Genomic DNA, 144179 nt, shown 5'->3' with positions numbered 1-144179 from the left:
GATTTTGGTTCCAAAGCATTTGTATGAAACATGGGTTTTGTTATTCTCATATTAATGTATAGACCATTATTTTGATAGAGTGACATCCTGCAGAGACTTCTCAAAAGGGAAAATCTCCAATCTAGCAGACCTTCTTGGGCATTCATTGGATTCTAGGAAGGCTAGGCTTACTTTCCTTTACATTAAGCTTTATTATGGTAGCAGAGTAGTATTATGTAAGATTTGGGATGCAAATTAAAATTCGATTGTATGTTTGGTGAAATTTGGAATATTTAGCTGATTAGTGAGTCATTGTTAGGTAGAACTGGCCCATTCATCCTTCTCTTAGTATGATTTTGGGTAGAAATCACCTTATGACATGACCCGAATCAGGGCCTAGTCATGTCAGGTGCCTCAAGTCCAACCGGGATCGAGGACCACCCGCCAATACCCAACCATAACCTCCCTACAACCTATGTCGATGAATTCCGAACATGTAACAAGATAGAACAATAAATACTCAAAGACAATAATGGAATCCATAACCATGACTAACCAACAATCCAACCAAATATCCAACTGGTGTCATCCCCAATTCCAATACCAACCCATAGAAGTCACACAAAGCCTCTAACCAAAAAATAGAACATTAGGCCGGGACATGCCCCCGACCACAACCTAAACCAAAGTCCAAGAAATAAATAAAAGAATGGAAAGATATCCATAGTATGAAATGGAGTCTTCCAGAGTATGGAAGCTCACCACTTCAGTCTGACAAAAATGTTATCCCTGAATCTAATCACTAAGAAGGAGGAGTAGTATGGTCGGTTCCTGCATCGCGTGGGGATACAACACCCAAAGATGGGTTAGTAGGTGAACGCTAGCATGTACTTAGGAATAAGGATAAAATAATGCAATCATTCAAAACCAAGGTAAATAAACATATTCACCGGGAAAGGGAATTGGGTTTAGCATGCATTTAAAATATTAACCTGGGTTGTGTAGCTTAACCTTCTTAGAACCACCCACGCTCTATATGGGTCCAATATTACCCCTTAAACGGGTCCCAGTGCGTGTAGCCATACTAACCAGAGATATCATAGGGGTTAAGGATTCCCTACTACCCTTCCCCTCTATGATACATATATATGAGTATAAAATTAGGGGATTCCCGTGTACCCCAAAAGCAAATGATCACCATGACCAACCCTCATGTCGGAAAATATGAGTTTTCAGTGTCCATCCATCGGACTCACACCTTCATAGTTAACTATCATGACCCACCATTATTGCTTACTTAAAACAATTTAGCACATAACTAAACCACCAATTCCAAGAGTTAATTATCAAGACATTATGAAATGGTATCGTCATACCGACTATAGCTTGCAAACAATGTCATTAGCCAACACTTAGGGGATTCCCATGTACTCTACAACATTTTCCAACTAAACCAAAGCCATGGCCAACAAGGCCTTTCCAAAAAATTTAAAACCAACCAAACCAATTTAAGTTCCATTACCATATTGTGCAATGCAAAGATTTCAAGAATAGTCAAGCTATGTGACAAAATCATTCTGATTGGCATTTTAACAAACATGTTGAGGGCTTATAGTTTCCAAAACCAAAACCAAGGATTAATTGAACATTACCATGTAACCACATGTTCAAACCATAATTATAACATGAAAAAACAAAAGAAAAGCATGAGAAAACATTATCCAACCATGAACAACCAAAAATCTCAACATCTTTTTTAAAACCCAAAACAAATCCACAATAATACCATGAAAATCATTCATTAAAACATGCTTTTAGTTAAACTAACAATAAGGGAGGAGAAACATGCCTTAGACAACAAGGAAGTCGGAGAGAAACCACCATTTAGAGTCTTAATTGATAACTTTGAGGAACCCTAGCCTCTTTTTAAACCAAGGGATTGAGAGAGATTTTAGAGTGTTCGGATTTGGGAAATATGAGGTTAATGTAGTCCCAAGAGTGTTTTAAGTCATGGGGTAAAAAGAAGTTAAGAGGGGAGATGTCCAGAACACCACCACCTTAAGCTGTAAAAATACCCATATGTGGGTACAGCTTAGACTCCTCACTCGTATCCACATCATACAGGTGGTTCCTTTCACTCGTACCTTGATCAGAAAGTGGGACATTTATACACTGTCCACCATACAAATCCCCTTGCCCCAGTCGTACCCATACGATATGACTATTACCTTTAAGTCATATCCAAGATAGAATTAAAGGGGTTGGACACTAGACAATTTATGACTTCACTAGACCACTCGTACCCTGAACATACGACTCAACACCATCAACTAGTAACCACAATAGAAACCTACCCATCACTCACTAGACATCTTATAAGATGGGTCACCTGACCCATACCCTCAGCATACGACTCGTATGGTAAGTCGTATCAAGAACAGTCAGCTTAAAATCTCAAGAAATTTCTAAGGCCAAAACCCACACCTGACCCGTACCCTCACCGTATGACTCGTATGGTGAGTCGTATCAAGAACAGTAAGCTTAAAATCTCAAGAAATTTCCAACGCCAAAACCCAGGGTGTTTCAATTCTCCCACACTTGGATCATTCATCCTAAAATAATGGAACAAGGCAGTACAAGCACGATTTACACCCCAACACCTCAACTCTGACTTTAACTAAGTTAGAAAACAAAGATGCAAGGAAATCAATCTTTTCTATAACTAAATTGGAAAACAAAAGTATGATGAAGAACACATACCTTCTACATGAATTTCTAGAGAAAATAATAGGAATGGATACTTGGACTTCATAGCCTCTTCCATTTCCAAAGTAGCCTCTTTAACCTTGTGGTTCCTCCATAGAACCTTCACCGAAGATACATCTTTGGTCAGCAACTGACGAACTTGCCGGTCCAAGATCTCAATCGGGACTTCCTCATAAGATAAGGAGTCCGAAATACCAATGTCCTTTATAGGTACAACTTATTATTTATCACCTACGTATTTTCTCAACATAGAAACATGGAACACCGGGTGAATGGAGTTCAAACTAGAAGGCAATTCTAACTCATATGCAACATTGCCAACCCTCATCAAAACAAAGTATGGACCAACATAAGGGACTGAGCTTCCTCTTCATACCAAACTACATCACTCCCTTCACGGGAGACACCTTCAAGAATACCTTATCCTTAACCTTAAACTCTAACTCTCTTTACCTCACATCTACACATGACTTTTGGCAACTTTGGGCAGCCTTAAGCCTATCTCTAATCACCTTCACCTTTTCCATGGCTTGGTAAACCAAATCCAGGCAAAAGATCTTTGCCTCCCCAACCTCAAACTACCCAATAGGATCCCTACACCTCCTACCATAAATAGCTTCAAATAAAGACATTCCAATTCTAGAGTGGTAGTTATTATTATAAGAAAACTCCACAAGAGGTAAATGCTCAACCCAACTACCTTCATAATTAATCACGCAATCTCTAAGAATGTCCTTCATTATCTGAATAGTCTATTTTGCCTGCCCATCCGACTACGGGTAAAAATAGTACTAAGACTCACCTTGGTCCCAAGCTTTTCTAAAACGTCCGCCAAAAGTGAGATGAGAACTCCACACCATGATCAGAGATGATAGAAATTGGTGCCCCATTCAAATTTACAATCTCATGGAGATACAACCTTACATAATCCTCATCCAAGAAGTTAGTCCTTACTGGAAAAAGTGAGCCGATTTTGTCATCCTTTCCACGATGACCAAAACAAAATCAAATTGGTTTTGAGACCAAGGAAGACCAGTAACGAAATCCTTGTTGATTACTTCCCACTTTCATTTAGGAAACTCAATTTTTTGATACAAACCTCTGGGCCTCATATGCTTAACTTTCACTTGTTGACACACTATGTATTTGGCCACAAAATTAGCCACATCCCACTTTATATTGTTCCACCAATAAATCTCCTTGAGGTCATGATACATTTTTGTTGAACTAGGATGAACAACATAGTGTGACCCATGCACCTTAGTTAAGATCCTTTCGTACAAACCATCAACGCCGGGAACACAAAATCTCCCTTGGTACCGCAAAGTACCATCACCAATAATCTTAATGGCCATTAACTTCTACCCACCAACGTCACCCTTGATCTTCATCAAGATAGGATCTAACATTTGTTTCTCCTTAATATCAGCACCAAGAGAAGACTGAACAACTTTTTGAATAAACACACCACTATCTTTATAGTTCAGGAGACTAACTCAAAGGTTAGCCAAATAGTGAATGTCCTCCAATATCTACCACTTTTCCTTATCTACATGAGGTAGAATCCCCATGGATAACCTTCTAAGAGCATCAACAACCATATTAACTTTACCTAGATGGTAGTGAAGACTCATGTTATAGTTCTTTAGCAGCTCAAGCCATCTTCTTTGCCTGAGGTTAAGCTCTTTCTAAGTAAGCACATACAACAGGCTCTTATGATCAGAAAAGATATCCACATGTACTTCATAGAAATACTGACGCCAGATTTTTAATGCAAACAGCACAGCTAATAACTCCAAGTCATGAGTTAGATAATTTCTCTCATGTTTATTCAACTGTCTAGAGGCATAAGCTATCACCTTACCATGCTGCATCAAAATGCAACCAAGCCCTACATGGTTCGCATCACAGTAGACCAAAATCCTAACAGTGCCCTTGGGCAAAGTCAAAGTTGGAGCTGAAGTTCGCTTATCCTTCAGCTTTTTAAAACTACCCTCACAAGCATCAGACCATAAAAACTTTATCTTCTTCTAAGTCAATTTGGTCAATGGGGAAGCTATAGAAAAAAACTCTCCACAAACCTCTTATAGTAGCCTAAACCCAAGAAGCTCTAAGTGTCGGTTGGAGTCGTAGTTCTAGTCCAATTCTTAACCACTACAACCTTCTGCAGCTCTACCATGATCCCTTCACTAGAAATGATATAACCCAGAAAAGTAACAAAGTTCAACCAGAGCTTACATTTAAAAAATTTGACATATAATAGCTACTTCTTTAGGGTCTGCAACACCAGATGGAGGTGATCAGCAGGATCCACCTTACTCTTAAATTATACCAAAATATCATCTACAAATACAATGATAAATAAACCCAAAAACTAAAGAAAGATCATATTCATCAAATCCATAAATATCATCATGGCATTGGTAATCCCAATGGACATAACCAAAAACTCAAAATGCCTATACCGGGTACGTAAAGAAGTCCTAGGGATACCCACTTCCCTAATATTTAAGTGATGATACCCAGATTGAAGATCAATCTTGGAGAAAAATTAGCACCCTGCAACTGATTAAACAAATCATATATCCTTAGAGGAGGGTACTTATTCTTTACTATCACCTTTTCAATTATCGATAATGAACACATATCGAAAGGAACCACCCTTCTTACGGATGAATAACACCGGTGCACCCCACGGGGACACACTAGGATAGATAAACCCCTTATCTAAAAGATCCTTGAGTTTCTCCTTAAGCTTCTTTCACTCAGCTGGAGCCATTGTATATAGGGGAATAGAAATTGGATGAGTGTCTAGAACAAGATCAATCCCAAACTCAATCTCCCTATCAGGAGGAACACCAGGAAGTCATCAGGGAAGACCTCAGGAAATGCATTTCCCGCATGGACGGAATGCAAAGAAGGACCCTCCAAGTTAAAATCTTTAACCCAAACTAGATGATAGAGACACCCCTTGAAGATCAACCTCCGAGCTCTAAGATATGATATGAACTTCCCCGTAGGATATAGGGAACCACTCTCTCACTCAATAACCAGCTATCTAGGGAAATTAAAGACAACCTTATAGGTTTGACAGTTTAGGAAAGCATAGCACGAGTGCAACCAATCTATCCCTAATATGACATTAAAATCCACCATATGTAATTCAAACAGATCCACTGCCATTTCTTTACCACCAACAGATACCACACACCCCCTATAAATTTTTTTAGCAATTAAAGAGTTACCTATCAGGGTAGAAATAGAAAAGGAGTCTGAATCACACTCCGAACCAAAACTAAAATCCACAGCCAGAAATAGGGTCACATAAGAGATAGTGGACCGTAGTTCAAGTAAACAATACACATCACAATAAAAGAGTTTCAACATACCAGTCATGACATCAGGTGATGCCTCGAACTCTTGGTGTGTAGTAAGAGCATAAAGATAGTTTCGACCAGTATCGGAGCTAGATGGCGCACCCTTTGGTGTTGGAGCTACTGAAGAGGCAACAAGAACCTTTTTTGCCCTAGAGGAAACCTTACAAATAGGAAAGTTTCTTAGCATATGCCCTGGTTGATCACAGTCGAAGCACCTATCCTTTTTTTACACAGATGCCTTAATGCAGTCTACCATAAAACCTATAGAAAGGATATGATAGAGTTGACTGAGCCCCGCTAGCCTGAGATTAGGCTCCCTATGCCCTGAAGTTATCGCTACCATAGAAATGCCTATCACCCGATGGCTTAGGGTAGGGAGCACTAGCCATCGAGTAAGGACCAAAATTGCCCTACTTCTTCTTAGGCCACTTAATACTCTTCCTACCATTTTATTGTTAGCCACCACCCTACTTAGAGAACCTAAGCTTTTTTCCCTACCTTTCTTCTATCTCAGCCTACTTCTTCTTCTAATTCTTAACCTACTATATGTATACCACCAACCTGGAGAGATATCCATGTCCTTAATCAATAAGATAGCTTTACTTTCAAAATTAAGTCTCGGGATAAACCAAAAGCAAACTTCCTTATCATCACCCTCATACCAAAAATTAACTCCAGAGCATACCGCGATAACTGGTGTAACTTTAAACCATACTCCTTGACAGACATCTTACCCTACTTTAGATTAACAAAACCTTTAAATTTCACTTGCCTTAACTCCTGAGAAAAGAAGCATTCTAGAAAAACATTATAAAAATCATCCCACAGAGATGACTCAACATCGTAACCCTTTGTCTGAACCCATTCCTCATACCATTGGTATGCCACATCTTTTAGCTAATAGGTGGAAAACTCCACGCCTTCCTTATTCGTGGCATGCATAACTCAAAAAATCCTTTCCATATCATCCAGAAAACCTTGAGTATCCTCCTCAACCTTAACACCCAAAAAGATTGGAGAATTCAACCTCATGAATTGGCCAACCCTTGTGTCCTCAGAATATAGAGTAACAGGAATACCGAGCTCAGATTGAGTAGCTACCAATTATGCCAACATATGAATGGACTGATGAAACTCAGCATTCATCACTTCTACCAGAGGAGTTTAAGGAAATTGGTGGAACTCCAGGAGGAAAATCAAGAACTAGACCCCTAGACCGAGTATGGATCCCATGATTAGAGCGTGTCCCACCAATATTATCCCCAGTTAGGACAGAGGTATTTTAATGGACTTTAGATCATTGAGGCATGATATAAAAAGTGAATAAATAGAAATTATAAGAGAATTTAGGACATAGATATACAACTTGAAAATAAAACACAAGAAAGAGAAACACTCTTAAATGCCTTGTTACCTCTCCCTTATGAGTGTGGCATGCTATATATCTTTAAAAGAGACTCTACTCGAAATGAATTTGTGGACTCACAACTGACCGTGAACCTAGGGCTCTGATACCAATCTAACATGACCCAAATTGAGGTCTAGTTGTATCGGGTGCCTCAAGTCCAATCGACACCAGAGAACACCCCCAATACCCAACCATAACTGTCGTGCAACCTATGTCGGATAAATTCCAAACATATAATAAGATAGAATAATAAATACTCAATAACAATAATAGAATCCATAACTATTACCAACCAATAATTCAACCAAATATCCAATTGATGTCAGCCCTAATACCAAACACAATGCCAAGGCTGACACTAATATCGACACCACTCATGCCTATAGTTTTCACACAAAGCCTTTAACCAAAAATAAAGAACATCCGATTGGGATATTCCTCTTACCATAGCCAAAACCAAAGTCCAAGAAATAAACAAAAGAATAAAAAGATATCCATAGCATGAAATGAACACTTCTAGAGTATGGAAGCTCACCACTTAAGTCTGACATAAATATTGTCCCCGAATCTAATCACTGAGCATAAGGATTAGTATGGCTAGTTCCTACATCTCATGGAGATACAACGCCCGAAAATGGGTTAGCAGGTGAACGCTAGCGTACTCAGGAATAAGGATAAAATAATGCCATTATTCAAAACCAAAGTAAATAACCATATGCAATCACACACATATATGCACATATACCATGCCAGGAAAGGGAACCATATTTAGCATGCATTTAATACCTTAACCTGGGTTATGTAGATTAATCATCCTAGAACAACCCATGGGCTATATGGGTCAAGTGTTACCGCCTGAATGGGTCCTAGTTCATGTAGTCATATGAACCGAAGATATCATAGGGGTTGGTAATTATCGTGTACCCTTTGCCCTCCTAGATACAAATATACTAGTATAAATTTAGTTGATTCCCATGTATCACTCAAGCATATAGTCACCATGACTAACCCTTAAGTCAGTAAACATGAGTTTCCAGTGTCTGTCTATCAAACTCATACCTTTACGATCAGCTATCATGAGCTACCATTATTGCCCAATTAAAACAATTCGCACATAACCAAACCACCAACTCCACGAGTTAATTATCAAGGCATAATAAAGTGGTATTCTCATATCGACTATAGCTTGCAAGTAATGTCATTAATCAACACTTTGAGATTCCAATGTACCCTACAACATTTCCAATTAAACAAAAGCCATGGCCAACAAGGCCTTTCCAAACCATTTAAAACCAACCAAACTAATTTAAGTTCCATTACCATATTATGCAATGCAAATATTTAAGGAATAGTCAAACTATAAGACAAAAGAATTCTCATTAGCATTTTAATAAACATGTTTAGGGAATATAGTTTCTGAAACCAAAACCAAGTATCAATTTACCATGCCCATGTAACCAGATGTTCAAGCCATAATTAAAACATGAAAAAAATAAGAAAAACATGGGAAAACATTATCCAACCATGAATAACCAAAACCCCCAATATCTATTTTTAAACCCCAAATAAATCCATAATAATACCATGAAACTCATTCATTAAAATATGTTAGTTGAACTAACAATGGGGGGAGTAACATGCCTTAGATAACAAGGAAGACAGAGAGAAACTACCCTTCAGATCCTTAATTGGATACCTTGAGGAAACCCTAGCCTCTTTTTAAACCATGAGCTTGAGAGAGATTTGAGAGTGTTTTGATTTGAAAAATAGTATGTTAATAAAGTCCCAAGAGTATTTTAAGTCGTGGGGTCAAAAGAAGTTAAGAGGGGAAATACGTAGAATACCTCCAACTTAAATTATAAAAATACCCGCAAATGGGTATGGTTTGGACCCTTCACTCATTCCCACATCATGCGAGTGGTACATTCCACTCATACCTTGATCAACAAGTGAGACATCCACACACTATCCACCATACAACTCCCTTGTCCCACTCGTACCCATACCATACGACTAGTACCTTTAAGTCGTATCCAAGATAGAATCAAAGGGATTGGACATTGGACAATTTAAGAGTTCACTATAACAGTCGTGCCCTGAACATACATCTCATCACCATCTACTTATAACCAGAACAGAAACCTACCCATCACTCACTAGACATCTTATAAGATAGGTCACCTGACCCGTGCGCTTAAAAGGTCAGGAAATTTCCAAGGCCTAAATCCATTGTGTTTCACCTTAGTATGAACTTTCGATGCTTAGTAGCGGTCCTTACTAGCCCTCTTTAAGGACAAATATCTTAATTGGATCCTTGTAGATCTAGGAGGTCATATTTCATCATTATATACATATTCTTGGACCCTGAGATGATTTAGACATCTTTTTGATTCTCAATTAGACTTGGTAATCTGTATTTACATTAAAGACCAATTCAAGTTCAAAACTTAGTATTTAGTTATAATATTTAAGAATTAGTTTAATTCCGACATTTATGGTTTACTTATTATATTAAGGATCCAATTTAAGTCCAGCACTTACTATTTGTTTATGATATTTAAAGATTGATTTGAGTCCGACATTCATGATTTGCTTATTATATTAAGAATCTGATTTGAGTTCAATGTTTATGGTATGAAAGGATTCACAGATTTGTCTTTAGTGGTCGGTGATTTTATGATTATTATTATCCATATTTCCTTCTTAATTGCATTAATTGGGATTATGGGGGATTTATTGGGTTATTTTCTTTTTGTTTGTGCCTTCTAGGATTATGGAGGCCTAGTTAGGCTGTAATTAACTTGTATACTTTTTGATATTATTTACCTTGATATTTATTATTGGTAGGGATGGCAATAGGTCGGTGCGAGTGCGGGGCAGTGCAAGTTTTAAGCTATGTAGGGTGGGGTAGGTTTTAAGCTATGCAGGGCGGTATGGGTGCGGTACGGGTTAAAGTAAGTTTTTTTAAAATGGTGTAGTGCGGGTTGCAGGTATATGTGGGATTAAATTAAAAAAAAAGTTAAAAATTAGTATTATATTCATGAATATACCTAAAATTATATGTATTCTTTACTTAAAATTTTATGATACTTAAAATCACATGTATAACACCACAAATAAATAATTTTATAGCTTTTTTAATATCTCTGTTTATTTTTTAAAAGATATGATATTTAATTATTACTTGTACACGTGATACTTTTGGACAATTTATCAGTAAAAAGTGATATAATAGAAATTAGTTGTTATTATTTTCTAGTTGTAGATTTAGAAATATTATGATCTTTAAGTTATAAATTTTTGAAAAAAAACAAAAAACATGGGCTGGTGTGGAGTGGGTATGCGTGAGTATGAGTGTGGGGAGGGTTTCTGCAGGTTTAAAGGTGATGCAGTGCAGTTTTAAAATTTGCGAGTTTAGAAAAAACCCGCACCACACCCGCACCGTATCGCCCTATTTCCATCCCTAATTATTGGTCAGCCAGAGCATTATTTCAAGTTTGACCTTTCATCCCTGACTTTCATTTATATTCTTGCATACTATTATTTTTTATTGATTTAGCTCAATCGGTCAATGATAGCTACTGAGTACCCATTATTTTAGTACTTATACTACACTTCATATCACGACCTAAAAACCAAGGGTCATGATGGCACTTGTCGCAGTAAGCCTTGAAAAGTAAGTCTATCACCTAAATTGATATGAAATAAAAAGACAATACCAAAACCCAAGGCGAGACTCCTAGAACGGAGTCGAAACACACATATATAGTATCAGTGAGAAATACATAACCAAAGGTACCATACAATATCCCAAAACCTGGAGTCACAGTGTAAGAACTACTAAATACATCTCTAGTATCAAAAGATACAATTCTAGTCCAAAAATATAAAAGTTTATCTATAAATAAAAAATAACTAGTCGAAAAATATCAAAGTTTGTCTCTAAATAAAAAATAATACATAAGCTTGATAAGAAGAGGTAGTAGATCAGCTCCAGAAGTATAGATTGACTGCTACCTTGAATATACTCCAGATATACCTTGAATCAACTATCGTGCAGCGCACTTGTACTTGGATCTGCACCAAAAAGGGCACAGTAGGGGTGAGTATTATCCTGTAAGACCCCGCAAAATTCTAAGCTTAAATCAGTTCTTTAGAGTATGAAAAGAGGTCCCAGACTTAGAAATTTCAGCTAAGTATTTACACTTAGAATTATTTTTCAGCCTTCATAAGTTGGGGATCTTATTTCATGACCCATATGACCTTAAAATGTTGATCTTTGGATCGAATAGTGATTAGGTATGTCAATAGGTCACTCTGGGTGAATTTGGGATTTTTCAGAACTCGTTTGAAACAAGTTTCGATGGCCAAAATAGTGTTTCCACGTGATATCAATGTGCCGCATCGCCCATCATATCAACAAATATTTTTCCAGCCTTAGAGTGTAGATTTCAGTGAACCAATGTGAACTCGACGCGGTGCATTGGCCATGCATTGATGTCATCGATGGGGCGCGTCATTCTGCGCATCACTGAGTATAATTTCTGCTCTCTTAATTTTGCATCCAGAGGAGTAAATGGGTCTTTTCCCATCTTATATCTGCCCCAAAAACATGAAATTCAGCCCTCAATAAGCAAAATACACTCACTTTCTCTCAAATCCTTTTAAGAACAAACCCTAAGCTATCAAATTCAAGATCCAAGTCTCCAGGAATTCACTATAACTTTCAGAGAACTAACAATCAAGGTATGTTAGGTGTTCATCGAAGGGTTTCCTTCCACCCTTGGAGTTCAAGAACCCTTTTTAAATTACAAGTTGATTTCTTTCACAAATTTCATGTTCAATTTGATTGTATTCATGATGATGATGTTAGTTGAGTTTATAATCCATGGTTAAGTACAAGTTCATAAAAATTAATAGCATGTGTGTGTTGTTATATGAATTTATGTTAAAAACCCTTGAAATTATGAGTTTGGAATTATGATCATGATGCTTGAATGTTAACTAGTATTATGTGCATAAACTATGCCCCCCTCCCCAAGTGTTTGATAAAATATTCATGTGAGCTTAGAAGTGCAATCATACCATGTTACCATGTATACAAGTTTACACCATACAAGTGTTTGATAAAATACCTTAAAGAATGAATTGTGATAAAGTGACTTGTTATCATGCTTTTAAGATTGTGCTATGTGGTTACTATTTATCCAATCGAGTCCTAGAGGTATCTAATACCCAACAATCTAGCTGTTTACCTAGATTTATAGTAGTTTCAGAATAGTCTCAGTGATATCACATCCAATAGTACTCAGTTAGTAACAGAACTCAGCATATTCAGTCAGTTAATAAAACACAGTGAACTCAATCGAGTTTAGTTAGACAGCACGATCAGTAACAGTTTAGTCAAGTCTAGTACAGTCTAGAAATCAAATCAGTGTCTATTCAATTGGGAGTAGGAATCAGCACCAAATGAACGCAGAGATGGGGTCCTTCATGTCAGTAAGGGTTTTGACCATTAGTAACAATCCCAACATTACAGAACTACATAGCCAGAGTAGGTTGAGATGTCTTCCTGTCGGTGAGGGTTGACAAAAGGGCTTTTATTCAGAGAAGCTTAACTCATAGCCATTGTTAATATCCCTTGGCAAGGTGCTACACCCTTCCAACTGAGGTTATAGGTTGGACCTAACTCAGTTCATGATTGGGGTATTTCGGTTAGATGAACACTCCCACAGTTTTAGTTTCAAACTCAGTATAAAACCACAGTTGAGATTTAGAATCAGGACTGTCAGATACAATTACCCAGCTCAGTATATAACTCAGTTCAGTACTACAGAATTAGTACTATCCGAAATAGTCACACAATTAACAGTAATACAGTATTAGTAAACTCAGATATCAATCATTCAGTTTTTAGAACTCGTTATCCAGTGTAAATAAAATCTCAGCTACAGTATACGTAGTTATGTGCACAGCATTGCATAATCAGCATTTACAGCAGTTTCAGATATATATATACTCTTTTTCAGTTATATTCATATTATTCAGTCAATCATTGTTTATGTATTTGAACCCATGTATTCAGCCTTACCTCACCTAGCATACCAGTACATTCAAAGTACTAACGTATACCTTTCTTTTGTGCTATGATGTCTTATATCATAGGTTCAGACGCACGAGCTCCTAACTATACTTGACAACCTAGCCCATCAGCAGTAGATTTGGTGGTGAGTCACCATAGTTCAAAGATAGAGTTTTATTTTAGTTTATCAGTACCGCAGTAGCGGATTTAGTAGGGGTTTTTCCTATCAACTCTACATTCAGACAGTTCAGTTATGATCATCGTGTGACATGGGTACCTGTCATGGGTTAGCTTATGGTCCTTCGGAATTATGAGCATCGTGTGACATTCGGGGGGCAAACCCGAGCGTTACAAACTTGGTATCCTATCCTAAGATTCAATAGAGTCCTAGGGAGTCTAAAAGTTGCATCAAGTAGAGTCTTGTGTATGGGTGTTATAGCGCGCCACACTTATGAACAAGAGTCTATACGGTGTTTTTGGAAAAGTTTCCCTTGTTTCAGTATTCACATCGTGCGAGTGAGCATGAGCTCAAGTTAAAATCCTAGTTTGATTTTTTTTCCTTCTATTGATAGAATATGCATCCCAAACGGAACAATGGAAAGAGAATAGGAAACCAGCCAGCACTTCCGCCCGTTCAGGCAGATCCCCTAGACGAGCATGTCTTCCACGCAAAATTAAGAGCAGCTTTCACCACTCTAGCCCATTCTGTGGTAGCCCAAAATGAATGCCCAGCTACCATTTCGGCCAACCCAGTGGTCAATACTATTGCAACTAGAATTTGGGACTTCACCCAAATAAACCCTCCAACCTTTACCGGTTCTAAGTCAGATGAGGACCTACGGGAATTCCTTGATCAGGTATAGAAAGTCACAAATATTATAGGGTGACTGCAAGTGAGAGTGTTGATTTGGCTGTATATTAATTACAATATATCAGTGCAAAGATTGAGGAATGTACTGGCTACAAAACAAGTTGATATAGAGGTTGCTCAGGCCGCTCATGAGGATGAGAAACGAGTCCTTGAAGCTCAAATTGCTTCCCTCACAGCACCTTTGGAAAAGGAAAGAGCTGAGAATGTTGATGTTATTAGGAAGCTGACCTCCCTTATCCCCTCCTCCTTATCCACTTAAGCCCCTTCTTAGTGCCTTAGGCATATTTACCTTGATGTATCTTCGTCCATTTTATTTCTTTTTTTCTGTTACTGGGTTATGATAATTGTATCTTGTTCTATGAATGAAATGGACCTTTTTGCTTAATGTGTTCTACTTCTATTTTTTCATAATGCATTATTGTTCTCTAGCTCTGAGTTTTGATTGTTTTAGTGATAGCCCCAGTGGCCATGAATTATTAAACAGTTATCACTTATTGGAGCCAGTTTTTCAACAATGCCAAAAGGGAAAGAACAGATTATACAATACTTATAACTCAATGAATAACCTATTTCATTCTGTGATTCTCTATTTTAATCCTTTATCAAGTATGTTAGGATTTTAAAACTAGACGTTGTGCTATTGAGTTTGTCATTATCAAAAAGGGGGAATTTGGTAGGGAATGTGAAGTTTTGATGATGGATATATGAATGAAACATGTTGTGCAAGTTGTTCTACACAAGTGAACAAGTCATAGGCAAGACTACTGGTAAGATGACATTGCGTAAAAATAAGAGTGGATAAGTAATAAGCTTTCAACACTTATCACATTACCTGAAGTAGATGCAAAGGAGAGGATAAGTGCAGCATCTAGAAGTTGAGTTGATCAAGAAGTCCTACAAATACCATGAGATAAAAGAGCAGAGTCCTATTTAAGCAAGGAGAGAGATGGCAACAAAGAGTGAGTGAAACTACTTGGGAGTCCTATTGAAGATGGAAGAGTACATCAACTAAAGGAATTCATTAGGAGTTGGCTTAAATACAACAAACGACAATCAAGTGATTCACTTATGCACTAAAAAAATAGTCATCAATCAGCAAATCAGTTCTACAACTTAAAGAAGCTAGTGAAGCAACCTGGTCCATTACTTAGAGTCATAGACTTTATGTAATAGGTTGGTTATTGAGTTATATTGAGTTATATTCTCTAGTCTCAGTGAAGTATAAAATGAGTTAGGATTAACGTCTTCAAGTTGGGGAACTCAAAGACTTGGGAACACTTATCTTGGGAAGATTAGTGTTTTATAAAAATAGGAGTTAGAAGTTTTAGTTCCTAGTTTACAAGAAGTCTTGTAATTTATTGATTGTTGAGGCTCAAGAGTTATAGTGAATATGGGTTTAAATCCTATAGAGGTACGGTTGCAGTTTTTTACACCTTTCTTGAGCTGGGTGTTTTCCACGTAAAAATATTGTGTTCAAGTTTTACTTCTGTGAACCACGTTAAATTACTTGTTCCACTGATAGGCAACCAGTAGAGTAAAATATTAAAATTGGTAGGGCACACGTTTTTAATATCTACTCAACAAAAGAGTAGTCTCTATGCCACGGGTACTAACGATAGCTGCATATATCCACTAAACTGATATAATGTCCAAAGGAATAAGGGTGTTAAGCTTGAACTGATGGGTGATCCCTGCGAAATAGTCTAGCCTAATCTGATGAGTTACTTCTCATATTCTACGCTAGCTACATAGTTATGGAGTATAGGAACTACTACTAACGACTTTGACTATCTGAAAGGAAAGTCGCCATCCCTACACTCGCTCGGAGCAAAATCCTACTCCCAACTGAAAGACACTAAAAAGCTAGATTGTTCTGAGTTAAGCTGACTGATATTTGACTATTCTGATAACGCTTATAGTATGTTCTGAAGACTATTCTATAATGTACTAAGACTAAACTAAATAAATAGCTATGGTATTCGGATAATCAATACCCCCAGGACTCAAAACAACAATAGTAAAATGACACTAAAGCTTGGGGCACAAAACATAAAGGCTTTTATTAAATCAATCACTCTTGTAGACATTTTATCAAACACTTGTAGTTCATGGTTTAAAAAAATCAGAGAAATGTCATGGAACTCATAGAAATAGCATGAATTCAATATAATGGTATTAAATTATGGTTTAATTCAATAAATAATAATATTAAAACATGGAGGATTGAATAATAACAATAATTCCATGGTAACATGGTTTAAAATCAATAGTACATGAGATTCATGGATGAAATCATAATTTATAATTAATTAACTTGAAAAGATCACAATTTTGTAATTTAAATAGGATATTTGTACTCCATAGATGAAAAGGGATCCATGGATGAACATTTAACATACGTTAACTGATGAATTTATTGAAGTTCTTGGTGAATTCTTGAGGATTGGCCTTGAATTTGAAAGCTAGAGTTCTTGATTGGGAGAGAATCTTCTTTGATTTGTGAAAAAGTTATTAAAATAATGAAATAATGGGTTAATTAGGGTGAATTTTGTGTTAAAGGATGACTAGGGTGAGGAGAAAAAGACTGTGATGCCCTCAGATTTAAAACTCGAAATTACTGAAAAATTCTCGATTTTGAGGGAGCCACTTGGGAAGGATTCTAGAGTTCTCCCTTTCTTGACGAATCTCTTCACTCCCTTCATGGGAGAGATTTTCAAGTACACGAAATCACTGACCTCAAACTTGAGATCCTTTCTCCTCATATTTGCATGAGATTTCTGTCGGCTCTAGGCAGCCCTACGCCTTTCTCTGATAAACTGAACCTTCTCTAACGCATCAAACACCAAGTCAGGCCCTACTAATGCGACCTCACCTATTTCAAACCAAACAGTTGGAAATCTATATCTCCTACCATATAGAGCCTCAAATGGAGCAATATGGATACTAGAATGATAGTTATTATTATATGCAAATTCAATCAAAGGCCACTGGTCATCCCAACTACCTTTAAAATCAACTACGTATGCTCTCAGCATATCTTCTAGAGTTTGAATGGTTCATTCTTCTTGACCATCTGTCTAAGGATGGAAAGCTGTACTGAGATAGACTTAGGTACCAAGACCCTTTTAGAATGCTTTCCAGAAGTGAGAGGTAAATTGGGTACCTCTATCTGAGATGATCAATAAGGGAACACCATGCAACCTGACTAACTCTCTGAGATAGAGTGTGGAATAGTCCTCGGTTGAATAAGAAATATGGACTGCCATGAAATGAGTTGATTTGATCATTCTATCTATGATAACCTAAATAGAATTACGCTGATGATAAGTACGAGGCAAACCCGTCATAAAGTCCATGTTAACTTTCTCTCATTTTAAAGTGGGAATACTGAACTTCTGCATGAACCCACTAGGCTTTTGGTGCTCAAACTTAACTTGCTGACATGTAGAGCACTTAGCCACAAACTCTGCAATATCCCTTTTCATCCCACTTCACTAATAGATCTCCCACAAATCACGGTACATCTTAGTGGCCTCTGGATAAATAAAGTAACACACACCATGCGCCTCTACAAGAATTCATTGCCTTAAGACATCTATACCCAGCACACATAATTTACCCTGGAAGTGCAACACACCCATAGACATCCTACTGAGACCATCAGCCACTAAATTGGCCTTGCCTGGATAATATAGAACACTCATGTCATAATCCTTCAATAATTTTAACCACCTTATCTAACGCAGATTTAAATCTGTCTGACAGAACACATACTGCAGGCTCTTATGGTTAGTGCACACATCAACGTGCACCCCATACAAGTAATGCCTCCAAATCTTTAAGGCAAATACTACTGTTGTTAAGTCAAAATCATGAGTCGAATAATTCTTGTCATGGGGTTTAAGTTATCTAAAAGTATAGGCTATAACCTTACCTCACTATATGAGGACACAACCTAAACCTACTATGGATGCACTACAGTACACAACAAACCCGTCTAAACTATCTGGCAAGGTAAGAACTAGGGCTGAGGTGAGTCAAGTCTTTAACTCCTCAAAACTCTTCTCGTAGGAATCTAACCACTAAAACTTAACTTTCTTCTGAGTCAATCTAGACATGGGGGATGCAATAGAAGAAAATCCTTCAACAAACTGACGGTAATAGCCAGCCAAACCCAAGAAACTCCTAATTTCTGATGGAGAGAAGGGTCTAGGCCAGTTTCTTACCGCTTTAATCTATTGAGGATCAACTCTAATGCCATCACTAGAAATAATATGTCCAAGGAAAGCTACTGATATTAGCCAGAATTCACACTTACTAAATTTAGCGAATAACTAGTGATTTCTAAGAGTTTGCAACACTATTTTGAGATGGTCTGCATGATCAGTTTTTCTACGGGAGTAAACAAGAATGTCATCAATAAAGACTGATGAACATGATCAAGTACTGCTTGAACACTTGGTTCATTAAGTCCATAAAGGCTACTGGGGCATTCATGAGACTGAAGGACATGACTAGAAATTCAAAGTGACCATACCAAGTTCAAAATATTGTTTTCAGAATGTCACATTCCCTAACTCTAAGCTGATGATAGCCTGATCTGAAGTCTATCTTATAAAAATAACTAGCTCCCTGAAGTTGGTTAAATATATCATCGATTCTAGTAAGTGAATATTTATTCTTATCTGTGACTTTGTTCAACTGACGGTAGTTTATACACATTTTGAGAGAACTATCTTTCTTACGCACGAATAGAACTGGTGTGCCCTACGGGGAGACACTGGTTCTGATGAATCCCTTATCTAGGAGATCCTTCAACTATTCTTTTAGTTCATTAAGTTCAGCTGGAGCCATTCTGTATGGTGGAATAGATATAGGCTGAGTATCTAGAAGAAGGTCTATTCCGAAGTCGATTTTTCTTTTGGGAGAAACTCCGAGAAGGTCTTCAGGAAAAACATCTGAGCATTAATTTACTACTGGAACTGATTCAAGAGTTAAAGTTTCTGATTAGAGTCTTTGACTCAAACAAGATGATAGACACATCCCTTAGATATCATTTTTCTTACTCTAAGGTATGAAATCAATTGTCCCCTAAGAGCTATAGTACTACCCCTCTATTCAAGGACTGGTTCATTTGGGAACCGAAAATGAATTATTGTATTTTTATAATAAACTGAGGTATAGCATGAGTGGAGCCAATCCATATCAATAATGACATCAAAATATGTAATCTCTAACTCCACGAGATCAACTAAAGTGACTTTCTGAGATATTATGGTCAAACAGTTCTTGTATACCTGTCTGGCTACAATGGAAACACCTATTGGGGTAGACACTAAAAAGGGCTCTACAAGAGTTTTGGGAATGACTCCGAAATTGACAGCTATAGATGGAGTTACAAAAGAAATAAAAGCTCCAGGTTCTAGTAAAGCATAAATATGTAAGTGAAAAACCTGCAACATATTAGTAACTATGTCGGGAGAATTTTCCTGATCTTGGTGGGACTGAAAAGCATATAATCTATTCGGATGCTGACCACTGGTAGCATTAGAAGTGGCACCTTGCTGATTTAGGCAATCGAATGGAACTGATGACTGATGGGACTGGCCCTGTTGGCGTACATCCCTACCTTTCTGAGTAACTACCCGACACTTTTGAATCTGGTGGCTTGGTTTTCCATACCCGAAGAACATATCGCTACCCGCTCTACACTCACCTTGATGGTGTCTGCCATATTTCTGACATAGAGGATTTGTACAAGCATTGCTAACACTGACCTAGGACTTAGAGCCTTATGCTCTATCTCTATTATCATTTTTGAATTTGGGTGCGGGAGCGCTGGCTGAAGAGGGTGCTGGGGATGAAGACCTCTGATGAAACTGAGGATGGTTACAACCCTCTGACTTTGGCTAACTAATGTTAAAACTACTCGTCCTAGCCCCCTTGTTTCCTTTCTCTCTATCTCTTTAATCTTCTACTTTTCTATCTGTTGAGCATGGCCCATCAGCCTAGACAAGTCCATCTCACTAATCAAAATTGCGGTCCTACACTCCTTTACCACACTATCAGACATGCAAGACACAAACTTACTCATCTTAGACCTATTATCAGCTACCAGATGAGTAGCATATCTAGCTAACTGAGTAAACTTGAGGGAATACTCCCTCACGGTCATGTTGCCCTGCCTCAAGTTAATAAACTCTAACACCTTAGCCTCCCTCAACTCCAATAGGAAGAATCTATCTAAGAAAGTTGTGGAAAAATCTTTCCATTCTATCGGCCCTTCATCAACACCCCTATCAACCTTCCACTACTTAAACCAAGTATGGGTTACATCCTACAACTGATATGCAGCCAACTCAGCACTCTAACTAGATGTCACCCCCATAGCATCCGTTACCTTTTGAACCATATCTAAGAATTCTTATGGATCCTTTTCAGACTTAGATCCCATGAAAGAAGGAGGATTCATCCACGTAAAGTCCCAAATTCTGTTAGAAGAAGTATTGGCCCTTGGGTTGGCCAGAATAGCAGTTATCCATTCATTCGGTGCTGCTATGAAGTTTTCTAGAGTGGTGAACACAGCTATGAATTCTGTATGAGAAATATTCTGATCTAGAGGATCTACCTAGACGGGCTGAGGGGCTGGCTAATTTCCTATTCTTTTTCTGTTCTTCTTCTATTCTTCTTGGGAGGTAGTTCAAAACTGAAATGTCAATCTATAGAAAAACTGACTGAATTTTATCAAATACTGTTAAACTGACATGTCAATTAAAAATCTGAATACTAGATAGCTGACTCTAATGTCTGATAAGCCTCTAAAACTTAATGACTATGAGTTGATAGGACAGGCCCCAACAAACTACCAAACTGAGACATGGAATAAAGTAAGCCTTTCCTTGAAGTATGAGGACTCACCACTGCTACTGTTGAGGATCTGATAAATCTAATTGCAAACTGGGAACTTAGCGTCAGAACCTATGATATAATACATCATAATGAAAAAAAAGGTATGCGATTAGTACTTTGAATGTACTGGTATGCTAAATGAGGTAGGCTGACATGCATGGTTTCATGAATAGGAATAATAAACTATCTGAATATACATGTAAAGCATGGGATACTGGATAAAGAATATAAAATCTATAGGCACAAGAGATACTAGAAGCATATAAATACTGTGTATGCATGAGAATTTGTAAATCCTAAATATACGTGAAAATCTGTAGACACTGAGGATGCATCACCACGCATATAACATGAACTGAGTAAAATCTATTAACTGAAATACTAAGAAATACAGATATTTGCATTCTTTGGTCAAACAACTGTAAGACTGCATAACTGAACTAAGACTGTAACTGAGATATATCTGAAACTATGGGAGGTATCATCTAACCAATATTTCCCAATTTAAGCTAATCGGGGTCCAACCTGTAACCCCAGTTGAAAGGGTATTAATACCGTGCCACGAGTACTAACGATGGTTGTGTGGATCCACTAAACTTATATAATGTCCAAAAGACTAAGGGTGTCAAGTTTGAACTGACGGGTGACCCTGTGAGACAGTCAAATCTAATCTGATGGGTGATATCTCATATCCTTTACTGGCTACGTAGTTTTGGAGTATAGAGACTGCTACTAACGACTCTGCTTATCTGATGGGGAAGCTTCCATGTCTACACTCACTCGGTGCTAAACCCTACTCCTAACTGAAAGACACTGAAATGCTAGGCTGTTCTGAGTTAAACTGATTGATATTTAACTATTCTGATAATGCTCATAGCTTGTTCTAAAGACTATTTTGTAATGTACTGAGACTATACTAAATATGCAGCCATGGTTTTCGGGTATTCAATAACCCTAGGACTCAAAACAACAATAGTAAAATGACACTAAAGCTTGGGGGACAAAACATGAAGGTTTTTACTAAATCAATCACACTTATAGGCATTTTATCAAACACTTGTAGTTCATGGTGTAAAATAATCATAGGAATGTCATGTAACTTATAGAAATAGCATGAATTCGATATAGTGGTAATAAATAATGGTTTAATTCAATAAATAATAATATTAAAACCTAGAGGATTGAATTATAATAATAATTCCATGGTAACATGGTATAAAATCAATAGTACATAAAGATTCACGGATGAAATCATTATTTAAAATCAATTAACTTTAAAAGATCACAATTTTGTAATTTAAATAGGATATTTTGACTCCACGGATGAAAAGGGAACCATGGATAAATATCTAACATACATTAACTGATGAATTTTTTGATGTTCTTGGTGAATTCTTGAGGATTGGCCTTGAATTTGAAAGCTAGGGTTCTTGATTGGGAGAGAATCTTCTTTGATTTGAGGAAAAAGTTATAAAATTAATGAAATAATGGGTTAATTAGGGTGAATTTCATGTTAAAGGCTGACTGGGGTGAGGGGAAAAAGACTGTAATGCCCTCATATTTAAAACTCGAAATTACTGAAAAATTTCTGATTTTGTGAGCTGGCGTGACGCGATGCTTTCGTGTCGTGTCACTGGAACTGGACAACTGGAACTGAGGGCTTGACGCGATACGGAGGAATCGCAATGCCCTTTTGATTCTGAAATTCACCCTTGGCGCGACGCACCATTATCGCGACAGGACACTAGAAAAGGACAATTAGGATTTTGGCTGACAGCGCGACGGATGGTTTCGCGGAGCTTCACTGGAAATTGACAATCGTCATTTATGTTGGCTTCGCGATGCGCTAAGGATTAAAATGATGGTGTTTAACTACTGAAACTTAAAATCTCCATAACTTCTTACCTGGTTATCGGATTTGGGCGAATATTATATCGTTGGAAAGCTAATTCAATTTCCTACGCAATGGCAGGCTCTTAATTGGAAAATAATGAGTGTTTTGAAAATTTTATAAATGAATACTCATGTATTTGTACTAATATTACACTAAGGAAATGTAGGGTATTACAATGTCTGGTTGAGAAAGAAAAGAAGGAAAATGAGTAACCACAAAACTGAATCTTTTCTTATGAATACACTCAAAATCCCATAATTTAGGTGGAAAAGTAACAAAAACCTAGAAATATAGAGCAAAAGAAAGGTAAACAAAGACAATCAGCTCAAGAAAAGTTCATACTTTGAGTAGAATAGGTAAAGGTACAATCCTGAGCAAGCAAGTGACAAGAAGTAACAACATAGAAGAGGGAAACTCCATTTTTGTATTTTAGACGCAGAAAACAAAATAGTAGCCTATTATAAACCTCTAAAGCTGTGAAAAGTTGAATCTTTTTGTGGACTATAACCAGGAACTCATAAAATTAGATCTTTGACTATGGGTGACAATATAAGTTAACACAAATTCAACATATAGATCAAAGAAAGGAAAATAAAGAGAATCAACCCAACTGAAGGTTCATATTTTTACAGTATAAAGACAAAAGAACGAGCTTTAAGCGAGATACTGGCTAAATGAAGCAACAAGAATAAAAAGTAAACTCCATTTTTTGCAAGTCATACACATAAATTAAACCAATTAACACGAAAAAAAACTGAATCTTTTTCAACAAACATACAAAAATCCATAAAATCAGTTCACACAAGTATAATGTACACAACAAGTAGGCAAGAGCTCAAATGATATAAACCAAATGAATATATTTTGTTTTGTAAATACTCAAAGAACCCACAACACTATTTGACAAAAGTATAATTTACTCAATGAGTGACCACAAGCTCAAATATCCTAAATGAAATAAAGGAAAATCATGAGAATCAGCTAATAAAAGTTCATATTCTTACAGTAAAAAGGAAAAACAGCAAGCTTGATCAAGACAATAACTATAAGAGTCAACGAGAATAGAAGGAAAGACTCTATTTCTGCAACTTAGACATAGTAAATAGACCAAGTGGCATCTTCTATCCCTCTAAAACAAGGCAAAAATAAATCTTTTTAAACAATGAGCTATGGCGACGGTTCTCATATCGTCTTTATAGGCACCAAAACTGTTCAAATAGATATATAGCGATGGTTTTTTGCGACGATTAGTATAACTGTCACTATATCTAGTCTTTCGCGATGGTTAGGAAAAAACTTCGCTATAGATACATCTTTAATATTGGTTATTGTATTGAGCATATAGCAATAGTTTATATGGTGTTGGAACGGTTCAAAACCGTCCCTATATATCTAATATTGCAACGGTTTATTTTATGTTGGGATGGTTTTCAACCGCCACTATAAAACCTGTTGGGATGGTTTTTAAGCTATTGCGGCGATTTGATTATAAAACTTTTTAGGATGGTTTTTAAGCTATTACGATGGTTTGATTTATGTTTTGACTATAAAACTTTCTGGGACGGTTTTTAAGCTTTATAGGACAGTTATTTTGTAGGCTATTGAGATAGTTAAACATGAGCTATAGCAACGGTTAATTGTGGCTACTGGGATAGTTATTTTATACTATTAGGAAAATTATTATTAGACTATTCAACAATATATTATGCTATTGCAAGAATTTTATAAAGCTACCATGCATAACACATAAAATGTACATATACATTAATCATCAAACGTACACTGTAACTATTAATTCCTAAAATGTCAACCAATAAGAAACCAAATAGTTTTTTACCATTCAAATATCTAATTAAGCACACCGCTGATGCCGACACCTTGATGAATATCTCTAGATTGAACTTACTTGCATCTTCACCCATATCTCTTCATCATGATGCAATAAAATCACAGGCAAAGCAATTAGTGTACCAGCAGGTAGAGATAATTCTCCTAATACAATATCTTCATTCACATTCTGGATAAGTGTTGTTAATGGGGGATATTGTCGTAATGACTCGTACAAGGTCATCATTACCTGCAACAAAAGTGCTTCTCCTTCAATTTTATCTTAGGATGAAAAAGACGCATAGAAACTTAACATTACAGTTATAGGCACCGTGCTTTGGTTAACTACTCCCTACTATCACGTCACCAACTTTCTTAATCTTTCATACTGGGCAGATGCCAACCCTACGATTATCGAAAGAAACTTACACATGCCCCCACCCCCTCTTCATGGCATCTAGTTCACTATCAAACAGTAGTGTCACAAAGCTCAAAACTTTTCATATTCAAAAACTCAAGCAACGACAGTAACAACTAACAATAAGAGTAGAAACTCATGGCACATGAATTGAATCAGCAACACTGAAATACTCATAACTTGTAGATGATTTAATCCATCAAAATATGGTTCCCCATTCCCAAACACTTGCAAGACTTCTTCTCTGTCATGGGTCTGCAAAACTTGATACTTCTCAACCATACCATTGTCCATAGGAGCAACACTGATGTAGTTTCTTGGCCAGCAAATTAAAATAACTTACATTCTTCGATCACTTCTTCAATTCTAAATTAAACATCACTCAGACACTACCAAGTCTTAACTTTTTCATTTATACATATCCAAACTATACCAACAAATGATACAAATACAAGTATCTTCATAGCAATACTTTGGTTAATGCTCTGAATGTGGAGTTTGTATAGGACGTAATACAAGCAAACGAAAAATCTCAACATGATTGAAGTAATTGAAGCACACATCATTGTCAGTTTGCTAAAGCAAATGTGATTGATCTCAGTTGAAAATGGCTAACACGAGATGTATGTATGCAGTACCAGCACTACTTCTTTCCGTATCAAACATAGAGAACGAAGGGGCAAGATAAAGAAAGTGTGTTTTCATGCTATGGTGCTCAACTTATAGGTACAACGGAAAAAATCAATTCAAACATAAAGACTCAAAATGATCAAAATTTATCAAAATTATGAAAAATAACCTTTTTTTCTCAAGCAGACATGTTAACGATGTCATGTCTGCTTGAGCAGCCACACTCTAACTTATTATATAGGAGAATATTTATTCCAGCCTCTCTCTAAGGTTATCAAATGAAACCATCAATAGCTGCGACATTTCAAACTTACTACGCTTACTCTTGAGATGCTGATTAAATTAGTCAATTGTACAATTCTAAGAATAAGGTAAAGTAGAGTTGCAGAACACAAGAGAGGGGAAAAATAACACATAAAATATTTGAATAAATGAAATACTAAAACCAAAAATTTATTACATTCCTTTTCACATACAGAATACTACAATTATGTCTTCTCATTTTATCAAAGATTTATCTGTTAGACTTAATTTGATGAACTGAACTGAAATAAAATTTTGTTAGACCATAAAATATTTGTTAGACTTAATTCAATGAACTAAAAAAGAAATGATTTATCTGTTAGATTACAAAATTGATTTGGACAACAAAACCCACAAAAATAACCACTTTCACAGTAAGAACACTTACCTGAGAACACCTTTCACTGAAAAAGCAGCCTTTATCTGAAAATTAGAAGTCGATCGAAGAACACCTTTCACTGTAAAGCTCTGAAAACACTATAAAATCAAAATCAACATAATAGTTTGAGAAAATGGACCGTAACTCTGAGCATAAAATGTTACTTTCAACAATAATCACTTTATTCTGCTTCCAATTTTATCCGTGAACAACCGTAAATTGAACAACCGTACCCTTGAAGCTCAGACAAAGAAGAAAAGGGGAGAATGAAATGGGTATCCTTGTAGCAAATAAAAGTACCAACAAAGCACTATATAGAGCATCACTGACATTCAATGAAGACCCAGTGACATTATAGTACCAAAAAGTCTCAATTCTCAAATCAAACACAAAAAATGTTGCTTCTTTAGCTGAAATTCAAGAAAATTTGTCACATTCACACAAAACCCTACTGTAACTCACCACTTAGAACAAAGAAACATAATCAAGAATGAACAAAACAGATTCTTTGCATCTAAAATTCAAAAAACAACCCCCAAAAAGGCAATAATACAGCTTCATTTAACCCATATTCAAAACAATGCCAATGAAAATGAACAACACAGTCAAGAATGCAACTTGTTTTGAACCAAAAACCCACAGTTAAGATGAAGGAAAAAAAATAAGAAAGAAGTTGCGTATTTAATTTATGCCTACCTAGTTAGAGTATAGATCTGGAGATGAAGGGAGTAACAAAGCAATCATAGTTGAACAAACCCTAAACAAAGAAAGAAGATGCATATTTTATCATGGTTTTACTTTTTTTTTAAATTATTATATTAAAATTAGTGGGTGAAAATAAAGAGTAGAGGGAAAAATATCGGCGTTTTTATTTTTGGTATAAAATAATCGTAGCTATAGGTTACCTTTCGCGATGGTTCTAATAACCATTACAATAGGGCTATTTACTATGACGGTTAATTAGTTTGGGCGACGGTTATTTAAATTAAGTGTCCCATTAGACACAATCACTTTTTGCGACGGTTATAACCATCGTCGTAGAGAATCTATAGCGATAGTTGTAGAATCGTCGCTAACCAAGCATTACCATAGCCCTCTTTTTCAGTAGTAATATATGTACAAAATCATACCACTATATTCGAGATTCAGGAAATTGAGCCATTAGGGGAGACACCTGAATCATTCTAGAAGGTTCTCGGGCTTTTCCTTGTCACTATCGTGTGAGACGCATGGGTATATGGTCAGATCAGGTCTGGGGTCGAGTCGATATGGGTTGCCATTACTGGAGCTGGGTTGGTGGATGCTGGCATCCGGTTTTCCATTGTTGTCATTCAATTATTGTTCTTCGTGATTTTGGTTATGTTGTTGATCAGGTTTGGCTGCTCTTGTTTTCTGAAGTTGAAAGAGAGGTGTTATTGAGAGTATGGGCCAGGTATAGAGTTTCAAAGTGGGCTGGTGGGTGAAAATAAAAGGATGGGCTACTGATTAGTTTTTTTTTATGTTGGGCCAATTTCGTGGCCCAAATAAAAAATGCATAGGGTAGAAATTTGGTCATTTAAAAAATAGCTGAATTAAATTAATTTTTAGCTAATTTTATTTAAATACTAACCAAATTGGATATCAATTTGATTAATCGCATTGCAATTGTGATCAATTCGATTCAATTATGGTCAAATTTAATAAATCGACTAAATTTAATTGAGATTCAATACAAATTAGTACCTTGTTTAATCTTGAGCTTCTTGATTCAATATAATTGAATAAACATTTCTCCAAATAAATTATTTTTTGGAAAAAATCATATTTAGATCAAGATTTTACCCATTTGAATTAACTTTAAAGATAATCTTTGATTAAAATCCGATATTTCGTAAAAAAGTTATTTAAGTAACAAAATTATATAATCTCATATAATTGAATATGATAATATATAATTTCTACTTAAAATAACAAAATTACATACATAAATATTTTTAAAAAGTTTTTATTCGGATGAAATAAATTTTGTAATTTTATTTAAAATTAAAGAAACTCAAAATTAAACTTGGTTGTGGGGGGCAAAAATTAGGTGTTAACTATTGTCCCCTCCCTTTGGGTTGGGTGGATGCAAGTAACCCTGGCCAAAGGGAGGTTGACATTCCTAATTTTTGTCCGACCACAAATTCGAATCTGAAATAGGTTGATTTTCGCACGAGTTCATAGAGTTATGGCTCGGTATCAGGTTTCCTACATATTTCAGGTTACATAAGAATTTAGGCAACTTGTAGTTCATAAAGCTTGATTCAAAGCGAGATTTTCAAAAAGATTCACAAGCTATCTCAGTTTTAGAGTTTTTAATAAAATCGAGAAGCTGGAAAATAAAGGGATTTGGGGGGGAGGTTGAAATGCAGTCGAGTTTTCGACAAAGAGCCCAGCCTATATATCCCTGAGAATCAGGGAATCAAACTACTTGTAGTTCTACTCAATGGGTAGAGAAGATAGTCTTTTATTTCAAATGATCTTTGACTCAGGATCAGTGACAAGTTGATTGAGTTGCGTAAAAGAGGCTTGTAACCTCTTAACCATGAATGTAGAGCTCTTCACATCCATAGGTAAGAATTTACCCTGACATAATTTCCAAAACTCTAGGTGCATTGTCACTGGGATTTGAAAGAAAGAGAAGGTTACCTTCAGTATAAGTGTAGAAATATATCAAAGGTGAAGCTGAAACCAGACTATCCCAAAATACCCACATGCCTTCCAATAGGGGTGTGGTTGGATGGTGGTGGTGATCATTCTTTAGCTTGCATCCAAAGAGTTTGACGTCCCTCTTTAGACTATGTCTCATTTTGCTGCTAAGAAAGAGTTCCATGGTGTACTGTGTCTATCTAGAGTCGTCCACACCTGTGGTTTTGATTTGAGATTTTCATCCTCTCGGATGCTCTCGATAATGTTTCAAGCAAAAGTGTTAGTGCTAAACATAATTCACGAAAGAAGTATGTATTCCTTTACCATATCTCCATGTGGGTTGTCACCTGAAAAATAAAAGTCATCCCTTCATGTACCTATTTGGAAAGAAATAACTTGCAAGAACAGACATAATAACCCTCTTGGTTGTTGCATACTTATCTCATTTGTTAACTGAACATGTCTGCTAAGTGGGGTGGCCCTTTTGGACACCGACAACATTTTATGTAGAATGGTCCCTCAATTATGTAATCTTTTATTGATGCGGCAACCCTTTTGAGTCACCTATAATGCTTGTGAAAAATGATAACCTCTCCGGTTATTTCCAATAATTCTTTGCATATGATCTCGGGTAAGTCTTGCGCATCTTTTGTATTGACACGACTTATAGATTTTCCTTGAATTAACAATCTTTGGATAATCTTGCATATTATTTGATATTGGATATGAGGCGACTTACAAATATTCTTTGAATTGATATCTTCTAGGTGATCCTACACATTATCCGACCTTGGATAAGAGATGGCTTACAGATATCCCTCCAATCGCTAGCTCTCAGGTATTCCTGCACATCATCTGACCTTGGATACAATATGGCTTATAGATATCTCTCAAATTGGTAGTCCTTGGGTAATCTTACACATAATCTATCTAGGATATGATGCGGCTAATAGAGAACCCTTGGACTTATAAATTTGACAATCTCGCATATTCTCCGGTAAGGATTTAGTTGTGACTTACGGATAACCTTCGCACTATCAATTTTTGGGTAACTTTGCACACTAACCAGTTAGGATGTTATTGTAGCTTACAAATGACTTATAGGCTATCAACTCATAGGTAATCTTGCACACTATCGTATTTCAAATAATATGACTTACAAATGATCCTTAAATTATCAATTTCAAAGAAATCTCGTATGTCGTTCATTTTCAGATAGCGACTTACAGACATCCCTTTTGATCATGTGATTTTGATGTATTCAAATGCTGATTCATAAAATAATGAGATATTCTCGACGTCAGTATATGCTATCTCATGTGTTAATAGATATTAGATGTTGATGATATCCTTGATACCAGCGTGTGATATTGTCATGACCAGAACTAGGGTCTAGCTGTGACGGACATCTTGAACCATGAAGGCCTGGAATCTATCTGGTAATCATACACAACATTCATATAATAAAGAAGATAGGGAAACATAATCTGCTATGGAAACATGGTCAACTCTGAATTCAACATAAGTATGGAAATTGAAAATCAACTACATCTAAATAACATTTGACTCAGTCTGCGAAATCTCTACTACATTAAAATCTGACAACTGTCTGAAACTAGGACAAGGCCCCCAGTAGACCAAAATTGAAATAAGTGACATAATCTGAAAAGACAGGCCTTCTGGAATGAAAAGGCTCATCACTGCTCAATCTGATCAGCTGTCTGAATTATCTACTGCTTATTTGGACCCCTAGACTGAGTCTCAGAACCTAAGAGGTAGGGGGAGGAGGGGTCAATACAGATGTACTGGTACTCAAAGCATATCCAAAATAATCACTTATTATTCAACATATATGAGAGCAATTTAAAATAGTTCATAAGTATATCATATAGTAAGAATTCACATGGGCATTTTAAAGACTTTGTAAAAATCATCTCAACTCTGAGAAATTTGTGTTACTTCTGCACTAGATGGTATACCCTACAACTATTAAAAATTCCATGGGCTATATGGAAACTACCATTAACTCAGCAGCGAAGCCCCCAACCCAAGTATACCGCAAGGGTCGGAGTCTCTAAATCTACCATGCCACACGGCCATCGCTAACATACAATAATAATCTACCCATATCGACAAATACAGTTTCAGGCTAAGAGTTTCTTAAACTCGCGCCTTCTTTGGGTAACCACCTAACCCTCTTTAAGCCCCTTTTTAAAAGTCTATCAAAACATACAGTCTCTGAAAACATACTATGAAAACATGCTTTGAAAACATAATATGTTATGGCATAAATACATAAGGTATCGTCATACCATTGACTTGCAAGTCACATCTCTGAGCCATTATTAATCTATTGTAAATCACTATTTTCAAAAACCAAGTTTTGGGACCACCATTTTAATAATTCAATTAAAAGAAACTATTTCTCAAACCTCATGTAAATACATGCAAGGAACTCACCTTTGTCAAGCATTTTGGTAGTACAGTACAAGGTGGTCATGTCAAAGTTCACAATTCACATGCAATTCTTTCTCTTAAACACAAGAACACATTTATATCAAGAAATACCCTCTCAACAATTTCAAATCATGCTCAAATGCTATAATATTGCGAAAACATCTTTCAAATCATGAAACCATAATCTTTAATTCAATACACAAGAGGGAGTTCACAACTTATGCTCTCAACGGTCTTAAATCTCAAATTCCATACATATACGTGTACATGTAAATCAATTTAGGGGATAGGACCACAAGGTCAAAACAAGAGTAACATTAAAACATTCAGCGTATGTAATTTAGAACATAGATTCCAAAACCACTTTGAAATTCATGCATAAAAATTAAAAAATCATGCTCTAATGGTTTTAAGCCCATGTAGTTTTTTTAGGATAAACCCCATGTACCTCTATCTAGAAATTTAAAGGATGCTTCTTGATGCCCATGACTTGGGGATTCCAAATCTTCAATTTGTTTTGAAGCCCCACGGTTGAATCTTGATTTATTTGGATTATCAATATGGAACCCTTGAGATTATTCTTGAATATTTTTGGTGAATGTATGAGTAATATGCTCAATTGGGGTTGAAATCTTGTATTTTAACTGATAAGGGTGTGGAAAAATACCCAATATACCTTTAATGAGACCGGTATTAAAATATAACTGGGAGCCCGATTCAATAGGCCACCGCAACGCACCACTATCGTGGTGGCTCACTGGAAATTAACGAATGGGAATTTGGCCCACTCCGTGATGCGCCACCATCATGGAGTCCCACTAAAAATTGACCATCGTCATTTACACACTCTCCGTGATGCGCCAAGGATAGGAATGACGGTGTTTACGACTAGGACTTAAATTAACCATAACTCCTTCACCGAGTGATCGTTTTGGACGTATTTTATGTCGACGGAAAACTTATTCAATCATCTACGAAATAAAAAGTTGAAATCTAAGGGATTCCATAGGGAAAATAAGTTTAAATCACTCTAGAATCCAATGCTTGATATTTTAGGGACAAAATTTAGCTAAGAAAAACTTTGGGGCGTTACAATATTCCCCCCTTGGGAACATTCATCCCCGAATGTTAACGCAGGATACAAACAGGTTTAATTTCAAGCATACTAAGGCATGAAAGAATAAGGAAAGGATTTTACCTTTCATTTAGTCATCCATTGGATCAAAAAGGTTTGGGTATCTAGCCCTCATGTTAACTTCTGATTCCCAAGTAGCTTCTTTAATTTTCTGGTTTCTCTACAACACTTTAACTGAGGCTATCTCTTTGTTCCTCAATCTTCTAACTTGCCGATCCAAAATCTCTATAGGATCTTCTTCATAGGATAAGGATTCTATCACTTTGATTTCTTCGACAGGCAATACTAATGAATGGTCTCCAATACACTTCTTCAACATAGATATATGAAATACTGGATGAACCGAACCCAAACTAACTGTCAATTCTAACTCATACGCAACTCCACCTATCCTTCTCACAATCTGATATAGTCCTATATAGCGAGGACTCAGCTTAACTTTCTTCTCGAATTGCATGACTCCCTTCATAGGAGAAACCTTGAGAAATACCCAATCTCCAACCTAAACTCTAGAGCTCTTCTCCTAATATCAGCATAGGACTTCTGATGTCTCTAAGCTATCTTAAGTCATTCTCTAATGACTTTCACATCCTCTATTGCCTGATGAACAAGATCAGGCCCAAATATCTACATCTCACCTACTTCATACTAGCCTATCGGGGACCTACATCTTTTCCCATACAATGCCTTAAAAGGTGTCATCTTAATATTGGAATGGAAACTATTATATATGTAAACTCTATCAATGGAAAGTGCTCTACCCAACTACCTTTAAAATCAATCATGCAGGCCCTCAACTTATCCTCAAGGGTCTGGATGGAGCGCTCAGCTTGCCCATCTATCTGAGGGTGGAAAGTCGTGCTCAAATTCACTTTGGTACCTAAACCCTTTTGAAACAATCTCTAAAACTATAAAGAAAACTATGTACCTCTATCAGATATGATGGACACAGGTGCCCCATGCAAATGAACTATTTCTGCAATGAACAGCTTGGCATAATTTTTGCCTGAATAATTTGTCCTAACAGGTAGAAAGTGAGCTAACTTAGTCAACCTATCTACAATCACCCAAATGGATTCATACTAGTTTTGGGACCTTGGAAGTCCTGTAATGAAGTCCATATTAATCATCTCCCACTTCCACAAAGTCAAATCTATCTCTTGAGAAGAACCAACTGGTCTCAAATATTCCACTTTAACTTGTTGACAATTCAAACACTTGGCAACGTAGTTAGCCATATCACACTTCATATTATTCCACCAACAAATGGTTTTCAAATCCTAATACATATTAGTAGAACCAAGGTGAATAATATACCTCAACGTATGAGCTTCGTCAAGGATTTTCTTCCTCAGACCATCTACATCTGGCACTTATAACCTACCCCAGTATCTCAAAATACTATCAGCACCAATTTCAAAAGACAATAACTTTTGTTGACCCACATCTTTCTTGATTTGTATCAAGATGGGATCTTCAACCTGCTTTCCTTTGACTTCTGTATGAAGGGAAGATTTAGCTATCTCATGAACAACCACTCCTCCATCCTCGAAATCTAAAAGTCGCATTTCTAGATTTGCAAGTCGGTGAAAATCCTTCACCATCTCTCTCTTTTCTTTCCCCACATAAAAAAGACTGCCCATAGATAACCTGCTGAGGGCATCGGCTACCATATTTGCCTTGCCCGAATGATAGTGCAGGCTCGTGTCATAGTCTTTTAAAAGTTCCAACCACCGGCTCTGCCTGATATTCAATTCTTTCTATAAGAAAACATACTATAAACTCTTGTGGTCAATGAATATATCAACGTGTACCCCATACAAATAGTGTCGCCAGATCTTAAGTGCAAAAACCACAACCGAACCACAACCGCTAACTCTAAGTAATGAGTAGGGTAGTTCCGCTCATGCACCTTCAACTGCCTAGATACATAAGCCACTACCTTACCGTACTGCATAAGAACACACCCAAGTCCTACTCAGGATGCATCACAGTATACAACAAAACCTTCTGTACCCTCAGGAAGAGTTAGAACAGGAGCAGTAGTCAACTTGTCTTTCAACTTCTCAAAACTATTCTCATAATAGTCAGGCCATAAAAACTTTACCTTTTTCTAAGTTAACTTAGTAAGTGGTGTAGCTATGGAAGAAAAAATCTCAACGAATCTTCTGTAATAACCCGCCAAACCCAAGAAGCTCTGAATGTCAGTTGGAGTCATGGGTCTGGGCCATTTTCTCACTACCTCAATCTTTTGGGAATCAACCTTAATCCCCTCACTAGACACAATATGCCCCAAGAACGCAATAGCATTCAACCAGAATTCACACTTGGAAATTTTTACATACAACTTATGATCTTTAAGGGTCTGAAGAATGATTCAGAGGTGATTAGCATGGTCCTCATTGCTCTTAGAATATTCCAAAATGTCATCAATGAATACAATGACAAACAGATCCAGAAACTAATGGAAAACCCTATTCATTAGATCTATGAAAGCTGCAGGGGCGTTAGTCAACCCGAAGGACATGACTAAGAATTCATAATGTCCGTATCTATTTCGAAAAGCTATTTTGGGAATATCTAACTCTCTAACTTTCAACTGGTGATATCCCAAACGAAGGTCTATCTTTGAAAAAAACTTTGCACCCTGAAGTTGATCAAAAAGATCATCAATCCTAGGAAGGAATAATTATTTTTAATTGTGACCTTATTTAACTAGTGGTAATCTATGCATATACGGAGGGAACCATCTTTCTTTCACAAAAAAAGTACAGGTGCACCCCAGGGAGACATATTGGGGCAGATAAAACCTTTATCTAGAAGATTTACTAGCTGTTATTTCAACTCTTTTAGCTTTACAGGAGTCATCCTATATGGCATAATAGAAATAGGATGGGTATCTAGCAATAAATCAATAGCAAAATCTATCTCCCTATCAGGTGGTATTCCTGGGAGATCATCTGGAAAGACTTCCAGGAATTTATTCACTATAGGGACAGACTGAAGAGAAAGACTTATGGCATTAGAATCTTTAACCCAAATAAGATGATACAAGCAACCTTTGGAAATAATTGTATGGGCCCTCAGGTAAGATATGAAGTGCCCTCTAGGTTCTAGAGAATGTCCCTCCCATTCTATCACAGACTCATTCGAAAAATAAAAGGTGACTCTTCAGGTCTTATAATTCAAGGTGGCATAGCACGAATAGAGCCAGTCCATCTCTAAGATGGTATCAAAATCAACCATATCAATTTCTATGAGATATGTCTCAGTATCCCGGATGAAAATAGACACAACACAATTTTTATACACCCTTCTAGCCATAATAAAATCTCCCACCATAGTGGAAACTAAAAAAGTTTTAGCAATTACATCAGGCTCAAACCCAAAACCAACAGCCACGTATGGGGTCACATAAGACAAGGTAGACCCGGGATTAAGTAATATATATACATCACGACAAAAGATTTACAATGTACCGGTGACTATATCTGGTGAGGCCTCTGCCTCTTGGCGGTTGGTCAAAGCATACAACCGATTCCAACTGTTTCCGGCAGATGAAGTGGCACCCTTCTGAGGTGGTGGTGCAGATGAATTTGCCTATGACTTGGCTTCTCCAACATTACTCTTTACTGTCGGACAGTCTCTCTAGATATGGCCTGGCTATCCATATGAATAATACACCAAAGTGCCAAACTGACATCTCCCTGGATAATTCCTTCCGCATCTCCTACAGCACGGATAGGACCGAAAGGCCTGGGCTATACTTCCCTGTGACTGTGTACCCTGCATCCTCGGCCCTTGACTAGACTAAAAATTCTGGATGCACTGCTCAACTGTGGGTCTGGATGCTGGACCACTAGCTGCCAACTGTGGATTACCCCAATTCTTTTTCTTTTGCCATTTGCCACCCAAATTACCACTCTGCTGTTGACTATGACTCTGGTTAATTACTCTAGCTCTCTTTGCCTGCCTGTCCTTTTCAACTAGATTTGGCTATCTTCTTCTTCTTCTCCTCAACTTGCTGCATATAGACTGATAATCTAGCAAAGTCCATATTCATGTTCAACATAGCTCCCTGACACTCAAGAACCAAATCATCTAAAAGGCCGAAAGTAAACTTCCTCATTCAGGCCCTCATACTACTCATTATCTCAGGAGCATAACGGGCCAGCTGATTAAACTTTAAAGTATACTCCTGAACACTCATCTTACCATGCTTAAGGTTTATGAACTCCTCTTCTTTAGCTTTCCTCAGCTCCAGAGGAAAGAATCGGTCAAGAAAAGCTTCTACGAACTCGTCCTAAACTGTAGGCTCAGTACTATCACCCTTCGCATCTTCCCACTTGTTGTACCATTGGTTCGCTACATCCTTTAGCTGGTATGTTGCTAGCTCAACACACTCTACCTGATCAATATAAATTACTTTAAAAATCTTCTCCATTTCATCTACGAACTCCTGTGGGTCCTCTTCTACCTTAGCGCCAGAGAACTTGGGCGGGTTCATTCTCATGAACTGGCCTACTCTAGTAACTTCAGAAGTAATAGACACAGACCCAGTATCCTTTGACCTCTGAGTTTGTGTGGTTACCAGCTGTGCCAGTATGTGAATAGACAGTCTGAATTCAACATTAGAAACCTCTACTTTATGAGGCTGAGTCTGATTGGCCCCTATCTTGGGGAGCTCTAGGTGGACTGGTCAGTACAGAAGGTACTCCTGGAGTAGGAACGGGTTCTGGAGTATGAGCTCTGTTATGGGTCCGCATCCCATGGGTGGGACAGACTTTATCATCCTGAGCATTAATGTTGGTGTGACAAGGAGGCATCATTGGTTTTCTGAAAAGTAAGAGGTAATTGATTAGGGGACAGATTAGACTCTGAAGCATGAACTAAATCACAAAGAAGAGAAATATTCTTAAATGCCTAATAGCCTCCTGCTTATAAGTATAACGCACTACACACACATAAACAAGACTCTACCCAACGCAATTTCATAGACACCCTGGGTCCATGAACCATGCTCTGATACCAAGTTTGTCACGACCCAAACTAGGGCCACGCTGTGATGGACATCCCGAACCATGAAGGCCCAGAACGCCCAGAACACCCTTCTCTATCTGGTAACAATGCACAATATTCATATAATAAAAGAAGATGCAGAAACATAATCTGCTACAAAAACATGGTCAACTCTGAATTCAACATAAGTATGGAAACTGTAAATCAACTATATCTAAATAACATCTGACTCAATCTGTGAAATCTCTACTACATGAAAATCTGACAACTGTCTGAAACTGGGACAAGGTCCCTAGTAGACCAAAACTAAAATGAGTGACATAATCTGAAAAGACAGGCCTCTTGGAATAGAGAAGGCTCACCACTGCACAATCTGATCAGCTGTCTGAATTATCTACTGCTTATCTAGACACCTAGATTGAGTCTCAGAACTTGAGAGGTAGGGGGAGGGGGGTCAATACAGATGTACTGGTAGGCAGATCATATCCAAAATAATTATTTATTATTCAACATATATGAGAGCAATTTAAAATAGTTCATAAGTATATCATATAGTAAGAATACACATGGGCATTTTAAAGACTGTAAAAATCAACTCAACCTTGAGAAATCTGTGTTACTTCTGCGCCAGGTAGTATACCCTACAACTCTAAAAAATTTCATGGGCTATATGGAAACTGCCATTAACTCGGCAGCAAAGCCCCCAACCCAAGTGTGCCACAAGGGTCAGAGTTTTGAATCTACTATACCATACGGCCGTCGCCATCATACAATAATAATCTACCCGTATTGACAAATATGGTTTCAGGATAAAAGTTGCTTGAACTCGCGCCTTCTTCGGGTAACCACCTTACCCTCTTTAAGTCCCTTTTTAAAACTCTATCAAAACATACAGTCTCTAAAAACATACTCTAAAAATATGCTCTGAAAATATAATCAGTTATGGCATAAATACATATGGTATCGTCATACCATTGACTTGTAAGTCACATCTCTGAGCCATTATTAATCTATCGTAAATCTCTATTTTCAAAACACAAGTTTTGGGACCACCATTTTAATAACTTAATTGAAAGAAACTCTTTCTCAAACCTCATGTAAACACATTCAAGAAACTCATCTTTGTTAAGCATTTTAGTAGTAGGTGGTCATGTCAAAGTTCTTAATTCATATGCAATTCTTTCTCTTAAACACAACAACACATTTATATCAATAAACACCCACTCAATAATTTCAAATCATTCTCAAATGCTATAATATTGTGAAGGCATCTTTCAAATCATTAAACCATAATCTTTAATTCAATACACGATAGGGAGTTCATAATATATGCTTTCAAAGATCTTAAATCTCAAATTCCATATATATATATATACATATACATGTAAATCAATTTAGGGGATAGGACCACAAGGTCAAATCAATAGTAACATTAAAATATTTGGAGTACGTAATTTAGAACATTGATTCCAAAACCCCTTTGAAATTCATGCATAAAAATCTAAAAATCATATTCTAATGGTTTTAAGCCCATGTAGGTTTTTTCTGGGATAAACCCCATGTACCGCTATCTCGAAATTTAAAGGATGCTTCTTTATGCCCACATCATGGGGCTTCTGAATCTTTAATTTGTTTTGAAAACCCACGGTTGGATCTTGATTTATTTGGATTATCAATATGGAACCCTACAGAGTGTTCTTGAATATTTTTTGTGAATGTATGAGTAATATGCTCAATTGGGATTGAAATATCGTGTTTGTACTGATAAGGGTGTGGGAAAATACCCAATATACCCTTAATAAGACCGATATTAAAATATAACTGGGAGCCCGATTTTATGGGCCACCACAACTTGCCACTATCGCGGTGGCTCGCTGGAAATTGATGAATGGGAATTTGGTCCACTCCGCGATGCGCCACCATCGCAGAGTCCCACTAGAAATTGACCATCATCATTTACACCCTCTCCGCGATGCGCCAAGGATAGGATTGACGGTGTTTTATGACTAGGACTTAAATTAACCCTAACTCCTTCATTGAGTGTCTGTTTTGGATGCATCTTATGTCGACGAAAAATTATTCAATTATCTATAAAATGAGAAGTTGAAATCCAAGGGATTCCATAGGAAAAATAAGTATAAATCACTCTAGAAGCCAATTCTTGATCTTTTAGGGACAAAATTTAGCTAAGAAAACCTTGGAGGCGTTACAGATATCTCGGCATTATCAAATATTTAATGCAGGTGATACCCTTAATGCCAGCATATGATATCTCATGCATTATCAGATTTAATGCAAATGATACCCTCAATTCTAGCGTATGATATCTCATTCTTCATTAGATATTTAATGCAGATGATATCCTCAACGCCAGCATATGATATCTCGTGCGTCATCAAATATTTAATACAAATAATACCCTCGATGCCAGCATATGATATCTCATGTGTTATCAAATATTTAATGCAGATGATATCCTCAACGCCAATATATGATATCTCATGCATCATCAAATATTTAATACAGATGATACCCTTGACGCCAGCGTATGATATCTCATACGTCATCAAATATTTTATGCAGATGACACCCTCGATACCAGCGTATGATATCTCACACAACATCATATGTTTAATGCAGAGGATACACTTGATGCTAGCATATGACATCTCACGTATCATCAGATATTTAATGCTGATGATATCCTCGACACCAACGTATGATATCTCGCTTGTCAATAGATATTAGATACTTATGATATCCTTGATGCCAACTTATGATATCTAACATGTCAATAGATATTGATAATGATGATATCCTTAATGCCAGCGTATGATATCTCACATGTTAATAAATATTAGATACAATGGCCCTCTCGGCAATAAGATGATATGAAATAGTTCTTCCGACGATTTGTAAACAGTTTCACCTGAGTTCCTTTGTCAGTGTCTTGCTTTCTACATGTACCTGTACTCAAGGTAGAGAATTAGTAGACATAATATCACTCTCACTCAGGACTAAAGTCAAGCTTTATGATAGTTTAATGATAAACACTGAGCATCATAATTTGAATGGCTTATTATGCTATTAATCTTCTCTTTTTGAAGAAATGATTAAATAGAGAATCCATCAGATGCAAGTAAATGGGGAAAAACCCTTGATTGGGGATTACTCTAATATCGTTTGCTTCACTTCATGGCGAATTTTTAGGATCACTTTCTGCTCTTCCTCCTATTGAGCGATCCTTTAATTATTGTATTTATTGTGCCAACTCCCTTGAATGTACCTACACTCAAGGTAAATATTTAGTAGACATAAAGTCGCTTTTGCTAGAGACTATTTTTTAGAAAAATTCTAAATACAATATTCATAAAGAAGATAAGACACCTTTTGTTTTTCTTCATAATCTCAAGAAATAAGATAGACAATTCAAAAGGTCTTCAATAAATGGGTATTAACCCATCTTTGGGGCTACCCGAAAATACCATTCTTAGGCATCATATTCTCCGGTGTAGCTCCCAAATTGCTCGGAGATTTTTGAATAACACTTTTATTTTTGTGTATTGATCCTTGCATCCACAAAAAAATTGATTAGTTTTGAGTGAAACTACTCCGTGTTGACCTTCTTCGATCCTTGATTTACTCCTTGCCATCTTTTGGGTACTCCACCATGTTGGGACTTCTACCCTAACTCCCCGTTCAAATAGATACCTAGGCAGTCACTGAGAAAAAAATATGTATAGATTTATGAAAGTAGCCTTAATTTTGGAAAATAGTTTCAAAAATATTTGTAAAAGCTCTAGAAAAATCATGGCCATTCACGTTATGTAGAGGCCGACGAACGTCTTCCTCTCAGTTCTTTCTATATCTAATTTTTTACGAAAGATTGCCAGGGATTCAGTGTCATTGAGGCTTTCTATTAGAAGTTCTATCATAGCTGAGATTTAGTCTACCTAGACTTTATCGCAGGTGGCGATTACCAAATCTTGACTTTGATCTCTAGTGCTGGGGGATTTGAAATATATTCCAATATATTGATGGAAATTTTTAGGCCCTCCTCAAAATTTCTGCCCAAGTTTAATGTTGTTTGAGATGATATCAACTCGTGAGGATCCAAAGTCTTTGTTGGTCTTTATTTTATTTTTTGGATGATGATCCTCCACTTGTGAATTTTTGAGATTCCTTCTCGAATATTTTACCCCAATTTCCATTTCCTGGGGTTATATGGCCGAGCCGTTGGGGCGCCTACATATCTCGTTGATGTAGGAATCAGCTTAAACGTAGTTCGAGACTATGCTAAGGATATATAGTAAAATATTAATAGGTTGACCGAAGCCTACATAGGCCGCCTACGTATCCCTTTCTTGGGAATTCAGGTCATCACATAGTTCATACATAAAAAGAAGGGATAAATTATCCTAAGGGGTTGACTGAAGCCGACATAGGCCACCTACATATCTCTTTCTTGGGAATTCAAGTCAAACGTAGTTCGTACATTAAAGGAAGGGAGGCGATTACAAATAGTCCAAGGAAACTAAACCATCTTTTAGACATAGTATCTCTTTACCGCATCAGAATTGATTGGTTTGGTCCATTCTTGACTATCCATCTCAGGTAGGATTAGGGCTCCTTCAGGTTGGGCTTCTTTCAATTTTCAAATTCCTCTATATATTTCACTAACAACTCCTCATCACCTTCTCTTCATTCATCATCATTCTCTTTGTTTTGTTCGTCTAACCCTTTTTATGATACGACATTGGCAGGTTTTTAAACTATTGCTACAAAAATAAACCATGTTAGGTGCTAACAAGATAATAAAATATGATAATATAATCATATTTAAAAATAATTTCTTAAATAAAGGGAGGCCTTTTGGAAAATAAATAAAAACTATGGCTCATGACCCGTGCAAATGCGAGCCCATGCCTTTTTGAAAGCTATAAAATATAAAACAAAAATTTGATACATCAAAGGGTGGATCACAGGGCCTCCTCCAGATCATCACTAATTTTTAAAACTATTAGTAATTTTCATTTTATCTACTCCGACGAGCGACAAATTAGGAGTGGAGTGAAAGTCCAATTTTTCAAAGCCTCTCCTAGGGCAACCTTCTTTACCCCACTAGACTTCTGGAAATCTTCTGGTACAGCATTGCATCTCTCAAACAGATTTTTTATCCTATCCCCAAGACCATCATTATTTGACATCTCACGCACGGGAAATGATTGGAGCAGGAGTGGCGACAGTTTGGACAGACTCATCTTTGACTTATCTTTAATCTCATCTTTCTTTCTTTGTTGGTACCCTATTCCATGCTTAAATTCTTTTTTCGGGAACATAATAGGCTCAATAATTCTTTCCAAATTCTTACTCAAGACACTCAAGTCAGCCACAACTTTCTCTATCTTTACCACTCCTTTTGTCATTTTGGAATTTTTCGAATCTACCTTAGTTAATAGCCTTTTTGGATAATTATTTTCCTACTATTTTGGTTATGTTAACCGTGGCTCCCTCATGATTAAGAAATGGATTACTGGTGATATTTGGTGTCGGTGCCTGAAGAGTGATGATCTTCTGGTCAATGAAGTCTTGGATCTTGTGTTTCAGATTGATGCAATCTTCAGTATTATGCCTGGACGCTCCTGAATGATAAGCACAGAATTGATCGGCCTGAAACAATTAGGAATTGAGATTGTTAGGCTTTGGTGGAATAGGCTATAAATAACCAGCTTTCATCAATCTTCCAAAGAGCTGGGTATGAGTTTCAGCCGATAGAGTAAATTTTCTAGGAGGCTTCTTTTTGAGGTTTGTATGTAGGGGGTTATACTAATTTTGATTATCAAGAGAAGATACTTGATGATAGTTAGGGGGCGTTTGGATGTTTATTTGGTTGTTTGGAAGAGTATCTTGAACGTTAGACTAATAATTTGGCTGCGGAACTTGGAACTAGGGTAAAATATTTGGAAGTGGAGCTTGATATTGGGGTTGGGCGTAGAATACAGGCTGAAAACTTGGTGACGGTGGTGAGGAAAGAATACTTCTAGGCTTGAATTTCTTCTTCAATTCATCAACAAAACTATAAAAGATCGCAATCACATCTTTTTTTTCTTCTTTGAGAATGCAAAAGATTCAGATGACATTGGGGTTTTGGCAATTTTTCTTGTTCGAATGACTTCCTCTAACGATTCCCCAATCTTTACCAAATCTAGGAAAGTCACTCGGACCGCAGATACCATCTTAGTATAGAATTCTCCCTCCTATGCGTGAGAGAAAACCGATACCATTTCTTCCTCAGACATGGGAGGCTGTACTTTAGTAGCTTCTTTTCTCTACCGAAAGGCATAGTCTTGGAAACACTCATCATTCTTCTATTTGATCTGGTCTAGTGAGTATTGGTCAGGGACTATTTCAATGTTAAATGCAAACCTATCAATTAAACCTTTAGCCAATGCCCTCCAACTAGTCCATCTTTTCAGTTCTTGAGATGTGAACCAATCTAAGGCTTCGCTACTTAAGCTCTGACTAAATATGTGCATCAATAATGCCTCATTTTTTCCTTCCCCCACCATTTAATCACAATACATTCTTAGATGGGCTATTGGATTTCCAGTACCATCGAATACTTTAAATTTAGGAACCTTGTATCCTTATGGTAGATTTACTCCAGGGTGAACACATAGATCATCGTAACCTAAACCATCATTGTTCCTTACACCATGAGATTCCTTGATCCTCGTAATCTCTTTATTCATAGCCAGCAACTTTATTTCATGCTCGGTCCTCTACTTTTTTTCCTTCTCCTCGTAATGGTCTATCTCGGGATTAGAAAAGGAATTGTAGATATCAGGGTATATGATGACATGAGGAGGATTTGGAAGGGTAGCTTAATTTGGAGGATTATATGAGGTTGGTTGGTAGATAGGGAGGACATTTTAGTGATTTGAAAAGTTTTGTGGAATTTAAGAGTAGTTTGGTGATATCTAAGAAGGTGTTTGTGAATTCAGAAATGAATTTTGTGGGTTCGGAGATAGATTTGGTGGATTTGGTAGATTTGGGGATGGATTTTGTAAATGGGGGAGCGAATTTTGTGGATTTGGAAGTGGGTTTTATGGGTTTAAAAGCGGGTTCTGGGGATTTGAGAATGAATTTTGTGAATTTGAAGACGAATTTTGTGGGGTTAGGGATGGATTATTTAGAAGGTAAGCATCTGGGTTATTTTCCCAAATGGTGTTTTTGACTAGTTGAGGAGCGGAGATGGATGATATGTTATTTGAATGGTCCCCAAGAATAGGTGTACTGATAGGAGGGATCTGGAGAGCAGGAGCAATGACAGTGATGGCCAGGTTAGCCAAATCTCGAGTACGATTCATCTCCTCAGGAAGCATTTCCAATTTTATCGCGAGTTCAGCAATCATCTCGCTTTGTTCCACTATTTCATTGTCCCTGATAGTCAATGTATTTTCTTCATCATTTTCAGTCATTTTTGAATGATGGTCAAAGAATGGGATTTTATGCGGTTTTGACCGGGTAAAGTAAGGATGTTCTGCCAGCTTATTTCAACACAGAGTAGTTTTCTATTATCTATAAAGTAAAATAACTCAAAGGCAGATGTGTTAGTTTCCATATTTGATAAGTAATGCAAGATACTTGACAAGAAATAACCACGTAGAGTTGTTTGTGTCATAGCCAAATTGATCCATATAAGCAAAGTGGATAAACTTGCCTTTGATTCAAATAAACACACATAAACACATAGGACAGTTGTATCGCATAAAAACATTCTAATAATGCATATCCTAACAAGGGTGACCCTTTTGAGCCAAGGGTTTAGGCCTGACGAACTTTGAAGAAAATATATGCCTTTTTTTAAAAGCCAATCCATTATCCCCCAATTTCATAGATATAGATAAATGGCATAAATGCCTACAAAAGCTGCACAAAAGGAAGGGAAAGGGAAATAACATAAGAAGAAGAATGATGTCCCGCATAGGAGATAGGAAATACAAACTCCTGAATGTTTCTTCTATCGGCCTTCGCCTTCTTAGCTCTGCCCACTTCTTGTATTTGGCGACATCCATTGATGATCAAGATGGGCCTTAGATGCAACCGCCCAAATCAATTAATTTCTTGCTTGACTTGCTTCAATTCCTCTCACAAAAGTAAGCAAAGCAAGCTTTTTCCCAACCCCCAAAGGATAATGAATTAGATTAAATAAACATATATTTCTTCAAAACATAAATATGATTTGTTTTTAATTAACTCGGGGTCAATATACGCAGGGCAAGTTCTCGAATGGGCTCAATACCCCCTCGGGTATCGAGTCGTCCTAGGATCATGCCTAAAATAGGGTTTTGATTTTGTTCTATCCTGGGTGTCTAAAGTGGGTTTGAACCAGGTTCCAAGCCGACAACTTCGGTTTGGAAATACGAACAACCATTAGATGACTCACGTTCTACTAAACCATCATACTTCCAACACGCTATTTGGAATTGAAAAACAGAGGCCGGGACATCCACGAAACCCCAAAAAAATTTACTCAATGCAGGATAATGCTTTGAGATGCAATAGTTAATTATCTTGAAATCAAAACATATAAACACATAAATAGTTACAAAAGACCAAATCAAACATTTGGTTAGAAACTAGTTAAATATCCCCAGTAGAGTTGCCATTTCTGTTTTACGGAAATTATAACCTTTAAGAGTCGCCACTTAATTTTGAAAAGGAATTAAGAAACCTTTATAAGATACTTTAAATGATCCAAAACAGAAAAATCATTTAAAATTTGAAGACTCTGAGTAAGCAATTCCTATTAACGTTTTAGGAATGTTTAAGGCACCTAAAACGTCTGCTAACTTGCAGTTATCCGGACTGTTTGAAAATATTTTTTGATTAACTTCAAAAAAATTAATTTGTTGAGAAGTGATTGATTTTTAAAAGAGACTTGGGTAAAATAGATTTAGGCGACTTAGTAGAGATTTTAACTATGTCTAAACAAAACGAATAAGCAAATAAACACATAAAAGGGGAAAGGGAGGAGAAAGTAAACGATTTAGGCCATTGGTCCCAAATCAATGAAACCTGTCCTAATCTAGTTGGGCTTTTGACCCATTTTCACCTGTCCTAATCTAGTTGGGCTTTTGACCTGTTTTCACCTGTCCTAATATAGTTTTCGAGCACTTGGCTCAAACTTGCTCCACCTGTATTAAATACAACTTTGACTTCGTGACCCAAATGAATGAATAGATAAATAAAGACAACAATAAGTAAATAAATAAAATGACAAATAAGACTTTTGAGTCTCTTAGCCAATTCAAATGTGGGATTTTAACCCATTCTTCTCCTTTCATCTCTTTATATCCATATGACACGAGATCAACTTTTGAACATTTTCCCTTGAAGTTTGACTCGAAAAGATAGGCCTCATTGGCCTCTTAGAAATGCAAAGGAAAGGAAGTCCATTCAGACACCGTATGGAATTTCCATGCAAAACAAGAAAAAATAAAGAAAACATTACTACATGTCTGATTGAGAAAGAAAAGAAGGAAAATGAGTAACTACAAATCTAAATCTTTTCTTATGAATAGACTCAAAATCACATAATTTAGTTGGAAAAGTAACAAAAAACTCAGAAATATAGAGCAAAAGAAAGGTAAACAAAGACAATCTGCTCAAGAAAAGGTCATACTTTGAGTAGAATAGGAAAAGGTTCAATCCTGAGCAAACAAGTGACAAGAAGTAGCAAGAATAAAAAATAAACTCTATTTTTTGCAAGTCATACACATAAATTAAACCATTAAACACGGAAAAACTAAATCTTTTTCAACAAACATACAAAAATCCATAAAATCAGTTGACACAAGTATGATGTACACAGTAAGTAGGCAAGAGCTCAAATGTTATGAACCAAATGAATGAATCTCTTTTTTTTTTAAATACTCAAAGAACCCATAGAACTATTTGAAAAAAGTATGATTTACTCAATGAGTGACCACAAGCTCAAATATTCTAAACGAAATAAAGTAAAATCAAGAGAATCAGCTAATAAAAGTTCATATTCTTACAGTAAAAAGGAAAAACAGCAAGCATGAGAAAGGCAATAACTATAAGAGTCAAAGAGAATAGAATAAAAGACTCCGTTTTTGCAACTTAGACACAGTAAATAGATCAAGTGGCATCTTTTGTCCTTCTAAAATAAGGCAAAAATAAATCTTTTTAAACAATATGCAAGGCTCTGTAACATTAGTTGACAAAAACGATCAAAGCTACAACCTTTGAAAACATAATAACTAGAAGAACCAATAAAAACACAAAGTCCAAGAAACAACAGGGCCTAAAATCTCACCATAGACACTGTTAAGTCACGAAGCAACGAAATTGTTCAAAAGCAATCGAATTGAAAACCTCAACACAATTATCGATTCAACAGAATAAAAACTCATAACAAGCTAATCCTACGACCTTCATAGCCATCTATACCTACTCCCAGCAAATAAATAACACTATAATTACAACAGAATCATAAAGAAAGAGATGACTAAGAAGAAGACAACAGCGAACACTTAATTGAGAAGAGGCGTTTACCTCTTATGGAGTAGCAAAATAGGACTCAAACCTTCGTCGGAATCACAACCACCAAAAAAATGTCTTTACCTTCAACTCGAAGCTCTAATTTAGCCAATGAACCTTCGAAAAATAGAATTTCTACCACAGAGATTGGATTTTTTTTCCATAGTTTCTTTTTCTTCCCTCTTTTTATTTCTTGTCTTTCCTTTCAAGTTTTTCCTAACCTGCCAAAATAGTGACCCAATAGGTTATTATATAGAAGACAAAATTGGGTATTTTAGGAATTTGAAAATAGGATATTTTGATTTTGAAATTCGAAAATCCCCCTTATAGCTTCCATTTTCGTCCTCAATTTGCACCCATTTTTTGGATTTCTTGAGAGGAATTGCAACATGGTGGACTAATTAAATTTTGGCATAATGAATTGTACTAAGGGACAATGAAATTGTAACATATATGTACGAAATCATACCCCTATACCCGAGATTCATGAAATTGAGCCATTGGGGGAGACACCTGGACTCATTCTAGAAGGTTCTCAGGCTTTTCCTTGTCATTATCACGTGACACGCATGGGTATGTGTTCTGGTCGGTTCTGGGGTCGATTCGGTACGGGTTGTTGTTGTTGGAGCTGGGTCGGTGGATGTTGGAATCGGGTTTACCATTGTTGTCATTCAATCGTTATTCTTCATGATTTTGGTTATGTTGTTAATCGGGTTTGGCTTCTCTTATTTTCTGAAGTTTAAAGAGAGGGGCTATTGAGAGTGTGGGCCGAGTATAGAGTTTCAAAGTGGGCTGGTGGATGAAAGTAAAAGAATGGGCTGCTGATCAGTTGTTGTTATGTTGGGCCAATTTTGTGGCCCAATTAAAAAATGCATGGGGTAGAAATTTGGTCATTTGAAAAATGGCCGAACTAAATTAATTTTTAGCCAATTTTATAAAATGTTAATCAAACTGGATATCAATTTGATCAATCATATTACAATTGTGATCAATTCAATTTCAATTATGGTCAAATTTAATAAATGGACTAAATTTAATCAATATTCGATACAAATTAGTACCTTGTTTAATCTTGAGCTTCTTGATTCAATAAAATTAAATAAATATTTCTCCAAATAAATTATTTTTTAAAATAAATTATTTTTAAATCAATATTTTACCCATTTCAATTAATTTTTAAGATAATCTTTGATTAAAATTTGATATTCCATAAAAAAGTTATTTAAGTAACAAAATTATATAATCTCGTATGATTGAATACAATAATGTATAATTGCTACTTAAAATAACAAAATCACATACATAAATATTTTGAAAAAGTTTTTATTTGGATGAAATAAATATTATAATTTTATTTCAAATTGAAGAAACTTGAAATTAAACTTGGTTGTGGGGGGCAAAAATTAGATGTCAACAAGTCTTCTGGGGATAAAGTAATTATGCAAGAGATGACTTATCCAAAAAATCTAATAGAAATAATGATTAATTATTCATTTGGGCAGTATAGCCAGCAATCAGATTCTGCAGGGACATCTCAACCATTGGGCTCAACTGAAACATCAAATCAGAGGCATAGGGACGAATCTGATGACTTTAATGATTTTCTAAAAGATGGAAGTGAAGCATTGTATGAAGGGAACAAGTACACATGTCAACTTCTAGACACCCTGTTGGAGATCTATGTTAGAAAATTGCTTTCAAAAATTTAGGTAAAAGTTTGTGTTACATATACTTATGATTATTTGTGCAAGTTAGCTTCAGATCTGAAATTTGATTTGTGTTAGGGCAGTATGAGCATTAATATGTATACTGGGTTTACGAGGCTTTTAAAGGGTTATTGGTGGTCACATTATTGTTCAGATTCTTTCTTCTGCTCTTTCCTATCTTGCTCTGATCCCTGCCAAATACTCTTTCAGTCTCTTCTTTCTTTGATTGCTATTACATTTAGCTTGGTTTTTGGTTGGATCACTATATTTTACAATTTGAATTACAAATTTACATCCCAATTCAAGTTGGCTTTTCCTTAAGGTTGTATTGTATTTAAGGTAGTAAATCTGTAAATGCTTGAATTACATCTCAACTTCATGGATCATATGCTAATCTCCTTAATATATTTTTCTGTTGATGCTTCTTGTCTTCACTGAAATGGTCCTCATTAGAAGAAAAAACTTATTTCAAATTTCTAGATAAAGACTTTCTTAAGACTTTCTTGGTGAGCTATGAAATTTTAGAGAATCCGACATGGGTGCAGTATCAAAAGTGAAGAGTCTGCTCAACTTAGTTCAAGTCTTACATTGTCCAATAAAGATCTTATGTATGTAGGGAGAGTGAGATACCGGATAGCCACAGTCATAAAACTCATGTGAGGATATATATTAAGTTGTTCTTACCCCCTTTTGTTTGTCTCTTTTGTGTCAAGTTTGGCACTGGATTTGTAGCTCATAGTTCAGATGCTTTAATGAAAGCCGAGGAGTAACAGAGGAAAGCTAGTTCTGAGAGGTATGCGTGCTATTAATTTGGGCTGGTGTCTTTTTATTTTTTTGCTCATATTTGACCATGAATTTTTCATTCAGATATAAAGATATTCCACCATTTCTTACACATTGTTATGTCTTTACAGTATTATTAACTCACATCAAAATGATTTTGGAATCAAAAGAAACAGATTCTGAACAAAAATCACTAAATTTTGAATGGCCACGAACTTGATCCTCTATAACTTGTCTACAATTGGTCATGGTTGGAGTGCTGATTATCTTCATGAAAAATTGATTACTTCTCATCATTGTATGACTTAACGTTATTGCTATGGCACTTTTCCATCTGTATGGACTCATCAGTGGCAAATATAATCTTGTTTAAAAAAAAAATTTTCATAGTAAATGAAATACAAGATCGGTTACACTACTACTAAACCCAAGCCAACACCTATTGTAGTGCCAATAAATGGATCCATTTCTAGCAGGGCATAGGTAAACCAGCAGGAGCAGGACACGACAACAATAAATGAAACGAAAAATGTCATATACTCCACGCTCTTTTTCCTGATTACTAGTCTAATTATAGAAAGAGGAGATACATACATAACGATGGAGAAGATGGTGGAAGAAATGCAATAAAAGAGTTTCCTATTTTTCCCTTGGAAAACAAGCATTGAGATAACTGTTGCAGCAGCGAAAACAATAAAAATATTGTGGCGGAGTTAAAATGATACCAATTATTATTTTTTAAGTGTTAATCTCATATTGTAGTGGTTGAAAACTCCCACATAATTTTCTAAGAAAACAAGTATTTTATTGTGAGATTTGTAGAACACCACAGTAATTTTTTGTGACATTGTGATCATATTGCGGGTGTTTATAAACTCCCGTAATATTTTTTTGAAACATTAATATTATATTGCGAGGGTTTTAAGTTGTCACTTATTAACTTAAAAAAATCCCACAAATTTAAAATTCATTTTATGGCGGACTTCAAGGAGGTTTTAGAAAACTGTCACGATATTGCTCGTGGCAAGGCTTATTGTGGCACTTTTCGAAACCGCCACAATTCTGTTTGTCGCGATCAAAACTGTCACAAATTGACCAAAAACCCGTCATAATTTACCAATTTTTTGCAGTGACTCCTCCATTTCTTCAATTCCTTTAGGAACATTATAAACCTAGCAGGTTCACATATTACTTGTGCTTTTTCAATTAGAGGATCATCTTCTAATTTTTTCAGCCTATGATCTTTTTCATGTTCTATAGAAATATCTTCCATTTGATCAAATAAGAAAGGTTTACCCCTCATCTTAATGTTTAAAATTTGTTTTCTAGCACCATCATTGATGAAACAATGCTTATCCTCAAAGGATACTTTGTATCCTTTTTCTACCAACTAATAAATACTCAACAAATTTTGATCAATATTAGGTACGTAAAGAACATCTAAAATTGCTTTATTATCCGAACTTGTTTTGATGAAAACAGTTTCTTTTTCTTCAACAAGAACCAAGTCACCATTTTTTATCCTAACTTTGGATATTTCATTAGGTTTTAATTCTTTAAACAAACTCTTATTATAAGTCATGAGGTTGGTGCAACCGTTATCAATCAACTAAAAATTTGTTGAAACCTTATTTGAGATACATGTTGCAACAAAAATGTGGTCTTCTTCTTCATCATTGACCACACGTGCATCTGCTTCATGGTTCTCAAATTTGCTTTTGCAAATCACTGCTTCATGGCCAAGTTGATTGCACTTGTTTCCCTTAGCGTCTGGCCTTTTCCAATATTTGTATGGTGGATGGCCCATTTTTCCACAGTGCTCACAAGGTGGGTGTTTTTTAAAAATTTTACCCCTTTTTTGAGTTTTGTGGTTGGCTGCTAATGCTCCTTCAACCATACCATCTTGCCTCATAAGTTTTCTTTGTTCCAGTGTTTGAAAATAATTTAACAACTCTGTCATGGTAATCTTGGACAGATCTTGTATTTTTTTTCAAGGTAGCTATACATGTTTCATATTTTTTAGGCACTGTGACAAGAATTTTTTCAACAATTCTTGAATCTTTAAATTATGTGCCTAGTAATCTTACCTTGTTAAACATGCCAAGTAATCTATCCGAGTACTCTTTGACTGTCTCAAAGTCTTTCATTCTCTACAACTCAAACTACCTTATTAAATTTAGTACTTGCATTCCTCGGATTCTTTCATCCCCAACATATTCTTTCTTCTGATAATCCCAATTTTCTTTTGATGTGAGAGACATAATTCTTGTAAAAATAGTTGTTGAAACAGAAGCAAACAGAGTTGCTTTCACCTTGAACTTCGTGATTTTCTTTTTCTTGTAACTCTTGATTTAGGCTATGGTGAGATTATTTGACAGCGGATTAATTTCACAATCCTCTTCCATAGCTTCCAATAGATCAAGAGCCTCCAAGTAAGTTTTCATTCTCACAGCCCATAATTGATAATTTTCACCATAAAAAATAGATGGAGCCTTTCGTGAAAAACTATTTTCAGAATTATCTCTTTACTTAAAGGCCCCTCAAGAAAATAAGCTCTAAATACCAATTGTTGATTTTAATAGAGATGAGTTAGAGAAAAACGCAAAGAATTATTTTATTATTATTAATCACCAACTCCTCCTTAAATAGTATTATTACAACTAAAATAGAGTAAACTTACCATAAATAAAACCTATTTTCTACCAAAAATAACAACTAATCAGTCTCCTACCAAAAATAGAAATCCAATTTGACTTGGAGTTGTATGTAAAAAAGCTAGATAAAAACAAAAAAAGAAATAATGTGCATTATTCCTTAAAGCAACTTTTAACAACATTATCCTAGTTGTCCAGCCCGTGCTCTGAAATGATAGGGAGTATCTTTGTCTACGAACTTAGCTTCGAAGTGGATTCTTTTTTTTTATCCCCTGCATAACAATAGCATAATTGTAGAGAAAAATTACAATGAGCGAGTATTTCGCAATTAATTCTTGAAGACCTTTGCATTATTTTAACAGAGATGAGCACTTACTTTTTAGCAATGACGAATATTTACAATTTGAATACAGTAAATATGTTCCCTACTTGATTAAATACAAGGAAATAAAATTGTGTAAATGAGACTTCCACCAAGTTAAGGGTATGATTTCAGCTCTACTTATGATTCAGAAGCGCCAAAAAAATCAAGACTTTTTCTCAAAACAGTTGTATAATAATGAAAGTATACATGTCATCCTAAAAATAAGGAGTTTGGTTTTCAATGTAATATGAACATCAATATTCTATATAAATCATTTAATTTGTGTTCCACGGTGAAGCTCAAACATCAAATTAATTAATAACCATATCATTGTAAAATGAAGAAGAGAAAAGATTGAGAAATAACACTCATATTATGGTCGCTGCAAGAGTGCAAATTTTGAGCTACAGTAAAAATTACTACAACTCATAGCACATATATATACGCTGATATCATTATCTAAAAAAGACATGGAGTACAAACATCAGCCTCCTTTTTATAATGAAATAGAATAACAGCAGAAATATTAGCCTCTGTGTCGATAGAGTTGCCTACACATGATGTGTTACAAAAAAAAATGACCATACATCGTACTAGGAAATTTCTTTTCGTGCTTCCTTTGATGCAAACATTTTACAAAACTTACGTCTCTTCTGCTTGCGCTGAGACTTCTTTGTCTAAGTTGAACCAGATCCAGTATTTCTTAGCTCATGATTGTTCGATATCTTAGTGTGCTCATTTCCTCCATTAGTTCCACAGATCACTTGAAAATATTCATCCTCACCCCAGTCATCAAGTGGAACTTTCTCCGTTGTATATCTGCAGTAAGAAAGCCAGATAGAAATAAATATCGCATAAATTGGAAAGAAATGAGTAAAAGTTGTATCATCCAAACTATAATATCATAGGCGATTTTCACCGATGAAACTCATAAATGGCTAAAGCACTACCTGAGATTTTTCTCTTATTACTGTTGACAAATAAGTGAACTACCTTCATTAAATCTTTTAGATAGAACCAAAACGAATCAAGCTTCACCTTTGCTTTGTATATATATTTATATATTAGTTGATTGGTCCCTAATTAATTAAACATTTAATACTTTAGAAAATAGTACTATGTTATATTTTTTTTTAAATATTTGACGGTGGTTCTAGGTCAGCTTGTCCTCAACTCAACTAATTCCACGGGGTACCTGCTATATTCAACCAACATGAGTACTGGGTAACTCTGCCCATCAAGGTTGGGCAAATGGGAATAAATCACCTACTGTTTTTAGTCTCCCTTATGATTTGAACGTGAGACATGACTATCACCAAATCATTGACCACTAGGTCACACCCTTCGGTGCTTTTCTCCGTACCATATATGTTCCTTAAAGGAGGAAACGAAAGGTTAGGTACTAGGTAAGAAGAACGCAACTGAGTATGACTATAATAAATCATAGGGCAGTGAAGAGCACACTCATCCTTCGAGTTTTCACTATCCTAAGATCCTAGACGTGGTACTGACAAATGAGCCTCATTACTAGTTTGAGCAGTTTGTTGGCAAGTCACGTAAGGAAGCATTTGTTCATTTTTCCTAGAAATATCATTTTCGGTCTATCTATCGAATGAACCAGGATCTGGGCTTTTTTTTGGTATTTGGTTTAAGAATCAAAAGCTTCGATCTTTAAAGAAACAGAAGTTTTTAGAAATGAAGCAGAAACTTCTCCATCATAGAAAGAACTAATTCTCTGTTTTCCCATCTTTCTAGACGAAAAAAAACGATGAACGAATGCATTACAAAACTATGATTTCCACACACAGAAAATACTTCTTTCTAAGCTTGACCATCATACTCTGGAGTAGAAATTTCTTACTTACACATTTTATTGCCTGTGAGTTTATCAAAGTTTCTCTTTTTAATTATTAGTAGTTTATGGAAGCTATATCATACCAGTGAAAATAGTAGCAATGACCAATCTTCTTGACATAATTGTAGTATCAAGAGAAAGAATGCAGTTAAATAACTAGCAGAGAGATCTGTTAATAGAACTTTATTGAAAGAAAAAAAGGCTAAGGTTTACAATATAATCTGAAAAGCATGAAAACTAACTAAAACAAAAGTAGGCTATATATATACATAGCCAATAACCTAAAGGTCCATAAACTAAAGGCCCAATAACATATGGGCTAACATCCCCCCTCAAACTCACAATGCAACAGCAATAAGCATTAAGAGTTTGTCACACAAAAAACGAAATCGAGACGCCGACTGAGCCTTCGTAAAAAGGTCAGCAATCTGCAAAGACGATGGAACAAAAGGAAGCGATATGGTCCCGAGCTGTAAATGATGACGGGTGAAGTGACAATCAATCTCAATGTGCTTCGTACGCTCATGGAAGACAGAATTCTTTGCAATTTGTACCGCACTTTTGTTATCACAATGCAGGGGAGTAGGCATAGAAATGTGAACCCCCATATCTGCAAGAAGCCAACGTAACCAAATAATCTCACATGTAGTCACAGCCATAGCACGATACTCAGCCTCCGTGGAAGATCTAGAGACAACATCTTGTTTCTTGCTCTTCCACGAGATTAAAGAGTCTCCAAGAAACACACAAAAACCAGTGGTGGATTTACGATCATTGCGATCTCCATCCCAATCAGCATCACTATAGGCTCGCAACTCGAGAGATGACGTCGAGGGAAACAAGAGATTCTGAAACTGAGTGCCACGAAGATACCTTAGAATACGAAGTACAGCTCCCCAGTGCACAGAAGTAGGAGCAGTAACAAACTGGCTAACAACATGAACTGCATGTGCTATATCTGGACGAGTAACCGTAAGATAAACCAAACTACCCACAATAGTCCGATAAAGACTCGGATCTGATAATGGAACACCATCACTAGGAGAGTAACGTGCATTGGTTTCAAGGGGAGTATCTACAGTCCTGTTGTCAGAAAGACGCGCCCGTGTAAACAAGTCAGATATATACTTAGTCTGAGAAAGAAGATACCCTTTCTTAGACTGAGCCACCTCAATACCCAGAAAATAACGCAGCAAGCCCAAGTCCTTCATTGCAAATCGATGAGCCAAATCATGCTTCAATAACTCAATACCACTATGATCATCACCAGTAATAATCATATCATCTACATATAAGGACAATAGAATTCGCCCTGCACTTGTACATCTAACAAACAATGCTGAATCATGGTTACTCGGGACAAATCCAAGGGAAGTAATAACAGTGGAGAATTTCTCAAACCAAGCACGAGGGGCTTGTTTGAGACCGTATAAAGCTTTTCGAAGCCGACAAACTTCACCTGGCTGGTGGTCAATACCTGGGGGAGGAGTCATATAAACTTCCTCGTGGAGATCACCATTCAGAAAAGCATTCTTGACATCCATCTAAAATATCTTCCACTGTCGAACGGATGCAACAGCAATCATAGTGCGAACAGTCGTCATCTTTGCTACGGGGGAAAAAGTCTCCTCATAATCCATACCATATTGTTGTGAGTACCCTTTTGCCACAAGTCTTGCCTTGTATCGCTCAACAGACCCATCAGATTTTGTTTTTATCTTATACACCCATCGACAACCAATCGCATGCTTACCAGGTGGGAGAGTAACCAAATCCCATGTATGTGTATGATGAAGAGCAGCAAGTTCCTCAGCCATAGCATTCTGCCAAAGAGGATCAGACACAGCCTCTCTATACGACTCAGGTTCAGACAAATGATGTATGTTTGCAATAAAGGAAGCAAATGAGGCTGAATATGTAGAATAGGAAAAATCTGGCAGTTTGGTGGACTTACAAGGTCGAGTAGACCTCCTCAGAGGTGGTGGGTCTCCAGTCTCAACAGTCGAAGGAGCAGACTCAGGCACAGGCGAGGCTGAAGCACTATCAGGTGGCACACCAGAAGGCATGGATGGATCCGAAACTGGAACCTCTATGTCAATCCCAAAGGGATCAATAAGCCGAATATCTGACTTTGTCACATCATGGGTTTTAGCTGGAATGGAATAAAAAGGAATATGTTCCAAAAAAGTGACATGTCGTGAAACATATAATTTCTGACTTACAGGATCATAGCAACGATATCCTTTTTGTCCAATACCATACCCCAAAAACACACATATAGCTGATTTTGACCCTAACTTATTTCGTTCAACATGAGGACGAAGAACAAAGCAAGTACATCCAAAAACTCGTAATGCAGAATAATTCGGCGGGTGACCATATAGTTTCTCAAACGGAGACATCCCTGAAGTCAATGCAGTAGGAATACGATTAATCACATATACAGCAGTTAGGACTGCTTCTCCCCAAAAAATACTAGGAACCTCTGCAGACAAAAGTAAAGAGCGTGCTGTCTCAACAATATGACGATGTTTTCTTTCTGCCAGACCGTTCTGCTCAGGAGTGTCGGTACACGATGACTGGTGTATGGTACCATCAGAGGCAAGTAACTGAGTGAAGTCATTAGAGGTATATTCACCCCCTAAGTCACACCTGAAACACTTTATCACAGCCGAATGTTGTGTTTTAACAAGGGCTCTAAAGTTGTTGTAAATGCCAAAGAAATCAGATCTGCGTTTCATAAGATACACCCAGGTATAACGAGTATAGTCATCTATAAACGAAACATAATAGGTCGATCCACCCTTAGTGGATACTGGCGCTGGTCCCCATACATCAGAATGAATAATATCAAAAGGAGCAACAGAATAAGACACACTTTTATTAAACGGTAAGGCAGAAAATTTTGCCAGTTTACAACCACTACAATCTGAAATATCACTAGTGTTCACATGACCCAAAGCACCACTAGAGACCAAAAACCGTAAACGTGAAACTGACACATGTCCTAATCTGGAATGCCAAATATAAAACTGAGAAGACAAAGGACTCAAACGAAAAGAAGATAAATCTATGCTAGAGGCAGCAACTGCAGACACTTTGAGATTCTCCAAGACATAGAGTTTCCCCAACCTATGGCCGGTCCCAATCACCCTCTGAGTGTGTTGGTCCTGTATAACACAAACAGAATCAGAAAAAAACACCCAATTACCAGCCTTACACAACTGACTAACCGAAACAAGATTTAAAGCAAGTTTGGGAATGTAATAAACATCAGAGAGGACAATGTGAGGGGTAGTAACAGAACCAACACCCTCGACTGACATAGGTACAGCACTCGCGGACATAACAGAGATTGGTGAAATGGGTGACAAAGAACCAAACGATGATAAATGAGGGGACATGTGATGAGACGCACCAGAATCCAATATCCACAAAGAGGAAGGAATACCTGAGGTACTAGAAGAAACTGAACCCTAATGAGACATAGATGCTGACATGGCCGTAGGATTAGAAACGAAGAACTGTCTGAACTGTTCGAAAACCTGGGGATCCAACGCAGAAGGTGGCATAGTGCTAACAGACTCAACATCTACAGATGGTGCAGCAGCAGCGAACTGTGAAGGACGAGATGACCATGGAGGAGCACCAGAGGAGCGTGATGGAGACTTTTGCTGCCCATATTTCTGTTGCTGCCCAGATTGAGGCTGTTTGACCTTGTTAAGTAACAACGGACACTGAGCCTTCCAATGATTTTTCTGTTTGCAGAATGCACACTCATCAAATGCAACGTTAGGAGATTGTCGAGTCTGAGTACGTGGTGGCCTAGACTGATCAGTTGAAGCAGCAAACACGACAGGAGTAGTAGTTACTTTAGACCCTTTATCCACTTGAGACTTGATACGAGTCTCCTCTGCAATCAGTTCATGAACCACAGAATCAACAGTAGGGAGGGGAGATCGATGAAGGATTGTTCCACGTAGGCCCTCAAAGTCAGAACGCAGTGCCATCAAAAACTGAACCAAGCGTTGCTCTTCCCGTCTAGCAATGTACGGCCCAAAACCTTTTAACTCTGCAGATTCAGTAAGTGACAATTGATCCCACAAATCCGACATGGCAGCATAAAAATCTTGAATACTGAGATCATGCTGTTGAAGAGCACGGATATCATACTCCAACTGGTACTGCTTAGCAAAATTAGACTGAGTGTACAGTCTTTCCAAATGATCCCAGACCTCCTTTGCTGTGTCATACTTAGCCAATTGCATACCAATTGACTGAGTTACAGAATTGTTGATCCAAGTGATAATCTTGGAGTTATTAGTTTCCCATAAGTCCACCAACAAATCAAAATTTTCAGTTTTATCATCGATAGGTCTTAGTTTTACTCCAGTGATATAACCCCACATATTCTTCCCACGAAGAAAATTCTTCATGACATAACTCCAATAGGCATAGTTCTTACCATCTAATTGAGTACTAATGGACTGGAGAGAATCATCCTTTCCAGTCATTGTAAACACAGCAACACACAAACAATTCAAAAAAACAAAAAGATGCAAAACCCTAGGTTGAACAATTCCGAACGAACAACAATGGCAGCAAGCAAAAGAACGAAAGACGAACAATACCAGACAGCAAACGAATACAGCAGAACCTCAAAATTCGGGGCTCCGCCCCGAACCCCGGACGGGGGCGCGCTGCCCCCCGTACCCCCCAGCGAACTCACCGCGGAGTTCGATCCGCGCAGTAGGTGCCTGCTACAAAATCTTCAACCAACAAATCAAAGGACATGGATCAAACTAGCTTTGATACCATGTTAATAGAACTTTATTGAAAGAAAGAAAGGCTAAGGTTTACAATATAATCTGAAAAGCATGAAAACTAACTAAAACAAAAGTAGGCTATATATATACATAGCCAATAACCTAAAGGTCCATAAACTAAAGGCCCAATAACATATGGGCTAACAAGATCATCATCAAAAGAAGAAGAAAAAGGATTTGAGCTCACTTTTTCTCTTCTAACTCATTTTTAGTACTATGAACAGATGTTGTTACTCCATCCAGCAGTTGGACCTTCAAAAATGTCAAAAGAAAACAATTCACCCCATTGCTTGATATAAAAAGAGGCATACTGTAATAGAAAATTACATATGTATAAAAAAAGGAGCTGCATTTATTATACTGGATCCATAAACATTCCTAGACAATGTTAACCATGTAAATCAAATATATAACTGACAGTAAGTAAATCAAATATCATATAACAAATTGATTACATAAACCATGTCACTGATGTGTGCAGCCATTTTTCAATGCAATGGAAGATGAAGCTACTCGATAATAGGGAATACACCCCATATCATCAACCAGCCAAACCACTAGGATATTCATAAGCTCCACTTTTTTCGCTAAGTAAATTTTATTGAAAAGACGATGCTTGTGTCAATTTTCTGTTGAATGCCTCTCAATATTGAGAGTCTTGTCATTAAATAGAAAATATTCAATGATTACATCTCTAAAGATCCGTCTTCCTATCCCTAAAGATCAGCTTTTCTATCCCTTTAAATCCTCTATTCTATCCCACCAAATCTGCTCTTACTAAAGTCACTATTATTCTCTTTAAATACTAAATCAAATCTATGTAATTACACTAATATACAACAATATATGATTACATTAATATACAATATTTACATCATGCTAACATTCCCCCTCAAATTGATGCTGGTAGATCAAGAAGCATCATTTTACCGACGAAAAACTGATGTCGTTGTGGTGCCATTGATTTTGTAAATGCATCAGCTATTTGAGGATCACTGGACACGTGCGGAAGAGTAATGACACCTTTATCTACAGCTTCTCGTATATAATGACAGTTTACTTCGATGTGTTAGGTCCGCTCATGATAAACCAGATTAGTAGCAATCTGAATAGCACTTGTATTGTCGGCATGGAGAGGAGTAGGATTAGATTGAAGAAATCCAATCTCAGCAAGTAGTCCTCGAAGCCATACAATCTTGGAGCAAGAAGTAGACATTGCTCGATATTCAGCCTCTGTTGAAGATTTTGACACGCGATCTTGCTTCTTACTCTTCCAAGATATCAAAGACGCTCCAAGAAACATGCACCAACCAGTAACCGAACGACGAGTGTCAGAACATCTCACCCAATTAGAATCACTAAAATCATTAAGACGAATAGGTGAACCACTTGGAAAGAATAATCCATGATTAGATATTCCTCAGAGGTATCGAATGATGCGACGGACAGCCACCAAATGAAGATGACGGGGAGCTTGCATGAACTAACTAACTTGTTAAACTGCAAAAAAGATATCAGGCCTGGTAATAGTAAGGTAATTTAAGATCCCAACTAATTGCCAAAATGTAATTGGATCAGGAAGAAGATCGCCTTCCTCCTGACGATACTTTACATTCAATTCTAATGGAGTATCCACAGAGGAGGAATCCTGAAGACCTACCAAAGAAATCAAATCTTGGGTATATTTGTGTTGATTTAGAAACACACCGGATGAATCATGATGAACTTCCAAACCCAAAAAATATGTGAGAGTACCAAGATCTTTCATACGAAAAGAATCCTTAAGTTGCTATTGCAGGCTAGTGATTAGTGAAGAATCAGCTCCTGTAATAATAATGTCATCGACATATACCAAAAAAGAACACAACCGATGGATATTTTCCAAAGAAACAAACGTGAGTCATAGTTGCTCTGCTCAAAAGAGAATTGTAGCAAAGTAGACCAAAATTTGTCAGACAAAGCTCTGGGAGCTTGTTTTAATCCATACTAAGACCGCTTCAACTTGCATACAGCTGATGTAGGCAATGAGAACAAACCTGGTGGAGGTTTCACATAAATATCCTCTTTTTGATCACTATGAAGAAAAGTATTTTTGACATTCATTTGATGAAGAGTCCAGTTTTGTGAAGCAGCAATGGCAACAATGGTTCTCATTGTCGTCATTTTTGCTGCCGGTGCAAAAGTCTCTTCATATTTCACACCATAATCCTACTTGTTACAAAGAACAACCAACCGAGCTTTGTATCAATCAAGAGTTCCATCATAATGATATTTAATTGAATAAACCCATTTATATCCAATTGGATGGACATTTGAAGGACATGAAACAATATCCCATGTGTTATTTTCTTTGAGAGCCAAAAGTTCTTTCTCCATTGCCTTCTGCCAACATTCATGCTTAAAAGCTTGTGAGTAACAAATAGGAACAGAAATGATGGATAAAATAGATGAAAAGCCATCGCTGAGTGGGCTCAAGAGGAGCAGACCTTGAAGAATTCTCAGATTCTAGTTGTGGTATAGTTTCAGGTGGTGGATCAATATCAGGAGGGGGTAAAGTTGGCGTTCGATATTCGTACATAAATTCGGGTTTGAACCTCTTAGAAGAAGATGGAAAATCTTCAAAAGTAGGAAGAAGAAGAGAAGCACGAGATGACTCAACATGAGTAGGAAAAAAATATTGATTCTCAAAGAAAACAACTTTTCTAGAAACATGAAGTTTATTAGAACATGGATCATGACAGAGAAAACCTTTCTGTGAAGTACTATAACCCATAAAAACACATTTAATAGTCTGAGCAGAAAGTTTATTATGCTAAAAAGGAGGAATATACACAAAACAAATACAACTAAATGTATAAAAATTATCATAGCTTGGATTTTTATGATAAAGACGAAAATATGGAGACTCAAGATTTAACACTTTAGATGAAAGCCTGTTAATTAAATAGCTAGTAGTAGAAAAAGCTTCAACCCAATATTTAGATGGGACAGAGGACTCAATCAATAAAGTACGAGTGACATCTAAAAGATGATAATTTTTACGCTCAGCGACCCCATTTTGTTGTGGTGTATATGGACAAGAGCATTGTGAGACAATTCCTTTGTCAGGCAAAAATTTTTTGAATTCATTTGAAATGTATTCTCCACCAGAATTAGATCTTAATAATTTGATACAAGTAGAAAATTGAGTCTTATTGTAAGCCAAAAATATCTTGAACATGGAAAATACTTTAGATTTGGTACGAAGAAAATATACCCACGTAAATCGACTATAATCATCTATGAATGTCACAAAGTACTTGAACTGAGCATGAGAAACAATTGGTGAAATGCCTAGGACATCACTATGAACAACATCAAAACACTTTGTAGCACGGCTACCCAAATTAGGAAAAGGAAGAATTTTACTTTTGCCTAATTTACAAGTAAAACAATCAAATGAAGCAGGAGAAATTGATTTTTACTTCCTAATAAACCAGAATTTGATAAATGAGAAAACACAATAGAATTTGGATGTCCTAGACGCTTATGCCAAAGCTCAGTCTTATTAGACGTAGAAGTACAAGAAAAAGATATAACAAGAGGAATGGAAAATGGTATAGGAAACAATCTTCCAAGTTTAGGCCCCTTCAGGATTATCGTCCCCGACACCTGATCCTGTACAAGACAACTATTACAAAAAAAATTTACATCACAATTATCATCAACCAATTATCCAACTGAAATAAGACTAGTTTAGAGCTTTGGTGAAACAAAAACATTCTTGATAGTTGGAGCAATATCCCCAACCTTGGTAATGGGTAACTTACTACCATTAGCAACCTGCATTTGCGATGAACCTTGATACTTACGAACATTTTTTAGCATGCTTGTTGAGTTGGTCATATGATTGGAAGCATCAGAATCAATAATCCAAAAATTAGATTTAACATCAATACCTTGTAATCACAATGCTAAAAAGGCTGATACGATCATTTTTTGTACCATTTTAGGAGTAAGAACTTGTCCTAAAGGTCCTGAAGACGAGTTCTCAAGAATGGAACCATTTATTAGTGTGTGAAAATTATTTACCTTACGATTCTGAGGGTGTGTGGGACACTCTTTGATAATGTGTCCTTGTTGTTTACAATATTTACAGAACTTCTTGCCACAATATCTAGCAATATGTCCATAGTCCTTGCAATTGTAGCATTGATTTCTATTCATATCCCTACTCATACCTTTACCTTGAGCATCAAATGCAACAACGATATCATTTCTTCTTCTGAAAGCATTTTGTGTGACATAACGTTGCTCTTCACAAAGCAATTCCCTAAAACAAACATCCAGGGAGGGAGATAGGTTACAATTCATCAATTTAGAGAGAACACTCTCAAACTCAGAGCGTAACTTCATCAAAAATTGATCTCGCTTGCTTTGCTCATGAACTTGCTGAATTACAGAGAGAGATTCAGAAGGTATTTTGGCATAAACAATATCTGTAAATTCAGCCAATAAGTTTTGAAATCCAGAATAATAATCCTGAATAAAAAGACCTCCTTGAGAGTAATTAGCAATTTCATACTCTAAGTGAAAGCGTCGGGCACTATTATCTTGGTTGTAAACCTTTTGTGAATAATCCCACATGGCCTTAGTTGTCTTGTAAGACCTGAGATTAGAAATAATAAGAGAGTCAATTGACCCTAAAATCCATGTCATCACCTAAGTATCTTTAATCTTCCATTCACCTAACTTTGTAGGATCAGTTGGAGCAGGATCGGCTCCATCTATATGGCCCCATTGTTCTTTTTTGGTGACAAATAACTAAAACTGAAACTCCCATGACGAAAAATTCTTTCCAGTGAAATAAACACTGAATGATTCAAACTGATATGAACTCATAATTATGAAAACTAAAAACACTAATTTAAAAAGAACAACCAAAATAACCAAGATCAAAGTCCTAGGTGTTAATTGTCGAGGAACAATCAAGAAAAACCAAAATTTTCAAAATAAATTTTTAAAGAAACCACAAATGAACTCTATGAAACAAGACAGTCAAGAGAAGGCTTTGATACCATGTCAATTTTCTGCTGAATGTCTCTGAATATTGAGAGTCTTGTCATTAAATAGAAAATATTCAATGATTACATCCCTAAAGATCCATCTTTATATCCCTAAAGATCAGCTTTTCTATCCCTCTAAATCCGCTATTCTATCCCACCAATTCTGTTCTTACTAAAGTCACTATTATTCTCTTTAACTACTAAATCAAATCTATATAACTATACTAATATAAAACAATATATGATTATATTAATGTACAATATTTACATCATGCCAACAGCTTGAACCATAGAACACATATGACTATAGCTCTTTCCAGCTGTCAATATAGTCCAAAGGAGTGGCGAATTGATTTACATTTTCAGTTAGCGCAGTTTTGAAAAACGTGACTTCTTGGAGGAAGATCAGTTGTTCAAGAACTATAGCTTCCAACTAATTAGTTACGTAGGGTAAGAATGAAGCAGAGTAATCAAGACATGTGCTTAATCAGTATCCCCTATTTAAATAGTTTATAATCTAAAACAGCAGATTCTAGTAAAAATTCAGATATAAAAACATAAAAATATAACATAAACCACATGATTAATAGTATATCCTAATAACAGAATCCCATGCTCCTAGGTTGAGAGAAAAGGGAAGAACACAATCAAATTGAGGGAGCTCATATTTGAGAGAGTCCTGACTAGAGATCAAAGTGCATCAGTATGAACGATTAGATTGAAGAACTTGTTCCTTAAGAATATACTTTACATTTCTTGAGCTGAATTATGAGTATTGTTTATTGAGTTGTATCTTTCCTATTTTGTTAGATTCAGTGTGTTATAAAAATGCTTAGGAATTTACCTTCAAGTTGGGGATCTACTTGAAGAATTGAAACATAAACCTAGGAAGGATTATGTGCTAGGAATTCTTGTTATTTCCTACGTTTACAAGAATATTGTAATTTGGGTTTCATGTTGGGATAACTTGAAGCAGTTCAACAGCCACGGGTCAAGGGTCAGGTGATTGTTGAATTTTTGGGAATTAGTGCTTAGTTTCTATGTTGCTATTGCTTTATAATCTAAATTTAAAGTTGGGATAACTTGTCGTGGGATTCAACAGTCTAGGAAGATTGTTCAAATTAGGGATTAGAGTTATTTCCTAGGTTATAAGAGTTGTAATCTGAGATGTCGATTAGAGATGATTATTTTAGTGGAGTTTGGGTTAAATCCTGTAGGGGTGCAGGTCGTGTTTTTTTTTTAACTGTTTATGAATCGGGGTATTTTTTGATAAATTGTTGTATTGTTACTTTACATGCTTTAATCTACACAGTTAAGGTACACAACAATGGAATAGATCGAATAACCTGTTCCTTAGGCAAATTTTGGGGGTACGGCTTTGGATTATGAAAAATGATATGACTGAATTATAGTGAATATCTTACAACAAGACAATTGCTTTTGGTAGAGTTAGTTATGGAATGCATATAAAATACAGTCATGTATCCATTGATTGGCTTAAATACCAAATGTGCACACGTTTGCTTTTCTGAGGACATCAACAATGGATAAAACAGGCAAGTAACTTTCCTGGCTATGAATAAAATCTAAAAATGGTGCACTAGTTAGGCATTAATCCTATCATAAATGGATTTAAATTTGTTTATGATGTGTACATGCAGAGATCCATATCTAGTAGTAAAGTTGCTATCATGAAACATGAAGGTGTTTGGGAAGTATTGAGATCAATAAGAAGTATTGTAATGACACAACTAACCAATAGTTCAGTGTTCAAACTCTGAGCAAAGACAGCAAGAAAAGCAACCAAAATATCATTTGAAAAATCAAAAGTTTCCACATCTGACTTAACTAACAACAAAAATTTTTCAGACTATTTTTCAAGAATAAACGGTATTAAATATCAGATATAAATAAAGTCATTTATTTTCCAAATGCTTCACTTAGCTCCTCCTTCTGTAGGTATGACTTCAGCATTGTCTGTTTGAGGTTCGGTTCCCCCTTGGAGGGCTTGATTCTGCATTGGCTGCTTGAGGTTCGGCTTTCCCTTCAGAAAGCATGACTTCAGAATTTTATGTTTGTGGTTTTTTTCCCCCTTCAGAAGGTGTGACTTCTGCATTGGCTGTTTGAGGTTCAGTTGCGTCGGTTACTACAAGAGTGCACATCACATTCTTGATCACAGAAAAGATAAATATCTGCTTTGTATTTTGAGCATTTTGCCTCGATCCACTTCTCAGTAACACTGGTGGGCATATTATCCTGGTTGTCCAGCCCATGCTCTACAATGATAGGGCGAATATATTTGTATACGGAGTTGAGCTTTGAAGTGGCTTCTTTTTTTATCCCCTGCATGACAATCGCATAATTGTAGAGAAAAATTACAATGAGCGAGTATTTCGCTATTAATTCTTGAAGACCTTTGCATTATTTTAATAGAGATGAGCAGTTACTTTTACGCAATGACGAGTATATACAATTTGAATACAGTAAATATGTTCCCTACTTCATTAAATACAAGGACATAAAATTTTGTAAACGTGACTTCCACCAAGTTAAGGGTATGATTTCAGTTCTAGTGATGATTCAGAAGCCAAAAAAATCAAAACTTTCTGCTCATAACAGTTATATAATAATTGATGTACACATGTGATCCTAAAATTAAGGAGTTTCGTTTTCAATGTAATGTGAACATCAATATGCCATGTAAATCATTTAATTTGTGTTCCACAGTGAATCTCAAACATCAAATTAATTAATAACCATAACAATGTAAAGTAAAGAAGAAAAAAGATTGAGAAATAACACTCATATTATGGTCGCCGCAAGAGGGCAAATTTTGAGCTACACTAAAAATTACTACGACTCATAGCACATATATATACGTTGATATCTTTATGTAAAGAAGACATGGAGAATAAACATCAACCTCCATTATATAATGAAGCAGAATAAAAGTAGAAATATTAGCCTCTGTGTCGATAGAGTTGCTTAACCCTGATGTGTTACAAAGAAAAAGTGATCATACCCCGTATTTGGAAATTTCTTCTCATTCTTCCATTGATGCAAACATTTTGGAAAAGGCACGTCTCTTCTGCCTGCACTGAGACTTCTTTGTCTGAGTTAAACCAGATCCAGTATTTCTTAGCTCATGATCGATCAAAATCTTAGTCTGGTCATTTGCTTCATTAGTTCCACAAATCACTAGAAAATATTCATCCTCACCCGAGTCATCAAGTGGAACTTCCTCCGCCGTATATCTGCTGAAAGAAAGCCAAATAGAAAGAAATATCTCACAAATTGGAAGTAAATGAGTAAAAGTTGTATCATCCACACTGTAATATCATAGGCAATTTTCTTCGGTGAAACTCATAAATGGCTAAAGAACTGCCTGAGATTTTTCTCTTATTACTGTTGACAAATAAGTGAACAGCCTTAATTAAATCTTTTAGATAGAACCAAAACGAATCAAGATTCACCTTTGCTTTGTATATATATATATTTATATATTAGTTGGTCGGTCCCTAATTAATTAAACATTTAATACTTCAGAAAATAGTACTATATTATTTTTAAAAAAAGATATTTGACGGTGGTGTTTAGGTCAGCTTGTACTTAACTCAACTAATTCCATGGGTACCTACTACATTCAACCAACACAAGTACTGGATAACTCTGTCCACCAAGGCTGGGCAAATGGGAAGAAATCACCTTCTATTTTTAGTCTCCCTTAGGATTTGAACGTGAGACCTAACTATCACCAAATCATTGACCACGAGGTCACACCCTTCGGTGCTTTTCTCCGTACCATATATGTTTCTTAAAGGAGGAACCGAAAGGTTAGGTACTAGGTAAGAAGAACATAACCGAATATGACTTTAACAAATCATAGGGCTGTGAGGAGCACACTCATCCTTTGAGTTTTTACTTTCCTAAGATCCTAGACATGGTATGGACAAATGAGCCTCATTACTGGATTGAGCAGTTTGTTGGCAAGTAACGTAAGGAAGCATTTATTCATTTTGTCTAGAAATATCATTTTCAGTCTATCTATCGAGTGAACCAGGGTCTGGGCTCTTTTTTGGTATTCGGTTTAAGAAATCAAAAGCTTCGATCTTTAAAGAAATAGAAGTTTTTAGGAATGAAGCAGAACCTTCTCCATCATAGAAAGAACTAATTTCCACACATAGAAAATACTTCTTTCTAAGCTTGACCATCATACTCCGGAGTACAAATTTCTTACTTACACATTCTATTGCCTGTGAGTTTATCAAAGTTTCACTTTTTAATTATTAGTAGTTTATGGAAGCTATATCATACCAGTGAAAATAGTAGCAATAACCAATCTTCTTGACATAATTATAGTATCAAAAGAAAGAATGCAGTTAAATAACTGGCAGAGAGATCATCATCAAAAGAAGAAGAGAAAGGATTTGAGCTCACTTTCACCCTTCAAACTCATTTTTAGTACTATAAACGGATTTGTTACTACATCCGGCAGTTGGACCTTCAAAAATGTCAAAAGAAAACAATTCACCCCATTGCTTGATATAAAAAGAGGCATACTGTAATAGAAAATTACATATGTATAAGAAAAGGAGCTGCATTTATTATACTGGATCTATAAGCATTCCTAGACAATGTTATCCATGTAAATCAAAAATATAACTGACAGTAAGTAAATCAAATATCATATACCAAATTGATTACATAAACCATGTCACTAATGTGTGCAGCCATTTTTCAATGCAATGGAAGATGAAGCTACTCGATAATAGAGAATACACCCCATATTATCAACTAGCCAAACCACTAGGATATTCAATAAGCTCAACTTTTTTTGCTAAGTAAATTTAATAGACAAAAACAGCGGCACAAAGACGATGCTTGAACCGTAGAACACATATGACTATAGCTCTTTCCAGCTGTCAACATAGTCCAAAGGAGTGGCAAACTAATTTACATTTTCAGTTAGTGCATTTTTGACAAACATGACTTCTTAGAGGAAGATCACCTGTTCACGAACTACAGCTTACGTAGGAAAAGAACGAAGCAGAGTAATCAAGACATGTGCTTAATCAGTATCTCCTGTTGTAACACCCCGCATTTTCGAACTAGAAATCGAATTGTTGTTCCTACGTGAGTAAGCTCCAGTAGAAATTATTTTCAAGTGAGAATAAGTGTCATGATCTTTATCCTCGTGTTTGAAGTGCTTTCGAGGTGAAAAATCTTCAGAGTAATCACTTAAGAGTGAAGTTGAGCTAAGAATCTTTGATTCGACTAAATCTTTGTATTCGATTTTACAAGGGTCTACTTTGAACATGTATCACTTTCGATACAAGTAGAATTTTTTAACTCAAGACTCACCAAACTATAGATAATTGAGTATATTTCCAACGATATCAATTTTGTCTTAATCCAATACCTAAGCAAAAATTTATAGCCATTTTCGTGAGAGAGGCAGTGAGATGGCGCGATTAGCCCGTGTCGCACGCTCCAACGCCCGCCCCTATTTTACAGTTGTTGGTTCTGCGTTTTTAAGAGCTTTTTAGACTTTTCTTCCCTTATAACTCCCAGCCCACTACTTATAACCCTCAAGTGGCGTTACTTTTCTCCTATTTCATCAATTAAACATCTCAAAATCCTCTCATACACTCTCAACAACATGATTAGGCTTTCCTCACAAGATCATCTCCAAAGATCAAGAATTCAAGCCTTTCGATTCATGATTCTTAAGAAAAGTTTTAAGATTAGGGTTCCATTCTTCTAACTAAGAAATTTAAGGTACTTAGGGGCTATCCTACAATCATTGGGCATAAGTTTTATGGTTTTTATCAAGTTTAAAGATATACAATCATGTTTACAAAGATGTTTTTGAACAATTGATTGAATAGCCGAATCATGAAATCCTTTTACAATGGTATAATATTTTGGTCTTGAGGCCTTCCCTTGAAATTAATTTTTTACTCATATATATATATGTATATGTATGCATTTAGGTTTTGAAATTTGAATTGAGAGCATGAAGATTTATAGTCCCTCTCTTGTTACGAAGCCTCTTGATTTCACATGTTATGAATTATACAGTTGCATATTGAAAAGCATGATACAAATGTCTTTACTATTGTTTAAGGCTGGATATTGGTTATGAACTGAAGAGAGGGTGTTTTCTTTTTAATATAAACAAAATGTGATGACTGAAAGAGTTGCACATGTTTGCTACAAAGTAATGGACCACCACATGTTTAAGAATTGAAAGAGAGAATCTTTCCATAAGTTTCATGTGTTTCGATATACAAATTCTCTTGTACTGTTTAAATGATTTAGTGGTTTAAACATTATGTTTTAAATGAAAGAATTGTAACACGATAATATATCACTGAGATGTATGACTTCCAAGTCTTGGTATGACGATACCAAATAGATGAATGCCCTAGCAGATTCAGAACAGACCAAAAATACAGATTTTACTCATATTTTCAGATTTTGAACTTAGAAAGATGCATGTTTAGAAAAGTTTAAAAATGGGCTTAAAAAGAGTTAGATGGTTACCCGAAGAAAGTATGAGTTGAAAGACTCAACGATAGAAATCATAATTTTGCCGACATGGGGTTATGGTACCATGCTTTATGGTCCTGTGTACCTTGACTCATGTCGTCCTAATTTGGGACTATGGTTAGGAGCCATGCTTTGTGGTCTTATGCACTACCATGACATGTTGATTTGTTTTGGGATCATGAAACCATGTTGTGTGATCTTGTATGTCTTCCATTACTGATACACCAATCCTTGCGGCAAACTTAGATTGGGGGCTTGACCGCCGAGTCAAGGGCGGATTCCATATAGCTTGTGGAACTACAGATTTACAGGGTGTACCATCTAGCTCAGAAGTAAGATAAAAATTAGAGTCATAATTTACAGAATATGTTTTGAAGGATTCAGATTATGCCCTTGTGTTTTCAACTGTTTTAAGATAATATGTATTTATGAAATGCTCGCACCTTTGTTGTATAAAAACGTATTTTTTTGGATTATTCTATGTACCAGTTGATAATGCTCAAATCACTCCCATAATTGAGGGGTGAGGCGGTCGTTGTCAAGTAACCCAATGTAAAATGGGGTCAAATCTCGAGGAGTGAATGTTATAGACTTCAGATCTATGGGTATTTCAGTTACTATAAGGTCATCCGAAATGCTAAAGAAAAGACATGTATAATTAAATGGGGGGATTTGTTTGGGACCCTTTTTACTACTACCTTTAACAAGAAATCAGTAAATAATATCTTTGATTTGAATTCAAGGTTTGGAGGAATCTTGGGATCATGTATCCTTAGAGGTGAGGCATGTGGGATATTGTTGGCTTAGTATAGAATTTAGTTGTTAATTAATGGATAGGCTAAGTCGAAGGTCATTGAGGTCAATCTTTCAATAAAACCCCAATAATTTCACTCGTTGGCTCTTTCGAGAACCTAAGTAGTGTGGAGTTTGTAGAACCACCCAAAATCTCAACCAAGAATCTCTATTTCTCTCTTGACATGAATTACAATCCCTAAACACTTATTTCTAAGATTGCAAAGGGTAGTAACTCATAGGCTTAGTTGTTCACCATTGCCTTATCCCCTCATAACCCTCTTTCGAGGATGTTATGGGTTACCTAATATTCACCTAAGTCCCTCTTTCAAGGATGACAAAGGGTTTCTAGAGCTTAGATCTTTCACCCATCAAGCCCATTTGGAAATTTGGAGTTTTCACCCATCAAATCCAAACTCATAAGTTCAAGCAATGGTGAAATCCATACTCAACAATTAAAATCAATGCAAACACAACATACCCACACACAACCACACACTAATTCAACATAATTCCAAGACTAAATTATTTAGCTACTCGTGAAGAAAGTAAATATAAATATACCATTTAGGTTATTCAAAGCATCCATTCTTCAACAAAAAAACTAAGAAATTGATCCCCCAAAATTAATTACACACTTTCCCAAGATTAGGGTTTCAAGTCTTGAATTCCAAGATATCTTATGACATAATCTACCCCAAAGAGGAAGGGGGTTTTGCTTAAATACAGCTTGGTATGCATCTAAGTGCTTTTACAGATCTGCCCCTGGGCCTATTCCCGCTTAACCATTATGACAGACATCTGTCCATAACCGTGACCTTGCAACTACTATTTGGTACTGCGATTGCGTTGCTCTGACCATCTTGACTGATTATGACTACGGATAGAGGACCGTGGTCATGGTAATAGAGGCTGATATAGTCCAGGTCTTCAGCTACACTCTTCTTTGCTCCTATTTTATCATTTTTATCTCCAATCCACATCTTTTGGTCTTCTCAACTTTATGCCTGCAAAGAGTGGATATTAGTGTGTCTACCATAGATGTTGTCTCATTTATTCATTCAAAACAAGGTAATGTGCACAAAAAATGAATGCGAATGAGTAGTAAAATCACCACTCATCAACACCTCCAACTTAAGACCTTGTTTGTCCTCAAGCAACACAACCACTTATTATGAGATAATTTCATATGTATGCCCTCTTACTATCACTTCAATGATTATGAAGACTAGAGCTTAATTGCGACCACCAAAAGCTTTTCGCACATGGGCAAATAGTCTTTTAATGACTTCCCTCATCATAAAATAGAATAGTGAAGGGTGAAAAAGACTTTGGGGAGCAACTATGTGACAACTACTAGTACTCTAAAAAGGACTCACATGTTGACTATAATCATTCTATACTTCCACTTGCCTCATTGTGTAGAAGATGACAAAATCACCCACCTCACTAGTTCACATGACTTTTCACCAGAAAAGAGAAATTAACACTCCTAGTTACAAATCATGCAACAAGGAATTTTAACTGCAACCAGTCACTCTCTCAAGAAATTCACTATGTTAACAAGTACTATTCCATAGGCTTGCCCCTATATTCAATCACCACTACAATGACTACACTTGGTTGGGAATCACAAAGGGCTTGTTGAGCTTGTAATGTAGGTTTAGGGTAAGGTGGGAAATCAACTTAGGAACACAATGCTACGCCCTCCTTGAACTTCTACATCTTACTCTTATCATGCTTCACTTATTGGCCACTTCTTTTCACTTTACTACTTTGCCTACCTTTGTTTTTCTAGGCTTTCCCACTTTCTTCTTTTTCTCTTCTTCTACAACCTCTCTCTTTTTTTAAGAGCTAAAGCTTTCTTTTCCTTGATGGGGTCATTTATTTATTCAAATCCAAAAAGCTTCACTTTCTCAAAATTGTAGGGACCTTTTAAGACTTCGTGGCCCAACTATACTTCTTTCTTTTTCTACCACCCCCAACTTAGGATTTTAGACTCAATACGTATTCTCAAGTTCAAGGAGGATAGGGTTCAAGAGCGGGTGAATAGATGGGTCACGTCTTGTAATGTGTTTGCCAAAGAAAGGTCCAAAGTCTTGAAGAGGGTGACAAGGGGTAAATCTTATGTATTAGTAGGCTCTTTAGGTGAAAGTAGACTTCCAAAATCATAAGATGGCCTATGATCATTTTACCAACCAAGCAAAATCAAATATTAGCTTTGAAAGACTAAGAGGGAAAGTTCTAGATAGTACAAGTACACATGAGATGGAGACAATTAACCTCACACACAAGGCATGTGAATGTCATCAAGGGGATTCAATTGTTCTACCCACTCGATACAAAGATAGAGTATTCATTGTTTTTCTGAAGTCAACTTTCGGACTCATAAGAAGAGGGAAAAATTTCATCACAAAGTTGCTCATGTCCATGCCTTCAAATATTTTGAAATTTTCAAACGGAGGTGATTGTTTGCTTTTACATCTGCACAACATAAGAATTTCTTATCTTGGAAACCATCCAAGTTATCATCTCACATTAAAGTTCATAGTATGGGCAAACCACCATATTGTTACTTCAACTTCACCAATAGATCTTAATACAACCCTAAATTAGCAATTTTATAGGTACTCATACTTTTCTTGCATTCTAAGGCCGTAATGCCACAGGTACTCAGACTTACCCTATACCTAAGGTTGGAAACCCAATCACGAAGGCAAATGTCATCTAATGAAATTTAGGCTAAAATAGCCAACTCAAAACAAAATATCTAATCTATGTGAATGTGAACACCATTAGGGTGCCCGAATATTACAACCTAAATAAGGATCACGATAAGAATTGTCCAAAAGAATAGAAAAGTGTACAACAATATAAATAATATAAGCCCAAATAAAATTAATAAGGAAACACCCCCAACTGAAAAGGTTGCAGTGTCCCTACTACATGAATAATCAAAGCTAACAAAGAGATAAGGGTGCTCCCTGAAACTCAATCAAGCTTCTGTTCACACAATCGTTGTTGACTGACCGCGATCGCAAATAGACAGGTAGCTATGATTGCGCCTAGGGACCAGGTTTGCGATAACCGAAGGCATGTCTGGTCCCCTGTTTTTCTCCTGTTCAGCATTTCTGCTCACTTGAAGCTTATTACCTCTTTGATTGTCTTTCACCTCAAATAATACACAGTTCTTTCTTTCTAAGTTTATACAAAGCTCTCCATAGTGTCACACATTCATGAGTTATTCATATGCTAAAAGTAACCATCAAAACTATAAAAATACGATAAAAGGGATACGAGCCATCCTCATGGCATTTGTGGGTTGCCTCCCACATAGGGTCTTAGTTATAATCGTGGCAATAAGTTGGCATGTATTAATTTATCAAAGAGGATACACATGACCCCACTTATCAAACTCTCCCTTATCAATTAACTTACCAATAATGCTTTCCACCTCTTTCTTCTCTTTATCGATTAAACTTTGGGAAAACCTTTCTTTTGATTGGGCGTCGTGTAATTTTCTGCCTAATTCCTCTATTATGAGATTTTCCTTTATATTTTATCCTTTACACGCATCTCCAAGATTTGATTATTGTTTCGGAGGTTAGCGATTGTGCCAATAGTGGATTTCAATTTAGATTTAGCGTCTAGACGTGCGATAACTAGACCCATTTTATTTTCTAATTCTTTAATAGAGACCAAATGGGAGACCACCATTCTAGAGAGTGAAATGAATTCCTCTTTTAATTCATAGACTATTTTGTCCGTTCCCTCAACTTTGTTCAAAATTTTCACTGGATATCCTCTGTTCTACCCCTGTCAGCGTCAATGGAGCTTGACTCTTTGTTAGAATCCCAATCATAATGAGGTACAAAATAGAAATCTTCATGCTTCCATTCTCTCCAAACTCAACTAACAACCCGATTTATCTAACCTTGATTCCCACCTTGCCTATGGTAGGTCAGGTGGGAACCCTCCTAGGGATTCGCTAATTACCGAATTTCCTCATCATCTTTGCCATGGGCTTTTGGTGGAGTACCTGTGGCATACTTGGTTAGGAGATCAAGTTGGGTCAATATCTTTGCCAAGGTTTCCAGTTGCTCGTCACCCCACTTTTGTTGTTCATTGTGAACCATAGGCTTGAGTGAAGATCTAGTAGAGATGTTGTAATCTCGGGTATTCCATTTCTGATTTTGATTAGTTACCTCTCTCAATATTTTTATAGCCGCATTAAAATACAAGTTTAGAAGGACCCTTCCGCCACATCGTTTACCACCATTTTGTTTAAAGGCTCAAGTACCTAATAGAATATTTGAAGAAGTGTCTTCCCCAAAATCTCATGGTTTGGGCATTGGGCTAACTTTAGATGAAAACTCTCCTACACTTTGTGAAGTGGTTCCCCACTCCTTTGTCTAAAATTTACAATTTCATCTCTTGTTTGATAGACTTTGGAGGAACAGGAGCATTGGTCGAAGAAGATCCTTATAATTTCCCTCCATGAAGTGATTGAATTCATAGGGACTGAGCGGAACCACAATAATGCTTCACCCATTAGTGAGAAAGGGAATAGACGAAGCCAAAAGGCCTCTTGAATGGTGCATGGAATATTAAATGATGTGCACACCTCCAAAAATTTCCTTAAGTGCACATATGGGTCTTCATGTGCTTGACCTTTGTATAGCCCTTTTATTTGCAACACATGAAGCATGGTACTAGTCACATGGAACGTCTCACCCCCATGATGAGGTATGATACGGTTTTCACTCACATAACCCCTATCATTTGAGTTGCTCTCTCCCCAAGTATCATCGGATGGTTCCACATATTTAGACCCTTCACTCATGGTTCTATTTATGATAGAGTTACTTATAAAAGATTCAAAAACAATAAAGAAAATAAAGTGTGACACTCTGGATGCTCCAAAGGAAGAATAATACCGCACAATCAAAATCTACACTTCACTCCCTGGCAATGGTACCATTCTGATAACACTCAACTCACTCCCATAATTGAAGGGTGAGGTGGTCATTGTTAAGTAACCCAATGTAAATTAGGGTCAAATCTCGAGGAGTAAATTCTATAGACTTTAGACCAATGGGTATCCCAATTACTATAAGGTCATCCCGAATGGTAAAGAAAAGAGATGTATAATTAGTTTGGGGGATTTGTTTGGGACCCTTTTTACTACTACCTTTAATAAGCAATCAGTAAATAATATCTTTGATTTGAATTCAAAGTTTAGAGGAATCTTGGGATCATGTATCCTTAGAGGTGAGTCATGTGGGATATTGTTGGCTTAGTATAGAATTTAGTTTTTAATTAATGGATAGGCTAAGTCGAAGGTCATTAAGTTCAATGTTTCAATAAAACACCATCGATTTCACTCATTAGCTTTTTCGAGCACCTAATAAGTGTGGAGTTTGTGGAACCACCCAAAACCTTAACCAAGCACCCCTATTTTTAGGATGGTGCACTTGACATGAATTACAATACCTAAATACTTAATTCTAAGATTGCAAAGGGTAGTAACTCATAGGCTTAGTTGTTCACCATTGCCTTGTCCCCCGATAACCCTCTTTTGAGGATGTTATGGGTTACCTAATATTCACATAAGTCCCTCTTTCAAGAATAACAAAGGGTTTCTAGATGTTGAAGCATTCACCCATCAAATCCATTTGGAAATTTGGAGTTTTCACCCATCAAATCCCAACTCATAAGTTCAAGCAATGGTGAAATTCATACTCAACAACTAAAATCCATGCAAACACAACAATACCCATACACAATCACACACTAATTCAACATAATCCCAAGACTAAATTATTTAGCTACTCATGAAGAAAGTATTGAGAAATATACCATGTGGGTCATTCAAAGTATCCATTCTTCAATAAGAAACTAAGAATTGATCCCCCAAAATTAATTACTCACTTGCCCAAGATTAGGGTTTCAAGTCTTAAATTCTAAGATGTCTTATGAGCTAAGCTATCCCCAAAGATGAAGGGGTTTTTTCTTAAATATGGCTTAGGATACATCTAAGTGCTTTTACAAATCTGCCCCTGGGCCTATGCCCGCTTAACTACGATCGCGGTCATCTGTTCGTGACTACGACCTTGCAACTGCAGTTTGTTACTATGATTACATTGCTCTAAGTTTCTTTACTGACCATGATAGAGGACCGAGGTTAAGGTAATCAAGGCTGATGTAGTCCAAGTTTTCAGTTGCACTCTTCCTTGCTCTCTTTTTATCATTTTTAACTCCAATCCATATTTTTGGGTTTTCTCAACTCTATGCCTAATATTAGTGTGTCTACCATAGATGTTGTCTCTTTTATTCATTCAAAACAAGGTAATGTGCATGAAAAATGAATGTGAATGAGTGGTAAATTCCCCACTCATCACCAGCATATTTGTATTGACCCCCTATATTTTAGGATCTGAGGCTTAGTCCTGGGGTCCTGCTAAACCATAGATTATTCTATCAGAGGGTGAATTTGGTGAGCCTCCCTTATTTTTGAAGGCCTATTTTTAGAACATTATTATTTTATTTTGGTTTTAGTTCATGGTCCGACCGTGGGCCTTGTCCCAATTTTGGATATATGTTATTTCGTATTGTTAGAGACTTCACAGATTGGTGTTAGATTTTTGTTTTTGAATGGTTATGAACCCATACTGTATTGTTTAGATGCAACAAAAAGATGACCATGTTTCTAATTTGTCTTCTGCATTTTTATAGTATATGAATTATGCATATAATTTCAAGTTAGAAGGGCTCTCAGGCCTTTATGGTTTTGGATATCTATCGCAGCCAGGGCCTCAGTTTGGGTCGTGAGAAGATTTGTATCAAAGCATGGTTTATGGTCCCATGGTGTCTACAAAATTGCATTGGGTAGAGTCCTTTTTATGGGTCAGTAGCATGCCACACTTATAAGTAGGAAGCTATAAGTCATTTAGAAATATTTCACTTTTCTTCATGTTCTAGATCGTGCCATTATATGTCTATTTGGACGTTATCTGGATTCCTTCTTTACTTTGATTTTAATAACTATGTCTCATTGTTGAGTTGATTCAAGTGAAGAAGCTTAAAGTTTAAATGATGTGGTCATTTATAATTTAGTCATAAATGATTATGAAATTGCACAAGGAATTGAGAGGATTCCATAAGTTCTTTAAAGTGTATTGATTTAAGCATATACCCCTATCTACATCAATCGTGCATTTGAGCCTGAGATATGAAGTGTATTTAGTTTTTTTAAAATTCTCATTGTTGACGCCATGCTTAAGGGTAGTGATATATGTCAGGATGTTGGAACAATATTTCCACCTGAGTAGTAGTATGTATTAAGGTGTCATACTCGATTGGCAGTGAGATGATCCAGAAGTTAGTGATATGGAGTCACAAGCTTAGAAGTCAGAAGGAGGGTAAATTTTGCGTAAAGAAGCTAGTTTAGTTGTATAACTGTTGATTGATGGATAGGTTGCTATTTTATAGTGATAGACTAATATGGTAATAATATTTGTAGATTTTATGGTAGTTTGTGGAGGAAGTATTTGTCTATGATTATTACCTATTCAAAATAGGGAAGGAGCCTAGAGTGGCTAGTTGTGATGGTTATAGAAATCTCTTATAGGCTATGAATAAAGACAGTTAGATTAGCCAATAAGTTATAAGTAAAGACTCATTGATGTATATAAAATTTTGAAGGTAGTTGTGATGTATGCATGGGTAAGTAGCAGTGATGTGGGAAAGTGGAATATGTTGATAGGATCGTAATGGGTTATAATATAAGATTAAGATCGACTATCCCTATTATGTGACTTTACCCCCTTAATTTTCTTTTCTCTAGTTGTTTTAAATTAGTACTACATGTGAGGAGGTATATAGAAGATTTTGATGTGTAGTAGTAATGGGCCATAGTTAAGTGAAATATTAGACTTAGGTTGATATTTCTATTCGATCAATTAGTATAGTAAATGGAATGCTCCATATGATTGGCGTTGTTAGACAATAGGCTTAAACTTTAGATGTAGAGTGTAGTGGTGAGAATAGTAGCTCGAGATTGATAATGCATATTGTAGGAATTAAGTTATTGGCCTAATGTAATGTTTGAAATAGCCTAGGTTGGCAACTTATGGAATAAGGAGTGTAAAATTGTGATATATATATATATATGTAGTCATAAAGATTAGTGTTAAGAGTAATGAATTGTGGTTGAGTCATTAAGTGGATAAATACGTAAGTATAAAAGAATAAGTTAAACCCTGAGGTAGCAAGTTGTTAGATAAGGTGTGATGTGTATCAGTTTCACGTGTACGTAGATTTCATTCTCAAATCTTGTAGTGTGGAGAAGTTTGGGAGTTGTTGTATAGCGTTAAGTAGAGTTGAATTGAGGAAATATAGGTACACAATATGCGCCTTTGATATTATTTTACAAATTTTGTTAAGCTGTAAGTTTTGTGATTTGAGGTGTAATGCTAGTATCCTAAGAAGTTGAAGATGGGGAGTTAAGTATTAAGAAGCATGGGTATCCATACCCATGATAATGCTAGTCATGAGTCGATGACTTTGGGGGTTTGAGGCGGTTAGGAATAGTGTCCTTGGAAGGGGATGTCCTTGAAAGAATTTAGTGTCTTTGTATTAGAAATTAATGAGAAGAGTTTGTGTTCATATATATACTGATACACCCCTTTTGTGATAAGGAGTATGGATGCATACACTCATGAGAGTGGGAGTTGTAGAGTGATGTCTATAGAGGCTTGCGAAAGTTGAGAGTAGCATTTACAAAAAAGCAAGGCCTTTAGAGTATAGTTATAGTTTATCAGGAAGAGTTTAGAATCTAAGTATATGGTGATGTCTTATGTGTGTTAAGAGTTGAGTCTATAAATTTTAATATGAGGTTATGCCTGCAAGTCTCGAAGTGTTGCTTTGATCTAAGAGGGAGATGATGGATTAAAGTAGTTCTCGAATTTTCCTGTGATGTCAAGTTTCAAGTAAGAATCATGTTAAATCAATTCCTATTCAAGCCAGCTCCTCCTACTTTGAATTGAATAGATATCTACCAATGTCTTATGTATTCAAGTCTTAACTATGTCTAAGGTTTGAGCTCTCTATGCAACTCATGTCATGTTTTGACCTCCAAACTAGAAGAAATAGTTTCTTTCAGTGATCCAACATTCCAAGTATCCAAGCTCTATGTTATGTTGCTCATGATCCATAAAAATTCATGTCTTACAAAATGCTTGGTTCGAAGAAACTATGTTTTTTACTCATTACTGATTCATTTTAAACCGAGATTAGCCAAAGTGATAAAGTTTATGGTAAGTCATGGAAAATTTTAGTTCTTTAAATGAGGAACAATAGCTTCAAGTGGAAATCCTTGTCTCAATCGTTGACTTTATGAATTCTGATTTTATGTTATACTGCTCCTGGTATATGCTTACCCATTTCTCACGGTACCCGATCCTAAGAACTCATGTTGTGTAGGTTTACATCTGAACGACTCTCTATTTATGATTCAAACACTTGATATATGGAGCACTTCGTGTCTATTGTATTGTATCTTCATCTCATATCCCACCTTGAGTAGTGCATAAGTATATGGTATAATCGATTAATGTTATTTCATTTCTTGATGCCTATGCTCGGGTCCCTCAATGACCCTCCAAATAATAGTATGATAGTAGTTATGTAAGAGTAGTAGTGACTTAGGTAGGGGGAGTAGATTCTCTTGAATGATAAAATTTTGATGTGATTTCTCAAGCTAAAATTATAGGAGAAGGGGGAAAGGAGGAGACGTACTTTTATTATGTGAAATAGTTAGGAAGGATATCTGTGACAAAAGTTTATGTATGAGTAAATAGAATTGTTGGTCTTAGTGAGAGATCCTTGAAGTGGGTGTAGTAATGATGGGCTTGAGAGTTGTGATTGATGAAAATACAAACCAATGCGTTGTATGGTTGGTACTCTTGATTTAAAAATTGAGTGTGTTTGACAGTAGTGATAAGGTGAAGTAAATCTTCTTAAGGGATGTAGAGTATGGAGTCCCATAGCTTAAACTAGCACCTTTTTTTCTGTGAGATAGGCTTTAACCTATGAGTATTATACAGTGAGACTCAAACTCTTGTGGTTAGATGTGTGATGGGAGAATTGTAAGCTGGAAAATGTGAAGTATGCTATTTAATGTTGGGGAATAGCTGAGTAGTGTCTCTAAGTTTAAGTCTATTCGTTGTACCTTGTAAGGTAGACGATGCTTCTAATCTTATGTCCCATGAAAACCTTATTGAATGATTAGTACCGATGTAAATCAGACCTATTATCACCAAATTAACTCATGCCTTATGTTGTGGTGATTATGATTCATAGAACTCATGTGCAAGATTATCCCTATGTAAAGTCTCGTTACCTCGTGCTTCATGCTTACATGTTTCACTAGGGGTTATTATGAAGCTTATTTGATGGCTTTGCATATTTCGTTGTGGAAAAAGGTTCAATTTGAGATTATGTTCTTTATTCTAAACTTTTAGACCTTTAAAAAGTTTGTACCCACCATTCTGGAATGAATGATCCCAAGGGGGAGATAATGTAACACCTCATATGTTCAAACTAGAAATCAAACTATTGTTCCTACGTGTGTAAGCTCCAATATAATTATTTCCAAGTGAGAACATGTGTCATGATCTTTCTTTTCGTGTTTAAAGTGCTTTCAAGGTGAAAAATCTTTAGAGGAATCACTTAGAGCGAAGTTGAGCTAAGAACCTTTGATTCGGCTAAATATTTGTATTCGATTTTACAAGGGTCTACTTTGAATATGTATGACTTTCGATGCAAGTAGAATTTTACAACTCAAGGCCCACCAAACTGTAGATAATTTAGTTAGATTTCTAATAATACCAAATACCCGAGCAAAAGTTATAGCCATTTTCGTGAGAGAGGCAGTGAGGTTGCACGATTAGCCCGCGTCGTGCGCTCCAACGCCCGCCCCTATTTTACAGCTATTGGTACCAAATTTTTGAGGGCTTTCTAGAGTTTTCTTCCCTTATAACTCCCATCCCATGACTTATAACCCTCAAGGGGTGTTACTTTTCTCCTATTTCATCAATCAAACATCTCAAAATCCCCGCATACACTCTCAACAACAAGATTAGGGTTTCCTCATATGATTATCTCCAAAGATTAAGAATTCAAGCCTTTCGATATAAGATTCTCAAGAAAAGTTTCAAATTAGGGTTCCATTCTTCAAACTAAGGAACTTAAGGTACTTGGGGAAATCCTAAAATCATTGAGCATAAGTTTTATGTTTTTTATCAAGTTTGAAGATATACAATTATGTTTACAAAGAATGTTTTGAACAATTATTTGAATAGCTGAATCATGAAATCCTTTTACCATGGTATAATGTTTTGGTCTTTAGTCCTTCCTTTGAAATTGATTTTTTACTTGTATATATATATGTATGTGTTTGTGATACCAAATAGATAGAGAGACAGAGGGGCATGGACAACTGCCGGCGAGAGTAGCCAGGTGGTTAGACAACAGACCCCGAACTTTCCAACATAAAAGGTAGTTTCACGACCATATAGGTAATGCACCATATGAAATCAAACCTTCCGTCGACACCACGGACACAGAGCCTAACCTTTCCAACATGACAGGTGATTCACAATCATATAGGTAGCATGCCATACAAAATCAAAGCTTTTAATCGATACACCACAACTTTCCTATGACTGAGCTACACATCCATATAGACAGTTTGCTTTTTAGCTACAAATCCTTCACAACCAAAACATAGGATGGCTTGACTTTGGAACTACAAACTACACATCAAGGATGGTTTGCCTTGGGAACAAAGCCTTTGCAACCCAGAGATGGGATGGCTTGACTTTGCCAGTCTTGGAACATATGAAATCCATTTGTAGGGGGGTGCGCGGATTTAATTAAATAGGTATAATAGATTGTGCGCGGATTTAATTAAATAGGTATAATAGATTTGGTACATATTTGTAGTGAATCTATTTTTATTTAGTGCGTGGATGTTATCTTTTAATAATTTACTTTTTTCGTAAGATATATTCATTAATTATTTTATCCTGTAGTAATTACAGAGTTACAAATTCTTGTATAATAATTTATTCTATCTGTGCTATAATATATATCTAATTCTAGATTTTCAATGTTATTTATTATTTTATGTTGTTCTTCTCGTAGTGAGTTTTTTAAATTATATAAACTATCACATGTATTTTTATCTAAATTTTCTAAGGTTTTTTCTATCCATATTAATTTTTCTTTTAGGTCTTTTATTATTTGTCTAATTCGGTTTCTATAATTAATTTCATTATTTAGATTTTCTTGATTTTCTCTAGTTTGTCTAATATATTCTAACATATCTTAATCTGAATAATATCCTTCTGGGTAAATTTCTTCGTATAACTGTTCTAGGTAATTTATAGTTTCAGTTTCGTAATCTATTACTTTTTCTAATATTATTTTCTTAATATCTATAATTTCTATGTTTTTAAGTATATATAATATTAAAATTTTAAGATAATCTAAATGATCTATTTTTAAAATTGTTTTGTAGCTGTTTGTTTTAGTCTTAGTAGCTTTTGCATAATTTTATTAAGAAATTTTATATCTTTGTTTTCCATGTGTTTATTTTTATTTTTTCTAGTAACTGCAAAAGTTTTTTTTTTTTTATGTAACTTATCACCTTAAGTATTTATAAGAGTAGTTAGGTATTTGTGGTATATAGCTTATTCTAGACATATAATATTTACCAAAAGCTTTTTCTAATATTATTTTTCTTATATCTGCTACTTTTATATTTCTAAGTGCATACAAAATAAGTATCTTGAATTTATCTACCATCACATCAGATATATTATCATTCATTTTTCATAAATTTGCTTTTTTCAAAATATTCCCTTCAATCACGTACACAACAAAATATGGTCATATTGGCTTACTATATACTAGAGTATTCTTAAATAATATGTTCTTCCGTCACTATTAACATGGTAATCTGGATACTTTTTCCCTTAAACAGCGCCTCTACTCTGGTTACTCCCCGCCACGGCTTCTTGCCTCAATGGTTTCACCTTTAGGATGGCATAGTCCTTAGGGATATTTCTCCGTTTCCTCTTTGTTAATAAACTTCTTAACATATTATTCTTCGAATAATTCTACTATAAAGTAACTAATATGAATTTATTTTATCATATCATGATTGTTGGGAATTATGAAATTAGCTATTCATAATTATAAATAGATATACCTGTTCCGGTAGCTTTGATGTTTCTGAGTTTTGTTGTTCCATAGCTTTTTCCATTGGAGTATATTTTTCTAATTAACTGAGTAAATTTTTTGTTTGTGGAATGGAGAGAGAGATTTGTTTCAAAAGAAGGCTTGTGGCTTGCGGCCTGCTTTCCGCAGTGCTTCTGCCTTTATATTTATAGAAAGGATCTTACAAATTTACATCTCTAAAGAGTAATGAAAAATTAAAGAAGTGGGGTCTATCCCACCTAACTTATCCTAAATTCCTAAGTTACTTTACACGTAAAGCTTTACATTCAATTTTCTAAAACTTAAGAAAGTAAAATGTCAACTATAGTGGCTACATATATGTTAAAAGTCTAACAAATTAATTAATATACAGTATCTTGTCTCCGTTGATTTTTGTCGTATCTGCTCCATTATTTGCTCTGTATCTGCTCCATTATTGCTCTGTATCTGCTCCATTATTGCTCTTTATCTTTATCCTTCCAGCTGGCATTTTATCTTCTTTATTCTAGATGTACCTCTGGAATAATATTATCTTCTCCATTGCACCTCGAACATTGGTGGTCTGGATATTTATGTCCAATTATCTTACAGTATCTCGTTAATAATCCGTCTGAAATAAATCCCTTTTTTATTGCTCGTGCGGTAGATTGTTTTTCTGGGTTGAATAGTGTTAATATCCACTGTCTTACATCTTCCATATCTGCTTGTCTTAGTTCTTTCGAATTTGAATATATCATTTGGTGGTCTCTTGAATAGTAGCTCCATATTGGATTTCCGTTAGCGTAATTATTTGCTAGTTCTTGTATGATCGTAGCTAGTCCAATAAGTCTTTTATTTGCGTAAAAATCTGGTATCTCTATTCTAGGTATCTCCGGTTGTCGTGATATATCTTCTGGTATAATCATGTCTCTTGTCAGTCCTATCTTTACAACTTGTATCACTGGTTTTATCTCATCATATAATATCTCTGCTGGTGCAGTATAACATTTTATATAAAATAAAGTTCCTTTTGTTATTCTTTTATAGGTAGTAAATATCTTGTATAATTCTTCCATGGCTGTTAGCTCTTCTCCGTCTTGGGTGTATATGGTATTTAGTAGTCCATAATCAAAACAAGTTTTAACTAGGCTTGGGTTAGTTTTGGGTAGTGCTATCAGTTTGTTGTATCCTTGTAATTTTTGGGTTATATAATTGGTATTCGGTTCTTTGATATCTGTAGCTCTGGGGTTATGGTTTAGAAAAGTTTGTACTCTGTATATATTTTCTATGTATTTTTGGGATGTGTAGTTGTATATTTTCTTGTCTTGGTTTAGGCTGTCTCGGTATGTATTAACTTGTGGGGGTATGAATAAATGGTCTTTTTGTGTTTTAGGGGTAAATGGTTTTTCGAATATTTTATTCATATTTGCATTTTGGTATCTTGGCTTATTAACTCCTTTGCTTGTACCTGCAGAAGTAGATTGATAAATGTTATGGGTTTTATGGAGTGTCCTAACGTCTCCTTCTATCTCTGGATTTTTAATGTCTTCCGATCGACATAGCTCTGCACACTGCTGAGTTAGCTGATTTGTAGCTATAGACTTCAGTTTATCTTCATTAGTCTTTAGCTTTTCTATCTCATTGCCCATACTGTCCACTTTCATTGAAAGCGTAGTTAGGGTGTTAAGTATTTTTTCTAGAGTATCTTCCTCTACTATATCAGTCTGTGTAGCTTTGTCTTGATATGTAATCTGCAATGACATTTTTGTTAGTACTAATCACTTCAATTGTAAATGTGAAATTTAATATATTTAAAACTAGTCTTCGAATCTCTTTTGTTGTAACTGAATTTTGTATTTTCTTTGTTAGCCACCAACGTACCTGTGTATTATCTGTTCGTACAATAAATTTGTTATATACAATATATGGCTCAAATGATAATAAACACTTATATAATGAACATAACTCTTTTCTATTTATTTCCCATTTTATTTCTGTTTCGTTGAACGTACCTGAGTAATATCTACAATGATGTTCTATTTTTTCTGCTTCATATCGATATTTAAGTACTCCTCCGTAACTATATTCACTTGCATCTGCTTCTACTATATATATAAATTTTCTATTTTCGTCTGGAAATTGTAATTTAGGTAATTCTTTACAAAGTAATTTTATTTTTTGAACTTGTTTTTTATCTTTTTCATCATAATTATATTCTATGTCCTTTTTTAATTTTTTCTGCAGTGGTTTTAAGGTTTCTGCTAATTTTGGAATATATTCTCTTACTTGGTTTACTAATCCTAAAAATGATTGTAATTTCTTTTTTGTATCTAATTCTTCTTTCGAATTTATTATTTTTTGTACTATATGTTGTTGCATTTTTACTCCACTTTTATCTATTTGTATTCCTAAAAATTCTATCTGGTTTTGCATAATTTCAGCTTTCTTTTTGCTTAGACTTATTCCTGATTTTTCTATTATATCTGTGAATTGTTCTAATAATTTTAAATGTTCTTCTTTAGTTTTTGTGTATAATAATATATCATCTATGTATACTATACAATTAGATAATTGTTTAAAATAATTATCCATAAAATGTTGATATCTACCTGGTGCATTTTTATATCCAAAGGGTAACACATTCCATTCATAAAATCCTTGTGGTACCGTAAATGCGGTTAATTCTTTAGATTCTTCTTCTAGCTTTAGGTGGTAAAATCCTGATTTACAATCAAATTTGCTAAAATAATTATATCCTTGGATTTGTCTTATTTTTAATATCTTATTTGGTATCGGATAATTGTATGTTATAGTTTTTGCATTTAAATTTCTATAGTCAATAACCATCCTACTTTTTCCTCTTTTTTGTTCACTATGTTTATTTACTATAAATGCTGGACTATTATGTTTACTATTACTTTTTTGTATATATTGTTTTTCTAATAATTCATCTATGTGCATTTTAAATTCTTTTAAATCATCAAAATTATATGTTAATGGTTTTTGTGTTATTATGCTATTTTTATCTATTAATTCTATTTTTATAGTAGTTTTGTGTTTTTCCCATCCTTTTAATGGATCTTCACTATATAATTGTTCTAATTTTTTCTGGATTATTTCTATTTTATTTATTGAAAATATAGTTATTTCTGTTTTATTTATCGAAAATACTACTAATTCTATTGTATCTTCAGTATTTTTTATATTTTCTAATTTTTGTGTAATTTTTTCACTTCCTTTTATCCAATCAGTTTTCTTTCTTATTTTATTATTAACTCTTTTTGCTCTTACTTTTTGTTTGCATGGTGTTGTAAACCACCAGTCTGTTTTAGTTATTATATGTGGGTATAATTTATCTAAAAATGGCATTCCTAAAAGTATATCTTTTTATGTTAATTCATAGTTATAAATTTCTTCTATTGTTAATATCTTATCCCATAATTGTATTTTTACATTCCTAGCTTTATAAGTAATTAAGCTTCCTTCATTATTAAATCCTTTAACTATTATTGGTGTTTTTAGTTTATCCCATTTGCTTTCTGGTAAGCAATTATATCTACATAAATTAGCTTCTGCTCCTGTATCTATCATAGGCGTAAAATATCTACTGTAATATCCTTCTACTACTATCTTCATTAATACATGTATCTTCATTTCATGTTAAGGCTCTTTTTAAGAATAACTTTTCTTGGTTATATGTTAAGGTTAATTGTGTATGTTCTATAGTGTATGGTTTTACTTGTTCCAACCATTTTATTCCTAATATTATATCTGCTTTTTGCATTTCTTCTTTTACTTCGAATTCTATTTTTATTTTTCTAACTCCTAATATTATTTCTTTTTCTGCTAGATTTTTATTATTTATTAAACTTCTTGGTAAATCTGGACATATATTATTGTCGGTTTTTATTTCTTCATTTTTTACTAGATATCTTGCTATATAATTTTCTTCTTGTCCTGTATTCAAAAGTATTAGATATTCTTTTTCATTTATTTTTCCTGTTATGTAATATTGGTTTAAATTACTTATTGAGTTTATTTCATAACTTGTTCTTTTTGATGAGCTTGATGATTCTGGCTTTTCATTAGCTATTCTTTTCGTTGTACTTATTCTATCATTTACTATTTCTAAATTTTCTTCTGTATCTATGTCTCTATAGGTATAATCATTATAATCTATTGTTTTTACTATTTGTTCAAATGGACTTTCTATTTGTATTTTGTTAATCTTATTTTTTCCTGTTATTTTATGTTTTGTTGTTAATACATATAGATTTTTACATCTTGTTGTAAATATTTTACTTCCTGGGGTTAACTCTATTCCTGATATTTTCCAATATAATACTAATGATTTATCTATATTCCTATCTGTTACTGCTACTGAATAATTCGCACTTATTATAAATTTAAATTTTTGGTATATTAAGTTTCCTTTTACGGCAGTTATTATGCTTTTTTCTATAGGTTTTATAATTCTATCGTCTGCTAAATATAATTCTATTGGTGTATCTATTCCTTCTCTAAAACATGCTTTTATTAATATCTCTGTACCTCCAAGGTGTACATATTTTATTGGATCTCCTTTACTTTTTATATCATTTATTTCTTTATTAATTATTCTTTTTGTTACTAGTGGTATACTAGCTTTTCCTTTTGCATATCTGCAATCTATTACATGTTCTTTTTGGCATACTACATAATATTCATCTTTTTTCCTAGTAAAAATATTTTTTATTGTTGGTATTTTAAATATTTTGTCTACACTTAAATCTAATTCTTTTCCTTTTATTTCATCAAATATATTACTGTCAAATATTATTTTTTGTTCCGTTCCTTCATCATTTAAATATTCTTCCTTTGTTATTATTTTTATATCTTCTTCAGTCATTTGATTCATCTATTTCGCTATCTAGTTCATTATCTGTTTCATTTTCTGAAATTTCATATATACTATCTTCACTTTCTAATTCATAATCTATATAATCTATCTGCATGTATTCGGTATTTTCTATTTTTATTTCTGATATTTGTTTATTTTTTGGATTTTTAGGTAATTTACAATCTCTAGCTAAATGTCCTAACTTTCCACAATTATAACAAGTACATTCTTTTATAGATTTCTTTTTTCTATATGGTCTTTTATGTTTATAATTTTTTACATAGTATCTTTTTCTTGGTTTTTTATATTTATATTTTGATTTTTTATATTTCTTATATTTCTTATGTCTTTTTCTTTTCTTATAATATCTTTCTTCGCATCCAAATTGGGGTGCTATTTTATTTTTGCAACAAGCTAAATTTCTTATTAATGTTTTTTCCATTTTTAATTCTTCTCTATACTTTTCACATAAGTTTCTATACCATTGTTGTAAATATTTTATTCTTGCTCCTAACGTATCTACTATTTTTGCTTCTTCCCAACTTTTTATTATTTTCGAACTAAATGGCTCGGGTAATTTATTAAAATATAATTTTCTTATTTCTTTACTTTCTTCTATACTATATGCTCCTTTGTAATAATATTCTTTAAATGCGCAAGTATATTCATCTATATAACACATATTACATATTGCTAATTTTAACATTAAATTCCTATTTGTATCTTTTTCTTCATTTTGTTCTTCTTCGATTGTTGTCGTACTACCAAATTCATCTTTTATAGCTGTTTCATATTTTTTTAATAGTTCTATAGGTGTTAGTTTAGTTGTCGTCGATGATGTTCCTTCTATAGGTTTATTAGTTCTTAATACTTTTTTGCTATTTTCGGTTAGATTTGCAAACCATAGTTTTACTGATCCTATTAATGTTTTTTCTATATATTCCGGTGCATCTATTATATTTATATTATTATCTAATAATTGTTTTGTCATATATCCTGTCCATAATTGTATTGTTTTTTCTGTATCTATTACACAGTCTAGATCTAAAAAGTTATAATTTTTATTTATTATTTGTTTTGGTATCCATTTATCATATTCATTATATTTTTTAAACTTATTCTTATAATATATAGGTTTCCTTATTTCTGTTGTTTTAGGTATTATATTTTCATTTTCTTTTTTATCAAGAGTATTTATTTCTGTTTGGGTATTTTCTAAGTTTTCCTCATTAATATTTTGTTCTTCATTGATTTCTAAATTTTTTGTATTTGTTAATATTTCTGTGTATGTTTCGCTATTTGTTAGCTATTGTAGACGTTTTAAGGTAGACGAGGTTAGACAGGCAGTCCGCAGGATGCGAAGGGGTAGGGCGACGGGGCCGGATGAGATACCGGTGGAGTTTTGGAAGTTCGTTGGAGAGGCTGGTGTAAGGTGGTTGACTGCATTGTTCAATGAAATTTTCAGGACAGCAAAGATGCCCGAGGCGTGGAGGTGGAGTACCATGATCCCCCTCTATAAGAATAAGGGGGACATTCAGTGTTGCAATAACTATAGGGGGATTAAGTTACTGAGTCACTCTATGAAGATCTGGGAGAGAGTGGTCGAGGTGAGGCTGAGACGGATAGTGTCTATCTCGGAAAATCAGTTCGGATTTATGCCCGGCCGCTCGACGACGGAGGCAATTCACCTGGTACGGCGGTTGGTGGAGCAATATAGGGAAAGGAAGAAGGATTTGCACATGGTGTTCATCGACCTAGAAAAGGCGTACGACAAAGTCCCCAGGGAGGTGCTTTGGAGATGCTTGGAGGTGAGTGGAGTACCGCAGGCATATAGCAGAGTAATTAAGGATATGTATGAGGGAGCGAAAACCCAGGTGAGGACGGCGGGAGGAGACTCAGAGCATTTCACTGTCCTGACAGGATTGCATCAGGGATCTACTCTTAGTCCCTTTTTGTTTGCGCTAGTAATGGATGTGTTAACGCGGCGTATCCAAGGGGAGGTGCCGTGGTGTATGCTTTTTGCAGACGATGTAGTCCTGATAGATGAGACGCGAGGGGGTGTGAACGACAAATTAGAGCTGTGGAGGCAAACTCTGGAGTCTAAAGGGTTCAGGGTGAGCAGAACCAAGACAGAGTATGTGGAATGTAAGTTTAATGACGTAAGGCGAGAGAATGAGGTAGTGGTGAGGCTAGAAGCGCAGGAGGTAAAGAAAAGGGATAAGTTCAAGTACCTCGGGTCCGTGATCCAGAGTAACGGTGAGATTGACGAGGATGTCTCGCACCGTATCGGGGCGGGATGGATGAAGTGGAAACTTGCATCGGGGGTGCTGTGTGATAAGAAGGTGCCGCCCAAGCTTAAAGGTAAATTCTATAGGGTGGTAGTCCGTCCGGCCTTGCTGTATGGAGCGGAGTGTTGGCCAGTTAAGAACTCCCACACCCAAAGAATGAAGGTGGCAGAAATGCGGATGTTGCGCTGGATGTGTGGACTGACCCGAAGGGATAGAGCTCGGAATGAGACTATCCGGGAGAAGGTTGGGGTGACTTCAGTGGAGTGTAAGATGCGGGAAGCACGATTGAGATGGTTCGGACACGTGAAGAGGAGGGGCATGGATGCCCCGGTCCGTAGGTGTGAGAGGCTAGCGTTGGATGGTTTTAGACGGGGTAGGGGTAGACCGAAGAAGTACTGGGGTGAGGTGATTAGGCGGGACATGGAACAGTTACAGCTTACCGAGGACATGACCCTAGATAGGAAGGTCTGGAAGACGCGAATTACGGCAGAGGATTAGGGCCTGTTCGGGTCGCTAATGTAGGGAGGTAATTGGTGGGGGTGTATTCCTGGTATGATTCCGTATTCAATGTTCTGTTCCGTGTTCCGTGTTCTATGTTTGTTACGAATCTGTGTGCTTTCCTCTGCTTTATATTCCTGCATTCCTGCTTTACTCTGTTTTATATTCCTTATGGCTGCAGTATCTATGTTATGTCATCTGCTTCTGTGCTGTACTATGTGTTTGTTTGATATCTCGTAACTTGAGCCGGGGGTCTTTCGGAAACAGCCTTTCTACTTCATCAGAGGTAGAGGTATGGACTGCGTACATCTTACCCCCCCCAGACCCCACAAAGTGGGAATACACTGGGTTTGTTGTTGTTGTTGTTGTTGTTGTGTATGTTTCGCTATCTTCGGACTCATAATTATCTGTTTCTTCGACATCTATATTATTTATTTCTAATTCTTCATTTTTTATTTCTAATTTTTCCTTAAATTGATTTATCTCATTTAGTAATTTTTGTTCTCTATCTTTTTCTTCTTTTTCTTTCTGTCTTTGTTCATACAGTTCTTTTAACATTTGTAATTCTTTTTCTAATTCAGCAATTCTACTATTTTTGGTTTCTTCTATTTTTCGTATTTCTTCCGTAGTTTGTTGTTTTATTTTTTCTATTTCTTTTTTCCTATCTATCTCTTCATTTTCTTTTTCTACTCTTACCATTGCTGTTAATTTATCTTCTAATTTTAATTCTTCTTTTTCTAACATTAAATATAAATGTTCACCTATTTTCTTATATCTTCGTCCTAGATTAGAAAATACTATTTTTATTTTTGATCCTTCGTAGTTTTCATATATTTTTTCATCTATTATAAATTCTTCTTTGTTCATTTTATTGTGAATAGTTCATGTTGATATATATATTCTAAGCTATCTATTTGTGATTCTAGTTTTGATATTTCATCTTTTTGTATATTTATTGAATTTTTACTAACTCCGGCAAATATATTATAATTTAGTCTTTCTATTCTTATTTTTAATTCTTTACGTTTTTCAGAGATAATTTGTTTTAATTCTTTATATTGTTGTACCTTATTCATTTTAAATTATATTTATAATATTTTGGTGGATATCTAAATCTAATTTTATTATAATTAGGCGGTATATGTTTCATTCTTCTAGATTTTAAATGTGTTATTAACTTTGATTCAATACTAGATATTAATGTAATTAAATAGGCTAGTTTTTGTGGATTTTCTTTTGTTTTATTTAGACTTATATATTCTGAATAATTACTAATTAATGATATTTTAATTTTTCTAAAAGCTTCTCTATTTTTAAATGGTCTTCGCATAATTAATTTAATGTTTTCGTAGGTAGTTTTTAACTTTAATTCTAATTCTATAACTCTAACTCTAATATATATCTCTTCCGTACTTTTTAAATTACTGTGCTCTGATACCATTTGTCTCTTTAGTAAAAGACTGTTCCGTATGTGCCTAAAATTGGGACTTACGGTAGCTCTCCCTGGCCTGTTTCCCTTTAGCGGCCGTGGAATAAAAATTGTACTAAGGCAGACCTTAGATCTGCATGTTATTTCACAGATATTGAATCAATTCAGGAAGCTATGAAATGGACTAAGCCAATTTCATTTCATATACATGGAAAGCACTTAGACATCTATGTCGTGTGGACAAAGCCAACTTCATTTTATATCCATGGAAAGTACCTCCGGAGTTCCATGTTGCAGTACTCTAACCTAAAGGATCGAAGTACCCATCCCTTTGGAAGAGAGAAAGCAAGAGCAAGAGAGTTTAGCCAACAAACATCTTTATTGAAAATAGAGAAACTATTCAAAAGGTTTTTAAGTAGAGCAAATGATGCCTCTAACCTAAAGGCCTAGGCTTCCTTTTATAGGAGAAGGAAGCTTATAAGATAAGAAAATACTACGGATAAACATCAAATAAAATAATATAATCCTATCCTAACAGCTAATCTAAAGGATAGGCATTATTGGTTATGACTGGATAAGTCTTATCCATTTGGAAGGGATAAGCTTTATCTTTTATGACTATATAAGCCTTATCTTTATTCATACTGGGCCCTACTAAAATGTGGGGGGCCAAATAAAAATAAAAACACACTATGTTGTTGGCATGTGATAGTATGTGCAAGCAGGTGAGTCAGCAGCTTGCAAGATGGTGCATCAACAACTTTACAGGCATCTTGAATGCAAGTGGATAAGCTCCTTGTCTTCGAAGTAGCTAAGTCGGCAACTTTAAAACCCATTTAAAAGAGTAACCCATTGAGAAGGGTTTTCTTGGAGATGAGGCTAACCCACTGGAAAGGGTAACCGACTGGCAAGGGTAACCCATCTGAAAGGGTTTCCTTGGAGAAGAGGGTAACCCATTGGGAAGGGTAACCTGCTAGAGAGGGTAACCCACTAGAAGGGGTAACCCGCTGGAGGGGATAACTTCTTGCACATATCATCTGACGTCATCTTTCAGGCAGTGTTATATGGTGCCAGCAGCGGTGAGCTCGCATATGCTTCTTTCATCCATCAATCCACTCTGTTCTTCTTCCTGAAGTGTTCTTGTCCTTCCAAGCTTCTCTTCATCAATCTAGTGAAGTAGCTCTTTCTGAACGATGAATTTTTGTATTTTTGTTGGGGAGCCTTTAGCCTTATGTTTTTTATGGAGTTGGTGACTTTATCTCTCATGATATCATATTGCAGTTGATATTCTTTTACTGCTCGTCGAACCTCATCCCAGTAGGGATGACCTTCATCTGCATAATTTTATTTTCCCTATTTCTTTAGCCATATCTCCTTCAGAATGCTTCTGTACTGCTAGAAAATAAAGTGCTGAACTTCATAGTATTCATCTTCCAGAGAGAGTATGAACACAAAAAATTTCTAGAAAAGTGAAATTTTTGGTTGAGCTTGGATGTCGTGGCCTGATATTCCTACAGGGCGATGCATCATGAAGACCCTTGCATCGTAAGAATCTTTGAAGCATCAAATCCAGCATTCTTGTGGCTTGAGCCACAACATGAATCTCTTCAAAGCAGGTTGGATTCGATCAAAATGCTTGAAGAAATCACACTTAAACTCTATGAGAATATAGTGCTGGTGGCATAAATACCATAATAGCCACAGGAGTTCATTCGGAAAGTCATTGGGCAATGCAATGAACACATGGTATAAGGGATATTCTAGGTATACTCTAAGCGGCTTCAAGATGGATCCTCCATACTTTCTGAACACTTAAAGCTCGTAGGAGGTTCTTTTTTCTTTGAGGATGGATGAATTGAAGGGATCCACATATTGGTTGAACATATCAAGAGGGTAATCTGTTAGCCTAGAAGATAGTATTCCTACCATGTTGAGCATAAGGATTTGACTGTCCTGGTGCTGGTTGTCTTCTACATTGTTGGATATCAGGTAGAGATCATCAGCGTAGATATTACCATATTCTTCATATATGTCTATGGAGAAGTGGGTGTCCTCCATCGATTTTTCTTCCAATGAGAAGACTGATTTAAGGTCATCCTTCGTGTTGAGATAGATTACCGCATGATCAGCTATCTCTTCAAAGAGGTGGATAGAGTTCTTTGACTTCTTGGCTTAAGGATAGTTTCTGGCAAAGTGGCTAAGCTTTTTGCAGATGAAGCAGCCATCATCCTTCTTCTTGTAGTTGGCTAGGCTTCTCCGTCTAAAATACCTGGTTCACTGGGTAACCCTGATCCTATCGTTGGGAGGCCTTGGTATTTTCAACCTCCTAAATAGCAACTGCCTTTTTTATCTCATCTTGCGGTGAGGGTAAGAGCAGTCAAACTTGGTGACGAGGTTGTCTTTGCTGCAGTATCGATTGAGGGTTGGATTATTCTTGATGATCTACTTTAATACAGTAATCTTGATGCATATGCTATCAAGAGCCTGGAAGATGGCCTGCTAGATGTAGCCTATCTATGGGATAATTATGGACTTGAACTTATCCTCCACAATCGTCGTCGTGTGGTTTACTAGCATTAATAGCAGTGATGATACAAATGCTTGCTTCATGCTGGAATCTCTACCCAACTCAAAGTAGATCTTTGTTATCTTCTAGAAGTGGATATCAATGATATTTCTGTAGAATGATAGGCACTTTATCTCGAAGAACTATCGCCTGAGCTTCTCTTATATCTGGCCTGCATCTCTGCAGAATACCTTGTAGAGGATCCTGATATTGAAGGCAAAGACCTAGGACGTCAGATAGGTGTTCTTGTCTAAAATTCGAAGAGTGTTCCATCAGTCTCTAAGTATGCCAAAGAATCTGGATGTGAATTCTGAGAGTATCATGTATTTCTCCCACTTAGCCAAATTCTTCATCGCTATCCAAGTATAGAAGTCCTAGATCTGCTGGGGCTAGGCTAAAATTTTGATGTCATCGAGAGTGAAGGTGTGAAATTCATTTCCCATGGTCTTTCTTATCGGTGTACCTGGGTCTGGCCTTCTTTCTGGGATTGGATCATCTGTCATCCCATATTGGTCATCGAAAACTTTAGAGACCTCAAGTTCCTTGGAATGGTTCATGTATATTAGTGGATAGTCTTTTTCTGGAGATTCAATTGAGGATTCAGGAGTGTTCTCAATATATGCTCGTGAATTGACAGACTCTTCATTGCCCTCTATGTATCCATCGACTAAAAAGTGATCGCTAGTATTGGAGTATGCCTCTGCATCAGAGGAACCTCCTTCACTTAAAGTAGGACTAATGGGATTGGCATCCTGGATCTGCTTGTTGTTCTTTAGAGATTCTTCAATTGGATCAAGAATTACTGTGGCTTGTGGATCTAGAACGGCATCATCATTGATGTGAAAGACATACAAATTTAGGATGAGCTTGTTTGGATCAGCATCTAGATCACGATGGGACGGCAACCACTTGTGATTTAGAAGGCCATCTTTCAGCAAGGAATTCCATTCTTTATCTTCATACGGCACTTCTAGCTTATGGATTATCAGATTGTTATCTGGGAAGGTGATGTCTTTGTCCGAGATCATCATGGTCCCTTTGTCTATGTCGGATTCTATTTTTCCCTTGGATTACTTCTGATTTTCATCAGTTTTTCTCTTGGCAGCGATGGCATATTTCCTATCCCATACGTTCTTGGAGATGTCAAACTCCTTTTTCTCTTAAGAATCTAAGGATATCGGAATAGGGGAGCTTGAAGTAGGAGTGGGAAAGATGTGGCTCATTTTTAGCGGAGAGTATATATGTGGTGACGCTGGGAACTAGGTTGGCTTTAGTAGTATGCTATGGGTTCTCTGGGGCTGAAATTCGTCATGTTTCAACTACCTAATTTGTTCTTTCATAAAAGCCATTTCCTTCTGCTGCTAGTCAAAGAACTGATACATTGAAGTGCCTGGCAGACATATATCATACTGCATAGATTGGAGCCTGAGTTCCAACTAGCGGATACGTTCGTCATGCTGAGTGGATGTTTATTTTGGTCTCTTATTCATTTCTTCAACTTTACTTGCCAACTTATTCTGAGAGTGAGAAACATTCCTCACTACTTGGTTAATGTTGGAAAACATCTTATTTTGGCACATGGCATGTTCAGATTGCCAGTTGAATGTTGCTTTGGTGTCACTGAGGGTCATCTTCTCTCTAGGATAATATTTTTGGCTAGTATTTTTAGAGAATGGCTGATGTTATCCTTTTCAAAGGGTTTGTTTTGTAGGAAATCATCCGAGTTACTGGTGCCAGAGGGAGACATCATAAATAGTTTAGTTGTAGGTTGTTTTTCTTTGGTTTTGGTAGTTTTAGTTGGTGGTGGAGAGAGTGAGGTAGATCCTTGGCATAGGTGGCATCTTCAATTCGACTTCTACGGACAATGTCCGAAGAAATAACATTTATGTCATACAGTATATCGATCATCATAATTGAAGTAGTGTATCCAATCATGCTCTTCCATACTGTTGTCTAGGAACCAGCGCATAAATCTTAACTCCTCTATCAAGTTTAGGTCGTCTATCAGTGAAAGGACATCAAAAGGTTGGACATATGGATTGAGAAGGTTGCTTTGGGAGTGTTTCTTAGGTGTGAGTGGTTGAAACTGATCGTGATGGTGTTGTCGCTCCTTTTGGCAAAGGTTGGCTCTATGGACTGTAGAGGTTGAGGATGGTCTCTCAACTTCTCGTAGTTTGTGACCTATGAATCTGGGAGTACTTTCACAAGTTTATCTCTAAGGATCTGCCTTGGGATCTGAATACACTGAGTGGTTCCATTGGTGGCATCTATGTTCACGAGCAAATCGTCATCGCCACCTAGAAGGGATAAATCCATAGCATGATTCTAAACTTGCCAAGCCACCTGGTAGTAGAGAGTCACCTTCGGAGCTTTGAGAATCTGGACCTGGATCTTTAATGCCTCTTTCAGATACAGATCGGAGAGGGACAAGTTGAAGTTGGGGAATATAGTGACAAAGACTGTCCGATCGTTCAATGTGATTTTTTAAGTTCCCAAGTTGGTATGTTGGTATTCGTTGTTCCTGGTCTCAAGGAGTGAAAGATGTGCCACTACGGGTTGGCCTTTTCTTTCGTGATATGACAACACAACCCAAATAGCACCAAAGTGGATTTGGGTGAAGCCTTGGTTTTTCCACTGTCTTGGAAAATCTTTAGGCATTTGTAGAGTGATGAATTGTTCCTCCTGAGTTACAAGAATAGGATGTTGGTCTAGTTTTGAGGCAGCAACTTATTATTTAAATCCTTTTGGTATCCGCTACATCAATGATCGGATCTGCATCCATGGGTTACATGCCTTCTTTGCAAAGGTAGAGTAAAGGTTTAGGAGAGGGAGATGTGTTGAAGATATTTTCTGTTCTAGTTGTAGCACATCTACTTTGTATAGGTAGTTGTATTTGGATGACAGAGTTTTTGTAGGAGACATATTTACCTGAGCTATAGATTTACAGGAACTGGGTCTACTTAAAGAGAAAGACATTTTTGTATTTTCTGGACTATAAAGACTTGATGTATTTGTTCTAAGGCTCTATGGAAAAGACTGAATGAAATGAAAATTGTTTTGTGGTTTTTGTGGACTGACTCTATATATATATGCTAAAATTCTAAGAACAGTACGTACGAATCGATTATGTACAAGAAGCAAAATATGATAATTGGAAAAACACTGACTCTTATAATAGGATTGAAACTATGACTCTACTATGTACAAGACTTGAGTTGTAAACTTTAGAAATGAGAACTAAGGATGGATCTAAGAGTAGTAGTTTGGACAATTAAAATTAAAGACTAAAAATAAAAATGAAAAGTTGGCTCACGTGTTTGTAATCAGTAGAGATGGATGTAAACTCCTCTCTTGTTATGAAGCCTCTTGATTTCACATGTTATGAATTATTCAATTGCATATTGAGAAGCATGATATAAATGTATTTACTATTGTTTAAGGATGGATATTAGTTATGAACTGAAGAGAGGGTGTTTTCTTGTTAATATAAACAAAAAGTGATGATTGAAAGTGTTGCATGTTTGCTACAAAGTAATGGACCACCACATGTTTAAGAATTGAAAGAGAAAATCTTTCCATAAGTTTCATGTATTTCTATATACAAATTCTCTTGTACTATTTGAATGACTTAGTGGTCTAAACATTATTTTTTGAATGAAAGAATTGTACACGGTAATATATGGCTGAGATGTAACACTTGCAAGTCTTGGTATGACAATACCAAATAGATGAATACCATAGCAGATTTAGAACAGACTAAAAATACAAATTTTACTCAGATTTTTTGATTTTGAACTTGGAAAGATACATGTTTAGAAAAGGTTAAAAATGGGCTTAAAGAGAGTCAGATGGTTACCCAAAGAAAGTATGAGTTTAAAGACTCAACGCTAGAAACTGTGATTTTGCCGACACGGGGTTATGGTACCATGCTTTGTGGTCTTGTGTACCTTGACTCATATCATCCCAATTTTGGACTATGGTTAGGAGCCATGCTTTGTGGTCTTGTGAATTACCATGACATGTTAATTTGATTTGGGATCATGGCACCATGTTGTATGGTCCTGCATGTCTCCCCTTACTGATACTCCAATCCTTACGGCAAACTTGGATTAGAGGCTTGACCACCGAGTCAAGGGCAGATTCCATATAGCCTATGGAATTAAAGATTTTTAGGGTGTACCATCGAGCTCAGAAGTAAGATAAAAGTAGAGTCATGATTTGCAGAATGTGTTTTGAAGGATTCAGATTATGCCCATGTGTTTTCAACTATTTTAAGATAACATGTAATTATGAAATGCTCGCACCTATGTGGTATAAAAATATATTTTGTTTTTGGATTGTTCTACATACCAGTACATTTGTATTGACCCCCTATATTTTAGGATCTAAGGCTCAGTCTCGGGGTCTCACTAAGCTGTAGATTGGTCCGTCAGAGGGTGCATTTGGTGAGCCTCCCTTATTTCGGAAGGCCTATTTTTAGAACATTATTATTTTATATTTGTTTTAATTCATGGCCCGATCAGGGGCCTTGTCCTAATTTCAGACAGATGTTGTGTTCGTATTGTTAGTGACCTTGCAGACTGGTGTTAGATATTTTATTTTAAATGGTTATGAACCCATAATGTATTGTTTAGATGCAATAAGATGATGACCATATTTCCATTTTGTCTTCCACATTTTTATAGTATATGAATTATGCATATGATTGCTAGTTAGATGGGCTCTCAGGCCTTCATAGTTCGGGATGTCCATCACAACTAGCAGCTCGGTTTGGATCGTGACACCAGTTTAAATAGTTTATAATCTATGACAGAAGAGTCTAGTAAAAATCCAAATTTGAGCCGATGCATCATTACTTAATCAGTTACATACATGCTCGGAATGCTACATTAATCTTATCAATAGTCATTGACCCTTCAATGTGAATTTGACAATTTTCCAACTCGAGATGAAGTGCTTATTTTCATTGATGGAAAACCAAATTGGATAGGAAGTCATAATATTCATTAAGAATATAAAGTAAAAAAACCTTTAGTAGAGATGGTCTTAAATTTTTGAAGTCCCTTCTTTATTATTGAACAACATTTAAATAAATTTACTGTTACACCCTGTATTTTTGGGCTAGGCTTTTAACCTTCGTTCCTATGGTTATAATTTATAATCCAAATGGTTCCCATGTGAATAATAGTTTCATGATCTTTATCCTCGTATTTGATGTGCTTTTGAGGTGAAAAATGTTCATAAGAATCACTTAGAACAAAGTTGAGCTAAGAGCCTTAGATTCATCCAAAGTTTGGTGTTTGATTCTACAAGGGTCTACTTTGAATGTGTATAACTTTTTATATATGTGAAATTTTGCATCTCAAGGCCCACCAAATTGTAGTTAATTGAATTAGCTTTCCAACGATACCAATTTCTCCTTAATCTGATACCCGAGCGAAAAGTTATGGAATTTTTCATGAAAGGCAGTAAGCTGACACTTTTGGGATACGATGCATCAGTCATCGATGCGATTAGCAATGCAACGTAATGGAAACCGCATTACAAAACTATTTCACACGCTATTTCAGTTCCTAAAGGGTCTAGGGGCACTTTGGTCACTTTCCCTCACCCAAATCCGCCCATAACACTTAATTTCTGCCCCCAAAAGCATTAGATACATTATTTTTCATCTTTTTTCTCCAAGAAAACCCTAGCCCCATCAAGAACACCAAGAACTTCATCAAATCTTCTTCAAGAAAAGTAAGAACTCAAGTTTTCCAATTCAAGAAAGCTTTCAAGATTGTGTTTCTCATTCAAGATAAAAGCTTTAAGGTATGTGTGAGTTCATCCATGGGTCCTCTTTCACCCATGGAGCCCAAAACCCTTTTCTTTCAATTAAAGAATGAATTTTTATTTAGCATTATGTTATTTTAAATGTTCAAGAAAGATTGATTAGAATGTTTTCATGGTGATTTTAATTAATTTCCGCCCATGTGTGATTTCATGCAAGATTTTGAATTCCTCATACTATGAATTTGAGTTTCCCATGCTTTATTCAAGTGAATTCCATGATAGATCCTAAATTCATGATTTTTAGCAACATTCCCATGTCCTAAATCCATACTTTCCACATGTTTGATGAAACTCTCATATCATGTTCAATCCATTTCAAGATGAATCCCCAAGTTATGAATTTTTCCATGTAACTCTATTGTTCACCCATGTTTAAGACATTCGTAGGTTCAAGCTATGATCTTTACACGTATGATTAAACGTCCACATCCTATTTCAAGCGAATTTCATGTGAATTCCTAAATTCATGATTTTAGTTATGTAATCATTCTATGCTCCCATGTTCAAGATATTCCCATGTCCAAGTTCATGATCCCCATGTTTTTGGTGAATTGCCCCATGTTAAAGTACTAATCTTCGGGTGCTTGATTGCCCAAGTGATAGGTTTTTCTAAATAATGTATACTTATTGTGGTCTCAAATGCTCTTATTTGTCCTTATTATCTATGCTATCGAGTCTTAGGAGTATTGAATATCCAAAATTTATCTATTTATCTAGTCTTCAGTAGAAATAGAATGATTTCATAGTATCCTAAATAGTAATATTCTGTCAGTCAATAGAATCAGTGTGAGTTCAGTCAATCCTAGTATAGTCCAGTGATCAGTTTAGTGTCGATTCAGTTGGGAGTAAGATTCAGCGCTGAGCGAACCTAGGAATGGGGGTATTCTTTCCAGTAGAGGGTTTGACCCTTAGTAACAGTCCCTGAGTTACAAAACTATGTAGCCAGTGTAGGGTAAATCATCTTTCTATAAGACTAGGGTTGACGTAACCATATACATCTCATAAGTCTTCCTACCAAATTAGGGTTGAACCAACTATGTTAGTAACCTGTGGCAAGATGCTAACACACTTCTAACTGGGGCTACAGGTTGGACCCCAAATTAGTCTATAGTCGAGGTATGTCGGTTGGATGATAATTCCCACAGTTTTAGTTTCTGTATTCAGTTCAGAATCCAGTTTAGTTTTAGGTTTGCTTGACCATAGCATACAATTATCAATTATTCAGTTATCAGTATTTCAGTATTTCTATTTAAAGATAATTTTAGAATCATGTTTTATGCTTGGTGTTGCATTCTTAGATAATATATTTTCATGCATTCTTGTTCGGTCATCTCATGTTGTTCAGTTAGTCCTTATTTCATATGCATAGTATTCCACTATTTTAGTCCAGTTATTCAGACTAAGTACAGTCCAGTCTTTCATAACCAGTATTCAGCTATTAGTCACTCAGTTAATCAGATAAGCTTAGTATAGGTTACGTTTAGTTCTGTATGTTTAGGCATTCATGCTCAGTATAATTGTATATTCAAATCCCAATATGATGTTAGTTGTTATCACGTAGTTTTAGACTCAGTATTCATACAGTATTCACATTTTATCGTATCCCAGCTTCACTTCTACTTATATCATTAAAGTAAAGTTTTATAGAAACTAAATATAGAGATCCACCATCTTGTCAGATTAGGTTTGTCACTCATGCTTTAAGGTGTTTTTGGTTTATTCCAGTATATTAGTAGTCTACTTACACTTAGCATGCATGTTTTAAGATTTTGTATAAAATCAGTTTTACTTATTGCATTCACACTTGCATATTCAATACACATTAGAAGTAATAATACACATATATGTCTGTGTGGCTATATTGTTTCATAATGTAGGTACTATTTGTAGCACATACATCATGATCAGATAGTTGCAGATTTTAGTTAGTAGGTGATGAATTCTCCTAGTTTGGGAACTCCAGACAGTTTTAGTTCATGTACAGTTTATTTATTTTCATATGTATTGATTAGTGGTAGTTGAAGGCATGTCCCAACTATCTATAGTCAGAATAGTAGAGGCTTCATAGATGTCAATCAGAGTGAACCATATAAATTTTAGTTTCTTCCTTCAGTTTTATCAGATTGTAAGCTTTATCAGTAATGTATTTATTTAGATTGTGCCATGATTATGTTTCCGCAAAGCAGAACTTGTTATTTATTTTATTATAATTCAGTTGCTTAACAGTATGCCAGTTCATGGGTTGGCTTGGGATCACTTGTGGTTCAAAGCACTGTGTGGCATCCAGGGTGTACTCTTGAGGCATTACAAACTTGGTATTAGAGCACAGAGTTCAAGTGTCCTAGGGTGTCTATTAAGTTGTGTCTAGTAAAGTCTTATGTAATGTTACGGAGATATCTGTACTTTTCTTCAAGAGGATACAGGACATTTAGGAAATATTTCCCTTCTTTCATGTCTCAGATCGTGCTTTAGAAAGTTTCTCTAAGAAACTTATTCAAATTCTCATCTCGCTCTATTCGTGTCATCTCTACCTTATTTTTGAGATAATAGAAAAAGTCAAGCTCAAATTCCTACAGATAGAGTTTTCTCAGACAGTTATGGGATTGCTCACATGCTCAAAATATCCTATTAGTTCCCTTATTCTCTAAACTTTCAAAATATTCATTCTTATTCATGAAAATCCTGCATTGAACTTTCAAAGTTCAACGCACTTTCAGATCCCTTCTCAGAATCCTATGATAGCATATGATCTAGAGTTAGAATCATGAATCGAGAAGTTTAGCAATAGTAGAGTTAGGATAATATTATCTGGATTGAGCAGATTATGTATTCATGGGGCTTGTTGTACCAAAGGTGAACCAATAGTCTTGAAATAGTGTATGCAAGAATTTAAGTTTGTTGATTCAAAATTATATGTTGTTGATGTTGGATGTTCAGGTGTGATGATAGTTCTCATAGTTTAGATGTGATGTTAGTAGGCTATGAAGGAATTTAGTATGGTTCATTGAAGGCTTGGGGATATTCATGTTAAGTGTTAGAATTTAAGTTTGAATCTTTGAAATTTAGCTAATAGAAAAACAATGGGAGCTGAAGCTCTAGATGGTTTGAACTCAGAGTAAAAAAATTGCATTTCAGTTTAGAGTTATTAAAAGGGTCCACAGACATAAGATGATAGCTTTAGTCTAAGGGGGATATTATAGAACACATAACTAAGTTAGGCTCTTTAATTCTAGTGGTGATGCCAGCTTGTGTATAAAAGTAGTAAGAGAGGATGATTCCCAACCCATTTTTATCTCAGTGCAATGTTTTTCAGTCATCACGACATCTACTCATGCCTTAATTTCCATCCCTATGATCATAGCTCATATTCATACGCTTTATAGAAAAATCATGTACGCTTCCAGTTCCTAGTATTAGGAGTTTTAGTTCACTTAGCAGTACAAATCATGTTCCATGAAATCATCAACTCCAAACTCAGGTCATGCAGCTCATGACTCAGGTACTCATGTTTTACAGTATGTTCAAATCTAGGTACTCATGCTACACTCCTAATGATCAGCAAAATTCAGTTTGTCAAGTATATTCTCATATTAAATCTTTTTGATAAATCCATGATGTTGATATTCTATTCCTCAGGCCTCAGTTAAGTGTTAATATTATCCTTTCATGTTTCAGGTCCTCATATTCTTACTTTTAGTAACCTCTCCTTATGTCATGATTAGTTGAGATTCTATGTATGTTTTCTTGGGCTAGTGCATGAAAGTTTTAAGGATAAAGGTTTAGAAAATATAAGAAAGATGTGTTTGGGGTTGTTTTCCTACAAGTTTATGTGTGGTTATAAAGATAGGCTTGAATGTCATGTTGGTGTTCAAGTGAAATGTAAAGTTGAGTATAAGCTTTCAGTATAATTTAGTTTGTATAGCCAGTAATCCAGTCTAGCAGTCAGACAGACAAGTTCCTATGGTTTCCATCTTTCCATCTAGTCATACTATTCGAAATTCTCATGAACATGGCTATTTCGAGAGGTAATTCATTTGCAATCATGTAATTTTTGAATTTAGTTTAGTTCATACGTCAGGCATCAGATTTAGATTCTAGATGTTTATCCATAATTCAGTTTGTAGGTGTCCCGTGCATCATCTCAGTCTTTCCTTAGTATTTCAGCCAAGTCAGTATCATTCGGGGGCCAAAGTATCCTAAGGGGGAGATTTAATGCCCTGAGAATTCATGTCTTAAATCTTTTATCTCATCCTCATGATACAAGATCCAGCTTGAAGTAATGGTTACTCATAAGTTGACTCTCTCATTTCTATCTAAGCCTTATGACCATTCTCATGTCAGTGCATGTATTCAAGAAATCAGTTCAGTTTATGATATTCAATTCATGTATAATGTTTCAAAAGCAGTGATGCAATCATGTTCCAAGTTATTCATGTTTAGAATATGATCTCAGTTACCTTCGTATAGTACTCTCAGTCTAACCAATCTCATTCGAGGATGAATGTTCCCAAGGGGGAGATAATATAACACCCCGTATTTTTAGGCTAGTCTTTGAACCGTCATTCCTACATTTATAATTTATAATCCAAATTTTTCCCATGTGAATATAAGTTTCATGATCTTTATCCTTGTGTTTGATGTACTTTTGAGGTGAAAATGTTCATAAGAATCACTTAGAACAAATTTGAGCTAAGAGCCTTTGATTCGTCCAAAGTTTGGTATTCGATTATACAATGATCTACTTTGAATATGTATAAATTTTTATATACAAGGAATTTTGCAGCTCAAGACCCACCAAATTATAGTTAATTGAATTAGCTTTCCAATGATACCAATTTTGGCTTAATCCGATATCCGAGCAAAAAGTTATGGCATTTTTCGTAAGAGGCAGTAAGCCAACGCGATTGGGACGTAATGCGATTAGCGATGCGACACAGTGGCAACTACATTATGGAACTGTTTCACATGCTATTTCAGTTCCTAATGGATCTAGGGGCACTTTGGCCACTTCCTGTCACGTAAATTTGCCCACAACACTTAATGTCAGCCCCCAAAAGCATTAGATACATTATTTTTCATCTTTTTCTCTCCAAGAAAACCCTATCCCCCTCAAGAACACCAAGAACTTCATAAAATCTTCTTCAAGAAAATCAAGAACTCAAGTTCCCAATTCAAGAAAGCTTTCAAGATTGTGTTTCTCCTTCAAGATTAAAGCTTTAAGGTATGTAGGAGTTCATCCATGGGTCCTCTTTCACCCGTGGAGCCCAAAACTCTTTTATTTTAATTAAAGAATGAATTTTTCTATTATTATGTTATTTTAAATGTTCAAGAAAGATTGAATAGCATGTTTCATGGTGATTTTAATTAATCTCAGCCCATGTGTGATTCCATGCAACATTTTAAATTCCCCAAGCTATGATTTGAGTTTCCCATGCTTTATTCAAGTGAATTCCATGATAGATCCTACATTCATGATTTTTAGCAACATTCCTATGTCTTAAATCCATGATTTCCACATGTTTGATGAAATTCTTATATTATGTTCAATCAATTTACAAATAAATCCCCAAGTTCTGAATTTTTTCATTTAACTCTATTGTTCAACCATGTTTAAGACATTCTTAGGTTCAAGCTATGATCTTTACATGTATGATTAAACACTCATGTCCTATTTTAAGTTAATTTCATGAGAATTCCTAAATTCATGATTTTAGTTATATAATCATGCTATGCTCCCATTTTTAAGATATTCCTATACCCAAGTTCATGATCCCCATGTGTTTGGTGAATTTCCCCAATGTTAAAGTATTAATCTCCATGTGCTTGATGAAATGCCCAAGTGATGGGTTTCTTTAAATAATGCTTACTTATTGTGGTCTCAAATGCTCTCATGTGTCCTTATTATCTATGCTATCGAGTCCTGGGGGTATTGAATACCCGAAATTTAGATTTTTATCTAGTCTCCAGTCAAAATAGAATGATTTTGTTGTATCTCAAACAGTAGTATTAGATCAGTCAAAAGAAACAGTGTGAGTTCAGTCAAGCATAGCATAGTCTAGTGATCAGTTCAGTGTTGATTTAGTTGGGAGTAGAATTCAGCACCGAGCAAACCTAGGGATGGGGGCATACCTGCCAGTAGAGGATTTGATCCTTAGTAGCAGTTCCTGAGTTATAGAACTACGTAGTTAGTGTAGGGTAAATTATCTTCCTACCAGACTAGGGTTGACGTAACCATATATATCTCATAAGTTTTCTCGCCAAATTAGGGTTGACCCAGCTAATGTTAGTAACCCATGGGACGGTGCAAACACCCTTCTAATTGGGGTTACAAGTTGGACCCCAAATCAGTCTATAATAGGGGTATGTCCGTTATATGATAACTCACACAGTTTTAATTTCAGTATTCAATTTAGAACTCAGTTCAGTTTCAGGTTTTCTTGACAATAGCATACAGTTATCAGTATTTCAGTATTTTATTTTACAGACTATTTCAGAATTATGTAATATATTTGGTCTTGCATTCTCAGTTAATATAGTTTCATGAATTCATGTTCGGTTATCTCATGTTGTTCAGTTAGTCCTTATCTCATGTGTAAAGTACCCCACAGTTCCAGTCCAGTTAATCAGACTAAGTACAGTCTAGTCTTACTAAGTACAGTCTAGTCTTACATGACCAATATTCAGCTATCAGTCACTCAGTTAATCAGATAAGCTTAGTAAAGGTTACGTTTGGTTCTGTATATTTAGGTATTGGTGCTCAGTATAATTATATATTTAGATCCCTAATATGATGTCAGTTTTTATCATGTAGTTTTAGACTCAGTATTTATATAATATTCATATTTCACCATATCCCAACTTAAGTTCTACTTATATCATTAAAGTAAAGTTTTATGGAAACAAAGTTTAGAGATTCACCATCTTATCAGAGTATGTTTGTCACTCATGTTTTAAGTTATTTTCATCTTTCAATTTATTCTAGCCTATTGGTGAGTCTACTTACACTTAACATGCATCTTTTAAGATTTTGAAATCAGTTTTACTTATTGCATTCACCCCTGCATTTAGCACATTCTTGAAGTATTGATCCACATATACGTCTATATGGCTACATTATTTCATAATGTACGTACCATTTGTAGCCTGCAAATCATGATCAGATAGTTGCAGATTCCAGCCAGCAGCTAATGAGTTCTCATACTTTGGGAATTCCAGATAGTTTTATTCCATGTATATTTTATTTATTTTCATATGTATTGATTAGTGTTAGTTAGAGGTATGTCCCATCTATATATAGGAAGTATAGTAGAGGCTTCATAGATGTCAGTCAGATTCAGTCATATAAATTTTAATTTCATCCTACAAGTTTTATCAAATTGTAAACTTTTATGTATTTATTCAGATTATGCCATGATTATGTTTCCGCATAGCAGAACTTGTTATTTATTTTATTATAATTTAGTTGTTTAATAGTATGCCATTTCATGGGTTAGCTTGAGATCACTTGTGGTTCTAAGCACCGTATGGCATCTAGGGTGTACACTCGGGGCGTTACAAACTTGGTATCATAGCATAGAGTTCAAGTGTCCTATGGTGTCTATCAAGTTGTGTCTAGTAGAGTCTTGCAGAATGGTACGAAGACGTCTGTACTTTTCTTCAAGAAGCTAAAGTATATTTAAGAAATTTTTCCCTTCTCTCATATCTCAGATCGTGCTATAGAATGGTTCTCTAAGAAACTTTTATAGATTCTCATTTTGCTCTATTCATACTATCTCTATCTTATTTTTGAGATAACAAAAATAGTTAGCTCAAATTCCTATAGACAGAGTTTTCTTAGATAGTACCTAAAGAAAGTTATGGGATTGCATGCAGGCTCAAAATATCCCATTAGTTCCCCTATGTTTCTAACTTTGAAAATATTCATTCTTATTCATGAAAATCCTGCATTGAGCCAAAGTTAGACGTGCTATAAGATCCCTTCTCAGAATCCTATGATAACATATGATCTAGAGTTAGAATCATGAACCCAGAAGTTTAGCAGTAGTAGAGTTGGGTTAGTGTTTTCTGGATTGAGCAGATTATGTATTCATGGGCATGATTAGCATTCTGGGTATGTGAATGGCCAATGTATACTTGCATCTGAGCACTGGTATACTAGAATGGTATTTAGGACCCCAATACTTGCGGTAAACTTGGATTGGGGTCTTGACCGCTGAGTTAAGGGCGGATTCCATATAGCCAGTGTGATTATAGCAATATAGGGGGTACCATCTAGGTCAAAAGTAAAACAAAGAGTTGAGTCATGATTACAAGAAAATTTTTTAAAGCTCGTCAAAATATGCCCATGTATTTTATGTGTATATATATACTATGCTAAATTGCTTTCTTAATTCTCTTGACTATTTTATATGGAATACATATTATTTTTGGTTAGTTTTGTGTACCAATATATTCCAGGTATGACCATCTTTCGAGGAGGATACATTGTCTCACAATGTAGGTTCTCAGAAAGATTTCCAGGGGTCTAGCTCAATAGTAGATTACTTCCTGAACTCCAGAGTTGGTAAGCCTCCCTTACTTTGGAAGGCATTCTATTCTGATGTTAGTTCAGTTGTCTTATGGTCCTACTGGGGGCCTTGTCCTGGTCTAGATTTACTAGTGTTTTAGTAGAGTCTTCATAAATAAAATTTGGGTATGGTATTGTCATATTTTGTTGACACAGTTTGTATTATGATTTTTCTTTGAATTTCATTATATCTTTCGCACTTTGATTTATGTATGGATTATGCTTATGATAGTACGTTAAGGGGTCTCTCGGGCCTTCATGATTGGGATGCCCATCGTGGTTAGGGCCTCAGCTCGGGTCATGACAAGTTTGGTATCAGATCATGTTTTTTGATCCCAGGGTGTCTAAGAAGCCATGTCTATTAGAGTCTTTCTTATGGGTGTGTTGTGCACCATACTTTTAATCAGGAGGTTATCGGGCATTTAGGAGTTGTTTCTCATTCTTTCATACTCTAGTTCATGCTATAGCATCGTCCATATGGATTTTTATCCAAATTCCCTCCTTATTCTAATTTTATTAGCCATGCCTCATTGTCGAGGCGATATAAGTCCAAGAGTTTAGATCCCCCAACGATGTGGTCCATTCTGATTGAGTTATCCATGTAGTTATAAGATAGCACAATGACTTGAGAAAAGTCTGTTAGTGTTTTAAAGTTTATTGATTCGAGTGTATACCTCTATCATAATGCAATTATGGTTTTCAACCTGAGGTACAAAGTGTATTCAATTCCTTTCAGAATCCTTGTTGCAGATGTCATGCTTAAGGGTGGAGATGTGTAGTAGAATATTGGAATAGTAATTTCACCTGGGTGGTAGCATATGGTATAGTGTCATGACTTATTGTTAGTAAGAAGGTCCAATAATAAGTAAAATAAAGTCACAATTTTAGAAGTCAGAATGAGGGTGACTTTCGCATTAATATGCTAGTTTAGTTTAATAACCATTGAATGAGGAATGGGTTGCCACTATATAGTGAGTGACTAATGTTATAGCACGATTTGTAGATTGCATTATAGTCTGTGTTGGAAGTGATTGTTTATGATTGTTATTCATTCAAAATAAGGAAGGATCTCAGAATGGATGGTTATGGTAGTTGTAGAAATCATTTATAGGTTGTGAATGGAAAGGGATAGATTAGCCAATAAGTTATAAGTATATACTAACTTGGGGAAAAATTAGTGATGCTTAAGGAACTTTTAAAGTAGTCTAAATGTGTGCATGAGTAAGTTGATTTAATATGAGAAAGTAGAGCATGTTGATAAGATCGTAATGGGTTATATTATGAGATTAAGATTGATTATCCTTATTATGTGACTTTACCCCCTTGGTTGCATTTTCTCTAGTAGTTGTAAATTAGTATTGTATGAGAGAAGGTGTACAGTAAATTCTGAGGTGTAGTAGTAATGTCATGAAGGGATATGATTGTAGGTCGTAGTCAAGTGAAATAATGTATTCGGGCGGTTTTTCCAATTTGATGGATTAGTAGTATGTGGCATTCTTTATCGGTGGTACATGAATGATGCTAGTCTATAGGCTTGAACTTTAGATATGGAGTATTATGGTAAGCATACTAGCTTAAGATTGATAATGCATGTTTTGTGGGAATGAATTAGTGGGTTTGATGTACTGTGTGAAATAGCCTAGGTTGGCAACTTGTGGAAAAGGGGAGTAGATAGTTGTGGCTAGGTCATTAAGTGGATAAAGGCGTAAGTATACAAGAATAAGTTGAAACCCGGGTAGCATGTTGTTAGATAAGGTTTTATGTATGAGTGTCATGTACACCTAGCCTGTGTTCGCAAGTTTCATTGTATGGTGAAGTCTAGAGAGATGTTATATGATGTTCTTTATAGCTGAATAGAGGAAAATATAGATAGGAATTGTGTGCCTTTGGTAGTTCTACAAATTTTATTAAGTTATGAGTTATGCGATTAGAGGTTTAATGTTGTAACATCCCGTACTTTCTTAGCTTAGTTCAGCTCCTAGTGCATGTATAAGAGGCTTAAAGCTTGAAAATTTAACTAAGGATTGGGGACTTAGTATTATTTTTTGCCTCATAACTTTGAGGATTTTTAAACGAGTCTTCCCAACCCTGAGATATTGGTTTTTGAGTTAATTCATGTTTAGGAGCTTAAGGAGCATGTCTCGAGAAAGATTTGGATTTTTCTAACGAGGATTGGTTCGTGTTTGGATTTCAATACCAGCAGCTAACCGCGATAGCATTGTGTCGCGTTGCTTATATATGAGGCACCCATCGCATCGCATCACACCACCCCTTTAATTGGCGTTCTAGTTATGGATTTAAATCTCTAAGGGGCAATTAAGTCTTTCCCCCTCAACCTAATTCATAAAAACACGAAATTTAGTTTCTGTTAGGGCATTATTTCCCACTTTTCTCCTATTTTCTCTCAAGAAACAGACCCTAATCATTCCCAAGATCATCAAATTTTATTCCTTTCTCTTCAAGAAAAACAAGAACTCAAGCTTCCCAATTCAAGAAAATTCAAGAAATCTTTCAAGATTGTGTTTTCCATCCAAGTGTAAAGGTTAAAGGTATGTGTGATGTTCATCCATGGCCTTTTCCACCCATGGAGTCCAAGAATCCATTTTTATGTTTTAATTTACAAAATTACATGTTTACAATGAATCATCTCCATGAAGGTTTAATAAATTTAGATTATACATCATGTTTACAAGTGTATTTCGATGAAAGTTTCCCTTATACATTTGATTGATGGAATTTCATTGTTAAATCCCTATGCATGGTTTTATTATTGCAATTACGCTATTCCAACATGTTTCATTCACTCCCATGTTTAAGTTCATGAATTTCTTGCTATTTAAATTTCAAGTTAAGTTTATAAATTAATTTCAAATGGAATATATTCTAATATGTTCTAAACATTATAGCTCTCATATCATGTTTATTCAAATTTAGAATAAATCCTTTGTTTGTGATTTTGTCATGTGATCATGCTATCTCATCAGGTTTAAAGAGTATCCCCATGTTAAAGTCTTGATCCCCATGTATTTGACGTAATGCCAAAGTTATGGATTTTGAATAATGATTCTCTAATATGGTTTTTAAATCTTTCATGAATTCTTATTGTCGATTCCATTGAGAATTGGAGGGTTATGAACACCCGTTACTTAGGTGTTTACAGAATTTCAGTAGTTTCAGAATGGTTTTAGACAAACCATTAGCTGTATCATTTAGAGTTATCATGATCAGTTCCTTATTCAATTAAGCTTAGTTTAGTCAAGTAATCAGTGTCATTCAGTTGGGAGTAAGATTCAGCACTGAGCGAACCTAGGGATGGGGTCATACTCTTCAGTTAGGATTGGGTCCTTAGAAGCGGTCCCTAAGTTCCAGAACTACATAGCCAGTGTAGGTTATGAGATATCACTCGCCAATTTTGGACTAACACTCTCTTTAGGGTTACCCATCAATTTAGGACTGACTCCACAGACATTGTTAGTACATGTGGTATGATACTAGCACCCATCCAACTGTGGTCACAGGTTGGACCCCGATAAGCTCAGAATGGGGCATGTTGGTTAGATGATACCTCCCACAGTTTCAGTTTTAGTATTCAGTTCAGAACTCAGTTCAAGTTTGCTTGACCATAGCATTCAGTTTATCATTTATTAAGTTATCTGATTTTAGTATTTCAGTTTACAGAGTATTTCAGAATTATGCTTTATGCTTGGTCATATATTCTCAGATTTTACAGCTTTCACGCATACTATGCATCAGTTATTTCATGTTATTCATTCAGTCAATTATTATTTATGCACATGAGCCTATGCATATCAGCCTAACCCTATCTAGCATACCAGTATATTCAAATTACTGACCGCATACTCTTTCTTTGCTCTATGATGTCTTATATCATAGGTTCGGACACTTAGTTTCCCGACCATGCTTAGATAGTTCAGCATTATAGCAGCAGCAGCAGTGCTAAGTCCTCATCTTTCGAGGATAAGTTTATCTTCATTCAGTATTTTAATATCTCTCTATTTCAGTCTATTTAGAGTTAGTTGGGGGTTTGTCCTATCAACTCCGCTGTCTATCAGTTAGAGGCTTTTCAGAAATTCAGAGAGTCAGTTAGTTAACCAGTTTTCTTAGTCGGATTTCAATATTTTCACAAATGCTTTTTAGACTTATAGATTAAATTATATTTTTAGTATTTAAAACCTTATGGCATTATCAAATATTTTTCTGCATATGTCTGTCATTATCAGTTATACTCAGTGCTCATAGTAGGTACCAGCTCATGGGTTAGCTTATGGTCACTTGTGAGCATAAGCATCATTGCCGCGACTAGGGGGTAGCCTTAGGTCGTGACAAAACTTATTATTTGAGACTAAGGTTTTAATGTATCCTAGCGAGTCTGAAAGTCACATTGAGTAGAGTCTTGTGTATGGGTGTGAAGTATGCCGCATTTATGGATAAGAGGCTACAAGATATTTTTTGAAAAGTTTTCCTTCTTTCAGTATTCATGTCATGTGAAAGAGCATGATGCTCTATTTAAACTCTCTTTCTAATTCGTCCTTCCTTTCACATACCGAAATTTCCCGATTATAGTATCCCAAAAAATCACTTCAGTTGATAGTAGAAATAGAGTCCTTCAGTTTCAGTTTCCCAATGAACCAGTCTTCGAATGGAGGGTTAGTACCTTAGTGCTTAGGGTTCAGATGAGTTTTTAGATCCCTTCTCAGAATCCTATGATAGCATATGACCTAGATTTGGAAGCATGAACTCAGAAGTTTAGCAGCAGTAAAGTGGGGACAGTGTTATCTGAATTTGTTATATTATGTATCCTTGCGGCTAGTTGTATGAAGGCGAATTATTAGGCTTAAAATAGTACATGCAAGAATTTAAGTTGTTGATTCAAAATTATGATTATGTGTGTATGATCTAGAGGTCTACCCAAGATGATATGGGATTGTATTATTTCTATGTTTAATAGTGGGTGTTCTTATGTAGTACCCTTAAGTGCTAAGTTTGAATGGGACTAGTAATGTAGTAATTGACGTTCTTACCAGCTAAGTTATAGGCTATAGGATGTTGTTGTCGAATGTCCAGGTAATGGAAATTCTCATGGTTCAGGAAGAAAGATAAGTTTAGAGATGTGATATTAGTAGGCTATGATGTAGGTATGTATGGTTCATTAAGGGTTTGGAGGTATCCATGTTAAGTGATAGAATCTAAGTTTGAATCTTTGAAGATTGAGCTAATAGAAAGTAGAATTGAAGCATTAGATGGTGTGAACTCATGGTATGGTGATACTCTTGAAAATTCTAAGTTAGTCAGTATTTCAGTTATCGTGTGATAATTGTTGAGGCTATAGAAGCTAGGAATTATATATCAGAAGAAAGTACTTGCAGTGGGGCTTACATTATTAGGCATAGACCTTTAGGGTAAGTTTATCCTTTATGCGTATTATTTTACCACCGACTTAGGAGGATGGATTGAAGCTAAGGGGAGATGATAGGACCAGTAACCAAGTTAGGCTCTCAGATTCTAGTAGTGATGCCAGTGTGTTATAGAACAACACTGGGGAGGAAGATGTCCGACGCATGCTTATTTTAGTAGTTTTATTTTTATTTATCACGATATCTACTCATGCCTTACATGTCAGCCCTATGATCACAGCTCATATTCGTGCATCTTATAGAAAATCATGTACTCTCCCAGTTCCTAGTATGAGGAGTTCTAGTTCACTCAGCAGTACTAATCATGTTCCATGAATTTATGACCTCCAAACTCAGGTCATGCATCTCATGACTCGTGTACTCATGATTTACAGTATATTCAGTTCCAGTACTCATGCTACACTTTTAATGATCAGCAAAATTCAGATTTATGTCATGTATGCCCTCAGTTTAAACCTCTTTGATAAATTTATGTCATTGAAACCCTACTCCTCAAGCCTCAGTTATGTGTCAAAGTTATGCACAGTATTCTTTCATGTTCTAGGTCCTCATGTTCTAACTTTTCAGTGACCTCCCTTAATGAAATGTTGGAGATGATGAGTAATTTATTTAGATGTGAGAGAGTAAGATTTTTATGTTAAGGAAAGATTATTGTATGCTTGTTTTACATGAGGCTATAGGTTAGAAGAACGATTGAGGCAAGGCTTTTAATACATATCATGATTAGTTAAAATTTTGTGTGTGATTTTCTTAAGAATAGTGCATGGAAGTTGTTATTGATAGAGGTGTTAGAGAATCTAGGTGGTTTGTTTGTCTAGAAGTTCAGATGTGGTTATGACGATAGGATTGAATGTCATGTTGTTATATAAGTAAAGAATTCATTATGCACTAGTAAATCCTTAGTAAGTGGTTGAATGTAGTTGTTAAAGTGGTAATAGAAATTATTCATGAGAGAAAAAGATGTGAAAGTGCAGGGTGAGTTGAATTTATGACTCAGACTAGTATTACATTGTTATGTGTGCACTTTGTAGATTCAAGCAGGCTGGAACATAGTGAGAGAATTTAGTTCATCTCAGACTTCAGTAGATCGAGTTACCAGTGCCCATGTGAATATTATAGGTAGCCTCAAGTGAAGTGCAGTTTTGAAGTGGAATGTATAGTTGAGTATAAGCTTTCAGTATAATTCAGTCCATTTAGCCAGTAGTTTAGTTAGTAGTCAGATAGACAAGTTCCTATGGTTTTCCATCTTTCGATCTAGTTTTACTATCCAAAGTTTCATTAATATGGCCATTCCAAGAGATAGTTTGTTTGCATCCATGTAATTATGAATCCATTTCAGTCCATGCATCATGTTTTAGATTCCAGATGTTTAGTCAAGATTCAGTCCATAAAGGTTCTTTACATCATCTCAGTCTTTCCTTCGTATTTCAGCCAAGTTAGTATCATTAGGGGAACGAAGTATCTCAAGGGGGAGATTTGGTGATACCTTGAGTTTTCACGTCCTAAACCTCTAAACTTTTCTTCATGAAACAAGATCCAGCTAGAAGTAATGGGTACTCATAAGTTTACTCTCTCATTTCTATCGCAGCCTTATAATTATCTTTATGTCATTGCATGCAGTCACTAATCAGCTCAGTCATGTATCATGTTTCAGACTCAATCAGGTAACCATATTTTCAGTTATGCATGTTCAGTATGTGATTTTAATTCCCTCAGTATTCTCAGCTAAACCAGTCTCATTCGAGGATGAATGTTCCCAAGGGGGAGATATTGTAATACCCTGTACTTTTCATAGCTTAGTTCAGCTCCTAGTGCATGTATAAGAGTCTTAAAGCCTGAAAATTTAACTAAGTGTTAGGGACTTAGTACTATTTTTGGACTCTTAACTTCAAGGATTTTTAAACGAGTCTTCCCAACCCAGAGACGTTGGTTTTTGAGTTAATTCATGGTCAGGGATGTAAGGAGCTTGTCTCGAGGAGGTCGTGTTTGGATTTTGATTCCAGTAGCTCACCGCGATATCATCGTGTGCGTTGCTTATAGCGATGAGGCACCCATCGCGTCGCATAGCGCCACCCCTTTAATCGGCATTCCAGTTATGAATTTAAATTTGTAAGGGGTAATTAAGTCTTTCCCCTCAACCCAATTCGTAAAAACATGAAATTTAGCTTCTGTTAGGGCATTATTTTTCCACTTTTCTCCAATTTCTTCTCAAGAAACAAACCCTAATCATCCCCAATATCATCAAATTCTATTCCTTTCTCTTCAAGAAAACCAAGAACTCAAGCTTCCTAATTCAAGAACTTTCAAGAAATCTTTCAAGATTGTGTTTCCTTTCCAAGTGTAAAGGTTAAAAGTATGTGTGATGTTCATACATAGGCCCTTACCAACCATGGAGTCCAAGAATTTATTTTTATGTTTTAATTTATGATATTACATGTTTACAATGAATCATCTCCATGAAGCTTCTATGAATTTAGATTATACAACATGTTTACAAGTGTATTTCGATGGAAGCTGCCCTTATACGTTTGATTGATGGAAATTTCATTGTTAAACCCCTAAGTATGGTTTTATTATTGCAATTACGCTATTCCAACATGTTTTATTCTCTCCCATGTTTAAGTTCATGAATTTCTTGCTATTTAAATTTTAAGTTAATTTATAAATTGATTTCAAGTGGAATGGATTATAGTATGTTCTAAATATTGTAGTTCTCATATCATGTTCATATGAATTCATAATAAATCCTTAGTTCATGATTTTAACATGTGATCATGCTATCTCATCATGTTTAAAAAGTATCCCCATGTTAAAGTCTTGATCCCCATGTGTTTGACGTAATGCCAAAGTTATGGATTTTGAATAATAATTCTCTAATATGGTTTTCAAAGCTTCCATGTGTTCTTATTATCGATTCCATTGAGTGTTGGAGGGTTATGAACACTTGTTACTTAGTTGTTTACAGAATTTCAGTAGTTTTACAATAGTTTTAGATAAACATTAGCAGTATCATTTAGTAGTTATCATGATCAATTCCTTTTTCAGTTAAGCTTAGCTTAGTTTAGTCAAGTAATTAATGTCATTCAGTTAAAAGTAGGATTCAGCACCGAGCGAACCTAGGGATGGGGGCTCACCCACCAGTTAGGACTGGGTCTTTAGAAGCAGACTCTAAGTTCAAGAACTATGTAGCCAGCGTAAGTTATGAGATGTTACCCGCCAGTTTAGGACTGATAATCTCTTGAAAAGTCACCCGCCAGTTTAGGACTAACACTTTCTTTAGGGTCACCCGCCACTTTAGGACTGACTCCACAATCATTGTTATTACCCGTGGTACGATACTAGCACCGTTCCAACTGGGGTCAAAGTTTGGACCCCGATCAGCCCAGACTGAAGCATGTCAATTAGATGATACCTCCCACAGTTTCAGTTTCACTATTCTGTTCAGAACTCAATTCAGGTTTGGTTGAACATAGCATACAGTTTATCAGTTATTAAGTTATCAGATTTTAGTATTTCAGTTTACAAACTATTTCAGAATCATGTTATATGTTTGGTCATGCATTCTCAAATTTTACAACTTTCACGCATACTATGCATCAGTTATTTTATGCTATTCATTGAGTCAATTATTAATCATGCACATGAGCCCATTCATATCAGCCTAACCCCGTCTAGCATATAAGTACATTCAAAGTACTGACCACATACTCTTTCTTTACACTATGGTGTCTTATATCATAGGTTCGAACACTCAGTTTCCCGACCACACTTAGATAATTCAGCATTACAACAGCAGCAGCAGTGGTGAGTCCTCATCTTTTGAGGACAAGTTTATCTTCATTCATTATTTCAGTATTTCTCTATTTCAGTCAGTTTAGAGTTAGTTGGGGATTTGTCCCATCAACTCCACTGTTAGTCAGATAGAGGCTTTTCAGGTATTCAGACAGTCAGTTAGTTAATCAGATTTGTTAGTCGAATTTTAGTATTTTCACTGATGTTTTTCAGACTTATAGCTTCAGTTGTATTTTCAGTATTTAAAACCATATGGAATTATCAAATGATTTTCTGCATATCTCTATCATTATCAGTTATACTCAATGCTCACCGCAGGTACCAGGTCATGGGTTAGCTTATAGTAAGGTGTGACAGTAAGCATCGTTGTCGCAACTAAGGGGTAGCCTCGAGTTTTGACAAATACAAAAATATTAAGTAGTGGAGAATGAATTTTTATATGATAAGGAGTATAGATATGTTAGCTTATGAGAGTGTGAGTTGTAGAGTGATTGCTACAGAGGCCAGCGAAAGTTAAGAGTAGCATTCTCAAAAAGCAATACCTTCAAACTATAGTTTATCAGAAGGAGTCTAGTGTTTATGTGCATGGTGATACCCCTTTGTGTTGAGAGTTATGGGTATTGATTTGATAAGAGGTTATGTCCTCAAGTTCATGATTGTGCCTTTGATCTAAGGGGGAAATGGTTAATTAAAGTAGTTCCTGAATTTCCTTGTGGTGTCAAGTTTCAAGTAAGAATTATGATAGATCTATTCCTATTCAAGCAAATTCCTCCTGCTACAATTTAAGAGGCCATTTTACTAATGTCTTATGTTATGTATTCAAGTCATGCTTATACCTATGGTTTGAGTTCTCTAGGTAAGTCATGTCGTGTTCCGACCTCTAAAATAAAAGCAACAATATCGCTATAAAATCCAGTTTTTAATGTACTCTGGCTCTATGTTATGATGCTTATGATGTATGCTCATGTTTCTCACTATGCCCAGTCCTAAGAACTATTGTTGTGTATGTTTATATCCAGACAACTCTCTATCTATGATCTAGACATTTGATATATGAAGCACTTTATGTCTATTGCATCGTATCTTCACCTCATGTCCCACCTTGAGTTGAGCCATAAGCATAAGTTATAATCAAATAGTGTTACTCTCATTCATGATGCTTATGCTCAGGTACCTCAATGACCCTCCGTATGGTAGAATGGTTGTGGTTGTGGAAGTATAGTAATGTTTTAGGTAGGGGAGTAGATGTTCTTGAATATGAAAATTCTGATGAGATTTCTTGAGTTAAGGTGATAAGTGAAGGGGGAAAGAAGGATATGAACTTTCGTTATGTGAAATAGTTAGGAAGTAGATATATGGAAAAAATCTTTGTGAAAATGATTGAAGTTGTTGGTTTTAGTGGGGAAATCTATAAAATGGGTGTAGTAGAGATAGGCTTGAATTTCGTGATTGATAGATACTCAAATTAATGTACTATGTGGTTATTACTCCTCGATTTAAGACCTAAGGTTGTTCGATTATAGTGATAAGATGGAAAAGTATTCTTAAAGGGATGTAGAGTATGGGGTCCCATAGCTTAAGCTAGCATCTTTTTACTCCGGGTTGGGCTTCAACATGGAAGTACAATACAGTTAGACTCAATCTCTTATAGTTATGTGTTTAGCAGGGGGATTAAAAGTTTGATATGATAAAATGTGGTAATCATAGTTGAAAGCATAGTGGAGAAGCGTCGCAAAAATTTAAAGGTTATTGGACGTATATTTTTTTAGGTAGAGAATGTTTCTATTCTATTCTTATATCCCGTGAGAGTCTTAGTCCAAGTCTTGTACTAATCTTAATCAGACCGAGGATTCTTAAAAAAATTCATGCCTTACAATGTTATGATCATGTGCCATAGAACGCATGCCAAGATCATGTCTATGTCAAGTCTCGTTATCTCATGATTTTTGGGTACACGATTTACTTGGGGATGTCATGAAAATTTTCTTGAATTCCTGTGTACGTTTTGTTGTGTAAAATAGAATTCCTAATGTGAGGTTACGTCCTTTATTCCATACTTCTATAGCTTCAACAAATTCCTACCCATCAGTTGAGAACGAATGATTCCAAGAGGGAAATAATGTAACACCCCGCATATTCGAACTAGAATTCGATCCATCATTCCTATGCGTATAGAACCGAACCCAATGATTCCTTGTTAATATATGTGTGATGTTTAAACCTATAGTGTGGGGATACTTTTGAATATGAATTGAGGTCACAAAAATCTTCTAACTCAAAGATGAGTTGAGAACGTTTCTATCGATTAAGTTTTAGTGAATGTTTCAACTTGGGTCAATTTCTAATGATCACTAATCCTAGTATATATTGAGTTACATGGCCTACTATATATCATATGAAAGATCTTCGAGTCTTCTTTCCAACGCAACTAGTTTCACCTTAATCCGATATCGAAGTAGAAAGTTATGCTCATTTTTCTTCGAAGTATCTTTCTAACAACTAAGTGATAACTAAGTTGACAAGCCGTAACTTAGGTGATGACTAAACTGACGAGCCGTCAACTAAGTGACGAGCCATCAGCTCTATTCATCAACCTAAGTCAGTAAATGGAAAATCCCATCCTGAAAGTGACAACTAAGGTGAAGCGCCATCACCTAACTGACGAGCCATCAACCTCGTCAACTGAAAAATTTCTGCAATTTTCTTTGGTTTCTTTAGGGGTATTTTGATCTTTTCCTCACCCTAAAACCCTCACCCACGACTTAAAACATGATTTAAACACTACTTTTCCATCATCGTGTTAGTTTTTCATCATTTATTCTACTCTCTACTCTCAAGAGAGAAAAGTTAGGATTTCTTTCAAAAACTTATGCTTCCAAGGCTTTGATTCAATATACCACAAGTTTTGTTCATCAAAAAGGTACATAGGACTATCCTAAATCTCGTGGACATACATTTTACGATTTTAGCAAGCTTTAAAGTTATATATATATGTATATGTAATGAGTTTTGAGAAATTATTTAAAGATCATGCATCATGAACCCAATGTGATGAAAGTATGTATTTGTCATGGGGTTTTTCCATAAGGTTGATTTATAATCAGTTGTATACATGATTTGAGTTTGAAAAGTGATTTATGAATATGAATTGTGAAATTTCCTTCTCCATGATGAAATTCATTGTCTTATCATGTCATCAATTGTGCATTGGGTTTGAGAGCATAAAATTATATGCCCCTTTTGATCATGAGATTTACGTATAACAAATGTTGGGGTTGTGTTACAAATGAAGATGATTCTTGAGTTCAAATGTCTCTTTACTTGTTATGGATGGTTGTTCCAATTATTTTTTTCAAAGAGGTGATTTCTATTTTAAATGTTATCGTTTCCTAATGAAGAAACTGCATATGATTAATGAAAGAATTGACCACCACGTATTAAAGTTTTGTAAAGAGAGTGTGTTTGCATAATTTTCATATGCTTTTGATAATAAGAACTCTCTGTGATTTTATAAATCTTGTGGTGGTCATTTACACATTTTGAATGAGAAGGACTGTGGATTTGATATGCTATGAATGACTTGCAAGTCTGGGTATGACGATACCCTGTGATGATATGTCCTTAACAGAATAAGCACTGAATATTTTTTAGCATAAAGCATGATTTTTAAAGGACTAAAATTGGGCTAAAAGAGAGTTAGATGGTTACCTAAAGAAGGCATTTGAGTGTAAGGGCTCATTGCTGGAAACCGAGTTTTGCCGACTTGCGAGATATGATTGGTATTCCATACATGTGAATGGCCAATGTATACTTGCCTCTGAGCACTGGTATACTAGAATAGTATTTAGGACTCCAATCTTTACGGCAAACTTGGATTGGGGATTTGACTGCCGAGTCAAGGACAGATTCCATATAATCCGTAGAATCGTAGAAATTTAGGGTGTAACATCTAGCTTAGAAGTAAAAGAAAGAGTCGAGTCATGATTACAAGAAAATATTTTTAAGCTCATCAAATTATTCCCATGTGTTTTATATAAATATACTATGCTAAATTGCTTTCTTAATGCTCTCGACTATTTTATATATGAAACTTAAGTGGTTATATTGATTTTGGGTAATCCTTTTCTCATGAATTGTATTTTGATGTTAAGTTAGGTCTAGATGTCATATTTTACGAATAGTAAGTATGGATGGTTTATTATGCATGGAAGTTTGTAAGAATGATTTTCCATGATATTGATATTGAAGATTACTTGAACATTTGACCAATTTAAGAGCCATCACTAGTAAAGTATTGTGCTAAGGTTCTTAAAAGATCTTATGACTTGCAATTCAATTTGACTCTCCATCAATAAAAATAAACATCTGAGTCAAGTAAGATAATCATCAAGTTTACCAAAGGGCCAATAATTACTTTAAGCATTTGCGAAATCAAAATTGTATGCGCCTGTGTGAACAAGGATTTTTTAAGTTACATTTAAGCACTGAAATCAGCTGAAAAAGCAGGTTTAGTGTCGTGTTTGGCTAAGCCAATGCTTCAGTACAGTCACCAAGATGTATACCTTAATGCAAAAGGGAATGGTCCTGATTATGAAGCAACATTAATAATAATGTTCTCTCTAAAATGTGAATAAATTAATTCTTTTGTAAATATAAGTATTATTCTCCAATTTAATTTGCTTATTATTCCAAGACTAGCTCGTGCACACCTCAATTGATTCCAAGTAGTACCGATCACCTCCTGTTAGTGACAATTACCACATAGTTTTGGCCACCCAAGGCAAACACATATATGAAGAAATAACCTATTGCTTTTGTATTTACTGGAATTTGAATATGAGACCTCATGATTCTCAATCCACTTCAGTTGACAACAAGACCACACTCTTCCATGATTATTTGCATTTTCTCCTTCACTAGTAAATTGGCTCACGCTTTGCGCAATTACAAAAGAGTTCACATTAGTAAGTTATGAAATCACTTTTTATTCTTGACGTTCAGTAATAAAAAATAAATTATTGCAACTATAAAATACCTTCAAATGAACTTAAAATAAATATTTAAAAATAAAATGTATAATTCTTAGTCCAAAATGTTTCATAAAACTTAATTTTTAAAACAAAGGCAATAAATTTAAATCATAACAAAATTTATGAAAATATAAAGTGTCATAACGACACTACTATTCAAATATTTCCTCTTATATTCATCATTTAGAAATATTAAATTTCATGAAATAATTAGTTTTAGGTGTAATTTGTATCTTCTTATATATCTATATCTATATAATATTTAAAAATGTGAAGGGTCTTAGAAATGTTGTTTGAACTTTTAACCCTTCATTAAAAATCTATGCTTTAGACAAAACAGTCTTTTCATATCTTCTCATTGTATCTTCTTTTGGGATCTCATCCCTAAAAATCATGGCCATAATTCACAATGGACAAGGATTACGAAACTAGAATTAGAAATTCTGTAAAATTTATTTTCGCTCCTTTTTTATTTTTCTCTCTTCTCTCATTCCATTCTTCTTTTTTTCGTTTTAAACATTATTCATTCATTTCAATCTCATCAAAATCAATTTCTACCTTTTTAATAACCTCGTTAGATTGCCACCTACTATATTTACTTCATCTTTTGTTTATATTATCTTAATTTCATTATAGATAAGGATTAAAGAATTTAAAAAATATATTAATCAAATCACACTTCTAATTAATTATTCATTAAAAGTTATGCAAAATTTATACATGTCAATTATTTTGAGATGAAAAAAGTATATAATAAGAGAACATAAATATTCTAATTTAAACATTTGTACTTATAAAATGTCTCTTATCACGTAAGCATGTAATTACTATGCATAATGAATGATATGATAAATATCATTAAATGTCATGATTTTTTATATTTTAATATTTATTTACAATGAAATTTATCTTTTAAATACAAACAATTATTACTATTGATACTTACCTTATGTAACTACTATGCATAATGGATGATATGATGAGTATCATTAAATGTCATAATTTTTTACATTTTAATATTTATTTACAATGAAATTTACCTTTTAAATACCACTAATTATTACTATTGATGCTTACCTTTTTAATAGCAATAGGTACTACATTGATTATTGCTATTTCCTAAAAAAACGTAAGATAAAAGAATTTTTAGGAGGAGATGTTTTTTATGCAATAATTTTAATTCTAATATAAGGAATGATACCAAAAATTTGAAAATGAAATATTTAAGATAACTGATTTCCTAATTTAATAATACAAGAATAAAAAATAAATTGAAAAGCAATAAAATAAAAAAATCATGAATAATACTTATTAATAGAACATAAATCTTGGCCACGTGAACGTAAATGATGAATACAAGGTAAAACTTATTCATATTCTTTTTTTTTTTCATATTTTGTTCCATTTTCATTATTTCATCTGTCATAATTTTTTGCCAAAAATTTATAAAATTTTCATTTTTACTCCAAATTTTATGCAAAATCTTCTCCTCTACCATATATAACTTATAAATTTGTCATAGAAAATGTTATATAAAGTAGCCCTATTAAACGAAAAGAAGAGAATAGAATTCTCATAATATAAAGTAAAATTCCTATTTTCACTCCAAATCTTATACAAAATTTTCTCCTCTTACAACTTATAAATTTATCATAGGAAATACTATGTGAAGTAGCCCTAGAAAAACAGAATAAAATTCTCATAAATATAAAATAGCCCTAAAAAAATAAAAAAGGAAGAGAATAGAATTCTCATAAATATTTTTGTTAATTCTATTGTGTACAATTCAATACCAAAAAATTGTTAAGAGCATCATCCTACCCTATTAAACTCATCATCTCTAACTGTATCATCAAACATTTTGTCATGAATCTCGTTTTCATCCTCATATTCATATTTGTCTTGACACGACAAATTTATTATGTGGACTCTCGAAAAATAATAAAGACTCTTTTGCATAGCATTCTGTTTTCTATATTCTTGTAAATCCTAATAGGATTGTGTGATTGAAATCAAATACTTTTGACCTTAATTTATAGATGTTAGAGATGAGTATATTTTTTTTGTTGTTGTTTAATTACTGTAATTATTTTTTGTATTACAATGATCAAGTTAATGAGTTTTTATGACAAGAAATTGAAAGGCTGAAATGATAGTAATGACCATGAATGTTTACTTTTATGATTTTCCTCCATAAATAAAGAATCTCAAAAGTTGTAACGATAATAGTAAATAAATATTAAAAGATAAATGTCCTTCATTGATTAATTTAATTGTCCATTTAATTGAATAATAATGTTATGGTCTTTTCTATAATATTATCTTCAAACTATAAAAGAAAAAATCTGTAAAACAATGGAAAAAATTCAAATAAACTAGAAAAAAATAAATATTCTTTCTGATCATTGAGGCATGTCATATCAGCAACCTCCAATGTCTCCTTTATGTATATATATATTCTTCTTTACTTGCTATTAAAACTTTAACAACCTCATTACCTGTTCACTCTTTCGACTTTGATAAAACCAGCTTATATGCACATTAGAATAACAACTCTATTCCATGATAGTGTCTATTTCAGCATAACGGAAAGCAAATACGAGTATTCTACCACTTTTAGTTTGAATATCTCCGAGAAAACATACATGCAATCCAAAAACAAGTCAAACTAGTAATCCAAACATCAAAATTAAATCTTTTATTCTGGTAGAATGATAATTACAAACATTATTGGTTCTCACAAGAAGATAATTTTTGAGGTAGCTTTTAGTAATTTTCTAACTTGGAAGAGTGAAAAATAAAAGCATTTTTTCGTTCCAATATAAGTATCAAGTACTGATTTCAATACTGATATTATGCATATCACATTACTTTTGTCTTCACCCGAATGCATCATCTATGCACCCTCTACCACAAATCTGCAAACACCAAAAACTAAACAAACTTATGGTCCTTATCAATTTGGGCTGCCTATTAAGGAAGTGCGAATAAAATCAGAAATACATTTTCAACAGAAACAAAAAAATAAGTAACCTTGACCCATAAATATTTTTTAAAATCAAAGAAAAATGCTGAAAAAAAAAAACAAGTTTATTCGATTTCTTTAGTGTGCAATATGTTAAACACTAGCAAATGTTTTAAAAAATTGGATAACATCTACAATGGTAAATGTTTTAAAAAATAGGATAACATCAGAATTCTCACTCAAACACAAAAGATTGAAGGCTAAAAAGGTAAAATAATATTTGCTCGTAAACAATTTAGTTTAATGTGTGTTAACCCTACAACCAAAAAGATATTAAAAAAAAAAAAAACTAAAACCCATAAAATTTTTATTTTTAAAACAGTTGAAAAATTTCTCAAAAGCAGCTTCATTCAATCTCTCAAATGAAATTTCTCTAACACCACTAAAGTTATTAAAAGATTGATAACACTAGAATTCCTCCCATTAAGCCAACGAGATAGACTCACAAAAATCTTGAGAAGAGAAAAAAGAAGGAACAATGTAAGCTAAAAAAAAGAGTTAATTTAAAGAAGGTAAACATCTTAAACAATCAAGTGAGTGCTCCCTAAAATCATAAAACAATCAAATGTGTGTTTACCTTTTTTTAAAAAGAGAACCTAAAACCATAGAAATCATGTTTCTCAAACACCAATAAACTTGTTTTGTAAGAGAATCGATGCCAGCAAAGCACGCAAGAGATATAAACACAAATATTATAAAAAATAATTTATATGAATATACATAAAATATGAAAAAAAAAAAAAAAAAAAAAGAGTGAAATTGATCTTACCGTTGGTGAAAGAAATAGGTTTCTCTGAAAAAATAAATCTTCACCTCTTTGTATATATATACATAAGATGATTATCAAAATCTATTTGGTGTGTAAAAAGAAATCAAATTCTCACAATTCCAAATTTTCATATGGTGTGTGAAGGTTTTAAGGTAAGTTTTGGTGACTGATATATAACCATGGAGTTGGTTTTATTTGTCCATATACCCTTTGACAAAAGTACAGTTACATGATTTTTTTGCATCGTGTTTTTACCTCTTTTCTCACACCCTTTCTCCCCCTCTTATAATGGTTTGAATGATTTTTTCTAAATAAAGAAAATCATTAATTTTTTTGGACCTGTCATTTGTAACTAGTGAATTTGTCCGCGCTTCGCTCATTACATTGTTAAAGTTCACACAATAATTTTATAAGTGGGCATTAAAGATATTTTTCAAGATTCTTTTGGTATTTGAAGGGGAGCCTAAGAGTAACTGATAAAGTTGCTGTCATGTGATCAGAGGATCACAAGTTCAAGCCTTGGAAACAGTTTTTAGTAGAAATGCAAGGTAAAATTGCATACAATACGCCCTTATGATGGCGCCCTTGCCTAGACCATACGCATAGCGATTCTGATATTTAAATCCAAAAATATAAAAATTTTGAATGTTAATATATTTTATAACTAATACTTAGTTTTTCTTTTTTTGTAATTTTGAATCACCTATAAGTTTTTACTCTTTTGAAAATGATTTTTTCGTTGTCAAAACTACTTGATTTACTATGGTAAAGAAGAAAGAATTTCATTACCTTTTTCCTTATAGTATTTATACTTGTCAAAAAAAATTGGAGTTCTCCGCGTAAATGTGCATAAGTACATAATTTTTTCTTTCACTATCTAATATACATATGCATATAAAGCTTGTAAGCTGTCGACTACATGTGTGTAACATATAAATTTATAAAATAAAATGTAATTTCAATTTTTTTAAATTTTATTCTTAATGAACTGATTTTAGACCGATAAAAAATTAATTAATTTAAGATTAAAAAATTCTAAAATATAAAAGTGAAAGGTCATCAAAGACTCTAGAACAGCAAGGGTGTCGGTCGTTACCTCCCTTTGAAAATCAATCGGATAGGGGAGACTTGAGAGAAATTGAGTAATTATATATTACTATCATGTGGCTGATTGTATCTGTTGTCAATACAATTCTTATAAGTAAATAAACAAAATAACTTATTCAGGTTAAGGAATATAAAATCAAGATTGCACTTAATATAAATGTTGTACACAATAACTTTGAAAAATAATAATCTTCAACCTATAGAAATGGTACTAATGTTAGGTTTGAGGATTAATCAAAGGAAATAATAACAAATAGTAGGAGATAATAAACATAATTCATGATCTTATAATAAAATCTGACATTGAAAACAATAAATTAAAAAAATTGAAAAAATCTTACAAAAAAAAACGATTTAGCAACTTAATGATTATATTAGTCATTTGATTATCTTCTTCAACTTATTTTAGAAGAGGCTTGTTTTCATGACTCAAAATAGTTCTCCTCTAACGTGTTACTTAATTTTTTAAATTGTTCTTTACCTTTAAAGAAAGTTTTTAGAAAAATCAATCTAATATATATCATAAGTTATTTTCAATTACCTGAAGGGTGAAACATTGTAAGAATTAAAAGGAAGTTATAGGACACCAAATTCAAAAGCAACAAAAATATTTCCTCTATTCTTTTTATTTTGCATAATTTTTCATTTTTAGAGTCATGCGATATGAACTTGATCAGCACTTTAAAATATATTTTTTCGTCTTATTGATATGAGAAAAATTACATCTTGTAGTACTCTTTGTATGATTTTTGAGAAATTAAATTTTAATTCTAAAATATTCAGTTAATCTAATTTAATTTAACTTTTAAAAATTAATCAAACTGACTTTAAAAAAGAAAAAAATAACAACTATAAAAGAACATATGAAATATCGTAGAATATTATAAGATAGAAAACACACAGAGTAGCTCAATATTCTCATAAGGAAAAACTTCTAGAAAGTAAAATAATAGTAACAATTAATATTTTTATTTTTTAAAAAAATCTTTGCTTACCTTTTTATATCAAACCTTCTATTGAGTAGCCTCAAAAATTTTGATGTCCGCAAATAAAGTAAAAGTTTAAAATGATAAACAAAATAAAGAGATTAAAATCACAATAATTTCTACCCTACAAGAACGCCACAAGAAAATAAAAAAAATAAAGTGATAAATGGTGTGACTTAATTTTTTTGACAGAAGCAATATAAAAGAATAAAGTAATAATAACTGAGAAATGAAAATATAGAGGAAAATGCCAAAAATTTCTAAAAATACTAAACTTAAATATGAACAGTAATACATCTTTCAAAGTATTCTTAGGTGGTGTTTGGCAAAGTACAAAAATGCTTTTAAGCACTTATTTTTAAGTCAAAAAGTGTCAAAATAAGTTGAAAGCTAAAAGTAGGGTAGTACCAACTTATTTTATACATTCTTTGATGATATAAATGAGTCATCATTAATTGTTAAATTCATAGTGACTTTTGAGTACTCAAAACTGAAAAAATAATGGGTTCTTAAGAGAGAACGTAATTAAGAAATGAAGAAATAACTTTTAATTTTTTTAATAAATATGATAAAAAGGAATTAAATGTTGTGATTTTTAATATTATATAAAATCTTAAGATGAATTTCTCATCTTTTAAAGGAGAAAAAATATCAAAATTTTACAAAAAAAATAAAATAGCATTAGAGGCCTCTAAGACACACCACATACCAATAAGTTCTTTCTTTTCCAAAATTTTTGTGTAAACTTGTTACGACTTCAATTTTTTTTATAGAGGTTGGTGGTCAGAAAACAATGGCAACAATGGCAACATTCTCAGCAGCAACAGTAGGCTCAACAACCATTGTAGGCACAGACAGAAAATCTTTCCAGAAAACAACCAAAGTTAAGTACATTAATGGATTGAACTCATTTGGAGGGCTAAGGGCAAATAACCATGTTGCCTCATTAGGCCTCCTTATGTCCATTGAACGATCTTTTACAAAGATTATTATCTCATTAAGAACCCTATCATCACAAGCCAAAGGTGGAGGAACTTTGTCCTCTGCCTGCAATGCTGCTCTTGAGATTTCAGGATTGCTTCCATCATTCTTGGCTTGGTTCTTGTTAAAGTTGTTGGATTTGTCCTCTTCCGACTTGAAGCTGCTTTAGAGGAATCTAAATGAATCTTTGGTCTGTAAAATATTTTTTTTTTCCTTGCATCAAGATTCACTCTCTTTTTTAATTTATGTAATCCTCTGTTTTGTTATAGAATTGAATTGTTTTGGATATATATATGTTAAACTATAAATTATTGAGTTCTTCGAAAAATTTTAACCCTCTTTTATTCAATATATATGTGTATATATATTGATTAGTCTAAATTGGGTGATCTTGATACAAAATAAATAAATGACTTTGGTAGGAAAATTGCTTTAGTTGAATGATCATTTTAGTGTTTTAAGTATTTGACTCATGTAAAGAAACAAAAGAAATCTCAACATATACAATTTCCACATCAATAAGAATGGTCAAGCTATCATGTCTTTGTCATTCTTCAAGTTCACACACGTAGCTAACGAAATTTTTTTTGATTAAATTGCCTATCAACATGTGTAATTAATCACCTCATCTCTATAAATAAACCACAAATTTAAAACTCCATCAGTTATCTCAATTTTAACTCTACAAATACCATTAATATAATAAATCATCACCGTACCTAAGATATCAATAAGACGCATGAAAGGCATAAACATACTTTTTTTCTTGTCATCCATACCTGTATATCAGTCTCTAATATAACATATGGAAGCACCAGTTGAGATTTTTCTTCCGTATGTGTCACATATCTACATTTTATGCATTCTTATTTGATGATATAAATGACATATCATTAATTGGTAAATTAATAGTGACTTTTGAGTTTTCGAAACTGGAAAAAAAATAATGGGTTCTTAAGAGAGACCTGAATTACGAAATGAAGAAATGACTTTTAGGTTTCTTAATAAATATGATAAATAGGAATTAAATATGACTATTTTTAATATTCTACAAAATTTTAAGGTGAATTTCTCATCATTTAAAGGAGAAAAAATATCAAAAAAACCCACAAAAAAGATAAATGGCATTAGAGGCTTCTTAGACATGCCACATAGGATGGACTACAATTTTCCTTTATATATATATATATATATATATATATATATATATATATATATATATATATTGATTATTTAGCCAACTATGAGTAGACATTATTTTTTTGTTTTATCCAGATGTGTTGAAATCAATTTCTTTTGTTCTAGATTAAAACTCATCTACCACTCTTATGAAAGTTCATTCCTCTATTTTTCTATTTTTCTATGCTCAAACTCAAATTTTGGCCACCCTTATAAGCATATCTTTTAATTCCTAATGACCCAATTCACGACAATTATTAATCAAGCTCATTAATAATTCACGGATTTCCTTCAAAATTTTCAAAATAATATAAGACTAAATTTTAGCCCAAAAACTTTTTAACACATTCATTAAAGGTAACCTTTAATTAAATTGTTTTACCAATTAACGCATTCTCTTAAAAATGTATAGTAGTTTTTGCAGAGGTTGCCTCTATTGTGAGGTGATCTTTAATTTTTGTATCCCTAATGAAAATAAAGTTTGATGCCTTTAATTATTAATTTTTGATCTAACAAATTGAGTACAAAATTTGTTGACCAGAAAAATGTTTTATATTTGACTTAAATTAAGTATTAAATTTAATTGTTCTTATTTTAGTTAAATTAACTATTGAATTTAATTGTTTTATCTAGATTTATTTTGCATGTAATATGCCTTTTGATTCATTTGTGTTGGTTTGACTACTTTGATTTTAGAGATAAGACACTATTTTTCATACAAACTATAATCAAAATTGTTATGACATATATAAACTTTATGGTGGTTCAATAACCCCATAAACTATTGTATAGTGCATTAAATACATTCTTTAGTGTTAACATAGCACCACAATACAACTCTATAAGCTGTGGTGATGTAGATGTGCCGTCACGTGAATAAATATTATTTGAAATATTTTTAATTATTTATTCTTATTTTCTTTGTCTTATCTTCTATAATAATATATTAAAAGTGTGAAAGTGCTTAGAAAAGTTATTTGAACTTTTTAGCCTTTATTAAAATGCTCTATAATAGACAAAATCGTCATTTACTATTTTATTTAAATTATTATTCAGTTATTTTTATAATATTAAGATTTTTAACTCAACTAAAATTTTATTAAGGATAAAACCCTAATTGTAGTCTTTATATATATTTATACATAAAACGTGTTTTCATGAAAGATCATGCTTCTAGGCTTCTTGAAATTTGAGTAAAAACAACATTAGGTTAGTATGTTAATTCGTTCTCCTTTTACTATTAATTTACTAATTGTCTTTAGGTAATGTTTCTTGCTTCTTTTTTTTTTTTTTTTTATCCTGGTATTATTTCTTTTATTGTAGCTAAAAGAAAGTGGTGATATAAAGTAAGTCATGTTAGTTTTTATTCTTTTATTGTTGAATCTATGGCAGGTGATTCAAACATTAAAGTTTACATCGTTGTTTTTTTTAGGTTCTTATGTCTCGCTCGATTTTTGATCATCTAGGTCATTAATCTTATTCATTATATTATATTAATATTTGTTATTTTTCTTTTGATCAATGGTAGGTGATATTCAAATTCCTCTGCTTTTGATCTCTATTGGAATCAGATATTCATGCCTATGTTGAAGTTAAACAACAAGATAAGAATTATAAGTTATTAGACAAATACTATCCTTTTCGTATTATGTTTTTCATATTTTGTTTCGAGAGTGATGGGAGAGAAGAGAGAGGAGTTGTTGATGGGTTAAGATTGTAGTTGCAGTTATGAAATAAGTGCCTTTTATGAAATGTAAAATACGCAACTGTTTCCATTGAATGAATGTATGATAACAAAAAAACCATTCATTCATTCAGACAAAAAAAAAAGAAGAATAGGCATTACATTACATAACATTACACCACATTTCAATAGAGGGAGATAGTTTTTTTTATCTCTCTCGTCCTTTACGTTGTTGTTCTTTTTTGGCTTTTTGGAACAAATTAATTAACAGCCATGGATGACAAGGCTTCTGTTTCCAAAGAGCTTAATGCCAAACATGCAAAGGTATTACGTGCTATGTTCATTGTAGTTGTATGTTGATCATCGAGATTTAAATTTTATGGGTTTAATATTTTAGGTTCTCAATATTAAACTTACCCATCTTATGTTGCAATTTTAATAATTTTTTCAGACATAAATTTATGGTATGGCCTGTACCTATCATAGTGGGATTGCTTTTTTTTTTCTTTTAAACATAAATTTATAATTTGAGTCGAAAGTATTAGGTTTATCTGACATGCATGCATGTGTATTTGTAGCTTTTTGTGTTGATTACTTTGAATGTTTAGAATGGCATTCGTCTGCTGTAACAATTGGAGTAATTCAATTGAACGCAATGCATTTTGCCAGCTCCCACGACTATTGTACAATTCATAAGGAAAAGATATAGAAATTATGTCCAATTTAATCAGTCTTATTGAAGAACTAGATTTGGCAATTGGTATAGTAATATGTTTTAATCAAAGAGAATAGGTTTCAATTTCAGCTTTTGGGTCTCTTGTTGTAAACATAAGAAACCATAAAATTAGTTGAGGTGCACGCAAGTCCTGAACACCACGGTTATCAAAGAAAAAAAATAGATCATGTAATTAATTAGTGTTAGTTTATTCCCTTACATAATTCATCAACAGTTAGCTTTTGCCAAAGTGCTTAAAATCTGACTAAAGACTCAAACTTTTTGGCAATATTTATCGCTTTTTATTTAATTTTATTTATTATTACAGTTGGTTTTTTGTCCACTTCATGTATGATTTGCTAGCTTAGTATGCATTATTCATTAATTGCAGATATTGGAGGGCCTTCTTAAGCTTCCAAAAAATAGGAAATGTGCAGATTGTCGGTGAAGGTGCGTTTTCTGCAACCAGTTTGCAGCAATTAACAGTATATGATAATCATGTAGAGTTGTAGTAGATTATGAATTGACCTGGATATGCAATTTTCATTATGTTCGCGGTCTATGTGATTCTCTTTTTTGTATTGATTGCTCTGTATCGATATGGTTCTTTTACATTATTGAACATGTCTAATCGTTTTTTATAGTTTATGGCATTTTGTATGATCAGGGCCCAAAGGTAGGCGAGCATCAACCTTGGGATATTCATTTGTTTGCAATGTTCAGGAATTCATAGGAGTCTTGGGGTGCATATCTCTAAGGTATACATTTTAGATGCTAAAGTTTTGAGTATCACATACGCGATCGATTTGGAGAAAAAGAATTTTATGGGTCAAGAAATTGGATCGACTGTAGATGCTTGCCTTCAGATTTTTTGTTACTATCTATTGTTTCCTTTCCTTTTTACAGGATGCTTCGTCTTGCTTTCTATAGTATCTTGTCATGGTTTTTTCACCTTCATTATTTCCTTTTCTGACATGCTTTGATATGCTTTTTCTTGAGCCGAGGGTCTATTGGAAACAGACTCTCTACCTCCCAAGATAGGAGTAAGGTCTATGTACACTCTACCCTCCACAGACATACTTACGGGACTCCACTGGGTATTGTTGTTGTTGTTGTAAGAAACGGGAAACTGGTAATCTAGATGACATGCAGCATATGTGTTGTTGACTTCAGTTTCTCTTCAATGGACCTTTAACTTTTTTTCAGAGAACTTCTTGAATGAAATTAGAGAAAAAACAGTCTTGTCATTTGATAAACATTGTTTTCTGTCCTGATACTCTCACTGATTTTCTGAAAATATGAAAGCAATATATACATGCGACTATTACAACAAACAATTGTCTTGTACACAATGGCGGATGTAGAGTAGAAGGTGTGGGTTCCCGGGAACCCACACCCGCTGCCATAAGGCTTAAAATTACATAGAAAAATCATCAAAAGTTATAAATTTTAATAGGTGGGATCCATAACTAAACCAAGGGATAGCTTAGTGGTAGGAAAGGAGCCCTTGGGAACCCACAAGTTTGAAATTCTAGATCTGCCTCTACTTGTACATGAAAGTTTCGATTTTGTTGCTGCATAAAGCATTAGTGTGGTATTTTTTCGACTCTCACAAGTCACAAATATGATATTTAATTTTTTGTAACATCTATAATTTCGTTCTGAATCAAACACTCATAAAATGGACAAGACCAAGAAGTTATTTCAGAAAGGAGGTCCTTCTTGGTCATGTGTGTTGTGGTTCCGGGGATGGGGGAAGAACGTTACTGTTAAGTACATTTAAAAACACAGGTCAGCTACAAGAGCGTTAAACTAATTATTAATAGGAAGTCTGAGTACTTAGCTATTCTATAACCCAACAACTACAATCCCAGTGTGATCCCACAAGTGAAATCTGGAAAAGCTGTGTTGTATGCAGGCAGACTTTACCCCTACCTTTGTGGGGTACATGGTAAAAAATAGCTACAGACCATCCATCTGATGATCCACCATTGGAGCCCCTGGTTGATTCATTACTCCAACCAAGGAGCATGAAGGATGGCGATTCTTCTGAAATTGAGAATGTAGGTGACTTTATTCCTAGTATATGACTCTCAAAAACTCACTGTCCCAGCTGGTGGCCAGAAGAATATCGAGGCAAAGGAGTAGAACTGGCAGGATGCAGCTGACTTTTCGATGATAAAGGGGTTGAAACAGAGGGAGCTGATGGAGGCAGCTTTACAGTAGAGGAGTAGGGAACTGCTGATGGTTCAAATGATTCTTTGACCTAAATACCAAAAGAAAGGAAATCAGAGAAGTCAAAAACCTCGGACACATGTCTAGAAAGTATCTTCAGCAAAACTTAAAACTGCCTTGTTCTTACCTCTGTAGAATTTCTCACAACCGATGGATCTCTAAAAGCAAGAAAATTACTTTTATCTTACAAAGTACAAACAAAATAATATTGTCAACCAATACAATACATTAGTTTTTCTTTCATGTCATATGAAACCCAAAGCTAGGAAACAGAATATCCTATTTTAATGTTCTTGAATCTTACAGGTCACTGAATGAAAATGCAAATGACACTCTATTTCCCACAGAACTAAGAAACTAAGACTGTGAAACCATTTTTCTTCACATTAAATGGTCATCCTCTCACTATCCGATCCAGAGATATTGGGTACAAAAAGAGATTTTGTCTCTATGGACATGTAAAAATAGGTCTAAAACTAGGCATTCTATGTAACTTTATGTTGAATTGAGCATGTGGATAGGTTTGGTTCCAGCTTCAAACATGACCAAACTCAAGATCTGTCAAAAATGTTTGAAAACACCAAGTCAATAATGTCTTGTTAACACTTATTTCCAACCAACTATGACTAGAGAAGATGGAAAATAAGATGAAAAATAACGAACTTATGTGATCTGATTCCCAATCTCCTAATATTAATAGTTCACCATTTCATTCTTTTATTATTGTTAACGCAACCCAAATTGGTTTATCAGAAAAAGTTTATGTAACATCTACCCCTCACTGGACACTTTCCTAACATTCACGTGCAACACACGTACACTATTCTAGTATTTAAAAATAAGTCAACCCACGTAAATAGTTTTTATTCATCTTTGCCTTTATTTTAAAACTTTCACAAATTCATGTAACTTTTTTTATTTCTCTTTCCCAGGTATTTTATATCTTCAAAAATACAAGTAGTTTTTTTTTATATATTTTCTCGTTTTCCTATTCTTTTCCTTGTATAAAAAATATTTTCAAAGTACATGTAATTTTTTTTTATTTTCACTTACCTTCTTATTTTTACTTGTATTTAAAGTTTTCTCAGATACACATAATTTTTTTTTATTTTTTAACCTTCATTCATTATTTTTATTACTTTATTTATTCTTTCTATATTCTATACCTTTTCTTTAAATTTGATTTCAAATTTAATTATAATTCTTTGTAAATAATATAAGGTATCTTCGGATGAATACCAAAAGAATTTGAAGCAAATCGAGTAACAAATAAAATGTTAAAACAAAGGAAACTTTTTATTATTTTCTTTTTATTAAAAAAAAAAACACTTGATTTTTCAAATTAGTTAAAACTGAAAAGATAAGGAATTAATGAATTAGAAAAAGGAACAAAAGTGTAAAACTGGAACAACATTGATTGTGAATTTCTTCTTTATTTTGACCATTTTTTGTCCTTTTTCATAGTTCTCTTTATAGTACGCGAAGAAGTATTCTATAAAAAAAAAACACAATTACACCTAATGAGCAACCATAGTCTAAGTTCCTTCAAGTAGGACCACGACTAGTGAGCCTCTAGAAATCTAAGTATCAAGCTTGTCTATCTTGTACCTATTAGATCTAACTCTCTTCGACTCCCTATACATGTTAAGTCTCTCCCAATTACGTAATGTGTCTGTTGTACAGCAAGTGTATGGGGAATATTCTGAATCCTAAAATTCTTCATGTTCCTAGCTGTCCAAATATGATATATAGTAGCTTGATATACTATGGCCACAGTGGCGGATCTAGAATTTTTCTTCAGAGGATTCGAGATCAACACAGTGAACTAAACAAGAAAATAGACAAAAAATTGGCCCCCTGCGCTCCCTAACAGGGATCGAACTCGTGAAGTGGGCTTCGAGGAAGCGACCCATGAAGTTCAACTGGTACCACTGAGCTATACAACATCTTCGATTTAGGTGGTTCAAAATTAATATATGTACTTAAACACAGATTTTCTACCTTATATATACAAAGTAATTTTTGCCAAGGGGGTTTGGGTGAACCCCTGGCAACCATGTGGGTCCGCCCCTATGTGGCCATGATCTCCTTCTTAGCATTTTTTAGATCCTTGCTTCTGAGTTATATTAGAGTTGCCTGCAACTAGCCTCAGGTCCACGGATCATTAGTCCTGCTGTAGTATAATAAAATTTCGTGCATCTTTCATCTAGTTCTCCTCACAAAGACAACATTTGGTCCTTCCTCATAGTTGATAAAGTTATTTGTGAGTTGTGGGGTTAGTTGGCATGGTCCGCGATGCGTTCAGGATTGATTAGGGTGAGTTTGAGACTTTTAGATGCTTTTAAAAGCTATAAGTTGTCTTTGATCAACATTTCATGTTTTAAGCACATATTGATGATTTGGATAATTTCATTAGGTTCGAATATGGATTTTGGATTAGTAGTATGGTTTGTTCAGGAATGGGGCTTTTATTTCCCATTTTGACTTTTCTGATGAAAACTAGTTAAATGCAACTAAAAGGGGTCTCATGGATAAATTTATTATAAACGATCTCTTTTAAAAAATCCAACGATTTGAAACGTCAGTCATAGCCTAGTAGTATGTTTGGTTTACTTTGTGGGCTCCTGAATGTATCTCGCGTGTCTGTTTGAACACTTTGATGTTGTGTAATTCAGTTGGCGCAATAACTGATATCTGGTTCAAAGTCCTTCTTAGCGAATACGCATTGGCTGTAAAGACAAAGAAGGAAAAATATCCTGCATCCCGATGTGTGGTGGTGACTCTGACCACGAAGGATTATCGAGATTGATTCTGGTTTTTCCTATATCGTGAATGGAACCAGACTTTAGTAAATGTCATGAGCCTAGGTAATCAGCCTTTGCGAATGTGAGAGGATGACCATGAATGCAAAGTCAAATTTAGTTGGCCTGATCATCGTTGACCCTCGCGAATGCAAAAGATTGATCACGTTTTTGAGGTACTATTCACAGCATAGTATCGATACTCCATTCACCCAAATACCTCCATTTTTGAACTTGAGAGCTTCAAAAAAGGGTGATTTTCATGGTTTGCTTCATCATTTGTCCTTGGGTATGCTCTAAATGCTTATTTCCATTAATTCATATTAATTATAACTTCAAACGCACCTTGTAATCTTGTTTTAAATTTAGAATTTAGGGATTCTCTGATAAACTCTTATATTAGTTTTTCCACGATTTATCTTATTTTCATTTGGGTTTGAGTTGTAAACTCCTATATAAATGAAAAATATTTTGCTAAAATAATTTCGAATTTGCACCTTTCAATTTTGAATCTATTTTTTAAATTATTATTGGACTCAGTTTAAATATAATCAATATGACTATAGATATCTTTCTTTAGATGTGTAGATTATGTATTTTTATATAGAATTAGCTCATTCAGAGACCGTTCATTAGGAAAAGGCTCCGTATTGAAGGGTCTAAGTTTGGAATTTCAATTATTTTAAGGTAGATTATGACTTAACTTTCTTCATACTATGTTGGATAGTTAACCATTCACGTAGAGTATGCTACGGGATAGGAAATTACTCGTGGCCATAATATTTTCGAGAATATCATTATTATCTTGTGCTTGTGAAGGGGCTTATTTCTATATTGTTGTCTACTTGAGAGGTATTATTGTAGTAATGCCTTTGTGGGATCTTTAATTGATATTTATAGGGCTTATTTGTGCATCATTATTAATATTTTGATGTCTCTACAAGGTCTTTATTTTATATTATTGGCTTTATTTGTGCATTAATTGACTCTATGATTATAGTAATGCCTGAATGGGGTTTTGAAATATTGTACTGATGTCTACATGACTATTCATTCTAGTGGTGTCAAGCGAGTGTTGATATCATAAATTATTTACATATTAAGTTATTTTCTGAGCTCATTTATATGTGTATTGAATTGTTATCATCTTTATACTGATTGGTTGTGAGCATTACATCCTCATTTCATACATACATATTCATGAGATTTTTGTACCATTGAGAAAGACCGATTGTGAAAGAAAATGAAATACTTTATAAAATCCTCAGATGTGAACACTAGTTGGCAATATTTATTAAGACCGAGATTGATATTTGAGAAAGTATATGAATTGCGACCCCCCTATGGATCCTATACTTGAAGTGCTAAGGCTTGAAAGGTGTATACAGAAAGTCAGGCGATGACTTTCAATCATTCATCATTATTCAAACATCATTGCATTGTATAATTTATATTTCCTCTATATGTTTGTTGTTGTGTATTTATATGTATATATATATATAGAGAGAGAGAGAGAGATACCTTTTAATTTATATTGTAGAACTATTAGTGGAGACAATGTGAGCTACCTTCTTGAAACTTTATCTTTTACTTATTTAGTTTTCTACTTTGCTAAGTCATACTATGATACCTATTGACTACAAGTGGAACGTACTTACTCATTCTTTTGTGACCTTTCTTTGTAGATTCCAGTTTGTGTGTGACCCGCAGTGGTTGATCTCGTATCATGGTAGCTAGATTTTTTAGGTACTAGTCCAGCTAGATTTTCGAGGTACTAGTGTGCTCTAGAGTTTAGGAATGATTTCGGAACTCCTCTACTTTATTTAGTCTTGATTTAAGTTCATAGACA

The 144179-nt window shown here is 34.9% G+C and overlaps 1 long non-coding RNA gene across 1 annotated transcript; it reads left to right on the top strand.

Annotated features, from left to right (window-relative positions):
- Positions 1–136554: 136554 nt before the first annotated feature.
- LOC124885505 lies at positions 136555–138052 on the top strand. The gene is made up of 3 exons (XR_007042618.1): positions 136555–136903; positions 137686–137744; positions 137962–138052. It is a non-coding gene; the product is annotated as an uncharacterized LOC124885505 (long non-coding RNA).
- The last annotated feature ends 6127 nt before the right edge of the window (positions 138053–144179 follow it).

The sequence above is a fragment of the Capsicum annuum genome, chromosome 7 (genome assembly GCF_002878395.1).
Source record: "Capsicum annuum cultivar UCD-10X-F1 chromosome 7, UCD10Xv1.1, whole genome shotgun sequence".
Lineage (NCBI taxonomy): Eukaryota > Viridiplantae > Streptophyta > Magnoliopsida > Solanales > Solanaceae > Capsicum > Capsicum annuum.
The sequence above is the reverse complement of the archived record's forward strand: the minus strand, read 5'-3'. Positions and strand labels throughout refer to the sequence as shown.